Source organism: Schistocerca americana, chromosome 9 (genome assembly GCF_021461395.2).
Source record: "Schistocerca americana isolate TAMUIC-IGC-003095 chromosome 9, iqSchAmer2.1, whole genome shotgun sequence".
In the NCBI taxonomy this organism is placed as follows: Eukaryota; Metazoa; Arthropoda; class Insecta; order Orthoptera; family Acrididae; genus Schistocerca; species Schistocerca americana.
Window position 1 is genome coordinate 117,372,037 of NC_060127.1, and position 144,179 is coordinate 117,516,215.

A 144,179-nucleotide genomic window follows, 5' to 3' on the forward strand; every position below is an offset into this window, starting at 1 on the left:
TGAAAGTTCCCAAATCCATGGCATCATAAACCAGGTACCGTATCGATTTTCATATTCAATTCAGTCGGTGAGTGCAACACCACATTCATTGTCACGTGCATAGTCCCGGTGACAATGGTGACTATTAAAATCTCCAGCATAAATCGATGGGTGGGCGGTAATTGGCAGAATATGCAGTGGCCGTGGCACATTTGGTGGCTTGAGAATATTATTTATAATGGTCTCCTCCACTTGCATAGAGACTTAATGGATCTCATTTTCTGTATTTGTCGATATGAGGCTAGCTAGCATGCTCGATATTGCTCCTTACATATGTGGCAACACCATACACACTGTGATATGTATCACCCATAAGATCGTAGCCATGGATCCTACCTCTTCTTTCATAGCTGGAGCAAGTGTTTCCTGGATTAGATCTACGTCAGTATCATTGTCTACAAGGAGTTTAGACAGGTACCCTCTTTCAACTCGGCTAATAACTTCTATTTTTAAATGGAATACTCGGATTGAAGAGCCAAGTCTTTTAATCAGTTGGTCCTGAAAAGGTCCATTTTTTAAAGCTTTTTGATTTTGGTTTGTCTGCACGTCTGTAGCCAGGAAATCCAATATCTGGTCTGGCTGCCTATTCGTTCTAGCTCATTTAGCGTTACCCGGGGTGCACGTGTAGTTTTCCACTACGGACGCGAGCTAGTTTACACCCCAGTGGCTTATTAATATTATAGTCATAGGATGCTACGATTTTTCGTTTTGTGAAGTGCACAATTTTACATTTCTGAGCATTTAAAGCGAGTTGCCAATCTTTGCGCCTCTTTGAAATCTTCTGTGCTACTCGGACGGTTTCGTAGTTTCTTTGACAGTTAATGTGATGTTGAGCTTCAAAATCAAGAGGTAATCGCGATGTGGCTGTTCTATCATGGCTTGTGACTAACGGAACTTTTGTGATAGAAATAAACATATGCTTGAAGACAAATTTCGAACGGCATTTTCAATGAAAATATCAAAACAGCAGATAATTTTAATTTGTACACTTCTTTGTTAAAATCTTGCACAATTAAGACACTGGACATTGCCAGTGTTTTAGACATGCGGAATACACCCTCACATTGCAAATCACACTGTGGGTTTTATCAATTTGAAATGTAAATCTAGTAACTAAAACGTAGTAGAGATAGCCATGTACTCCTTTGCAGCATTAAATCCATAGTTCAGAAGCAAGCACTTTCTTGCGATGGAGTACCTAAAATAAGTGTAACATAAAAAAGGAGAAATGCCATTAATAATAAATTTCGGTGGATTTTCATTTTAGTGGTGGTAGCAAAACGGTACATTTCGTACTCCGCGACGCACAATGTAAGTTCGTTGTCGGCCAAATACACACATGCGATTCGTTACTGCTAAGAGCTCTTATTAAACTAATAATCGACCCATTTATTTCACAGTCGCAAAATTTCTACGGTGTGAGAATTCAAGTCATGTCAAAAAGAAGGTATGGTGCGATGGCTTGTTGAACAGCTACGTCAGAGTGACATGCAATGTCACTTTACCGCCTTTGCGTTTGTATCTTTGTGACGTCAGCGAGCTCTAATTACACTGGCTGTTTACTGAGATGCAGCGTAGCGCCTGCGCAGAAGAGGGTGTGTTTTTTTTCCCCCTTCCTCTTCTTTGTTGTTTACTTTATATCAGCTGACTTGGTGCTTTCAAAGGCCAAGTTTACGTAAAGAGGGAGAGGAGATGATAAGGCAGAGAACGAAAAGGGGGAACGACAAGCGCTGCAGAGAGAGTCTGCGTGCGACCATGAAAAGCCTGGGAAGAATAGAGACTAATTGGGAGAGCGACGCTGTTGCATATGCACAACACGTCTGCTATTACTGCACAACTCGAATAACAGACCCACCGACTTCCCACGCGCCGTGAGAAAACATTTCTTTACGTGTCGTCTATCGTGTGTCTCGTGTACGACTACCTACTGACGCTCTCAAAGTTTAATCCTTTCTAATCGTCGAGATTAAATTGGTGTTTTTCTTCGTCTGCAGTCCAAGATAAATGTACACCTTTGTATGAGTGTATTTATGCAAGTGATCTCCCGACTTCTGTACAGAAAACTCGCTGCCTGTTACGAAACAAACGCATAGAAGAATTTCCTGTGATGTTACTGCGTATGCTGAAGCGCACAACATGCGTGTCCAGGAGTCTGTTTACAGATGCCAACAACTCGCAGATATCTGCTGTCGGTGTAAGCATTTCAAAAATAACATTGTTTGTTAACAGTGGACGAGATATCTGTTGCATAATATAAAATCGTTCACGTACCTTTTGAGTGTCATATATAGTTCTTCAAGAGTGAAAAACTGTGCCGGTTATCATTGATATTAATGAATTCAGTGCTCTGTTGAGCACATTCATAACAGCTGTCTAACCGTTCGGACTTCGCTACCTTTTTTTGTTGTGTATGATAAATATTCGCCACAATAATGCAGAGTGAAAGTTACTATAGTGGGCAAGCCCTGTAAGAAATCAAATTTGTGTTTAAGGGAATAGTGTTTGATATTTAACTTTTTTTTCGTTTTAGGCCTTAGTGAAAGAGAAAGCGAGCGTTGAGGAACAAAACATACTGACAGATACTTTTGGGCGATATCACACATATTTACGGATATCACTGACAGAAAGATGCAATTTGAGATGTAAGTATCTTGTAACTCTAGTTTATAAACCGATGTTTACCATGGTAGCAATAGGCTTTGTTAACATACTATATTTTTTAATATTTCCGATTGTTTCAGAACTCACAGAATATGCAAAACATTTTGTGTGTCATTGAAACAAATACTTTTGTATATGAAATGTTGCATACCTTCATTAAATTATGTAATATGGCGTAATCTTCTGGAGCATTGCAGCTAAGGTTAAAAAAGGTGTTCTATAGAAATGCGCAATGAGAATATCATTTATAATTGGTAGCCAAATATCTTGTAGAAACCTCTTCAGGTATTACAGATTCTTACAAGTACATGCCAATATATGTATTCCCTAATGATATTTGTGGTTGAACAACCAAAGTGAATTTAGGATGAACTCAACTTTTCACAATCACAATACTAGCAGTAATTTCCATAGACTATCCATTCCTCTTGAGGGTTCTGAATGGAGTTTTATATTCCGGAGCAAAAGTCTATAAAAGGTTACCAGTGAATATCAGACATGAAACTGAACTTTCCCAAATGTATAAAAAAAGTACAAGAATGACTCATTAGCCATTCTTACAATTTGATATTTACAGTCAGTGTAAACACTATGTATGGTAACTCTAATATTGGTAGTAGACAGGCCCATGCTTTTCCAACACATAAGCTGAGAGTAGTATGTGTAAAGCTACACATTTTCAAAATAGCTGTTTTTCTCCTAACATCCACAAGAATAGCTAACTGCAGAAAAACAACAGGTCAAAAATTTTCAAAATTTCTTTTATTGCAGAAGTCATAAAGTGCTTCTAGTAACTTGGTACAATTAACTCCTTACTGCAGAAAGAGATCATGTCCTAGACATGTTCCCTTTCTGCTGTGAACTGTGTGGAGAGTTTGGTATCATCAGGAGAAACTTTAGAAACCAGGAATGATATTACACTGTTAGTAAGGTGATAAAACTCATATTTGGATCATCACAGAAGAAAGACAAATTTAGGTTGTTCTCATAAAAACAGCGAACTTCACAGACTACGATACTTGGTGGTCAAGACTCTACATAAAAGGGGTCAACAGAAGCGTCTGATCCCACGCGTCGGCTTTGACCCGTGACGTAAGGGTGTTGTCGTGTGTGACGTCATGAGGGCGCGGAGTTTTGTTTGAGTGTGGCTGTCTCCAGTTCTGTTTTATCTTATTTTATTTACTTTTCTGATCTGTTTGTTCTATCTCGTGGGATTTTTTTAAATTTAAAAACACTTATTACTTATTTTAATTATCTGTTTCCTCCAATTTCTGTTTTAGTTTATTATATTTATCTTTCTGATCTGTTCGTTCTATCCCGTGAGATTTTTTTTTTAAAAGACAAAAAACACTAATCAGCTACTGAAGCATCTTTATCTTCTATAGGTTGCAGGGGTTACGACCCCTGGGGAGGTGGGTGGGTATTCATGCATGGCTGTCTTCACTTACACGTTGTAGCTACGCAAGGCGTCTAAATTTGTTTATATTTAGTTTGCCCCCACCCAAAACACCCCATTTCCCGCGCTTGTCCCGTTAGTGTCATTAGGCTTCTTGTGGAAAGTGTGTGTGTTTGTTTTTGTTTCCGCCATATTTGTGACGTCATGGGTCAAAGCAGACGGGCGGGATCGGACGCTTCCGTATTTCCCATAAAAGCTTCCCCTAGTAACAGTTCTTATGGAAAATGTTTTCCAAAGAGGTAAAAGATTTCTTTTGTCCTGTCAATCACGAATTAGTTTCAATAAAGATACACCACCGATAGCTCAATGTAAGATAAACATCAAAACTATGTGAACTGATAGATTTTATGTAAGAAATATTAAGGTGAATCTAGAACTTCCCAAGGAACCAGCCTACAAAGCCAAACTATATATAAACATCTTAAAATGGATCATATGAAATAAAGTTTAATTTATGTTCTGGAAGAAAGGCTGCATTTTTGGAATGAAATTATGACTTATTTGACCACAAAGAGAGTGATGAAAAGGAAGAGTATGATAAGCCCATTGACTTAATTTGATATAATATTGATTACAATGTATTTAGTTTGAGGAAAATATGTAAAATAAATTTTCTTCCTCGAAATATAAGTCTTTTAATTTATATTCCACATCTTTTGCTACAAGAAGGGAGTATGTCAAGTTCAAAAGAAAAAGAAGAAAAAAATTGAGCTGCTGGGAACACAAAATGGATAAAAATTACGAAATTTAAATACCTTACAACCACATATTTATAGAAAAAGTGTAGAATAATTTTACGTTAGAGTTTCTGTATAAAAGTTTTTTTACTCGCCTGTAAACTTTGAAGAAGGGGACTTGTTCCCTTTCTGCAGTTAAGTTTCCATATAATGCAATCCAGAAGTAATTACAAAAATATTGTTTTCAGTAGATTGGCACTAATAATAATTTGTCGTCAGTATACTTCACATAAATAGCTGGCAATTGTGGCTCCAGCCTTTTAGTGTAGCTTTAGTATGGTGTGACTCATTCCGCATTCGTAAAGGCTTTCCTTCCTGATCTGATTTATGGAATATAATTATGTTTGAATGGGTAAAATATAACACTGTAATACTTAAATTTAGTTTTTAAAGTTAAATGACTTTAGATCATTATCCTTACAGTGATTCTTAGGTATCAGTAATAAGTTTTACGCAAACATTGAATTCAAGGATGCAAACATAACTGTCACGAAAACTATACACAATATTGTTAATTAATCAGTTGGCCAGTTTCATGTTCTGTGGATCGTTATGCACGATAAATTGTAATGACGTGGAACAAGTATTTTTATATTCATATTGCAAATTAATTTGTTAATGTGGGTACATTTTATCCACGCTAACAGAACAAATATAGTTTTTGTCTTCAGTTGCACATCTAAGAGTGTGATTGTCATCAAAGTATCTGTAAATGTTTACATATTATACAAAGCTAAAGCACAACAATATGAAAACGGCAGCTGAGTAGCATAGCCGGAGCAGTGGCTTTCTCCGAAGTACCTGTTAGCTGTTTTTCTCCTGACATTCATTTTTTAATGTTTTTTTACCTTATCCCTCATCTTCATGGGGTCAGCATGTTAACCTGGATTTAGCTATGTTAGTGGTGGAGGGTGGCTAAAGTGCGCTTTTGGGGTCAGCGGCTTTTCTGCTGCGTGTTGCTGTTGACCCTTCATTTCCATAAGCCATAGCCCATCAGATGATAGTGTACAGTAGCCAAAGAGAATCGTTGAATCTAATGAGTTGTTTCAGCAGAAAATACAAGCTTATTACTTTTGTTTTCAACTTGGAGAGCACAATTTTACCCTCCCCTCTGAGGGCTCATGGCTCTTTCGCTCTTTCGTGAGTTCATGCTTGGCGCACTTGAAGACCTGAGCTATTGTGGGCCTTTCTTCCTTCCAGGGCTTCATTCTCTCACGCCTTGCTTTTTCGTTTTCACCTTTCCTTTTTGGCAATTTTGGTCCCCCATTGGGGTCTGACCTCCCCTTCTAAATTTTCTCAGTGTAAACCATCTGGGGTGCCAGACAGCCATTGATGTGGCTGGTTTGCAACCTTGCTCCAGGTCATGTTTACCCCCTCTTCGTGCCGAGTCAGCAGTCCGATACAATTATTTGCGCCGCCGATATTGTCATCCCCAACTCGACAGGCTCCTTTCGCCACCAGCTGGTTCTGTGGTGGGACATGGTCATTGCCATAAACATCTGTGATCACCGTCGGGCTTTGCAGTGCCTTAACCAGCACTTGTCCTCTGCTGGTCTTATTTAAAATTCTTTGCACCAAAGCCCATTAGTTAATGAAACAGACCAAGTGGGTGTGTTGGGGATGCTTTGCCTCCTCCTTAGGTTCTTCTGTCCCTTCGTCACAGATGTGGGCTACGCTCTGCACCCTCTGAGGTTACCAATGGTAATCGTCCATCCTGCATCTTGTCCTTCCGGGTGGCCTTTGTATGAATCCATTGGTCCTCACGGAACATTTTGTGACTCGTTCTGCAACGGCTTCGGCATCAGCCTCCTATCCCGTCACCTTCCTCCTCTGGAAATAGTTGGCTGAAGGTTTCCACATGTTTTACCAAATGTCAGGTGAAATCCTACAATAAACCTGTTACTGAATGAAAACTTATTGTGGCCCTCTCTTCTTCCCATGATTCAGTCACTGGCCGCAATTCCATCCAGAACCAACTGCTTCAACACCTCTGTCCCCCACGAAAACAGTGTCACCTCCGATTGCTTAACCACATTTGGCTCAAAGGTGATTTCTCCTCTCTGTGGAGGGACAGTATTGTGGTTCCTGTCCTTAAGCCTGGTGAGAATATGTCATCTGTTGATAGTTACCAGCCGATCAGTCGGACCAGCATCGTCTGGAAGTTATTTGAATTGATGGTGGCTTTTTGGCTCAGTTGGGTCCTTGAATCTCCGAACTGGTACAGCTTTCGGCAGAGACAATCTCCGCCTGTATACCTGTGTCAATTGGAAACCACAGATCAGCAGGCCTTTTCTCAACACTGCCATCTTGTTGCAGTTTTCTTCACTCTTTGTAAGGCCTATAACACATCTTTGTGCCATCACGTCTCCCTAACACTCCATGAATGGGGTCTTCAGGGCCTCCTTCCCATATTTATTCACGAGTTTCTGCCTCACTGGTCATCCAGGGTTCAGGTTGGCACTGTTCTCAGCACTCTGCAGACTCAGGAGAACGACATTCCACAGGGCTCTGTAATTAGTTTCCTCCATTTTTTTTAATCACTACTGATGGACTCGTGTCCTCCATTGGGCTATGATTTTTATATGTGGACTGGTTCCCATTCAGTGGCCTCTGCAGAGCAACAGCTCCAGAGTGCCATCCAATGCACTTCCGCATGGACACTCTCTCTCAGTTTCACTTCTCCCCATTTCCAACATGTGTGGTGCATTTCTGTTGCCATACTACAGTGTAGCCATGTATGGAAGTGAAACATGGACGATAACTAGTTTGGACAAGAAGAGAATAGAAGCTTTTGAAATGTGGTGCTACAGAAGAATGCTGAAGATAAGGTGGGTAGATCACGTAACTAATGAGGAGGTATTGAATAGGATTGGGGAGAAGAGAAGTTTGTGGCACAACTTGACTAGAAGAAGGGATCGGTTGGTAGGACATGTTTTGAGGCATCAAGGGATCACAAATTTAGCATTAGAGGGCACCGTGGAGGGTAAAAATCGTAGAGGGAGACCAAGAGATGAATACACTAAGCAGATTCAGAAGGATGTAGGTTGCAGTAGGTACTGGGAGATGAAGAAGCTTGCACAGGATAGAGTAGCATGGAGAGCTGCATCAAACCAGTCTCAGGACTGAAGACCACAACAACAACAACTACAGTCCATCCCAATCCAGAGCTTTACTTCAATGCCCAATGCCTGACCGTTGTTCCCCAGTCCTATTCCTTGGGTCTTCTTTTGGACAACAAGCTTAGTTGGTTGCCCCATATCCATCTCCTGGTGGCCGTGGCTTCTGTAAACTCAGTCCTTTGCTTCCTTGTCCACACCTCTTGGTGTGTGTATTGTTCGACTCTTCTCCGCCATTATCAGGCCTTAATTCCGTACTATCTGGACTATGGTTGTCAAGTTTATGACTCACGAGTCAGCTGCCCCTTCCACACTGCTCCTCTTGGACCCAGTCCAGCATCATGATATTCATTGGCCACCAATACCTTCCCCACTAGCCTTTTTGATAGTTTTCTGGTTGGCACTTGGACCCTCACCTCTTTTGGTTGAGCGGTCCCAGCTTCTGGTTTGCAATGCCATCACTATCTGCTCTTTCACTGCTCTTTTTGCAGCTTAGGGAAGTGACCTGCCCATTGCCCTCCTTTTTGTTGGTTTATCTGATGGGCTCTGCCTTGCTTCTCTCCACCATGATTTCCATCTTCCCTCTCTGCCCTGTTCCTCATGTTCTCTCTCGAACACTCCCCCCCCCCCCCCCCCCCCCCAACCCCCAATGTTCCTCTTTTCTGTATTCCAGCGAATCTCTTGTTTCTGTTGTTTGTTCCACCTGATCCTATGGCAGGTCTGGGATGTGCTGTTGTTTTTTACACCATTGGCTCTAAATTTGCTGATCACGTGTAACATGCCTTCACGTCTTCCGTTGGCATGGAATACCATCTCTTGCCTGACATGTGTGGGGTGGCCATCTATCGGGTCCTCTGATTTGTTAAACGGTCCTCCCTCAAATGTATTTTGTTATGTATGGACTAGATAGTGGCCCTTAGACTACCACTCAGAGTTTTTCCACCATCCCTTGGTCTCTGCTATCCGTGAACTTCTCCACAATCTTGACTGTACTGCTCGTTCCTTTGGGTTCCTGGCTAAATGGGTACCTTGGGTAATGAGCTGACTAGTGGGGCCACCAACTACCTCCTATTCTCCCTTTTTGCTCCTTCATGGTCCCACTCTTGGGAGACCACACGCTCTGTGCCCCTCACCCCTGCATTTCTTCCTCTGTCTAATAAACTTCATGTGAATAAGGAACTCCCACCATGTGGCATTCTTCCTTCCTCCTCCTCCTCTCCCGGTGGGAATCTACCACTCTCTGCTGTCTTTGTATTGGCTTTATCAGGTTAACCCATGATTTTTTACTCCATATGAGCCGTACCCTTTGCAGTTCTGGGGCCTCCTTCATGGTGACCCATATTGTGGTTGACTGCTCTGTTTTTTGGCCCTTCATTCTGGTATTGGAGTCCTTTGGTTAGGATTGGCATTGGTTTGGGAGGCCTCTGGTCTTGCCTCCATGCCGGCTAGATCACCCATACCCCCTCTTTTCCCTACATTTTGTCTGCTATTTTGTGTCATTTTGTTTTGCCTTTTCTTGTGTCTTCGTCCCCTGGTGCTGTTCCAGTTGTCATGCTCATGGTGTGATGTGACGTCAGGATGGGCCAGTTGCAGTGTTGGTACCCCATCGTGTGCAGCACCTTTGGTGCACCCCTGCTCTCGCCCTTCCCCCCCTCCCTCTCATTTATTCTTCCTGCATCCCAGCATCTCTGTTTGCCCATTTTCTGGACTTTGGTGTTTGTGTTGTTCCTCCCTTAGTTTCTGTCAGCTTAGATCGTGGGATCAATGACCTCGCTGTTTGGTTACTGATGTTTGTATTTATTTCTTGTATTGTTTGTTTTTCAGGATATAACAGGAATCTTGGGATATCTTTTCATACACCAATGTTATAATATGGTTATGAGTGGGGGGAAAGCTGGATATGGTGACGGACTGATTTGTAGTGTAGGTCAAGGTCTAGGTTGAAATGTAACAGCTCGGTTGTGGGTTTGCAAAACCAATGAATGTGACTGGGGGTAAACTGGCTGTGGTGACAGACTGGTTTGCAGCGTAGCTCTACACCTACATCTGTACTCTGCAAACCACTGTGAAATGTATGGCAGAGGGTATGTCTCATCATAACAGTTATTAGCATGTTTCCCCTGTTCCATTCACATATGAAGTACAGCAAGAGTGATGTTTAAATGTTGCTCTGTGTGCTGTTATTAATCTGATTGTTCTCCAGATTCCTATGGGAATGATACATAGCATCATCACTTAAAACTTATTCTTGAAAATTTGTAAGTAGGTTTTCTCAGTATAGTTTACACTTACTTTCAAGAGTCTACCAGTTCAGTTTCTTCAGCATATCTGTAACACTCTCCCATGTGTCCAACAGAATGGTGACCATTTGTGCTGCCCTTCTCTGTATATATTCAATATCACCTTCTGGTACTATTTGGTGTGGTCCCACACACTTGAACAGTATTCTAGAATGGGTCACATGAGTTATTTGTGAGCAATCACTTTTGTATACAGATTACATTTCTCCAGTATTCAACTAATAAACCAAAGTCTACCACTTGCTTTACCCATGACTGAGCCAGTGTGATCGTCCCATTTCATACCCCTACAAAGTGTTACACCCAGGTATTTGTATGAATTTTCAGCTGTAACTCATTGATATTATAGGATGCTGCATTTTTTCTTTTGTGAAACACTTAATTTTACATTTCTGAATATTTAAAGCATGTCGCCAATTTTTGCACTACTTTGATATCTTTTCAAGATCTGACGGAATGTTTAAAGCAGCTCCTTTCAGACAGTACTTCATTATAGATAGCTATATTGTCTGCAAAAAGTTTGAGGTTACTATTAGTATAGTCTGCAAGGTCATTAATATACAAAAACAGCAACAGGGCACACCTGACTCTCCATCTACATTGGTTGATGACTCTCCATATGAGGTAACTTTTTGTGTCCTCCCTACCAAAAAATCCTCAGTTCAGTCACAAATTCCACTTGAAATCTTATATGATCATAGTTTTGATAATTTGTTAGAGGTTAGGCTGAAATTTTACATTTTGGTTGTGAGTTGATAAAGCCATCTAATGTGACTGGAGGAAAACTGCCAGTGTTGATGGACTAATCTGTATGTTTATGTGTGTTTTCTACGGAAATGAAAACCAGATGTACAGTGAACAATGGCAGACTTGGTTTCACAGCTCTAAACCTCATACAGTCCGAAATATTTGATTTTAAAGGATGGCAATTGAACCGCAGTTTCTGCTGAAATACACAGGGCAAGGGTTGCCTGCACTGTATTGCTGCCTGCTGTGAGTGGCTCGCACAATGGGCAGTAATGCACAACCCATAAAAGTAGACAAACATCACTTTCAGTACAATTAACATTTATTTGTATGGCACATGTATGTTTTTTCTAAAGAAATGAAAACTAGAGGTACAGTTTAGTGACAAGACATGGTTCTAGTGTCATAAACACAATTGTTAGCGGCATGGAAAATACACTCACAAATAGCCAGTAATGTCACATCAGATGAACCTGTGTCACTTTTGCAGATGTTAAAACTGATCGCCTTTTGCATCAATACACTTGTGGAGACGAGAACAGGTGAGTGTTACACGGAGTGTAGTGTTTCCACAGATATTGCTGCATACACAGCAGTAATACATTCTTGCACATCAACTCGTGTCGTTGGAGGCTCATGGTACACAAACTCCTTCACTCTGCTCCAGAAAAGTCTTTTAATGGCGTAAAGTTGGGAGGAAGGGGGGGGGGGGCAGGCTATTTAGCTCACAGGACCTCCACATACTATCCACCTATTTACAAACATTGCATCCACAACTTTTCTGGAAACGTGTTTAGCGTACGGGGCATCCATCACACTGGAACCATATTGATCAATGTGTTTCCAATCCCTTATCCATGAGATGGGACAGTGTGTCTTGCAGAACTAATGTATGTTGTCATCCAGTTAATGTTCCTTGATAAAAATAGGGACCTACAAAACGGGTACCATTGATGCAGCACTGAACAGTGACGCCCCATGTCACTGATGAACAACCGTGCAGAGCCAGTAGTGATTTTGCCCAGACCAACAGTGCATGTTCAGCAGATTCACATGATCATGATTTGTGAATGAAGCTTCATCTGTAAAGCATCCACTGATCTGCAAAATGACAGAATTCAGTGTAGGATTTAAAGTCATTCCTGTACAGTTCTTGGCGGACTGAGGTATGATATAAATGAAACGTATGCCTGTGTCACATTCTTCACACACTACTACAGCTTACTCCATAACTGTGTGCAACCTGTCTACACTCGCCTCAAGATTGTGCAGTGCAGCAGCCCCAGTGGGGTAGCACTCAGTGTATACTGCTGCAGCTGTGGTTGCATTTCCATAACACTCGCCATAAATTATCTTCACATCTAGTTTTTATTCGTTACTCAAGGTCTGCATATAGATGAGATGACGCCAAATGTCCCAAGCTATACCAAAACGGGGAAGCACTGTCCGAAGCATACGTCTGATGCATCACAGTGTATTTTCCTTTTTGACGCCTACAGCAGCACAGCAGGCCCGAGAAAGAGACACTAGTAGACTGATCAATAAGGTAGAACATGCGTACTGACAGTGGTCTGTTCACAGCAAGCTGCAGGACAGTGCAGCAAATTATGACAAAAACCACAGTGGCATTGCCATCTTTTAAGTCTAACATTTCAGAATGTATGAGGTTTAGAACTGTGAAACCAAGTTTGCCATCACTAATTGTACCTATAATTATTATTTCTGCAGAAAAAACATGTATGTGCCATTATAAAAGCCTAACTTTGTGTTGAAAGTAGTGTTCATTGACCTTTATGGATTATGTATTCGTGCCCATTGTGTGAGCTCCTGACGTAGGTGCTTCCCTGGCCAATTGCATTATTTTCGATTCATTTTGGGAATATAAAAAGTGGCAGAGTTAGCTGAGATGTCCTGCATATAAACAATTTAGGAGACATTCTGAGCAGTCCTCTTGGGTTGTTTGCTGATTATATTGTCATTTACCATCCAATAATGTCATCAGAAGACCAGAATAAGTTGTAAAATGATTTCCACAAGATACTTATATAATGTAAACAGGGACAATTGACACTAAACAATAAAAAAAAAAGAAAAAAAAGAGAAGTCTTCCACATGAAAACTAAAAAATATTAAACTTTGGTTTCATGATAAATGAAGCAAATTTAAAGGTTAGTGATTCAACTAAATTACCATGGATCACAACTTAAATTTGAACCACCACATAGAAAATGTTGTGGTTAAGGTGAACAAAAGATTGTTTTGGCAGAACAAGAAAGTGCAATAAATATACCACAGAGACCACAGGAGGGTATAGAAAATGTTCAAAGAAGGGCAGCTTGTTTTGTATTATCACAAAACAAGGGATATAATGGCCACAGATATGATATATGAACTGGGATAGCAATCATTAAAACAGTGACATCTTTTCACAAAGGCAAGATATTTTCACAAAATTTCAACCACAAACTTGCTACTGCAAGTTCGAAAATATTTTGTTTATTTCCTGCTGCATAGGATAAATGAAAATCTTAATAAAATAGGGTATATCAGAGCCAGCTGTTTGTTTCCCCCATGTGCTATTCGAGAGTGGATCACTCAAGAAATAGCATTAATATGGCTCTGTGAACCTTCCGCAAAACACTTAAAGAAGTCCACAGCTTGTGGTCTAGTGGCTAGCACTGCTAACTCTGGATCACGGTGTCCTTGGTTCGATTCTCGGCTGGGTTGGGGATTTTCTCTGCCTGGGGACTGGGTGTTTGTGTTGTCCTCATCATTCATGTAAGTGGCTAGATTGTAGTGTGTACAAGTTGCAAATGAGTACGGGTGCTGATAACCGCGCAGTTGAGTGCCTCACAAACCAAACAACATAAAAACACTTAAAAGTGTGAATTGCAGAACAGTCTTGTAGATGTAGGGTAGCATCTAACTTGTGGAGTTTTAACCATTTTTTTCCATAAAGATATCTTTTTGGTTCTGTGAATTATGGCACAAAAAAATCCTTTGTTGACGGCTAACCTATTTACCCAGGACCTATCATTTTGTCTCCTGGCAAATCTATTATGAGGTTTCAAGATGTTGTCCTGTCTCTTCCCAGATGTCTTTCCGTGAAGAGCTAGGATGGAAAATGTACTTCAGAATTGTAATATCAGGCAACGAGAGAATATTTCTGTAGTGTTGGCAGAAGAGCCAACACTGTTTTTCTAGAGGAGGCCGAAATGCACGCGTTTAATTACACGCTGACTGGCATGAGGTCTGGAACAGGACAATATCTTGAGAATTGCAAATAAAGCACGTATAGGATGTAATACTTAACTTTAATCCACAATTGTAGAACATCTCTCGTTACGGTACATGCTTCATAATATTAATTATCAACAGCTATGGCGCCTTGCTAGGTCGTAGCAAATGACGTAGCTGAAGGCTCTGCTAACTATCGTCTTGGCAAATGAGAGCGTACCGGTCAGTGTAGCTTCGCTAGCAAAGTCGGCTGTACAACTGGGGCGAGTGCCAGGACGTCTCTCTAGACCTGCCGTGTGGTGGCACTCAGTCTGCTATCACTGACAGTGGCGACACGCGGGTCCGGCGTATACTAATGGACCACGGCCGATTTAAAGGCTACCACCTAGCAAGTGTGGTGTCTGGCGGTGACACCACAATTTCAGCTAAAGGTTTCCAGATAGCAGCACAGGAGACAGTTCCAAGAAATCTGCACCATCTGTATACCATGTGCTCTCTCCTTTAATTATGGGCAAAATAAAATGATGGGCTAGCACAGCAAACTGCCAATGTATCTTGTTACTGCATATGTGGGAGAAGTGACATCACAATATCTAGAAGTGTTTATGAATGGGCTTAGGTGGACTGTTTATCATGTGCTTGTTGAGAAGCTGAGAGTCCAGACTAGAGACAGTGCCTTTTCTTAAGCATTTAGCTGAGAAATGTTGACAGCTGGCAGCATTCACCGTGAGGTGTGATGAGAACACAAGGGGTTGTTTCAACGGCTGATTGTAAGTATCCAACGAGAAACAGGGGGCAAGTGATGTGTTCCTCCCTAATGTGAAAATAATCATGGAATGTGCATTGTATTTGGAAAAATAGTGGTAGACCGTATTTATATTCAACATAAAAATAAGAATAATTTTGTGGCGCACGGTATACAGTCAAAATCACTACTTGAACTATTAATTGAAGTTGAGTTTTTTCTCAAGATATTGTTAACTGTAGCTGAGCTTCCTCTTGACATCACATTTGTGAAGCTTTGCCATTTCTCAACCACACTATCCCTTACAACCTAACCTATACCTCAGGCTACACTAAAAATCAGTGCTGTTTCACAACCTTCATTTCAAGAAAGTAGGGGGAAAAAAAAAAAAAAAAAAAAAAAACACCGGTAATCTGTTAACAAAAACTTTGTTACTGTAGGCATAAATTAAAGGAAACTTAGATGAATTATTTGTGGTTCATATCCTTATAATATGAAAATATGTTGGGCCATATTGTAATATAACTGAAGCAGACTACTTGAGACTGAGTGTCACAGTGCAGAGGTAACACAGTGAACTAGTATTCACGAGGACGGGGGTTGATATCCCTGTTCAGCCATCCAAATCTACATTGTCCATGGTTTCGCTGCATCAGTTAACATAAATAGTGGGCTGTTTCGTTTGAAAGAGCGCAGATGATTCCCTTCTCCAATCTGAGATTGTGTTCTGTCCCTAATGTCCTTGTCATCAACGGCTCATTAAACCCTAATCTTCTTTCCTTTTAACTGTTTTGACTTGATGCAAATTCTCTTGTATTAATAAAACCCAACACAAGGAGATAAATGCTATGTGAGGAAGGGGGGGGGGGGGGAGAACAAAGAAAATAATGGTGGTGACTCTAAATTGCAGTACATTTGAAGTTGAATCTTGTTGGTGATGGTGTTAGGAGGTGTTGGAAACTGAGTGTAAGAACTGAGGTGCTTGGGGCTAAATAATGTTAAGTCACATTAAGTAAATTATACAGGAGAGACAGATGAATGTTCAAAAAGTTTCATAAATCAGGTGATGGACATAAGAGATATATACAGGGTGTCCCAGCTATCTTGTCCACCCAAAATATCTCTGGAACAATAACAGCTATTGGAAAACAACTTTCACCGGTATCAATGTAGGTCTGGGGCCCATGAATGTACATATTTGGAAACATTCTAAAATGAAAGCATATGTGTTTTTTAACACAAACTTAAGTTTTTTTAAATGGACCTCCTATATTTTTTCTTCAGCAATCCATAGCATGACAAAGCACATACACAATGGCGTTGATTGCATCACAATATTCCGATTACATCCCGAGATATTGAGACGCGAAGTTGACGCTTGAAACACCCGACATGCGCTGCTAGCGCACGTCCTGAGGCTCAGGCGTGAACCCCATGCTGCCCGTAATCGCGATGTGATTGACATGTGTAATCACCCCTCCATACTTATCAAGAGGTCCGAAACGAATAATACGGTCTGCTGCCATCCTGCTGCGATTACGGGCAGCATGGGGTTCACGCCTGAGCCTCAGGACGTGCGCTAGCAGCACATGTCGGGTGTTTGAAGCGTCAACTTCGCGTCTCAATATCTCAGGATGTAATGGGAATATTGCGATGCAATCAACGCCATTGTGTATGTGCTTTGTCATGCTATTGATTGCTGAAGAACAAATATAGGAGGTCCATTTAAAAAAACATAAGTTTGTGTTAAAAAACACATATGCTTTCGTTTTAGAATGTTTCCAAATATGTACATTCATGGGCCCCAGCCCTACATTGATACCGGTGAAAGTCGTTTTCCAATAGCTGTTATTGTTCCAAAGATATTTTGGGTGGACAAGATAGATGGGACACCCTGTATGTTGTACAATGAGGTACTACATACATTAAGATATTCTTTTCATATTAAATAGGACATTTTAAAGCACTGCACATAGTGAATTCATTAGTAATTACAAGGAATACATATAATTTTTTGGCTTGTCATTATATATCACCAAAGTTTCTTTGCTGATCGCAGTTTGCATTGCTCTCAGTGTAATCTAATACACTACCATTAATTAATTCAGGTTCATCAACCTGCTCTCCGGCTTCATAATGAGTTGGAGACAAATAATACCCATGACACACCTCAGGTGTATATACAGGGCGAGGTAACTGCCGTACTGATGGGTTTTATTCGGCCTGCAACTCCTTCAAATACCATATGCAAGATTTTGATATTTCTTCACTTGATATGTGGAAACTTTTAGTCTTAAGTGAAATATGAACAGGATATTTTTGTAGGAAATTTAATGTAGTTAAATTTTGTACTGGAATACATTTTCGCTGGAGGCTGTAGTTTCTGAATTATTCAAGAGAAATATATTACGGCCTCTTCCGAAAACATATCCTAGCACAAAATTTAACTAAATTAAATTTCCTGTAAAAAGTCCTGTTTTTTTAGGGCTAATGTATTGCATGACAGGATGCATAAAAGCCATAGGCAGGGGCATTTGACACATCCTGTAAAGACAAGCAGACATATGACATTAGGAAGTTTATTACTCTGCACAGATATACGCTTATGGTATTTTGGTGTTAAGGTCATTGTCTGTGTGGGATGGCCATGCTTCTTGACATTAATTTCACAGAAGTCTCTGTGAACAATGTGTTTCAGGAAATTTGAATCAGAATTTGAAGCCACAAATTTGAACACTGTAGCTTCTGAGAAGCTAATGGAGTCCACCCTTTGCTGTATTTCCTTTTATTATAGTAGGAATTAAGTCTTCCTCCTTACAGAAGGGGGGAAAAAAATAGGGATGACTAATAGCATGAACCTACGGAACTACACTGAAGAATATGGCAATTTAACAGACATATAAACCCTATAGTAGGTACATGGTAATGCCCATCACAAATGCAACAATCATTTATGTTTAATGGACTCTAGGTAACTATCTTAGATATCGCCCCATAGTTCATGATTTCATCAAATGTTAGTATTATTTAAGAGTAAACAATGGAAAAGCTAGGCTGGAACAACAATACTATTATAAAAAAAGATTGATTGCTGCTCACCATATTCACCATATAGAGAAAATTTTGCGTTGCAGACAAGCACAACAAAAAGACTGCTGTATGTTTAAGTTTTTGCCCAAATGCCTTCTTGTTAAGTAGATAACACACACACACACACACACACACACACACACACACACACACACACACATATATATATATATATATATATATATATATATATATATATATATATATAAAAACAAAGATGAGGTGACTTACCGAACAAAAGCGCTGGCAGGTCGATAGACACACAAACAAACACAAACACACACACAAAATTCAAGCTTTCGCAACAAACTGTTGCCTCATCAGGAAAGAGGGAAGGAGAGGGGAAGACGAAAGGAAGTGGGTTTTAAGGGAGAGGGTAAGGAGTCATTCCAATCCCGGGAGCGGAAAGACTTACCTTAGGGGGAAAAAAGGACAGGTATACACTCGCACACACGCACATATCCATCCACACATACAGACACAAGCAGACTTATATATATATATATATATATATATATATATATATATATATATATATATATACAAAGATGAGGTGACTTACCGAACGAAAGCGCTGGCAGGTCGATAGACACACAAACAAACACAAACATACACACAAAATTCAAGCTTTCGCAACAAACTGTTGCCTCATCAAGAAAGAGGGAAGGAGAGGGAAAGACGAAAGGATGTGGGTTTTAAGGGAGAGGGTAAGGAGTCATTCCAATCCCGGGAGCAGAAACACTTACCTTAGGGGGAAAAAAGGACTGGTATACACTCGCACACACACACACACACACATATCCATCCACACATATACAGACACTCTACTTTAGAAGAAGGCCTTTTGGTCAAAAGCCTGAATGCATAGCAGTCTCTTTGTTGTGCCTCTCTGTGACTCAACATCCACTCTATATGGTGAGTACCAATCTATCCTTTTCATAATATTATTATTAGTGTTATTATTTAAGTGTACTATATGCATGACACTGTCACAATAAACCACATAGCCACTTGCTATAATATGGCATGCTACACAGCTACATTTTCTTGGTGCTTATCTCTGATGATGGTGCTGCATCACACCGATTTGGCTTATAATACACATCTATGACCTTATCTCTGCACGAAGATTCACTCTAAAGTAACTGGCTTCCATGTCGACTCCACAATGCACTTTTTATTTCACCCAAACAACTTTCGCTGTTGCCTCAGGGAGACACCACCTTGCTGCGGCTTACCACACTAAAGTGCAAAGATTATGTGCTATGTCTTGATCTTGATGCCAGATGTGTGGTTACCTGCATTATCCTATATTATTACGTTCACTGCTGCTGCTGCTTCAAAACTTGATATATTTTAGCTGTATTTCCCCAGCAATGTGTGTGGTTTTTGATTTCTTGAAAAGGACAGTATATTCTGTAGATTTCATATAATTATTCAGTTATTACATCATTTTCAGGTCAGTATTGCATGCCGGAGGAAGGTGTCACTTTAACAAAGAAAGAAAAGCTGCTGACTACGGATGAGATCATCTACCTGGCTGAACTTTTCGTTAAACAAGGAGTTAGGAAAATAAGACTGACTGGTGGTGAACCTACTGTTCGGAGGGACATTGTAGACATTGTCGGTAAGTGTTTATCAACAAATATTGTAATGTCTTCGTACACTGTTCGACATTCCTTTTGCTATGTGTGATATGTTGATCTCTTGGTTGCTGTTGCTAAATACACTGATGGACATTAAAATTGTAACACCATGGAGTTGGCATTACACATCAAATTGGCTTGAAATGAACCACATGCTTGGATATGCAAATGCTTAGGATTTCAGTGTAACAACACAAGGAGTGATGCTATGTACAAGGTTGTGGTTCAAAGTAATGCCTCCATTTTTATATGAAGACTATTAAAGCTTTTTAAATAAAACAAACTTTATTAACATTCTACATGAGATTGTACAGTTTCTCCTGGTGTATTTGTTGATCAACAGTCAATGGGTGTAATGCTGGTCCGTAGAGTCTGACAGCCACAATATTTCAGTGATCAGACATGTTGTCATCATCAGGTGTGCTGATGAACGGAACTGAGATCCTGAGGGTAGGTGGCTGACTTACACTGAAGAGCCAAAGAAACTGGTACACCTGCTTAATATTGTGTAGAGCCCCCACGAGCATGCAGAAGTGCCTCAACATGACGTGCCAAGGACTCGTCTAATGGCTGGAGTAGTGCTGGAGGGAACTGACACCATGTTTCCTGCAGGGTTGTCCATAAGTCCATAAGAGAATCAGGGGGTGGAGGTCTCTTCTGAACAGCAAGTTGCAAGGCATCCCAGATATGCTCAATAATGTTCATGTCTGTGGTGTTTGGTGGCCAGCAGAAGTGTTTAAACTCAGAAGAGTATTCCTGGAGCCGCTGTGTAGCTATTCTGGATGTGTGGGGTGTCGAATTGTCCTGCTGGAATTGCCGAAGTCTGTTGGAATGCACAATGGAATGAATGGATGCAGGTGATCAGACAGGATGCTTACATACTTGACACCTGTCAGACATCTTAGGGGTCCCATATCACTCCAACTGCAAATGCCCCACACCATTACAGAGCCTCCACCAGCTTGAGAAGTCTCCTGCTGAAATGCGGGGTCCACGGATTCATGAGGTTATCTCCATACCCGTACATGTCCATCCACTCGATACAATTTGAAACATCTGACAAGGCAATGTGTTTCCAGCCATCAACAGCTCAATGTCGGTATTGACGGGCCCAGGTGAGGTTAAAGCTTTGAGTCATGCAGTCATCAAGCATACACGAATGGGCCTTCGGCTCTGAAAGCCCATACGGATGATATTTCGAAGAACGGTTCACTCACTGACACTTGTTGATGGCCCCCCAGTGGGTCCCGGGGTTAGAATAGGCCCGAGGTATTCCTGCCTGTCATAAGAGGTGACTAAAAGGAGTCTCACATGTTTCGACCTTTATGTGATGGTCCCCTGTAGGGTTTTAAAATTTTCCCGAAGAGCAAGCCAATTGGGGAAGGGTGCCTTTCATGGTGCATAGTGTCCATCATGTGCTGAGACCTCTCGCATCCTTCGTTGACGTGGATCTGCACTTCCACTCTTTCTCTAGCTGCTGGGCAAGATCACCCTCCTGGGTGTGTTTTCCTCCATCCTCTGTGCAGTATTGCTTTCTGTGCTGGACTTCTTAGCCTGTTTGCACTTGATATCCAGCACAATAGCCAGTCCTTTCTGGTGGGGCCGCCATGTAACCTGTTGGTTGTAGCCCCCTGACCATACAGGGATCGCTCTGCTGATGCCTGCACCATTTATACCAAGGAGTAGATGTCCGTCGCCCGGAGGCATCGAGACTCCCGGCAATGGCCATGCTGCCAGGTGGCCTTTGCTGCAACTGGGTGGCACCCGTGGAGAGGGCCCCTGGTCGGAGTGGGTGGCATCAGGGCGGATGACACGCCATGAAGTGTAGTACATCATCTCTTGCTGGTGGTCAAACACCAGCAGTCCCCAAGTGGTCAAGGTCTAACTTCAATGCTAAGAAATATGACCCCAAATCGCTCCCACACTATTGGAGGAATGGCTGGCTAAGGATGGCAGCAAAGCTTATTCACCCCAGTACCTTGTATGTACGAGAGTTGATGGAGAATTTTTCTTGTCAATGAATCCTCAGTTTTTTTTTGAGCATTTATAGAGGATAAGTTTGGGGAGGTGAAGGGCTTGTTCAAAATGCGGTCAGGGTTGGTCTTGATTAAAACAGCATCCTCTGCCCAGTCACGGGCACTACTCACCTGTGACAAGCTGGGGGATGTTTCTGTTTCCATCACGCCCCATAAGGGCTTAAATATGGTCCAGGGTATCATATTTCACAGAGACCTTCTTTTGCAGTCCGACAGTGAGCTGCGTGCCAATTTAGAGCAGCAAGGCGTCCATTTCGTCCGGCACGTCCACTGGGGTCTGAGGGGTAATCAGGTTGCCACTGGTGCTTTCATCTTGGCCTTCAAGAGTGGCACATTACCTGAGAAGGTGAAGGTGATGGTCTACCGCTGTGACGTAAAGCCATATATACCTCCCCTGATGCGGTGCTTCGAGTGCTGGAAGTTCGGCAAATGTCTTCCCGCTGTACTTCCAGTGTCACCTGTCGGGATTGTGGACGTCCTTCACATCCCAATACTCCCTGTGCCACGCCTCCCACTGTGTCAGCTGTGGGGAGCACCATTCATCTTGCTCACCAGACTGCAGGATTCTCCAGAAAGAAAGAAAAATTATGGAATACAAGACCCTGGACCGACTGACCTACACTGAGGCTAAGAGAAAATATAAGAGGCTACATCCTGTACATATGACATCAACCTACGCCTCCACTATGACAGCAGTTCTCCCATCTTCCATTCCTCCACGTACAGTTTGCTCTCAGAGCTGTCAGACTCCACCTACCCCCTTGATGGTGGGAGGCACTTTACTCTCTGTTGCTCCTGCACAACCTTCTTCAGGAGCAACATCCCCCCAACCATCGGGGACATCAGTCCCCACTTCTCAGCCGGAGAAGCATAAGTCTTCTTTGGCTCTCAGGTTCCTACCAGTGGCAAAGCTGACACCCGCCAGTGGCTGAAGCAACCACAGGTAGCTGGTCGTAGGGCTTCACAGTCCTCCTCAGTCCCTGAGACTGAATCAGTGAAGCCCTCCCAGCCAGACAAACCTAAGGAGCAGCACGAGGAACCTGAAAAGAAAAAGACCCCAAAGAACCTAGGCACTGTGGTGGCACCCACACCACCACTACCTACAAGCTCTGTGTCTGAGGATGAAATGGAGATTCTGTTGTCTGCTGAGGACCTAGATCTTGCTGGGCCCTCAGACACAATGGATGTCGATTGCACAGGTACTCATCTGGTGGCAGCAGGTGACCCTGAGGTGTAGACTGCCTCATTGAGTGTTTCATGCCTTCCCAGTCTCATGATCACGTAATCCTCCAGTGAAACTGCAGTGGTTTTTTCCACCACGTGGCTGAGCTACGGCAACCTTAAGCTTTACACCTGCTTTCTCCGTTGCCCTCCAGGAAACCTAGTTCCCGGCAATGCGGTCCCCTGCCCTCCGGGGCTATGAAGGATATTACAGGAACTGTAGTGACTGTAATAGTGTGTCAGGTGGAGTTTGCATCTATTCCCTGAACTCAGAATGTAGTGAACCTATGCCCGTTCAAACCCCTCTTGAAGCTGTAGCTGTTGGGATATGGTCGACACAGGAAATAACTGTTTGCGATGTACATCTTCCTCCAGATGGTGCAGTATCCCTGAATGTATTAGCTACACTGATTTTGGTCATCAGTCTACTGACTGGTTTGATGCGGCCCGCCATGAATATGACCCATCTCTCCCTATATCTTACCCCTACTTTTTTCAGAATCTCGAACAGCTTGCACCATTTTATATTGTCGAACGCTTTTTCCAGGTCGACAAATCCTGTAAAAGTGTCTTGATTTCTCTTTAGCCTTGCTTCCATTATTAGCCGTAACGTCAGAATTGCCTCTCTCGTCCCTTTACTTTTCCTAAAGCCAAACTGATCGTCACCTAGCGCATTCTCAATTTTCTTTTCCATTCTTCTGTATATTATTCTTGTAAGCAGCTTCGATGCATGAGCTGTTAAGCTGATTGTGCGATAATTCTCGCACTTGTCAGCTCTTGCCGTCTTCGGAATTGTGTGGATGATGCTTTTCCGAAAGTCAGGTGGTATATCGCCAGAATCATATATTCTACACACCAACGTGAATAGTCGTTTTGTTCCCACTTCCCCCAATGATTTTAGAGTTTCTGATGGAATGTTATCTATCCCTTCTGCCTTATTTGACCGTAAGTCCTCCAAAGCTCTTTTAAATTCCGATTCTAATACTGGATCCCCCTATCTCTTCTAAATCGACTCATGTTTCTTCTTCTATCACATCCGACAAATCTTCACCCTCATAGAGGCTTTCAATGTATTCTTTCCACCTATCTGCTCTCTCCTCTGCATTTAACAGTGGAATTCCCGTTGCACTCTTAATGTTACCACCGTTGCTTTTAATGTCACCAAAGGTTGTTTTGACTTTCCTGTATGCTGGGTCTGTCCTTCCGACAATCATATCTTTTTCGATGTCTTCACATTTTTCCTGCAGCCATTTCATCTTAGCTTCCCTGCACTTCCTATTTATTTCATTCCTCAGCAACTTGTATTTCTATATTCCTGATTTTCCCGGAACATATTTGTACTTCCTCGTTTCATCAATCAACTGAAGTATTTCTTCTGTTACCCATGGTTTCTTCGCAGCTACCTTCTTTGTACCTATGTTTTCCTTCCCAACTTCTGTGATGGCCCTTTTTAGAGATGTCCATTCCTCTTCAACTGTACTGCCTACTGCGCTATTCCTTATTGCTGTATCTATAGCGTTAGAGAACTTCAAACGTATCTCGTCATTCCTTAGTACTTCCGTATTCCACTTCTTTGCGTATTGATTCTTCCTGACTAATGTCTTGAGCTTCAGCCTACTCTTCATCACTACTATATTGTGATCTGAGTCTATATCTGCTCCTGGGTATGCATTACAATCCAGTATCTGATTTCGGAATCTCTGTCTGACCATGATGTAATCTAATTAAAATCTTCCCGTATCTCCCGGCCTTTTCCAAGTATTCCTCCTCCTCTCGTGATTCTTGAACAGGGTATTCGCTATTACTAGCTGAAACTTGTTACAGAACTCAATTAGTCTTTTTCCTCTTTCATTCCTTGTCCCAAGCCCATATTCTCCTGTAACCTTTTCTTCTACTCCTTCCCCTACAACTGCATTCCAGTCGCCCATGACTATTAGATTTTCATCCCCCTTTCAATATCCTCATACACTTTCTCTATCTGTTCATCTTCAGCTTGCAACGTCGGCATGTATACCTGGACTATCGTTGTCGGTGTTGGTCTGCTGTCGATTCTGATTAGAACAACCCGGTCACTGAACTGCTCACAGTAACACACCCTCTGCCCTACCTTCCTATTCATAACGAATCCTACACCTGTTATACCATTTTCTGCTGCTGTTGATATTACTCGATGCTCATCTGACCAGAAATCCTTGTCTTCCTTCCACTTCACTTCACTGACCGCTACTATATCTAGATTGAGCCTTTGCATTTCCCTTTTCAGATTTTCTGGTTTCCCTACCACATTCAAGCTTCTGACATTCCACGCCCCGACTCGTAGAACGTTATCCTTTCGTTGATTATTCAATCTTTTTCTCATGGTAACCTCCCCCTTGGCAGTCTCCTCCCGGAGATTCGAATGGGGGACTATTCCGGAATCTTTTGCCAATGGAGAGATCATCATGACACTTCTTCAATTACAGGCCACATGTACTGTGGATACACATTACATGTCTTTAATGCAGTGGTTTCCATTGCCTTCTGCATCCTCATGTCGTTGATCATTGCTGATTCTTCCGCCTTTAGGGGCAATTTCCCACCCCTAGGACAAGAGAGTGCCCTGAACCTCTATCCACTCCTCCACCCTCTTTGACAAGGCCGTTGGCAGAATGAGGGTGACTTCTTATGCCGGAAGTCTTCGGCCGCCAATGCTGATTATTTATCAAAATTTAGGCAGTGGCGGGGATCGAACCCGGGACCGAAGACGTTTTGATTATGAATCAAAGACGCTACCCGTAGACCACTTCCCCAACTTTCTGTCAGTTCCCTGGCATCATGCCCACGGACACCTACCCAGGTGGGCTTTAAACAAGGCAGACTGGGAAGCCTTACCTCTGCTGTCACTGCTGAATCTCCCCACAGGGTGCCGTTGATGTTGTCATTGAACAGGTCACTACAACGATTGTTTCTGCGGCGATAAATGCGATCCCTCATTCTTTAGGGTCCCCGGCAAAAGACAGTCCCTTGGTGGCTGCCGGAAGTCGCTGAGGCAATTAAAGTGTGTCAGTGAACTCTACAGCGACATAAGTGGCACCCTTCCCTACAGCACCTAATGACCTTTAAGTGGCTCCGTGCCTGCATTCGCCAGCTTATAAAAAGGTGGAAACAGGAGTGTTAGGAGAGGTACATGTCGACCATTGGGTGCCACACGTCACCCTCCCAAGTCTGGACGAAGATTAGACGTCTTTTTGGGCACCAAGACCCCAACAGGTGTCCCTGTCATTAACATCAATGGCGTGTTATCTACCAACACAAACGCGATTGCTGAACACTATGCTCGAGCTTCTGCGTCGGAGAACTAACCGCCAGCCTTTCACACTCTCAAATGGGGGATGAGGAAAGTCCTCTCATTCACTACATGCCACAGTGAACACTATAACGCCCCATTTACAGAGTGGGAGCTCCTCAGCACCCTTGCACATTGCCCCAACATGGCTCCAGGACCTGGTCGGGTCCACAGTCAGATGATTAAACATCTCTCATCTGATTACAAGCGACATCTCGTCATCTTAACCGGATATGGTGCGATGGCATCTTTCCATCGCAATGGCAGGAGAGCACAATCATTCCGGTGCTCAAACCCGGTCAAAACCTGCTTGATGTGGATAGCTACCGGCCCATCAGCCTCACCAACTTTGTAAGATCCTGGAACATATGGTGTGTCGGCAGTTGGGTTGGGTCCTGGAGTCGTGTGACCTACTGGCTCCATGTCAGGGTAGCTTCTGCCAGGGTTGCCCTACAACTGATAATCTTGTGTCCCCCGTGCCTGCAATCCAAACAGCCTGTTCCAGATGCCAACACCTGGTTGTTTTCTTTTCTGACTTACATAAAGCATATAACATGACCTGGCGATATCATATCCTTGCCACATTGTACGAGTGGGGTCTCCAGGGCCCACTCCGATTTTTATCCAAAACTTCCTGTAGCTCCGTACTTTCAGTGTCCAAGTCAGTGCCTCCATAGTCCCCCCTCCCCGTATTCAGGAGAATGGCATTCCGCAGGGCTCTGTATTGAGTGTCTCTCTATTTTTAGTGGCTATTAACAGTCTAGCAGCAGCTTAGGGCTGTCGGTCTCACCTTCTCTGTATGCAGGTGACTTCTGTATTTTGTACTGCTCCTGCAGTGCTGCTGTTGCTGAGCGGCACCTACAGGGAGCCATTCACAAAGCACAGTCATGGGCTCTAGCCCACGGCTTCCAGTTTTAATCTGCGAAGTCGTGTGTCGTACATTTCTGTCAGCATCACACCGTTCATCCAAAATCAGAACTTTACCCTAATGACAAACCACTCACTGTAGTGGAGACATATCAATTCTAGGACTGGTTTTCGATGCCCGATTGACTTGGCTACCTCACCTTCATCAACTTAAGCAGAAGTGCTCTCAGCACCTCCACTGCCTGAGAAACACCAGCTAGTGTGCAGATTGCTCTATGCTGCTGCAGCTCTATAAACCCCTTGTTCAATCCCGCCTTGACTATGGGAGTCTGGTTTAAGGTTTCGTGGCGCCCTCAACGTTACGTTTACTACTTGACCCAGTGCACCACTGTGGTGTTCGCCTAGCGGCATGAGCTTTTAGAACGAGGCTGGTGACCATTGTCCTGGTGGAGGCCTGAGTCCCTCTTTTGAAAGTTAGGCATGCACAACTGCTCGCAGTTACGTTGCACACATTCGTAGTTCTCCTGCGCACCCTAGTTACTGTCTCCTTTTCCCAGCGTGGTGGTTCATCTCCCACATCAGCAGCCCAGGTCAGGGCTTATGATTGCGTTTCGTGTCCAGTCTCTTCTGTCTGAACTGGAGTCCATTACCACCTCTCCACGAGGTCCATTCACATACGCCTCCATGGTGTACACATAGGCCACAGATTCTTCCAGACCTTTTGCATGGCCCTGAGGACTCCGTTAACCCTGCGGCTCTTCACTATCACTTCCTCTCGATTCTCGACATGTACCGGGGCCATGAAGTGGTTTACACTGACGGCTCAATGGCTGACGGTCACATAGGCTTTTCGTATGTTCGTGGAGGACATACTGAACAGCACTCCTTGCCAGATGGCTGCAGTGTTTTCAATGCAGAGCTGGCGGCCATTTCTCGTGCTCTTGAGCACATCCGCTCATGCCCTGGTGAGTCATTTCTCCCGTGTACTGACTCCTTGAGCAGCCTACAAGCTATCGACCAGTGCTACCCTCGCCATCCTTTGGTAGTGTCCATTCAGGAGTCCATCTATGCCCTGGAATGCTCCCGTTGTTCAGTGGTGTTTGTGTGGACCTCGGGACACGTCGGAATCCCTGGCAACGAACTTGCTGACAGGCTCGCCAAACAGGCTACGCAGAAACTGCTTTTGGAAATGGGCATCTCCGAAACTGACTTGCGTTCTGCCTTACGCCACAGGGTTTTTCGGTTTTGGGAGACGGAATGGCATAACAGTACGCACAACAAACTGCGTGTAATTAAGGGGACTAGGAATGTGTGGAAGTCTTCCATGCAGTCCTCTTGCAGGGAATCAGTTGTCCTCTGCCGGCTCCGCTTTGGCCATACAGCTATATGTGGCTAATGCGTGGTTACCTCCTCCGTCGCGAGGACCCACCTCAGTGTCACTGTGCCTCACAAATGACGGTTGTCCGCCTCTTGCTGGACTGTCCACTTTAGCCGCTCTGTGGCGGACTTTTAACTTTCCCAGCACCCTACCTTCGGTGTTGGGTGACAATGCCTCAACAGCAGCTTTATGTTTTATTTAGGGGGGTGGGTTTTGTCATTTGATCTAAGTTTTAGTGCAACTCCTTTGTCCCACTGTGTCCTCCACCCTAGTGCTTATACGGTGGAGGTTTTAATGTGTTGGCTGGCTTCTCCTTTTTATTCTCATGGTCAGGCAGCCATGGTAATCTGTTCTCTTGTTTTGATCTCTTCTACACATTTCTTGCGTCTCTCTGTGGTTTTCTTGTCTGATTTTGCCAATTTAATGTTTGTTGTCCTTCTGTCATGCTTGTGGTTTTCTCCTTTCTTCCACCTGTGTTTTGTATGTCTCAATTATTTTGCTCCCACCCTTGTGGAATTATTTTAATAGGAATGATGGACCGATGACCTAGCAGTTTGATCCCCCCTCCCCCTTTTAAACCAACCAACCAACCAAATTGTTGATGGCCCAACATTGAAATCTGCAGCAATTTGCAGAAGGATTGCACTTCTGTCACATTGAACGATTCTCTTCAGTCATCATTAGTCCTGTTCTTGCAGGATCTTTTTCCGGCTGCAGCGATATCAGGGAGTTGATGTTTTACTGGATTTCTGATGTTCATGGTACGCTTTTGAAATGGTTGTATGGGAAAATCCGCACTTCATCACTACCTTGGAGATGCTGAGTACCATAGCTCGTGTGCCGACTGTAACATCATGTTCAAACTCACTTAAATCTTGATAAGCTGCCATTGTAGCAGCAGTAACCAGCTTAACAACTGCACCTGACACTTGTTGTCTTATACAGGCATTGCCAACTGCAGCGCTGTACTCTGAATATTTGCATATCTCTGTATTTGAGTACACATACCTATACCATTTTCTTTGACATTTCAGCGTATATCCCCCTCCCACTGCAAACCGTTCTTCCTGTGGTCCATGCCCGAGGATGCACATCAGAAGCCTTGGAGATGCTTGCATCGGCATCTGTGGTAGTGTCAATATAGCAGCTCTATCTGCCCTGGTCACCAGATTTTTGCGTTTGCTGAGCTTCTTCTTAATTAGAACCAGTGTGAGTTCCCAAGCCTTGCTGAGAGTCTAGCTGCAGTCCCGATTGATAAGATTACCCCCTGGTGCGAATTTCAATGGCTTCTCTAACAACATTGTCCCAGTATTTTAAGGTCAGCACTCAAATCCTGCTACATTCATATTCCATATCATGATTGTCTGATGAACAGTGCTCTAAGACTCCTGACTTGGTGGGCTGCAACTGAGTGAGGTAGTACAGTGGTTGGCACACTGGACTCACTATCAGGAGGACTACAATGGTTCAAACATGTGTCCAGCCACTCTGATTTAGATTTTCCATGATTTCTTTTAATTGCTTAAGGCAAATGCTGGGATGGTTCTTTTGAAAGGGCACAGCTGATTTCCTTCCCTAATATAAGCCTGTGCTCCATCTCTAAAGGCCTTGTTGTCAATGGGACTTTAACACTAATTTCCTCCTCCTCCTCGCTGGAGTACATTAATCAAGTGGGCTGCTGGTGTTCTTGGCAGCGATCTCTGATGCTGTGCTCTATTTGTACAATATGTGTCTTACCACACTAGCACAGATTCTAGTACACCCTGACCTCCTGCAAACTGCAACCATCTTTTACACTCCCTAAAAATTTCCGTGTTTTATTGGACAGGTAAAAGACAGTTATAATGAAGTGCTTTTTCAGTATGCGCCCGACTTTCCCTGATAGCACACCAGTGCACGGTATAAAGGTTGTGAATAACTCTTCCTTCGTGCTTTCTTCCATTTCCACAGGTTATACTGTAGTGGCGAGGCAAAGAGCATGCTTAATCTGCCATTCTGAGTATCTGTTCTTTTGGCATACAGTCTGAGGTGTTCGAGTTGCTGGAGCAGAAACTCTGCCTCTGAGTTGGTGTGCGTCCTGTGTACTAGTGTTTTTAGTACCCCACTATTCGTGACCCAGTGGTGGCAGTTATCTGCATGCAAATACAGATGAGTGTGCTTTCTCTTCTGATACGTGCTGTGGCACAGGGTGCTGTCCGTTATTCTCCTGACTATGCTGTCCAGGAATGGTAGTCTTCCTTCTTCTTTGGTCTCCATAGTGAATTTGATTTTGTGGCGTGTGGAGTTCAGATGTACAAAGAAGTCAAGAAGTTTGTCTCTTCCATGAGGCCAGATCCACATAACAGAAGAAGAAGAAGAAGAAGAAGAAGAAGAAGAAGAAGAAGATGGATTTCCATTTGGATGACATCAGGGCCTCTTCCTCGAAGTGCACCGTAAACATATTCACAATCTCTGGTCGAAGTGGACTGCCTATTGCGACTCCATCTGTTTGCAGGAGGGGGGTGTGCCACGAGTCAGTGAAGTGGGAAAGTCGACCGAGTAATATGTGTGACGTGTCATTCCTCGACCGATATTGAGAACAGAATAAAAAATTCAGAGGCATTACTATTCAGCACTCCCATGCATATTCTGTATGTAAGAAAAGCTTATGGAGCAGGTTTCTCATTCAGAAATTCTATTACAGTGCTGGTTGTTTACAAGAAGACCGTGTTAAGCATAATGGAAGAAGGAGAAATGTTTATCAGCATTCCAGATTTGGCAGTGGCAGGCTCATGGTCTGCTGAGACTCTGGTTTATTGTTTCACTATATTGCTGCTTGCATTGCTCAGAATCTCATATTGTGCGAACATAGAATTGGTAGGTTCAGGAGGGCCATGCTAAATGCCTTGCAGGGCCTCAGTAGTGCCACCCAACTAGCACCTGAGAGGGCAGACAAGTGTTTGCTCATGCGTACGTGATCCTGCAGCGAAGTTGTGTACATTTAGTCAGGAAATGGGCTTGTATACAGTGAGACAAGTATCCACACAGACAATGGGATGGCATCTGGAGCAGCACAGACTGTCAAGCCCTTAATGCAGGTCTAGAGAGAGGTGAACTGACAGCGGTGCAACTGACAACAATGCCAGGCACAGGAATGGCACTGTGTCATCGTATCAGATGAGTCTCAGTTCTGCAACATCGTCACAATTGATGTACTTGTGTGTGGAGGCTCTGATGCCAACAGACCTGGCCAGATTGTACCTGTCATTCTCATGCGGGTCCAGCATGTGATGTGATGGTATGGGGTGCAACTGGATACATGTCACAACCTCTGGTTCACATAGCCAGTAATTTGGACAGCAGCCATTGCATTTGTGTTTTGTTAAGGCCTATCGCTGTGCCCTATTTTCAAGGGCTCCGTGATGTTATCTTTTAACAAGATAATTTCAAGACTACACATCACCCGAGCTGTACTGAGCTACCTCGATACAAAGAGTGTTCCACTGTTGCCGTATCCAGCATTTTCTTCAAATCTGTCACCTGTGGGGAACGTCTGTTCACAGGATGCCAAGAGATGGGTATGCCACCAATCGCCAGCCACTACAGCTGATGAACTCTGACATATGACATACAGTTGAGTAGCATGAAGTGATGTACCCATGGCTGTAATCCAAGCTCGATTTGATATCCAGTGTGATGAGAGCTGTTGTTCCTGTCAGTCGGCAGCAGCTCTGTGTACTTAAGTCTGCACCCAATACTCCCAAAATTTAATCATGTATGCACCCTTACAAGTAAATTTCTGCTGTTTCCTACCTTTTCTGCTGTTCCAGTTTCAATACTGAAATTCATATATTATTTTTATGCTATCCTAACCAGATTGGACTGTGGTGTCATACAGCTTAAAATATCTTACAACGTGTTGAATCAGCGATGAGAAGTGTAGAACAGCCAGCAGGGGAAAGATGTTGGCAATGAGACAGCTTTTATGTAGAACAGCAGTACAGTGTTTCACAGTGCATAATGCTTCCGCAGATTGAGGACAAAATGTGTGGTTTGCTTTCATCCATTTTCACAGACTTAGCCTTGAAAAATAATGTTGACATTACTGTGCATTTCACTCTGAGGCATATTGCGCTCTGAGAATGTTCATCGAATTCAGTTACTTTGTATTATATTTCAGTAACAGTGACATAATAGCAAATAGGACTGTATGAGTTTTTATGGATTTTTTTTTCCAGACACACACTACCATTTCTTCAGATTTATTTAATTTGGTTATAAATCCTTTCCATAATATATGCTGTACACAAAATGTTGAACATAAAATGTAGCTATCTGCTGATTTAACATCTTGCTGAGTATACCAGTACAATGTTTTTTTGTAACAAATAGTTCAATGTATTTTACACACTTATAAACTTATTATACAGTTATAGTAATTTATACCATTACATTAATGTTCTGGAAGACGATATTATAAGGAACCTCATACTTTTCCTGGATGATAGAGTTGTCTATAATGAAGTATTGCCTGAAAAAAAATCTGCACAAATATTGAGTCAGATCATAACATTTCAAAATGGTCCAAAGATAGGCAACTGAGTTTAAGTTTTCAGAAATGTAAATTGCAGCACATCACAAAACAAATAAGACAGTATTGTATGACTACATTATCAAATAATCACAGTTTTAATTGGTCAACTCATACAAATATCTGGATGTAACAATTTGTGAGAGTATGAAATGAAATGATGACATAGACTCACTTGTAGGCAAAGCAGAATGCAGACTTCAATTCGTTGGTAAGATACTGGAAAATGCAATCAGTCTATAGAGGACATTGCTTATAAAATACTTGTGTGGCCCATTCTAGAATATTGCTTAAGTATGACCCATAACAAATAAGGCTAATGGCAGACATTGAATGTATACAAAATAGTGTAGCATGATTGATCATAGATTTATTTGATGCATGGGAGAGCGTCAAGAAGCTACAAAAAAATTGGAAATGCCAGACAAGTGAAGATAGATGCCAAATATATGACAAAACCCAACTTATGAAATTTCAGGAACCTGTATTAAGCGAGGTATTTAGGGATTATACAATAACCACATATGTATCACTCCTATAGGGACCATAAAGGCAAGATTAATTACAGCATGCACAGAACCATTTAAAGAATCATTCTTCCCACACTCCACATGAGCATTGAATGGGGAAAAACCATAATGTGTGGTACAACAATGTACTTTGTCGTACAACCCACAGTGGTTTATACAGTGTGCATGTTGACATGGAATCAGTTGACAGTAGTTGGGTAATGGTTCATATTGATTCCCATTTCCCTGTTGCGTTAGGTGATCTTATGCCTCTAATTATTTTTTCATTGCTATCTTAACTTGCATTCTTCAATACAGTTTATTAACCCTTCTAATCTCTTTGTATTCGGGCAAATGTACAGTTAACTTTTAAGGAATTTGTATTTTCAATTTATTAACTGGAGTTTTGTTTCATATGCAGCAGCAGTGTTACAAATTATTTATTTCAGTTTCTTTAGAATAATTTGCTGTTTCACAGGTGCCTTGAAGAAAATAAAAGATCTTGAAAGTGTCTTAATGACAACCAATGGCCTCATGTTGACAAGACAGCTGGTTGCCTTGCAGAGGGCAGGGCTTGACGGTCTGAACATCAGCTTAGACACCCTGCAGTCCCAACGCTACAACCAGATCACGAGGAGGAAAGGCTGGGAGCGTGTCATGGCTGGCATAGATCTAGCCTTGCAACTTGAATACGACCCTGTGAAGGTATTACTAGTGCAGCTGTCATCGCATGCAGACTTTCATAAGCAAAAGATATAAATCTATTGTTAAGAATATCAATACGAGAATCACCATTTTAAAGCAGTACGCCCTCACCCTCGCCCCCACCCTCACCCCTGCCTCCACACTGCAGCTGTAAGTGAAGGAAGGTATATTAAGACAGAAGAAGTAAATTTTAGCTGATGATGCTAACAGTTTCGTAGTTTATACAACATAAAAAAGTATGCCTTGCAAGTTTACCAATTAAATATCTTATATTTTCCTCCCAAGAGTCTTATGAGACTCAAGATCTTTACAGTTTCTCTTTTTTTCTTTTGTGTCTTTAGTTTAAAATAAGTTTCCTCTATTGTGGTGTTGTTTTGAAAAAAATACTCGACTGTTTGGAAAAATTATTCTTAATTCTGTAGTCACACTTTTGTTGTGTCTAAGTACTACTGGTTTCAGTAGCAAGTACCAACATCAGTTCATCTTATTATCAAAAATTTCTTTGCAAAATAAAAGCTGACCGCTGTGGCCGAGCAGTTCTAGGCACTTCAGTCCGGAACGGTGCTGCTGCTACTGTCGCGGGTTCGAATCCTGCCTTGGGCAGGGATGTCCTTAGGTTAGTTAGGTTTAAGTAGTTCTAAGTCTGGGGGACTGATGACCTCAGATGTTAAGTCCCATAGTGCTTAGAGCCATTTGAACCATTTTGCAAAATAAAAAGCTTCTGTACAACTGCAAACTAGACATACCATTTTCAGGGTGCAGTTCACATCTATTGAAAGCACAACAGTGACCTTTACTTTTAGTAGATAAGACACCTACTGGGGTAAGTGACTTGATGACTGCACACAAGAAGTTTGTCATTTACTCCATATGTAGTTACCATGCAGAATCATATTTTGTATTAGTTTGTCCTTACTCTTCCAAAAGGTTAAACCTTGTCTCTGCAGCCACAGCTTCCTCTCTTCAGCAGTTGTCTTCATCTCCATGTATGAAGAAAATCCCATTCATTGATCATATTGTTTAAGTAGGACGTTCTCAGTCATCCCCTTGTTTTCTTACCTACGATCTTGCCTTCAGAAATGTTTTTTAAAAGATTATCGTCTCCAGTTAAGTGTCTAGTGTATTTTGCTTTGCCCTGGCCTATAACTTTCAGTGGTTCTTTCTTCTCTCCTATTTCCTTTAATTTTTCTGTCATTGCAGCTAGTTCTTGTACTTCTCCTCCAGAACCACATTTCAGCAGGTTTGAGGCGAGCTTCCTTTGGCTTTTCTAATGTACAGATTTTGCATCTGTGTGTCAGAACACTCCGCACAAAGGTCTTTACAAATATTTTCTTAATGTGGAAGCTGATATGTTTATTCAGTGGCAGCTTCTTCTTATTTTGGAAGGAACTCTTCACCTGTGCTATTCTTTTCTTGAATGCCTTGAAATATTGATTGTTTTCTTGCAAAATGCTACTGAGATAGTGAATTTCAGTTCCTTTCTTGAGTTGCTCATTGCCTGTTCTGTGTCAGTCCTACCTCCACCTCCTTTCTTGTCTGTAGCCATAACTTTTGTCTTCTTTGTATTCATTTTTAGCTTTAGTTTTACCATTTCTTGATTTAAGGCCTGAAACATTTTATTTAGTTCCTACTCTGATTTACTATTGCAATGTCGTCAATCTGCAGTGTATATGCATGCAATTAAGTTTCCATATCTACATCATGCTCCAAAAACCACCTAACCGTGTGTGGCAGGGAGTACGTCTCATGCCACCAACTGATCCCCTCTGCCTTGTTCCACTTGTGAACAGTGCTTGGGAAGAATGACTGTCAGTACGCTTCTGTATTATCTCTAACTTCTCAAATTTTCTTCTCGTGATCATTTCGTGAATTGTATATGAGAGAAACTATTATGTTGTCGGACTCTTCTCGGAAACTACTCTCTCGAAATTCCGGTAGTAAATCTTTCCGTGATGCACAACTGCTCTCTTATGGCATCTGCCACTGGAGTTGCTGAGCATCTCTATAATGATCTCACGGTGACTAAATGATCCTGTGACAAAACACTTCGCACTTCGTTGGACCTTCTTTCTCTCTTCTGTCAGTCCTACTGGGTAAGGACACAGGGGTGATTTACATTCATTTAAGATTCTTCCCGTGAATCTTAGTCTGGCATCTGCTTTTCCTATTGCTGTTTTACGTGGTCATTCACTTTAAGGTTGCTCTGGATAGTTACTTCTAGATATTTTATGGTAGATTCTGTTTCCAGCAATTTATTATTAATAGTGTAGTTGTACAGTATTGGATTTCTTTTCCTGTGTGTGTGTGTGATGTGATACATTTATTTATGTGCAGGGTCAACTGCCAGAGCCTGCACCATTCACCAATCCTCTGCAGGTCATTGTGCAAATTGATACTGTCTTCTGTTGTTGCTACTTTCTGATGGACAAGTGTAGTACCTGTGAACAATATTAAGGAGCCTCTGACACTTTCTACTGGATCATTTATATACATTGTAAATGTAATGGTCCTATCACATTTCCTTGGAGTATTCCAGAAATTACCTTTTGATTCTTGTCATCTTTTCTTTGTTGTTGTTATTACTTCCTTGAAGAACATATTAAATAAGTAAGGTGATAGAAGGCACCCGTCTCTCACTGCCCTTCTGGTTTTCCTTCTTTCATATCCGGTTCAGTACTCTGACTTTTGTATATAAAATTAGTCATTTGTCCCTCCTCTTTGGACATTACTTTAAGGAATGGTGATTTAATGGTAATCTGTCTATTAAACGATATTTTAACGATGTACTGTGCTTTCTGATCATAGAGTGGCTAGATGATGGTATTTGATACTGAAATTAGTAATCATTAGACAAAATAAAAGTGAGGCTATAATAGAAGAAAGTAATATTTTGGATCATGTCAGTTGTTGTTCCAAACAACAGCACGTCAGGAATAGGTACTAAATTATTTGTCCGCTGATGACCTCACAGCTTGGAACACTAAAACAAAAATGTTAATTGTTTGTTATGTGTCCTGGTAGAGTTTACGACTGTTTACAGTTCACAATTGATTGTTGGAGATTGGGCTTACTCACATAGTGTATTTAGTGTACAGTGCAGCAAAAGGCAGTGCCCAGAAAAGTAAACAAGAGTAAAGACAAAAGTTTCATGACAGGGTGTTGTCACCATACTTGGAAGACAATTATAGCCATAAACAGAAATTTAAAAGAAACTGGCTCATTTGAGCTGTGGAGACCTGGTCGAGGATTCTCAGTAAATAATTGTTAGCACAGTAGAATTTATAAGGAGACAATGTCAGTTCGTGTGAGGGAAGGTTGATCGATAAGTACCTATCAGCTTTCTCATAAAACTCAAAATTTGAACAATACACACCAAGGAAAAGGTAGAAGTCCAACAGTGTCAAATCTATACAATAATATCAATCATCCAACAGTTTTGCAAAATCCCTAATTGTACTTACTTACTTACTTACTTACTTACTTACTTACTCAGACTTGCTATGTACCATATAAGGAACTGGTTTCCACCACTGCACTTGATCAGCTGCCAAGTTCTCATCTTCCTCCAAGTTTGTGTCCATGCATTGAAGATTCTTTGCAAAAGTTCCAGGTGTTAAAAGGTCTTCCTGTACATCTGTATCTGTCCATTGATTTCCACAACAGTGTTAATTTTGCAATTCTTCCAACTTGCACGCATAGAACATAACCTGCAAGCTTCAGTCTTCTATCAGCAAGAATTTTGTTTAGGCTGTGTAGACCTCATATTCTCAGCACTTCATCGTTTGTAACTTGGTTGGGATAACTGATCATCAGAATTCGCCTCGAACATTGTTGGTGAAAAATATTGAGACTGTGTGCTGATTTTACTGACATTTTCCAGGTCCCACACACATAAATGGCCCCCCTGCGGGTCTGGGGATTAGAATAGGCTCGAGGTATTCCTGCCTGTCGTAAGAGGCGACTAAAAGGAGTCCCTCCCCCTCAAGGGGGTAGTTAGCGCCTGCGTCCGGAGACGGATGGTTCCACGACCTCTATTTGCGGTCATTTTGCTTTTTCACTTCTCGTTTCTTCCTTCCTTTGGTTGGTTCCTTTCTTTGTTCTTCTCCATCTCACTGTCTTCCTTACTCTTCCCCTTGTCTTCTTGTCCTTGCCTTCTCATTGCCTTCTTCTCCTTGCCTTCTCATTGCCTTCTTCTCCTTGCCTTCTCTGGTCTCCGCCTCGGCGTTTGAGACAGTCTGTCCTCTCTCTCCCTCTCTCTTCTTCTTTTTCCTCTTCTTCCTTCCTCCCTGTGCGTGCCTGAAGGCCGACCCACGCATTCGCACGCGTAGCCGGTGACGGGGTAACGCGTAATTCCCCGCCCTGGGTAGACATATAAGGCACGCGCGTACCCCCTGGTAAAGGCCAGGCCCGGGGAGGGGTGATTGCCTGAGCTGATACCTTCTGACCATGCCGATTGGTCCCTCCGTCTGTTTCTCGGGAGGTGTGACCTGAGGTGTAAACATTCACCTAAGGCGGGAGTGCCCTCTGAGGGGGTCCCCACAAGGAAGGAGCGCGCCACCGGAGACGCTGGCAATCATGGGGGATTCCTCCGCAATGGATTTCACTCCATCTCTCTCGACTTCTGCCCAAAAACGGAAACGTGACCAGCCACCAGTGACAAAAGTACTACCGCCTGCCCCACAGTTCCTCGTCGTTTCTCGATCTGAGGACGGAAAGGATTTTTCCTCTGTCAACCCTTTCGTTATCCAGAAGGGCGTAGATGCCATAGTCGGATCTGTCAAATCTTGTACCAGGTTGCGTAACGGTACCTTATTACTAGAAACTGAGAGCACCTTTCAGGCACAAAAACTGCTTCGGGCCACACTCCTGTACACGTTCCCTGTCCGGGTGGAGGCTCACCGAACTTTGAATTCGTCTCGTGGTGTAGTCTATACTAGCTCCCTCGACGGATTGACCGACGAGGAGATTCAATCTTTCCTCGCTGAGCAGGGCGTGACGGCTGTCCATAGGGTCATGAAAAAGGTCAACAATGACCTTATACCGACCCGGACACTTTTCTTGACCTTCGATAGTGTTAAGCTGCCATCGCGCATCAAGGCGGGCTACGATGTTATTTCCGTTCGCCCCTATGTCCCGACACCTACGCGCTGCTACCAGTGTCAGCGATTCAATCACACTCGACAGTCTTGTTCCAATGCGGCTAAATGTGTCACTTGTGGCAGGGATGCCCATGAGGGTGACTGTCCACCTCCGTCTCCTCGTTGTGTGAACTGTCAGGGTGACCATGCCGCATCCTCCCGCGACTGTCCTGTCTATAAGGAAGAACGCTGTATCCAAGAAATTCGGGTCAAAGAGAAAGTGTCCACCTCGGCTGCTCGCAAGCTATTGGCTAGTAGGAAGCCCACGCTGCTCCCAGCGGGGAAATACAGTACTGTCCTTGCCTCTCCTCGGACTACCAGGGAGGTGGCAACCCAGACATGCGATCTGACCTTCAGCACCATGGCCGTCCGTTCGGCCAGTGCTATGATCGCGCGGTCGACGTCTCCTCTTCCTCCCATCACTTCACAGACACCAGCCCCTTCATCAGCTTCTGCTAAGACGAAGACCCAGAAGTCAGATGCACCGGCCTTCAAGAAGGAACCGTCCCGTGCAGACTTCCTACGTACCTCGACCTCCCAGCCTTCGACCGGTACTTCCACCAAACGTCCTTCCAAGAAGGCTCATAGGAAGCACAGTTCTCCTTCTCCGCCACGGCGCATTTCTTCTCCTGCGCCACCCAGCGGTTGCCGCCCCAAGCCGTCATCCGTTTCGCCTGGCCGCACCGCTGGTAGCCGAACATCTGGCCGTTCACCGGCGGAGGAAGCTCCCCCTCCCGGCCATCTTCCCAAGATGGCCGATGAACCTATAGACCCAATGGACGATGACTGTCCGCCTACTGATAGCGGCGGCAGTGCTCGGTCGAAGCCAGGCCCTCAGCGGCCTTCGAGGTGACCCCTTCTTTCATCTTCCTTTTCTTCTTACGATGGCACTTATTCACTGGAATATTCGCAGCATTCGCTCCAGCCGAGAGGACTTGAAGTTGCTGCTCCGCTTGCACCGTCCGCTCGTCATAGCCCTCCAGGAAACGAAGCTACGCCCATGCGATCAAATTGCCTTTGCACACTACACCTCTGTGCGTTTTGACCTACCCCCTGTGGTAGGTATCCCGGCTCATGAAGGGGTTATGTTGCTGGTCCGGGATGATATTTACTACGATCCCATCACGTTGCACACCTGCCTGCAGGCAGTTGCCATCCGCATTACTCTCCCCACTTTTACATTTTCCATTTGTACCGTTTACACTCCATCGTCATCTGCCATTACCAGGGCAGACTTGATGCAACTTATTGCTCAGCTACCTGCACCATTTTTGTTAACTGGAGACTTCAATGCCCACCATCCCCTTTGGGGCTCTCCAGCATCCTGCCCGAGGGGCTCCCTGTTAGCAGACCTTTTCAACCAGCTCAATCTTGTCTGCCTTAATACTGGCGCCCCTACTTTTCTTTCGGACACATCTCACACCTATTCCCATTTAGACCTCTCTATATGTACTCCCCAACTTGCATGCCGGTTTGAGTGGTATGCACTTTCTGATACATATTCGAGCGACCACTTCCCGTGTGTTATCCATCTCCTGCAGCATACCCCCTCTCCGTGCTCCTCTAGTTGGACCATCTCCAAGGCAGACTGGGGGCTCTTCTCTTCCAGGGTGACCTTTCAGGATCAAACCTTCACAAGCTGCGATCGTCAGGTCGCACACCTCACGGAAGTCATTCTCGCTGCTGCTGAATATTCCATTCCTCACCCTACTTCTTCTCCATGTCGCGTACCGGTCCCCTGGTGGACCGCAGCATGTAGAGACGCTTTACGTGCCCGTCGACGTGCTTTACGCACCTTTAAACGCCACCCTACGGTGGCGAATTGTATCAATTATAAACGATTACGTGCTCAGTGTCGTCGTATTATTAAAGAAAGCAAGAAAGCCAGCTGCGCTGCTTTCACAAGCACCTTCAACAGTTTTACTCCCTCTTCTGTTGTCTGGGGTAGCCTGCGCCGGCTATCTGGCACTAAGGTCCACTCACCAGTTTCTGGATTGACAGTCGCGAATGACGTCCTTGTGGCCCCTGAGGATGTCTCCAATGCCTTCGGCCGCTTTTTCGCCGAGGTTTCGAGCTCCGCTCATTACCACCCTGCCTTCCTCCCCTGCAAACAGGCAGAGGAGGCTAGGCCACCTAACTTCCGCTCCTCGAATCGTGAAAGTTATAATGCCCCATTCACCATGCGGGAACTCAAAAACGCACTTGGCTGATCACGGTCCTCCGCTCCAGGGCCTGATTCTACTCATATTCAGATGCTGAAGAACCTTTCTCTTGCGGGTAAAGGTTTTCTTCTTCGTACTTACAATCGCATCTGGATTGAGGGACATGTTCCCGCATGCTGGCGCGAGTCTATTGTTGTCCCGATTCCTAAGCCGGGGAAGGACAAGCACTTGCCTTCCAGTTATCGACCTATCTCGCTTACCAGCTGTGTCTGTAAAGTGATGGAGTGAATGGTTAACTCTCGATTGGTTTGGCTGCTCGAGTCTCAACGCCTACTTACCAATGTACAATGTGGATTTCGTAGGCGCCGCTCTGCTGTTGACCATCTGGTTACCTTGTCGACCTTCATTATGAATAACTTCTTGCGGAAGCGCCCGACCGCGGCTGTGTTCTTTGATTTGGAGAAGGCTTACGACACCTGTTGGAGGGCGGGCATTCTCCGCACCATGCATACATGGGGCCTTCGCGGTCGTCTCCCTCTTTTTATTCGTTCCTTTTTAATGGATCGACAGTTCAGGGTACGTGTGGGTTCTGTCCTGTCAGACACCTTTCGCCAGGAGAATGGGGTGCCACAGGGCTCAGTTTTGAGCGTCGCTCTCTTCGCCATCGCGATCAATCCAATAATGGATTGCCTCCCAGCTGATGTATCAGGCTCCCTTTTCGTGGACGATTTTACCATCTATTGCAGCGCGCAGTGTACACATGTCCAGGAGTGCTGTCTTCAGCCTTCTCTTGACCGTCTTTACTCCTGGAGTGTCGCCAATGGCTTCAGTTTTTCTGCCGAGAAGACGGTCTGTATTAACTTCTGGCGCTACAAAGAGTTTCTCCCACCGTCCTTACGACTCGGTCCCGTTGCTCACCCAATCGTGGTGACAACAAAATTTTTAGGTCTTACATTTGACAGGAAACTTAGCTGGTCTCCACATGTGTCATATTTGGCTGCCCGTTGTACCCGTTCTTTAAATGTCCTCCGTGTTCTCAGTGGTATGTCGTGGGGAGCGGATCGCACCGTCCTGCTTCGTCTATATCGGTCAATCGTCCGCTCCAAGCTGGATTATGGGAGCTTCGTATACTCCTCTGCACGGCCATCCATCTTACGCCGCCTCAACTCCATACAACATCGGGGTTTACGACTTGCGATCGGAGCGTTTTGTACTAGTCCCGTAGAGAGTCTTCATGCTGACGCTGGCGAATTGCCACTCACCTACCGGCGCGATATACTGCTTTGTCGGTATGCCTGTCGGCTACCGTCAATGCCCGACCACCCGTCTTATCGTTCCTTTTTTGACGACTCTCTCGACCGTCAATACGGGTTGTATGTCTCTGCCCTGCTGCCCCCTGGAGTTCGCTTTCATCGCCTCCTTCAACACCTTAATTTTTCACTCCCTGCAACCTTTCGAGTGGGCGAGAGCCACACGCCACCTTGGCTCCAGGCTCAGGTCCGCGTTCACCTTGACCTCAGTTCGCTCCCAAAAGAGGTTACCCCCGGTTCGGTCTACCACTCCCGTTTTGTTGAACTTCGTTCGAAGTTCATCAATATGACCTTCATTTATACAGATGGCTCCAAGTCCAATGACGGGGTCGGGTGTTCTTTTATTGTCGGGGCACAAAGTTTCAAATACCGGCTCCATGGCCATTGTTCGCTCTTCACAGCTGAGCTCTTTGCCCTCTACCAGGCTGTTCTTTACATCTGCCGCCACCTACATTCTGCTTATGTCATCTGCTCCGATTCCCTGAGCGCCATCCAGAGCCTCAGTGATCCGTATCCGGTTCACCCTTTCGTGCACCGGATCCAACGCTCTCTTCAGCAGCTGGTGGACGTCGGTTCTCCGGTTAGCTTTATGTGGGTTCCTGGCCATGTCGGTATCCCTGGGAACGAAGCTGCAGATGCCGCGGCCAAGGCTGCGGTCCTCCAGCCTCGGACAGCTTCTTGTTGTGTCCCTTCATCAGATTGTAGCAGGGTTATTTGTCGGCACATTTTATCGCTGTGGCATTCCGATTGGGCTGCACTTACAGACAACAAGCTTCGGGCCTTGAAACCTCTTCCCGCGGCTTGGACGTCCTCCTCCCACCCTTCTCGGCGGGAGGAGGTCGTTTTGGCCCGGTTACGCATTGGACACTGCCGGTTCAGCCATCGCCATCTGCTGACGGCTGCACCGGCGCCGTTCTGCCCATGTGGGCAATTGCTGACGGTCCGCCACATTTTAATGTCCTGTCCGGATTTTAACACACTGCGTCTAGATCTTAACCTGCCATGTACTTTAGATGCCCTTTTAGCGGATGACCCACGAGCAGCTGCTCGTGTTCTTCGTTTTATCAATTTGACAAACCTGTCTAAGGACATTTGATGATGCTGTTTTTTAATCCTATGCCTGTCAGTCTGTCTTTTATCGTGTTTTCCCTTTTAGTTGTTGTTTTAAACTTGTGCCTCGCGGTGCATTCTTAACGTATTCAGGGCGCTAATGACCATTGAAGTTGTGTGCCCTAAAACCACAAAAAAAAAAAAAAAAAAAAAAAGAAAACCACATAAATGGCTATTGGTAGAATGATAGAGGAGTACAGCCAAAACTTTGTTGACATATTATAGACCTAATTGGCATATCGACTGGTTTTCCGGTTCTGCTGGTGATTTATGCATCTGTGACCTCATTATTGCAGATAAAGCTACTGAGTAGTATCTTCTATTGCACTGCAATCGGGGAAGAGATGAGAAATTTCCACTTACTTTGCACATTCTGTCTGCCTTATCTCTATTAATTTTCAATCCTACACAACAGGGCATTTAATAAGAAAGCAGATAAAAATTAACTTGATGCCTTCCAAGGAGACGGTCTCTACTCCTAAGTCTCTACTCCTTCAAGTCTGACGATGTAAGTGTAGACCGGACGTGGTTTAAATTCAGAGAAATAGTATCAACATCAATTAAGAGGTATATACCAAATAAATTGAAAGGATACCAAATAATTTAAAAGGGTAGTGCACAAAACAGGTCAAAACACTGCTGCAGAAGTAATGAAAAAAAGCATGTCAAAGTTTAAAAGAATGCAAAATCTCCAAGATTAGCGATATTTTACTGAAGCTCGAAACTTAGGGTGGGTTTCAATGCAAGATGTGTTTAATAGTTCCCACAGTGAAACTTCGTTTTGAAATCTGGAAGAAAATCCAAAGAGGTTCAGGTTGCATGTATAGTACACCAGTGGCGAGACACAACCAATACCTTCACTGCGCGATAGTTGTGGTAATGTTACTGATGACAGTGCCACTAAAGCAGGGTTACTAAACACGGATTTCTGAAATTTCTTCACCAAAGACAACAAAGTGATTATTGCAGTATTCAAATCAAGAACAACTGCAACTGTGAGTATCTTAGAAGTAGCTATCCTCAGTGCAATAAAGCAGCTATGTTTCTTTCAGAGTATGCTGATACAATAGCTCCATTAGAAATCATATACAGCCGCTCATTTGATAAAGATCCGTACCTAGAGACTGGAAAGTTGCTCAGGTCACACCAATGCTCAGGAAAGAAAAGAGGAGTAATCTGCTAAATAACAGACTCATGTCACTAATGTTGATTTGCATTTGGTTTTTGGAAGATATATTGTGTTTGAATATTATGAATTATCTTAAAGATAATGATTTATTGATAAATAGCCAAGACAGATTCAGAAATATCGATCTTTCAAAACACAGCTAGCTCTTTATTCACACAAAGTAATAAGTGCTGTCGACAGGGGATCTCAAATTGATTCCATATTTGTAGATTTCCAGAAGACTTTTTCAAACAGTTCCTCACAAGTGACTTCTAATCATATTGTGTGCCTATGGAGTATTGTCTCAGTTGTGCAACTGGATGTGTGGTTTCCTGTCAGAAAGGTCACAGTTCATAGTAATTGATGGAAAATCATCAAGTAAAACAGAAGTGATATCTGACATTCCTCAAGGAAGTGTTATAGCCCACCTGCTGTTGCTGATCTACATTAACAATTTAAGAGAGAATGGGAGCAGCCCTCTTAGATTGTTTGCAGATGATGTTATCATTTACTGTCTTGTAAATCATTTACTGTCTTGTAAAGTGATCAGATGATCAAAATGAACTGCAAAATGATTTAGACTACATATCCATATGATGCAAAAAGTGGTAACTGACCTTAAATAATAAAAAATTGTGATGTCATCCGCATGAGTAGTAAAAGGCATCTACTAAATTCTGGTTACATGATAATTCATGCAGATCTAAAGGCTGTGAAGTCTACTGAATACTGGGGAATTACATTTACAAATAACTTAAATTGGAATGCTCACATAGATAATGTGGTGGGAAAGCAAACAAAACACTGTGATTTATTAGTAAAATACTTAGAAGATTAGGATTACTAAAGAGACTATCTACAACTACACTTGTCTGTCCTCTTCTGGAGTATTCTGCATGGTGTGGGATCCTTACCAGATTGGACTGACAGAGGACATCATTTAAAAGTTTAAAGATGGGCAGCTCATTTTGTATTATTGGGAAACAGGAAACAGCATGCCGCAGATATCGCATGTGAATTGGCGTGGCAGTCATTAAAACAAAAGCATTCTGCTGCAGCAAGCTCTTAAAATTTCAATCATCAACTTTCTCCTCCAAATGTGAAAATATTGTGTTAGAGCCCACCTACATAGGGAGAAATGATCATTGTAATAAAATAAGAGAAATCAGAGTTTTACAGAAATATTTAAGTGTTTGTTTTTCCTCAAATGCTGTAGGGGAATGGAATGGTAGATAAATAGGTTGAGGGTGGTTCTCTGAACCCTCTGCCAGCATTTAATTGTGAATTACAGACTAGTCATGCAGATATAGATAATGTAGATAAGCTTTCAATATTGTGCACTGATTCTCTAATTTTATACATTGCTCAAATACTTTCGTGGTGCTTTGGAGTGACCCCTTTAAAATAACACTTTACCAGTCTTCTTAATATGTATTTTGGTAACCAGGTTGATAAGAAGTTACAACAATACTCTCTTATTACTCCCCAGTGATTTTCTGTGTTTCTGAACACGCAGGTTGTGTATGCTGTTTGGAGTCTGGTGTATGCTGAATCAAATGTTTTTATTGTTGTGATCTTCCATCTGAAGACTGGTTTCATAGTGTTGCCCACACTAGTCTACCCTGTGTGACCCTCTTCACCTCTGCGTAACTACTGCAGCCTAGATTAACTTGAACTTGCTTACTGCAGTCAGTTTTTGGTCTCCTACAGTTGTTACACCTATCATATTCACAGATGACCACATACTCTGGAAATTGCATATTGTAATGTAGGATGGAATAATAACGTATGGAAAGTTTCGGTTGAAAATTACGAATTATTTAGGAATAAAGGAGACAACTCACCAAAAGGCAGAAGTGCTGTGTCATCAATAAGCACACAAACAAAAGGTACGTAGAATGATATTTTCACTCTGCAGCAGAGTGTGCGCTGATATGAAACTTCCTAGCATATTAAAACTGTGTGCTGGACCAAGACTTGAACTTGGAACCTTTGCCTTTCGTGGGCGAGTGCTCTACCATCTGAGCTACCCATGCACGACTCACGACCCGTCCTCACAGCTTTACTTCCGCCAGTACCTCGCCTTCTACCTTCCAAACTTGAAAGGTATGTTGTTTGGCGAGCTTCCAGAATGCACTTTCTTTTTGTTGCTGTAGGGAAAACATGCGCGCGCGCGCTCGCGCGCACACACACACACACACACACACACACACACACACACACACACACTCTCACTCACTCACATGCGCATGCATGTCTCCTTATGTTGTGATCAGTCGACTGCCAGCCCTTTACTGGCCCACGGTGAGTGTTCTGGAGTGAGGTGGGTCTGTAGAGTGGGGTAGGATGGGGTGGGTTGAATCGATGTGAGGGATGGAGAGAGATGGGATGCAGGGAGGGGTTTGGAGGGAAGCGTGTAGCACCTAGTGGCTCGTGGGAGAATGGGGAGCCATCTGTGGGCTAGCTAGGGGTGCTGGTAGAGGGGTCAGGTGACAGACAGCTGGGCATTCATAGACTAGGGCGTGATGTAAGATAACAGCACACACGTAGCTGATGGGAGGGGGAGGGGGGCGAAGAGAGAGAGAAAGAGAGAGAGAGAGAGAGAGAGAGAGAGAGTGTGTGTGTGTGTGTGTGTGTGTGTGTGGCAAGGGTAGGGGCTGGGAGTTAACTTGGATTTAGGCCAGGAAAGTTACAGGAGCAAAAGATGTGCTGGAAGTATGGCTACCAAAGTTGAGTATTCTTAAATAAGATCAGCTGGTGCCAATGCATTGGAAAGTAACTGGCACACCAAGTGCAATTGTGGCTCCTTTTTCTTTATGGATTTTAAATAGTCTGCAGAGCAAATTGAATTAGGAGGATCAGGCATTTGTGTGGGTCTAGGAAAGAAAATTGTAGAACCAGATAAAAAGCGCACAAGACAGGAGGGGTACTACTGCTCATCACTGCTGTATTGTGCTACTAGTACGTGTCAGTGTGATTGTACAGAGAGTGGTGTTGCCGTACGGGCGTCTTTGAATTGGCCACTGACTGATTAGTGCAGGCCGGCTGCTGGAGGCCGTCTCTGGGAGGCAAGTGTGCGGCGCAGTCCCTGCCGTGCCATCTGCTGGCGACTCGCACATATATAAGTGTGGAACAGTGCTGACTGCCTCTCTGTGTGATTCTAGTTTGTAATGTGCACATCAGTGTTCTGCGTCTTGAGGAGTCCTTAGAGGCATATTGTTCAGAGGTTATTATTAAAGCCATATTTGTGCGACTTGGATCACACTTCAGTATTACTTGGTTAGTACATCACCACAAATATATGGACCGGGAATGTACATGCTTTGACAGTTTGCTATGTCTCTCTCTTGTAGGACTGACACGGTAGCTGCCTTGCATTTCTTAATCACTCTGACCTTGTTGACCACAAACCGAATCTTGGCACAGTCATGATTTCCCTGAAGAGATTGCATGACAGCAGAGACTTGTAAAATTGTGTTACCCATTTCTCTGACCAATGAAGATTCATTCTATACCTTCAGATACAGTGTCATGTAGGAGTAGAACAGCAAGAAATATGTAGCGCCTCCAACAGTAATGACAGTTTGTCACCTCCCAACTCCCCCTGCGGGTTCGGGGATAAGAATAGGCCCGCGGTATTCCTGCCTGTCGTAAGAGGCGACTAAAAGGAGTCTCAAATGTTTCGGCCTTATGTGATGGTCCCCTCTCGGGTTTGACCTCCATCTTTCTAAATTATTCCGAAGAGCGAGCCAATTGGGGAAGGGCGCCTTACATGGTGCACTGTATCCGTCGTGCGTTGAGACCTTTAGCCGGCTTTTTCGTCGTTGCACTGGGGTCCCGCTCGTTTTCCATCTCTTGGGCGAGGATACGTCCCTGGGTGCGATTCCCACGCTGCAATCTGCAGTGTTTCTTTTAACTGCGACGACACCCTTGGACAGTTTTGCACCTAAGATCCAGCACGGTAGCCAGCCCGTTGTGGTGGGGCCGCCATGTACCCTCTTGGTTGTAGCCCCCTGACAACACAGGGATCGCTCTACTGATGCCTGCGCCGTTAACTCCCCACGTATGCCAAGGAGTAGATGCCCATCTCCTTGGGGCATCAGGACTCCCGGCAATGGACATCCTGCCAGGTGGCCCTTGCTGCGGCTGGGTGGCGCCCGTGGGGAGGGCCCTTGGTCAGAGTAGGTGGCATCAGGGCGGATGACCCGCAATGAAGCGTGGTACATCATCTCTCGCTGGCGGCCAGCCGCCAGCAGTCTCTAAGCGTTCTCGGGCTCAATTTAATGCTGAAAAGTACAATCCGAAAACGTTCCCCTCTCTGACCACGCCGTGGGAGGAACGTAAATCTCAGGATGGCAGTAGCACTTATTCGCCCCGATTCTTAGTTTGTACAAGAGCTGATGGGGAGTCTTTTCTCTCCACAAAGCCTCAGTTCTTCGTTAAGCATTTAGAGGACAAGTTTGGGGAGGTGGAGGGCTTGTCAAAAATGCGCTCTGGATCGGTCCTGATCCAAACGGCATCCTCTGCCCAGTCACGACGGTTACTTGCTTGTGACAAGTTGGGGGATGTTGCTGTTACGGTCACACCGCATAAGAGTTTAAATATGGTCCAGGGAGTTATTTACCATAAGGCCCTTCTTTTGCAGTCTGATGACGAGCTGCGCACCAACTTAGAGCGCAGAGGTGTACATTTCGTCCGGCGCGTTCATCGGGGTCCGAAGGAAAATCAGGTAGCTACCGGTGCCTTCATCTTGGCCTTCGAGGGTGATACGTTACCGGAAAAGGTCAAGGTGATGGTCTACCAATGTGACGTCAGGCCCTATATTCCTCCCCCGATGCGGTGCTTCAAGTGCTGGAAGTTCGGCCATATGTCTTCCCGCTGCACTTCCAGCCTCACATGTCGAGATTGCGGACGCCCGTCTCATCCCGATACTCCATGTGCCCCGCCTCCCATCTGTGTCAACTGCGGGGAGCACCATTCACCTTGCTCGCCAGACTGCAGAATCTTCCAGAAAGAACACAAAATCATGGAATATAAGACCCTGGACCGACTGACTTATACTGAGGCCAAAAGGAAATACGACCGATTACATCCCGTGAGAATGACATCATTCTACGCCACTGCTACAACACCTGTGCTCGCCCCATCAGTTTCACGACTTCCGGCCGGATCGCTGAGTGGTACAACTCCTCCTGCCCCCTTGCCAGTGGGGGGCTCTACCCACCGGGTTGCTCCTGTGCCACCTACCTCAGGGGCAACACCATCCCCCCCATCAGGGACGTCCGTCCCTGCTTCTAAGCCAGAGAAGTGTCCAACTTCTTCGGCTTCTCACGCTCGCAAGGGGTCCCTCGGGTCCCTCCCTTCCCAGGTTTCCACCAGTGGGAAGGCTGACGACCGACAGTGGCGTAAGTGCCCGCAATCAGCTGATCGACGGGCTTCACGATCCTCCTCAGTCCCGGAGACTGAATCGGTGAAGCCCTCCCAGCCAGTTAAACCCAAGGAGCAGCGTGAGAAATCAAAGAAGAAGAGCTCTAAACCCAAGGAACTCGCGGTGGCAGCCACCCCACCGCCACCTTCCAGATCTGCGTCTGAGGACGAGGTGGAGATCCTGGCGTCCGCTGAGGACCTCGATCTCGCCGGTCCCTCAGACGCCATGGATAGCGCTAGCACGGGTGCTCAATCGGAGGCAGCAGGTGACCCAGCGGCGTAATCTGCCTTCCCAGTCCCGTCACGCCTTTGTCCGCCATGGACACTACCATCCTCCAGTGGAACTGCAGCGGTTTCTTCCACCATTTAGCTGAGCTCCGCCGACTTATCAGCCTTTGCCCTTTCTTCTGCATTGCTCTCCAGGAAACTTGGTTTCCAGCGATGCGAACCCCCGCCCTCCGTGGCTATCGGGGTTATTATAAGAACCGAGCAGCTTATGAAAGGGTGTCTGGTGGCGTCTGCATATATGTCCTTCACACTCTGCACAGCGAGTCTGTCCCTCTCCAGACGCCTTTAGAGGCTGTCGCTGTACGCGTGTGGACGCCACAGGCTGTTACCGTCTGCAGTCTTTACATTCCACCGGATGGTGATGTCTCGCAGCATGTCCTGGCTGCACTGGTCGCCCAATTGCCGCCACCTTTCTTGCTATTGGGCGACTTCAACGCCCATAACCCTCTGTGGGGTGGGTCAGTGGCCACAGGTCGAGGCGCCATCGTTGAGCATTTATTGTCGCAGCTCGATCTCTTGCTGTTAAATGATGGTGCCTTCACACACTTCAGTGTGGCGCATGGCACCTATTCCGCCATTGACCTTTCCATCTGTAGCCATAGCCTCTTACCGTCTGTCCAATGGAGTGTGCATGACGACCTGTGTGGTAGTGACCACTTTCCGCTCTTTTTGTCACTACCACAGCGTCACTCTTCTGGGCGCCCTAGCAGATGGGCTATGAATAAGGCTGACTGGGATTTGTTCTCCTCCACTGCCGCTTTTGAGCCTCTCTCTACTGATGACATTGATGCGGTGGTTCAATCGGTCACCACCGGCATCGTTACTGCCGCCGAATCTGCCATTCCCCGTTCTTCTGGGTCCCCTCGGCGGAAGGCTGTGCCTTGGTGGTCGCCTGAGATCGCTGAAGCGATTAAAGATCGCCGGCGGGTGCTCCAGCGTCACATGCGACATCCCTCCTTAGCCCACCTTATCGCCTTCAAACGGCTGCGTGCGCGGGCCCGCCTCCTTATCCGCCAAGGCAAGGAGGAGTGCTGGGAGCAGTATGTGTCCACCATTGGCCTCCATGTCACTCCCTCGCAGGTCTGGGCCAAGATTCGACGCGTCTACGGCTATCGGACCCCTGCCAGCGTCCCTGCGCTCTCACTGAATGGAGCCGTTTGTACTGACTCCGACGTCATTGCAAATCGCTTAGCAGAGCATTTTGCTATGAGTTCCGCTTCTGCGAATTACCCCCAGGCCTTCCGCTCCATTAAAGAGCGGCTGGAACGTCGGAGCCTTTCGTTTCGCACCAACCACCTGGAATCTTACAATGCTCCATTCAGTGAGTGGGAATTTCGCAGTGCCCTAGCTGCTTGCCCTGATACCGCTCCTGGGCCAGATGGCATCCACTGTCAGATGCTGAAACACCTTTCAGTGGACTGCCAGCGGCGCCTTCTCGATCTTTACAACCGTCTTTGGGTCGAGGGGGAGTTTCCGTCGCAATGGCGGGAAGGCATTGTCATCCCCGTTTTGAAACCTGGAAAGACTCCTCTGGAGGTGGACAGCTACCGTCCCATTAGCCTCACCAACGTTCTTTGCAAGTTGCTTGAACGGTTGGTGAGCCGGCGCTTGCATTGGGTACTGGAGTCTCGGGGCCTTCTGGCTCCGTCTCAGGGTGGGTTCCGTAGAGGCCGCTCCGCCACCGACAATCTGGTGAGCCTGGAGTCGGCCATCCGTACTGCTTTTGCCCACCGTCAGCACCTGGTCACTGTCTTTTTCGACATGCGGAAGGCGTACAATACGACATGGCGTCATCACATTCTTTCTACGCTTCATGGATGGGGTCTTCGGGGTCCTCTGCCGATTTTTATCCGCAATTTTCTGTCGTGTCGTACCTTCCACGTGCAAGTCGCGGCCTCATATAGTTCCTCCCACATCCAGGAGAACGGTGTGCCACAGGGCTCTGTTTTAAGTGTCTGTCTGTTTTTAATAGCCATTAACGGGCTTGCTGCGGCCGTGGGAAATTCTGTCTCCGCTTCCCTGTATGCTGATGACTTCTGCCTTTACTACAGCTCTACTGGCATTGCAGCTGTTGAACGTCAGCTACAGGGCGCTATCCGTAAGGCGCAGTCTTGGGCTGTAGCGCATGGGTTTCAGTTTTCGGCAGGCAAGACCCGCGTTATGCATTTCTGCCGGCGCCGAACAGTCCATCCTGAGCCGCGGCTTTATCTTGCCGACGAACTCCTTGCTGTGGTGGAGACCCACAGGTTTTTGGGGGTGGTTTTCGATGCCCGGTTGACTTGGCTGCCTCATATCCGGCAGCTTAAACAGACGTGTTGGCGGCATCTAAACGCTCTGAGATGCTTGAGCCACACCCGCTGGGGCGCCGACCGCTCTACCCTGTTGCGGCTCTACCAGGCGTTAATCCAGTCCCGTCTGGATTATAGGAGCCTGGCTTATGGCTCAGCATCCCCATCTGCGTTACGGGTGCTGGACCCAATTCTCCACAGCGGGATACGCCTTGCCACTGGTGCTTTCCGCACCAGCCCTGTGGACAGCGTACTAGTGGAGGCAGGTGTACCTCCACTGCGGTTCCGACGCCAACGTTTGCTGGCCGCTTATGCTGCCCATGTTCTAAGCTCGCCCGGGCATCCAAACTATCGTCTCCTGTTCCCGCGGTCGGTCGTCCGTATGCCAGAACGTCGGCCCCAGTCTGGTTGTACAATAGCGGTCCGCGTCAAAGAGCTTCTCTCTGGGCTTCAGGTTTTCACTGTTCCACCTCCTTTCCGGGCTACTTTGCATACACCCCCATGGTGTGTTCGTCGCCCTTGCCTTCGGCTCGACTTGGCACAGGGCCCTAAGGACTCAGTCCCTCCAGAGGCCTTCCGCCGCCGCTTTTATTCCATCCTGGCCACGTATCAGGGCTCTGGTGTTGTTTACACTGACGGTTCGATGGTTGCTGGTCGTGTCGGATATGCGCTCACTCTAGGGGACCATTCCGAACAACGTTCCTTGCCGGATGGCTGCAGCGTTTACACTGCTGAACTGGTCGCCATCTTTCGTGCCCTTGAGTATATCCGCTCCTGCTCAGGTGAGTCCTTCGTCATCTGTAGCGATTCCCTGAGCGGTTTACGAGCTCTCGACCAGTGTTTCCCTCGTTCTCGTCTGGTGATGGCTATCCAGGAGTCTCTGCATACTCTCGCCCGTTGCGGCCGCTCTGTGGTCTTTGTGTGGACCCCCGGTCATGTCGGTATCCTGGGTAACGAACATGTTGACCGCCTGGCGAAAGAGGCCACCAGTAAGCCATCTCTGGACGTTGGCCTCCCAGAGACTGATTTGCGGGCAGTCTTCCGCCGCAAAATCTTGGCCCTATGGGACGATGAATGGCGCGAACTGACAATGCGCAATAAACTCCGTGCTGTCAAGGAGACGACGGCTGTGTGGCGGTCGTCCCTGCGAGCCACTCGCAGGGACTCAGTAGTTCTTTGCCGGCTCCGCATTGGCCACTCCCGGCTGACACACAGTTATTTACTGCGCCGGGAGGACCCTCCTCTATGTCGCTGTGGGGCGGCTTTGACGGTGGCCCACATTTTGCTGGCCTGCCCCCTTTTAGCTGTGGTCAGGCAGACATTTGCGCTGCCTGCTACGCTCCCTGCCCTTTTAACAGACGACTCCACTATGGCTGACTTAGTTTTACGTTTTATTCGGGCAGGGGGATTTTATCATTTAATCTGAGTGTTTCTGTTTTATTTTAATGTTTTGTGTTGATTCTGGCCTTTGGCCTATGTTTTTAAACTGATTTTTTAATGTGTTTCTAAGTGGATCGCTTTTCCTTTTTTATTTCTATGGTCGGCCAACCACCGTCAAACTCTGTGTGGTTTTAGTTCGTTTTGTCTTTTCTTTGTCTCAGTTTCTCTTGTTCTGTATTGTCTGTGGTCTCTTCTGTTCCTCGTTTTTATTCTCTGCGGGTGTTCTTTGTATTTGGAACAAGGGACCGATGACCGTAGCAGTCTGGTCCCTTTAATCCCCCAAACCAACCAATCACCTCGCAACACTACATGTGCCAATGTTTCAGTGCATTTTTGATGTTTGTTAACAGATTCATCAACACAACAAAAATTTACGATCTCAGTAGCATCTTATTTCTTAACTCGTAATTTACTATTCATCAGAATCTTCATCACTGCTCTTTGATTCGTCAGAGCTCCCTGCTGTACTTTTGTTTTATTTCATAGTCAGAATTAGTTGAAATACCATCTACATCCTCTCCTTTGGATTCAACTTCTTCAGTATTATCTTTCAAGTCAACATCTGCTAATCTGTGAGACCGAAATGATGAGCCATACTACTCTATTTCACTGTGCCTGTTTGTTTCATTTGTATAACATTTTATTCCATCATAGATGCTGCACTTACAGTTTCATATATGCATTGCAGCAGCAGACACAATAAAAGTTACAACATGTAGCAATCAGCAGTGCTTAGTTTGTTGAATGGGTAAAAAATATGCCATTGTCCCAGTTCCACATATCCCCAAAATTTGATTCTGCCAAATTCTGTACCCTCTGAAATCGAATGTTTAATCCAAAGATGAAAGTGAACAAGTTTGATGCAGTATTGCTAATATTGTTTATTACTCATCTTGCTGAATGAAGTGCATACCGTGTCCGTTCTGAAAGGTTTGCAGAAGTAATGGACACACCAGTTTCCTAAAAACTGACATTGAGATTGTGCTCTCCTTCCTCTTGTACATATTAGTAGAGCCTTTCGGATTATTCCACAATATGCCTCTTGGCAAGGTTATTCAGGCAAAGTTTATAGACCTTATATCGACAGTATTATGAAAAGGATAGATTGGCACTCACCATATAGTGTAGATGTTGAGTTGCAGGCAGGCAAAAAAAAAAAAAAAAATCCTATTAAACACATAAGCTTCTGGGGCAACACACCCCCTCCCCCCCCCCCCCCCCCCCCCCCCCCCCACACACACACACACACACACACGTGCGCGCAAATGCAGATCACACATACATGACCACTGTCTCTGGCTGCCAGGGCCAGACTGGGAGCAACTGCGAACTGCGCATCATGGGAGAAACAATGGTCGTGTGTGTGTGTGTGTGTGTGTGTGTGTGTGTGTGTGTGTGTGTTTTGTCCACTTTAGAAGAAGACTTTCTGATCGAAAGCTTACGTGTTTAGTAGTCTTTTTGTTGTGCTTGTCTGTGACGTAACATCTCCTGTATACAGTGAATAGCAATGTATCTTTTTTATAATATGGTCATTATTCCAGCCTAGATTTTCTGTTGTTTGTTTCCTTTTAAGACCTTATAAAGACAGTTACTGATGATTTATTTTTTCTTATTGGAGAAAAGTAAAATGACATGGGGGCCAGACGTAGATTGTAAATGAATAAGGAATAGAGCATTTTTATTCTCCCTGTATGCAGTGTGAATTAGGTCACCTCACACACTCTTCATTTCTGGCAGCACCTCCTCCTTGACACATGACTGTCCTCCACCACCCCACCATAGTCTTCAAGTTTTAACCTATCGCACTTCTGGATGGACAAATGGATGAAGGATGTAGTTTAAAACAGTATAACTAAACTTAAAAGTCAAACTGCCCATTTATAGAGACTGCTATCATTATTTAAACATACTAAACAAAATCAAAACAATCAAAAGAAAATTTTTTTCAAAAGAGCAGAAAATTGTAGTGAAATTCATGAAAGGATTGTTTTAAATTGTTATATCTTAAATCAATAAGTATGTCAGCATTTCCCAGGATTTTCTGGCTTAATTAAGACTAGGTCATGCCCCCACAGTGGTCAGACAGTGGACTTGCCTTCAAGAGGACAACGGACCCGAGTCCCATCGGGCCACCAAAATTTGGGTTTTCCTTGATTTCCCTAAATGATTTAAGACAAATGCTGGGATGGTTCCTTTGAAAAAGATGACATTCGGCTGAGGAAGCGAATTTCTATGGCAGGTCTGATGACACAGTGCTGGTGGAAGCACGAGTATTTCAGAGCACACCATTCATTGCACATTCTGCTGCAGACAACCCCTGTATGTTCCCATGTTGACAACACTATTGAATTACAATTTCTGTGGCTCAGGAGCATTGAGATTGGGCAGTGAATTAATAGAAATGTGTCATCTGGTTGAATCATTCGTGTTTCGCATTACACCTGCTTGATGGTTGTGTGCGCATTCAATGTCAACAGAGTGAATGGGTGCTTGAAAAGTGCACTTTGCTACAGACTTAGGCCAGTGGGATCAATATTATGCTATGGAGGACATTCACCTGGTCTTCTGTGGGTCCTGTGGTAGTAACTGAAGGCTCCATAACAGCTTTGTTCTGTGTGAACATTATTGTGCACTGTCCGCACCCTGTCCCTAATGAAGGTGACATGTTTCAACAATATGACTTTCAGTGTCACGAGGCCAGAATCAAATTCACCCCTTCTGAATCTGATGGAATACATCTGGGATGCTATCAGATACCAGTTCTGCACCCAGAAGCCACTGATCTCCAATTTATGGGAATTACATGACCTGTGCTTAGACATGCGGTGCTGCATAATACTGGGAACATACCTCACATAATGCTGGGAACATACCTGAAATTTGTTGGACTCGTCCCACACAAAATTGCTGCTGTATTGTGTTCCAACAGTGGACAAACACATTATCAAACAGGAGGTCATAGTGTTCTATCTCATCAGTTTATATATTCAATGCTTGAATGAAAGATGTGCTCTTTTCCTTTTTTCTGCCATTGCATGTATGTGTAAAGCAGGACGTTCTACCATTTGGGCTTGTTTATATGAAGGCTGTCAGTATTACCACCTGCACAGACACTAAATGCTCCTTTTGTGAAGACCTTTTATCTTGAGAACACTTTTAACTGTGTTTCACAAATGGCAGCACAGTTCCAAGAAAGCTTCTTAATTTAATGTAATAGTTAAAATAATACCTTCAGCAAAAGATGTGTGCGTTGGAGTGGGGAAAAAGATTGGAGATGTATGTAGTATAATTTTCGTAAATTGTTAATAAGGTTAACAGCTTGGCATGCTAAGATGAATTCGCACATTCTCTAAAAAGAGAGAAAAAGATTAATTTAACAGAATCAGTGAGGTATACAAATATAACAGGCTTGTAGAACCATTATTTTGTAGGTTAGATTAGATTAGATTCAGCTTTTGTTCCAATACCCAAAACATGAGATGATTCTCATGGGTGAGTAACATGCCAGAAAGTATAACACAAAAAATATAAAACATTTGAATACCCTGATCATTTGTCAGGAGATTGTCAAACTAGGTGAATACGATACAAACTGGAACAGCTAATATTTTCAGAACTGATACGCTGTCAGACTGAAACATTGTTATGCACTATTAATAAATTTATCAAACAAAAAGTACATAATCTTGACTGTTGTGACAAAGTGCTCTCAGAACTGAAATCTAACAGACATTCTTATTTAAGCTGGCCTAATAGCCTCTGTTAAGATATTCATCTATAGAGTAGGATGAGTTGCCTATCAAAAAGTCTTTCAAACTCTGTTTAAACCATGCTTTATCTGATACCAAGTTTTTAATGGTGTCTTTCTTCCACAGATAAATTGTGTTGTAATGCGAGGTTTTAATGAAGATGAAGTGTGCAGTTTTGTGGAGTTAACAAAAGAGAAAAATGTTGATGTAAGATTTATCGAGTACATGCCTTTCAGCGGCAACAAATGGAATGATGGGAAGATGGTCTCATTTAGTGAAATGCTCCAAATAATTAGAAAGCAGTGGCCTGATTTTGCACCTCTACCCAATGGGCCCAATGATACCTCAAAGGTACGTGCAGTATTACATATGAACATACATTGAAAATAATTTAATGTTTGTGACTTACTACCAATCACAAGAATACTTCACATCTGCTGGTGGTATGAGAGATGGACTGGTTTAGTTACATATTTCTCATCTCATTCAGTAAGTCTGTCCAGGCCTGGGTTTCTGTGCAGCTTTTCTGCAACTCTCCCCATTTCCTAAACCTTGACAATCCTTTTCTTTCTTCCGTTTTCCTTCCCCTTCATTGTTTCTGCCAGAAGAAGAAGCCACTGGCCCCGAAAGCTTGCACATTTTCGTAACTTTAAGAGGAGTTAGAAGGTGAAAAAATTATTTTTCACTTTTTCGGGTTTTTATCTGATTATAAAATTTGCAATTTTCTGAATAAAATGATATGTATATCACTTTTAAACTTGCGTGGGAAGTATTTTATTTTATTTTCTAAAATATAATCTACACCAGTTGAAAATGTTAAAATTTTTACATGCATTACTTCAAGACCTAATAAAATCGGTAATTTTTTATATACAGGGTAGTCTATTGATCGTGACCGGGCCAAATATCTCACGAAATAAGTGTCAAACGAAAAAACTACAAAGAACAAAATTTGTCTAGCTCGAAGGGGGAAACCAGTTGGCACTATGGTCGGCCTGCTATAAGGCGTTGCCATAGCTCAAACGGATATCAACTGTGTTTTTTTTAAAATAGGAACCCCCATTTTTTATTACATATTCGTGTAATACGTAAAGAAATATGAATGTTTTAGTTGGACCACTTTTTTTGCTTTGTGATAGATGGCGCTGTAATAGTCACAAACATATGTCTCATAATTTTAGACGAACAGTTGGTAACAGGTAGGTTTTTTAAATTAAAATACAGAACGTAGGTACATTTGAACATTTTATTTCGGTTGTTCCTATGTGATACATGTACCTTTGTGAACTTATCATTTCTGAGAATGCATGCTGTTACAGTGTGATTACCTGTAAATACCACATTAATGCAATAAATGCTCAAAATGATGTCCGTCAACCTCAATGCATTTGGCAATACATGTAACGACATTCCTCTCAACAGTGAGTAGTTCGCTTTCCGTAATGTTCGCACATGCATTGACAATGCGCTGACACATGTTGTCAGGCGTTGTCGGTGGATCACGATAGAAAATATCCTTCAACTTTCCCCACAGAAAGAAATCCGGGGACGTAAGATCCGGTGAACGTGCGGGCCATGGTATGGTGCTTTGATGACCAATCCACCTGTCATGAAATATGCTGTTCAATACTGCTTCAACCGCATGTGAACTATGTGCTGGACATCCATCATGTTGGAAGTACATCGCCATTCTGTCATGCAGTGAAACATCTTGTTGTAACATTGGTAGAACATTACGCAGGAAATCAGCATACATTGCACCATTTAGATTGCCATCGATAAAATGGGGGCCAATTATCCTTCCTCCCTTAATGCCACACCACACATTAACCCGCCAAGGTCGCTGCTGTTCCACTTGTCGCTGCCGTCGTAGATTTTCCGTTGCCCAATAGTGCATATTATGCCGGTTTACGTTACCGCTGTTGGTGAATGATGCTTCGTCGCTAAATAGAACGCATGCAAAAAATCTGTCATCGTCCCGTAATTTCTCTTGTGCCCAGTGGCAGAACTGTACATGACATTCAAAGTCATCGTCATGCAATTCCCGGTGCATAGAAATATGGTACGGGTGCAATCGATGTTGATGTAGCATTCTCAACACGACGTTTTTAAGATTCCCGATTCTCGCGCAATTTGTCTGCTACTGATGTGTGGATTAGCTGCCCCAGCAGCTAAAATACCTACTTGGGCATCATCATTTGTTGCAGGTCGTGGTTGACGTTTCACATGTGGCTGGACACTTCCTGTTCCTTAAATAATGTAACTATCTGGTGAATGATCCGGATACTTAGATGATGTCGTCCAGGATACCGAGCAGCATACATAGCACACGCCCCTTGGGCATTTTGATCACAATAGCCATACATCAACACGATATCGACCTTTTCTGCAATTGGTAAACGGTCCATTTTAACACGGGTAATGTATCACGAAGCAAATACCGTCTGCACTGGCAGAATGTTATGTGATACCACATACTTATATATTTGTGACTATTACAGCCCCATCTATCACAAAGCGAAAAAAGTGGTCCAGCTAAAACATTCATATTTCTTTACTACACGAATATGTAATAAAAAATGCAGTTGTTATGAGTTTGACCTATGGCAGCGCCATCCAGCAGGCCAACCATAGCGCCATCTGGTTTCTCCCTTCAAGCTAGATGAATTTCGTTCTTTGTAGTTTTTTCATTTGATGCTTATTTAGTGAGATATTTGGCCGGTCACTGTCAATGGACCACCCTGTAGAAGGCTGTGGATTGCTATGTTATAAAGGTTAAATTATGTGTTTGTATTGGTAGCACTGTCAAAAATAGTATCGTATCTTTTCATAGTATAAACATGCTTTGTATATCGAAGTGCTAATGTTTTTCCGAGGAAAAGTGACGAATAGACTGGTAAATCTCTCAAAAAGTATGACTCCAAAATGAAGTGTTTTTAAGAAATGTGGGTTTCATGGTAATAGATTTTTGAATAAAGAGAAACATTGTGTTCAGCATATGGTGTGTGAAGTTACAGACAATGAAATACTGGCAATCTCATCAGTATCTAGAGAAACACCTATTAGTGCTTCGAAGATTAAAATAAAACATAGTGATAACACAGTTTTCTCAAAACAAAAGTCATGTAAACGGTAGGTTAGGTTATATTCTGATAGATTTACACATCCTAACAGGGGTGTTATGTGAATGCGTGTGCTGTATGTACGTGGAGGGCCAGTTAGTTTACATGAAGACATTGAAGTATCAAATGGACTAGCCAGAAAACTTATCATTAATTGTGCCAGTTGTCAATATATTCATTCATTTTGGAATTCTGATAAGTGTAAAGATAATTATTTTGAAGTAAATGTTAGGTGGTTTTATGGATTGAGAGCTATTGGCAAAGGACACACTGCAGCAGAAACAATGTGTGTCGTGATGTATATGCCACGCCCACTTTATAAAATCGACAAGTATGCGGGATTTATTGGAGCTGCTGTGGAATCTGCTGCATGTGAGTCAATGAAGGGTGCTGCAAATGAAGCTGCTGAAATAAACGATGATATGATTGACATATCAGTAGCTTTTGGGGCACTTGGTAGAAGTGCAGCTACAGTTCTAAGAATTCTGTTGCTACAGTGACCAGTGTGGGTACTGGAAAGCTAATAGATTTCCAGATTTTAACCAAACATTGTCATAAGCATAAATCAGGGAATGAAGAAGGGCATATCTGTGACAGAAATTATGAAGGACAACTGATGGTACGGAGGCCTGTGCAGCTGTTGAAATTTATAATTGATCTGTAAACTAAAGGGGAGTGTGTTACACTAAGTTCTTAGGTTATGCAGACTCAAATGCATATAACAGTGTAGTAGCCACTCAGCCTTATGGTGTGAAGATTATCACAAAACTGGAATGTGTTGGTCATGTCCAGAAGAGGATGGGTACCAGATTGAGGAAGTTGAAACAAAGTTTGAGAGACAAGAAACTTTCAGGTGGTAAGACCATAAGAAGCAGGCTGACAGGCAAAATGATTGATGAACTACAACAGTATTATGAGATTGCCATTAGAAATAATACTGAGGATTTGTTGAAAATGAAGCAGGCAGTATGGGCTACCTTCTTCCAGAGACTGTCAGCTGATGAAAAACCAGTACACCATCTTTGCCCTCCTGGACCTGGTTCATGGTGCAATTACCGCAATGCCCAGTACTCAAACAGGTCATACAGCCATAAACATTCCATCCCAGCAGCAGTTGTGGATATCATAAAACCTGTTTACAGAGACTTGGCAAATCTGAATTATTGAAGAAGTGTCTGCATTGTCAGACTCAAAATCCCAATGAGTCGTTCAATAATCTTATAGTGTCGGTGTCATCGTAACTGCCGTCTGCGTCACGTCTGCTGTGCAACGAGCTACGCTAATTTAAGTATTAACTCTATTTTTCTTACTTGTCACCTCTTCTTCCGTGTGTTTTTGCTTTTAGGAAGCTTTAATTGTCGAGTGCTAGTAATAGTGTTCCATAGATTTCGTGTTTGTTTTGAATACAGTCAGAGAGAGTCCATTTAGTCAGCCATAGTGCCAATAGTGCTAGTGTTTGTTTTCAATACAGTCCAGAGACAGGTAGTGCTATTTTCATTGTTTTCTACAAGAAGTGTCTAGTAACCACAGTTTAGTAAACTATCAGCCGCCTTTAGTGAATTAGCAGTCTAGTTATAAGTTGATTAACTCTCTACAGTAAATTGATTTCTTAGGATGGATAGGATGTGTGACTGCTGTGTACGGACACAGGAGGAGGTGGCCACTGTTCACGAACAGCTGAACGTGTTGATGGCCGCGGTTAGCCGTCTTCAGGCTGCTGCCTCGGAGTGTAGCGGCAGTGGGGAGTCTGGTGCGTTGCATGGTACACCCCAGGTGTTACATGCTTCACCCACTGTCCCTGCTGTCGAGACATCTTTGCGGGTACCGGGCGCGGTTGGGCCACCCTCTCCCCAAGGGGAGTGGCGAGTTCAGCGGCGTTCGCGGCGCATGAGGCGGAGGGTCAATGTGGAGGCTGGCCGTGTGGCATCGCCCGCTCTGCCTGTGAGTGGACATGTGGCCGCTCTTTCAGCAAGGTCCGAGCAGGCACATGGTGGGAGGGGTTTATTAGTTATTGGGAGCTCCAAATTTAGGCGGGTGACGGAGCCCCTTAGGGAAATAGCAGAAAGGTCGGGGAAGAAGGCCAGTGTTCACTCTGTCTGCTTGCCGGGGGGTCTCATCCGAGATGTGGAGGAGGCCGTGCCGGCGGCGATAGAGAGCACTGGGTGCACCCGACTGCAAATTGTTGTTCATGTCGGCACCAATGACTCCTGCCATCTGGGTTCAGAGGTCATCCTCAGTTCGTACAGGCGGTTAGCGGAGTTGGTGAAGGCAGAAAGCTTCGCGGGGTGGAATCTGAGCTAACTATTTGTAGTATCGTTCCCAGAACCGATCGCGGTCCTCTGGTTTGGAGCCGAGTGGAAGGCTTAAACCAGAGGTTCAGACGATTCTGCGGAGATCTGAGGTGCAAATTTCTCGACCTCCGCTATTGGGTGGAGAAATGTAGGGTCCCCCTGAATCGGTCAGGCGTTCAATGAATTCAAAAGTAAAGTTCTATGTACTGACTTGGCAGAAAATCCTAAGAAATTTTGCTCTTATGTCAAAGCGGTAGGTGGATCAAAACAAAATGTCCAGACACTCTGTGACCAAAAAGGTACTGAAACAGAGGATGACGGACTAAAGGCCGAAATACTAAATTCTTGCAGGACGCGGCTACAAGGGTAGCGGAGTACGTGTGGAGTGCACATGTGGGTTTTTTAGGTTAGAGAATTCCCTCCCTAGGCCCGACAAGATGCCTCCTGAGATGCGGCAAGGTAGGAGTAGGCAAAATGCAACAGGGAATAACAATATTAATGTGCTAATAGTAAACTGCAGGAGCGTCTATAGAAAGGTCCCAGAACTGCTCTCATTAATAAACGGTCACAATGCTCACATAGTACTAGGGACAGAAAGTTGGCTGAAACCAGATGTAAACAGTAATGAAATTCTAAACTCAGATTGGAATGTATACCGCAGAGACAGGCTAGACAGTGAAGGGGGAGGCATGTTTATAACGATAAGAAGTGCAATAGTACCGAAGGAAATTGACGGAGATTCGAAATGTGAAATAATTTGGGTGAAGGTCACGGTTAAAGCAGGCTCAGACATGGTAATTGGATGTCTCTATAGGCCCCCTGGCTCAGCAGCTGTTGTGGCTGAGCACCTGAAGGATAATTTGGAAAATATTTCGAGTAGATTTCCCCACCATGTTATAGTTCTGGGTGGAGATTTTAATTTGCCGGATATAGACTGGGAGACTCAAACTTTCATAACGGGTGGCAGGGACAAAGAATCCAGTGAAATTTTTTAAGAGCTTTATCTGAAAACTACCTTGAGCAGTTAAACAGAGAACCGACTTGTGGCGATAACATATTAGACCTTCTGGTGACAAACAGAGCCAAACTATTTGAAACAGTTAACACAGAACAGGGAATCAGCGATCATAAAGCAGTTACTGCATAGATGATTTCAGCCGTAAATAGAAATATTAAAAAAGGTAGGAAGATTTTTCTGGTTAGCAAAAGTGACAAAAATCAGATTTCAGAGTACCTGACGGCTCAACACAAAAGTTTTGTTTTAAGTACAGATAGTGTTGAGGATCAGTGGACAAAGTTCAAAACCATCGTACAATATGCGTTAGATGAGTATGTGCCAAGCAAGATCGTAAGAGATGGAAAAGAGCCAGCGTGGTACAACAACCGAGTTAGAAAACTGCTGCGGAAGCAAAGGGAACTTCACAGCAAACATAAACATAGCCAACACCTTGCAGACAAACAAAAATTACGCAAAGCGAAATGTAATGTGAGGAGGGCCATGCGAGAGGCGTTCAATGAATTCAAAAGTAAAGTTCTATGTACTGACTTGGCAGAAAATCCTAAGAAATTTTGCTCTTATGTCAAAGCGGTAGGTGGATCAAAACAAAATGTCCAGACACTCTGTGACCAAAAAGGTACTGAAACAGAGGATGACGGACTAAAGGCCGAAATACTAAATTCTTTTTCCAAAGCTGTTTCATAGAGGAAGACTGCACTGTAGTTCCTTCACTAGACTTTCGCACAGATGACAAAATGGTAGATATCGGAATAGACGACAGAGGGATAGAGAAACAATTAAAATCGCTCAAAAGAGAAAAGGCCGCTGGACCTGATGGGATACCAGTTCAATTTTACACAGAGTACGCGAAGGAACTTGCCCCCCTTCTTGCAGCAGTGTACCGTAGGTCTCTACAAGAGCATAGCGTTCCAAAGGATTGGAAAAGGGCACAGGTCATCCCCGTTTTCAAGAAGGGATGTCGAACAGATGTGCAGAACTATAGACCTATATCTCTAACATCAATCAGTTGTAGAATTTTGGAACATGTATTACGTTCAAGTATTATGACTTTTCTGGAAACTAGAAATCTACTCTGTAGGAATCAGCATGGGTTTCGAAAAAGACGATCGTGTGAAACCCAGCTCGCGCTATTCGTCCACGAGACTCAGAGGGCCATAGACACGGGTTCCCAGGTAGATGCCGTGTTTCTTGACTTCTGCAAGGCGTTCGATACAGTTCCCCGCAATCGTTTAATGAACAAAGTAAGAGCATATGGACTATCAGACCAATTATGTGATTGGATTGAAGAGTTGCTAGATAACAGAATGCAGCATGTCATTCTCAATGGAGAGAAGTCTTCCGAAGTAAGAGTGATTTAAGGTGTGCTGCAGGGGAGTGTCATAGGACCGTTGCTATTCACAATATACATAAATGACCTTGTGAATGGCATCGGAAGTTCACTGAGGCTTTTTGCAGATGATGCTGTGGTATATTGAGAGGTTCTTACAATGGAAAATTGTACTGAAATGCAGGATGATCTGCAGCGAATTGATGCATGGTGCAGGGAATGGCAATTGAATCTCAATGTAGACAAGTGTAATGTGCTGCGAATACATAGAAAGAAAGATCCCATATCATTTAGCTGCAATATAGCAGGTCAGCAATTGGAAGCAGTTAATTCCATACATTATCTGAGAGTATGCATTAGGAGTGATTTACAATGGAATGTTCATATAAAGTTGATCGTCAGTAAATCAGGTGCCAGACTGAGATTCATTCGAAGAATCCTAAGGAAATGCAATCCGAAAACAAAGGAATTAGGTTACAGTACACTTGTTCACCCACTGCTTGAATACTGCTCAGCAGTGTGGGATCCGTACCAGATAGGGTTGATAGAAGAGATAGAGAAGATCCAGCGGAGAGCAGCACGCTTCGTTATAGGATCATTTAGTAATCGCGAAAGTGTTATGGAGATGTTAGATAAACTTCAGTGGAAGACTCTGCAGGAGAGACGCTCAGTAGCTCGGTACAGGCTTTTGTTGAAGTTTCAAGAACATACCTTCACCGAAGAGTCAAGCAGTATATTGCTCCCTCCTACATATATCTCGCGAAGAGACCATGAGGATAAAATCAGAGAGATTAGAACCCGCACAGAGGCATACCGACAATCCTTCTTTCCACGAACAACACGAGACTGGAATAGAAGGGAGAACCAATAGAGGTACTCAAGGTACCCTCCGCCACACACTGTCAGGTGGCTTGAAGAGTATGGATGTAGATGTAGACCAAAAATGTTTTTCTTGGCATGAAGACACTAAAGTGGGGGTCAGTCATGCTGTTATTGCTTTTAATGATGGCAACATTGGTAGCGTGAAAGTGCTACGACATATGGGAATTAATCCTGGAGCAAACTGCATCAGAGAATTTGAATGGATGGACAAGGTTTGCACTGGTAAAGCAGAGTATGCAGCACAGTTGGCCACTACGGAGTCCAGAAAGAAGAAAACAAGAAAAAACTTAAAAAAGATCAAGAGGATGATATACAGTATGGTGCAGGGTGCTTCTGAGTGACTAAAAATAAAATGTTAAGCATATATTGAGTTACAGTCTATTAAAACTTTAAAAACTCTTCCTGAAAATTTACATTTTCTCTTGCATTTTTCCCTAAATCTCAGAAACTACTTCGAGTAGCGAATTCAAATTTTCAGGGAGTAATAACATACGTATCCTGAGTCTTCTGAACTAAAAGAAGAACATAATGTTATGTATAAATAAAATTATTTAGAATAACATACAAAAAAGAACACAAAATGTTAACTGTGTAATTAAAAAATTATATTTCCAAAAGCAGTGGCTGAAATGCAATTATTGTAAGACTCAGAACATATAGTTTAATGTCCTGTAAAAGTTTCTTGTCAATGGCTACAGTTGTTCCTGAAATACGGGGAAGCTAAGACACTAAATTTAACATTGTCAGGATAGGGCGTTCAAACTCCCCTTAATGCACATTTTCTCCTTCCTCCACTTGGTGAGCAACACATTTATAGTATTTTCACAACAGCAGTAGCTATTTTCTTACAATTTCTTTTTGCAGGCATACCATGTCCCGGGCTTCAAAGGACGTGTAGGATTTATTACCTCAATGAGTGAACACTTCTGTGGCACGTGCAACCGTTTACGGATAACAGCTGATGGCAATTTGAAGGTGTGTCTCTTTGGGAATTCAGAGATATCTCTCAGGTGAGTGATGAAACATAGAATAATCGTGTCAAAGTGAAAATTCATGCGAGGAAACCATAAAATTACTAGAAGACTGACAGACTGATCAGTATTTTACCTTCAGGAGGTGAAATTCCAAAACTTCTTATAGACACATTCGTTCCTCTTGTCCTCACATTAGTCGTGGAGTCCGAGTGACCTTTCAGATCTACAGAAACTTATCCCTCTTTCCTCTCTCACGAAGGAACTGATAGTTACAAATGCTGAGTATAGAATAATACTTTCAAACTGTTTGGCATGCACATTAGGTATGTGGTTGGTATATGGAAGAGATAAACTGCAGTTAAATCCAGCAGGTATGAAATGAGTAATCTTTTCTTGAAGTTTTCAGCTTGCACCCTCCCCCCTCCCAGACATACAAACCAGATACCTCTAGCTAAATAATTTGTGAGTATATATAATTTGCCTCTGTCAACATCATGTTACACTAACCTATTTGTGAGAGTAAATTAAAGGAAAGTAATCAGGACTGGAAATTATGTAAAGACATTTTTAGCTATGTCTCTAGGTTGTAATAAAGTTAACACAGTATTTCTGTCCATGTGATGGTAACTATGATTCGCCAGCCACAGTTGCCGAGCGGTTCTAGGTGCTTCAGTCCAGAACCGCGCGACTGCTATGTTCGCAGGTTTGAATCCTACCTCGGCTCAGATGTTAAGTCCCATAGTGCTCAGAGCCATTTGAACTGTGATTCATGATTATCAGAGTCTATATGCTCCAAATAAAAATTGGAACTTCATGTGTATAAATGTACAAATTATTAGACAATGGGACCAACAATTGACACTTTTAAATTGATGACTAGTCTAAGAGATTAATAATAGGAAAAAACTGCAAGATACTTGGCGATAAGTTTGTTTCAGGACAAGGTAAGGGGGGTGGGGGGTGGGAAGAATCAGCTCTCTCTTTGTGAGCATACCAGAAATCCTTTATCAACCCAAGGTAAAATAAGATATAAAAATACATGGTCAAACAATTAATTTAAGCATCTTAAAAACCAAATGACTAATAAAATTGAAAGCTAATAAAAGTAAGTTCGTAGTGAGTAGGGTGAAACACAGGGCTGCAACATATTGCCATTGTTGTTTGACTTGTCTATCAAAGAAAAAAGAAATGGATCAAAACAAAATAAAAGTGAGAATGGAAATGTATCAGAAGCAGATAGGAATAAGCAAGGAACATATTCTTTTTTTTTTTTTTAAAAAAAAAAAAAAAAAAAAAAAAAAGAAAGAAACACCCTGTAGTTTTGATGTATAGGTCTACTGACATGCAATTGAGGCAGATGTTCCTACAATTTTATGTTCAAAGCACAGCAATCTGTGAAAGCAAAATATTTATGACATTGAAAAAAGAAAATCAGTGAGTGAAAAGTGTGTGTGGGTGAATTGTGGTGAAAGACTGGATATTGGAACTTCTGTTAGGCTGCCCAGTATTAGTTAACTTGGTAGTAAAGGAGCAAGTTTGCAAGGGCAGATAACTGTTTGACTACGTAAAATAGAGTGGGAGTATGGAAAAGCTAGTCCAAGATAGGATGAAAAAGATAACAGCAACTTAAAAAATGAATTAATAAGTTACCATGAACCCCATTCCAATCTAGTGAATGCAGTGGTTGACAATATCTTGTGACATTCACCTATAAGGCTCAAACAATAATCGCTAAAAAAAAATACAAAATGTTGACAAGACTGTATCTAAGCTGTCACTCTCTTTTGAAACAAGGGTGTCTAAACCAACAAACACGTAGGAAAGCAGGGACAACTCACACACTAGAGAAGGATGGGCAGTATCATTGAAAGAGTGAGCATAAACCGTGTGGACAAGTAATGATAGTAAAAAAAAAGAGGAAAAATGTTGATCTGGAAACAAGGAAATAAAAATTTTCCACGTGAAGAGACAATATGGTACTGTGCTGATGAGTGTGTACAAGTGGTGATATACAATATACATTGATAAAGGAACTCTGCATTGGGCCCAGAAGACCATGCAATGCTGATCGAGAGATATCCTCTACTATATATCTATCGAGAGTTAGGTGGTCAGTACACAACTCTCCAGGCTGTTATCAACTTCCAGAAGTTGAAGACACTACTTCTCACTTGAGTAGCTCCTCAGCTGGAACTACAAGCAGTGTGTACCCTATTCCAGTCTGTCCACCGAGCAGAATTTCCCGGCTCTACAAGGAATTGAACCTGATCCCTTTCTATGGCACGCCTGTGGCATACTGACTGCATAGCTGTGGCAAGAGTCATAATATACACTTGTGAACAATTGAGTTATAACTATTCTGTTTATTGGGGAGAGAGTATGTATATTGCCACTGTGAATGAAACAGTTTAGTGTATCGTAAATGGAATGTATTCAGACCTCGTACTTGTTGTGTGAGAGCGCAGTGTCTTAGACACTTGTAGTGTTTGTCTTAGCATGTACTAACCGGTGAGCCTTACTTTCTAGTATTTTTAATAATGTATCATTACTCGTGCCTCTGGCACTTTTGTGTTGCAATAGCAATAGCTTGCAATAGCAAACATTGAGTCAACCATGGTTTTTGGATTAGAAGTAGAGGTCAGCTGGGTTGAAATTGGGAATAGAGTGATGGGAAGTGGACAATAAGCAGTTATATCGAAGGGTACATTATTTGATATATTAAGGTTAATTACAAAATGTGAATTGGAGAATTTTTCACGTTGAGCAGAAGTAGGTTTACAGGACCAGATGTCAAATTACACATGATCAGTGTGAATCCCTATAGTCAGCACGAACACTGGCACACAGAATAATTTATAGGTAGCCTTGCTATATATAAAAAAATCAGATTTGTGCTGAACTGCCATGAACAAACTGTCACTTCTCTGGAATAAATAGACTCTGATTTGTTAATTACATCTGTGTAAATGAAAAATATAGGAAAAGATAGATTGCTGCTTACTGTAAAGGAGACATGTTACATTGTAGACAGGCACAATTAAAAAGGCACTTACACAAAGCTTTTGGCCACAGCCTTCATCAGCAAAAGAGATACAGAGAAACACACACATTCATACACACAGGCAAGCACATGTCACACACACATGACTGCCAACTCCAGCAGTTTGCCCCTAGCTGCTGGACTTGGCAGTTTTTTGGCAGTTTTCTTGCTTGTGTGGTGTGGCTGTGTGCAACTATGTTTTCTTTACGGTAAATAGTGATCTATCTTTCCCTGCACTGTTGATATTCCTACCTGGAATTTCCATTGTTTAATCAGTGTAAATAAGGAGGAGACAGTTACTTATATTCTGTCACTTGAAGACTAATACATGAAGTCAGTGGACATTATTTTTTATTGCAGAGGATCTTTGTCACCACTAATTATTAATTTTGTGTGCCAATTAATTAGACATGGTTTCATCCTTTCCTGGATGTGCTCTTTTTGTTAAATCTTCCTTCAAAAGATCTGATTAACCTCAAATTAATAAACCTGAGTATTTTGAAAAAGGAGGTGCAGCTTACAGCTGCAGTGTGACAGTTGATCACTGGGTGATTTTATCACTGCCATATCGCGGGTACCCATGGCTCGAGACACTTAGTCTATAAGGGTGTGTAGTCATAGGGCTTTCTTGTACCACAGTGTCAAAGGTGTACTGTGAGCAGATTTATTCAAGGAAAATACTACCACAATTAGCAGAGTGAACTGCTATGGACAACAGGATATCATTGACAGGGGTTACCACTGACTAGCATGGCTTTAGCAGCGAACAGGTGGGCCACAATGTAGCAAATAACTCGCCAACTCAGTGACAGTCAATAAACAGTAACCATTCATGCCACTGGGAACTGTCACCTCTTTGTGGGATACAAAGATGCACTCTGCACACTGCTTGTCACAGTTACGAAGATTAGCATTGGTTCGGAACAGCACCAGTGGATGCTCGAAGCATGCAGGAAGGTCGTCTGTCTGATGATTTGCGGTACATATTGCCAAGGTGGCAGGGTGCAAAATAAGGAGTGATCAAAGAACTTCCATTTGAAGGCTGCATAGTACAGAATCAGTATGTCACACACACACACACACACACACACACACACACACACACACATATATACCCTGCTTATGTCTGTATATGTGCGGATGGATATATGTGTGTGTGTGTGTGTGTGTGTGTGCGTGCGTGCGAGTGTATACCTGTCCTTCCCCCCCCCCCCCTCCCCCCCCCCTTACCCTCTCCCTTAAAACCCACATCCTTTCGTCTTTCCCTCTCCTTCACTCTTTCCTGATGAAGCAACCGTGGGTTGTGAAAGCTTGAATTTTGTGTGTGTGTTTGTTTGTGTGTCTATCAACATACCAACGCTTTCGTTTGGTAAGTTACATCATCTTTGTTTTTAGATACATTTTTCCCACGTGGAATGTTTCCCTGTATTATATTATATATCAGTGCTTTCCTCTCCCACAACTATCCTGCAGACCTTGTCCACAAACAGATCTCCCAAGCAATACATTCCTCCCCATCCAACAACAATGATACTACCCCCAGACCACACAGAAGCATCCCCCTTGTCATCCAATATTATCCTGGCCTCGAATACATCAACTAATTACTCTGCCAGGGATATGACTTTCCCAAGTCAAGCCCTGAAATGAGATCATCCCTTGACAATATTCTCCTCACACCACCCAGAGTTGCCTTTTGTCGCCCCCCTAACCTCCGTAACATCCTTGTCAAACCCTACAATATTCCCAGACCACCTTCTCTACCCAGCAGTTCCTACCCCTGTAACTGACCCCGATGCAAAACCTGCCCCATGGATCCCTCCACAACCAACTACTCCAGCCCCGCTGCTGGTAAAACATACACAACTCAAGGCAGGGCCACATGTGAGACAACATGTCATTTATCAGCTGACATGCCTGCACTGCACAGCCTTTTACATTGGTATGACAACAAGTAAACTGGCTGAGCGCATGAATGGGCACAGACAAACTGTCCACCTAGGAGATGTCCAATACCCAGTAGCGGAGCATGCCCTCCAGCATAATTCTAGGAACCTGGGAACCTGCTACATCATATGTGCCATTTGGCTTCTCCCACCCAACACCAGTCCCTCGGAACTGCGGAGATGGGAACTTGCACTCCAACACATCCTTTCATCCCGCCATCCCCCTGGACTGAACCTACGTTAACCAACCTCACTCCCATTTACTCTTTAGTCTTCTCCTCTTTCCCTTTCCTCTTTAGCCATTCACACATCTTTTCATCCTATATAGTTACATTTATCTTTATACTATGTAGCTCTTTACTTCTGTACGCATCGCCCTTGGTTTGAAGCTGGCACAGTACTAACAGCAGAATATCTTTGGCTTCCCTCTGACATCCATGCCTCCATCTTTGCTACCCTCCCTGTTTACCTTTCCCCTGTTGCTTCATAACCTGGGTTGTGAATAACTGAATCCACTTTCCCTTCTTCCCCTTTTTTCCCCTCTCTCCTCCCTGACGAAGGAACAAAGTTCCGAAAGCTGTATCTATCGGCTGTACTGAGCTGAGGTAAGTACTGGCCAGTCCCTCTATCTCTTTGTTAGTATTTGTTTCATATATATAAACACACACACGCACACACACAGACACACACACACACAGGGTGATTCGTATTAACATTTAAAAACCTCCAAAGCACTGTAGATGACCCTGAGACAAGTAATTTAATACAAGACACATGGGATCGCAAATGTTGGGAAATGTGTCAAAAGCGAATGACAAATGTCACCAGATGATGTACCTTGCCACATGCTTGCAGTGGTTGAGCCTCTCGGTCTGTCACACTTGATCATCCCAACCCAAGTCAAGTATTCATATCATTGTGGCTACGGACACACGTGTGCCACTTTATTGATGGCGTTCAGGATTTGAGTCTTGCATCTGGCAGGCAGTATTTTTTCATTGTGTTAAACAATTGTGTGTTTATATTGAGGTTTATTATTTTATTTACCAGTCTTGCAGTTTCCTTGATTTATTGCAAAGTACAGTACAATGAAAACCTACCATATTGCATAACAAGTAGATGAGTATAAACATTGCCATTAAATGACCTATGTTTTCTTTACTAACTAATGTCTGTAAACAAAAAGAGAAGGGACAGAAGCAAAAAAAAAAAAAAAAAAACACTAAATCAGAACAGCTTTTGCTTGATTACAGCAGGACAATAATTTTGTAACCTCTACATTTACAACAGATCATAGTTACAAAATGTTTTTGAAATCTGCTCCGTTTGCTCAAATGAAAGTATTGCACTGCTCAATCATTCCTTTACACCCAACCCCGACTGCTGCTCATGCTGTGGGGTATGTCATCTGGTTACGTCATATGTTCTGTATTTCTCACCAATTTTTGGGGTATTCTGAAATGTACAAAAAGGCAAATGCAGAAAGTTATCACATTTTGCTGCACATTACCTGCATCACAGAAAAATAATGTATACAAATCTTCTCAGGTTGCCACTGAATAACTTTGTGCAAGCCTCACAATATTTCACCAACACAACTGTTCATCATCTTCAGGTAGTGGTGGCTCCTGTCATCACTGCTGCAAGATGCGACTGGTGATATTCGCACAGCAGAATTGAAATTTGTCAGGCTAGAAGCAGGAGTACGAATGTGTGGACAGGCACTCCCAGTTGGATGGAAATGCCATTCATAGTAGCCTTCTGCTTGTGTGTTGTGGGCAATGACTGCACTTCTGGACACTCGTGTGGTTAAGAGCTGAATTAACTCTCTGCAAGGTGCTACATCAGGTCATACATCGGAGGATCTGGTTTCTACTGTTTTAATTTCGTGGCAGCCAGTGCTGGATTCTGGGCAGTGCTTAGTCAAAACTCCACATTCCTGTTGGTAAGATTGCCCACCGTATGGATACATGCCTCATTCTTAAAAACACAATCCTAGAGTGATGATGCTGAGGATAAAATTTCAGTCTTCTTGGGAAACGTGAGGTGCCCTGTATTCAGGCAGTGCTCTGCTACCACTGATTTACTGGGTGGCATTTTTATCAGCGTTGTTGAACACAGTGTGAGGTGTCTGCCCTATATAAGATTTCCCATAATGGCATCATATGTTGTGTATGATCCGTGTTTTCTAAGGTCAAGATTGTCTTTAACTGAACACAAACAATTCCTTAGTTTGCTGGTAGACGAAAAACACACTTGATTCTGTTTCTTTTAGCGATTCTTTCTATTTTTGAAAACATGCCACTGAAATATGGCAAGAAAGCCATTTGTAGTGTATGCATCAGTATCTTCATTTACATCCTCACACTGAACTTGCTTTGCTCAGAACACATTGCAAATCTGTTTACAAGAATAAAAATTCTGCTGGAACACTGACTTCTTAGGTGTTGTAGTTCACCAGGCAGACTGTCAGTATCTGAGATCGTGTGTGCTCTATGTGCCAGGGAGTGTAAGACACTACCACATTGTGCAGGGTGATGACAACTTTTGGCCCGCAAATATAACTTTGCACGAGTTAATTTGCTATACAGACTATGCCCCAGTGTTATGTCAGCTTTTCTTCTAACCGTGTAGTTTCTGAGACTGCAGACATGTGTACAAGTTGTGTGTGTGTGTGTGTGTGTGTGTGTGTGTGTGTGTGTGTGTGTGTGTGTGTGTGTGTGTGTGTGGGTGGGTGGGTGGGTGGGGGGGGGGGGGCGCATGTCTAGTGCTGACAAAGGCCATAAAGGCCGAAAGCTATGATTGTGTGAATCTTTTTATTGTGCCTATTGCAACTCAGCATCTCCGCTATATGGTGAGTAGCAACTTTCCTTCTCTGGTATTGTTTCTTCTAACCGTGACATCCAGGAATGGTAAGCTGCATCTTTTTGCACTTCCACAGTGAACTCAATATTCAGATGGAGCAAATACAAATGGTGCAGGAACATAGGCAGTGTCTGTATTATGTGGGTCACACCACAAATCTCTCTTCAGCATACTACCAGAACGAGGAAGGTTGGATATTTACCAAGGGAGGTTGGGGGACCTCCCATGGGAACACTGTCCTCTTGATCAAAGTAGTGGGTGTTATATAAGGAATAGGATGGGGTAAGCACATGTTTAAACAACACCACAATGTCTTTCTCAAACTTGCTGCTAATAACCTCTAATGATTCCTATAGAGGCACTTTTGTAAGTAATGATGTAACATTAGAGCTAACCAAACGATCTGAAGATTCTAGTTTAAGCATCTTCAGGTGTCCTATGAAATCCTCCGAATTCAGAATATGATGGTCATAGTTGTCCACGAGAGGTCCCAAAAGCAAGCGTGATGTTTAGATGTGTAATTCCTGCTTCTGGCCTGATAAATTTCAAAGCTGTCATGCAGAAATTGCCAGTTGCATCTTGCAGTTGGCAATCACCACCACCTGAAGATGCCAAAAAGTTGCGTCACTGAAGTATTGAGGGAGGGACTTGCATAATGTTATCTGGTGGGAAAGCCAAAGTGTTTTTGCAACAGATCTACCAGGCAAGCCTAAAAATTCACATATACTCCAAGGAGTAAGTACCTGTTGTAAAATGGTCACATTAGTAAGCTTGGCAATTAATTAACAGTTTATCAATAAATTTGGCTTCATTTTGCAAGAAATTGTGCTGTGTTCCGCTACACCCTCTTCGACAAAACTAATGTCGGTATCTGCTCCACCTCTCCAGCCCGAGGTCATATGTACACTCTTGAGCATTTGTGTAAGGTACCTGTTTACTTATAAAAGGAAACGTAACTTCTATCATGACTTTCCCATGCTTGTCCAGTGGGTTTGTTATGCTGCTGTTGCCTACTGCAGACTGCAAGATTGCTGTTGAAAATTTCTGTAAAGTTTTTCTCCCTCTTTAGTGTACCGACATTTCACTGTGTGGTAATTGCCTGGTACTGTTTAACGGACGTTTTAACTGTTGTTTCAGAGATGCAATACGAAGCAAATGCAGTGAGGATGACCTACTTGCCATGATTGGAGCAGCAGTGAGAAGAAAGAAGAAACAACATGCAGGTAACATATTCAAAAACATTACAGCAAATGTAACGCTATAGATAGAAATAATATTTCTACTTAACAAGTCATAGCAAACATAAGAGCAAAATAGAATGAAAAATAACAGTGATAGAGCCTGTGGTTTTTATGTAAAAATAGATTTAATTTTTTATTTAATATTCATTCTGATTAATGCCCATTGGTCAACAGTACATTTCAGCCCTCCACCAGATAACCATCTGTGGCTCTTGTTACTCCTTTATTGGACTTCAGAAGTTTTCCAGCAACATTTTTTTTTTTTTTAAGAAAAGGCTAAAATGCAGCAAACATCATAAAGGGTACACTCACAGAAAACCATTAGTGTTCTTGAAACAATGGAAACTCCAGTAGGAATATCAACAATGTTGGAAAAGACAGATTGCTACTTACTGATGAAGGTTGTGGCTGAAAGCTTTATGTAAGTGTCTGCAGCTTAAGGCGTCTTCTTTATGGTAAGTAACAGTCTGTCTTTTCCTGCATTATTCATTAGCGCTCTTTGTTTTTATTGCTGTTTAGCAAGCATAGTGTGGTATATAAGGGATGCGAATAGCATCAGATGTTGAATTCTCACTCTGGTGGACATGAAGGTGCTGCATATTGGTATGAGACAGCATTATCTGCACCTGATGAGATTTTGAAAGAAACCTCATTGTGGATGTCCATTTGGTCGCCTGATTAAACCTTGCAACATCTTTATTTGGATCTGACAGTGGCCTGATGTTGGAAAGTAAGGGCAACCTCGTCATCAAGGTTCCAGTCAACTACATCTTCTGATCACTGTATAGTGTACCGAGCACACTGTAACCTGTTCACGTCTGTGACTGACATATGAGAACAAGTACAGTAAACTCCCATTTATCCGAATCGTGTTTAACCAAAATCTGCTTTATCGGAATAAATTTTTCCGATCTTCGTGGGTCACATTGATGCTGTCTGATGCATCGCGCAGCTACGCTTTTGGCTAGCTAGACTGACACTTGACAAGTTTCAACTTGTCTGCACCCGGAGCCAAGCATTCGCTGGTGTTTTTTGGCAGTCTACTGCTAATCAGTGCACTGGCACGTATCAAAAGTCCGAGTGTCGTCAATTTGTGTGTGTGTGTTGGTTGAACTTTTAGTGTGTTTCTGGCTCGTATTGCGTGGTTTCATGCCACTGCCACCTATTGAAACTCCTTGGAAGTACAGTACATACAGTATTGTTCTATGCAGCGCGACAGAGCCCTGTCAAAACCGACAATGAGAGTGCGGCGCCAAACACTTTCTGCCTGTTGTCGGTACATCAGACAAAGCCAAGTGTTTAATAGTGAACGTACAACACCCTGTTGTGTTGCCACCTGGGCTTGGGTAGAACAGAGGAGATTGGATACATGTATCAAATGTTTTCATTGATGGCTGTCACAGCCTGATTTCAAAAGTCAAAAGTTTGTGTAGTGTGTCTAGAGTCTTGTCAAGTTGTGCGTTTGTGTGTTTTTGATTTGAGGTTTTGTGCTCCCACTATGTGCCTTAAAATGTCCAGAGATAAAAGGGGCCAAAAACCAAAAAGGACTCAGTCGAGTGTCTGTAAAAAGAACACTGAACATGACTACGGGCACGAAACATAAAACGAATGTGATCTTGTTGGAACAAGAGCTTCACACTTTGCAGAGAATTGATGCTGGTAAGCCACCCACAAAAGTTGCTGCAGAGTAGGAGTACGATTACTAATTGGAAGACAAATCGATCAGAAATTGAAAAATTTTGTTTCATGCAAGCATTGGGCAGCGCAGTGAAATCTCGAAAAACAATGAGAAAATGTGCACATCCTCAGTTAAAAGAGGCATTATTTTTGTGGCACGAATAAATAAGAGCCAAAGGTGTGCCAGTTTCAGGTCCTCTACTTGGTCAAAATGAGCTGATGAGCTAATTGAAGGAAAGAAGCAAGAATTCCTCGGAAGTGATGGCCGGCAGGATTGTTTCAAGAAGTGGCATGGCATTCATGAAATTGCAATCAGTGGCGAATCATTATCTGGGGATGAAGCTGCTATCGCTGATTTTAAGAAGAAACTGCACACAGTCATCGACAAAGGAGGTTATACTGGCAATGAACTTTACAAATGTGATGAAACTGGGTTGAATTACAAAATGTTGCCTACAATTACAAAATGTTGCAACAAAAACCCTTGCCTCTAAAGAAGAAAAACTGGTTTCCAGATATAAAAAATCAAAGAAAGATTTACTGTCCTCGCTTGCACTAATGCCACTGGCAATCATAAACTGTGTCTTACTTTAATTGGCAAATCCAAAACACCAAGAGCATTTAGACACCAACCAGCTACTAAACCTTTGCCACTGAGGTACACGAATCAGTCTTAAGGCATGTGCATGGCAGAAGGTACCCTGTCCCACTACAATAGTCTGAATAAAATTACTTGATAGTTGACATCAATCACTTGCTGCAACAATGTTGCCACATTGGCTATCAGCTACCGTTTGGTTACAGATGACAACAAACAAGCAGCTCACTTCACAAATGATGTTAAATGTTTAACACGGAGCAATGTTTCTAGTGGCTGGTGCAAGGTATGTCAGAAATGTTAGATGCTCTGTCGACTATTGATTTAAAGTGACCAGTGACTGAACTGGGGCAGACAACCCGTTTTGTATCCCTGACAGTAAACTTGTGTCCTAACCCAGCCGAGAAAGTTGTGGTCAGCAGTCTGCAGCAGTACTAATATCATGATCGCTTTGTTCATGGTGATTAAAGCTAACCCTTAAGGGTAAACTCGAGACAACAAAAACTCAGTTTCAGGGCTGAAAGCAAATTGAAATTTTTCCGTGTCATTTGTTACCTGTAACTATCCTTACACTAGCTGCACATGCTGCCATGTTAGAAACCAGTGAACAGTCCATGTTGGCACTTGGTCGTGGATTATAGATGACAGAAGCAGATTCCAAATGAAGAAATAATGACTGGAAGAAAAATAAGACCAAATAGAAAAGTCAAAACAATGATGAAAAATGATGCAGCAACGTATTAGAAATAAAAGAATACATTTAAACCAAATAATTGAATGAAAATAATAATCACACTCTTTTGGTTAGATTTAGAAATAAAAATTTTGCTACACTGATGAGATTCAAACCTAGGACATGCTACACATTAGATTAATCTGCCAACCATTGTGCTATACCATAGCTCTACATGAAGTATTTATATATGTGACCCAGTTGCAACTATGAATTGCAACCTTAAAAATTTCAGTTTCGCGCAGTGTAATGCAAAGCTTATCTAATGTAAGACGATCTTTGTGAATATGATAACTATATGTATGATACTGAATTACATCTTGTGCTGAGTTATTCGGTAGTGTTTGGTTAGTGCTATGAATGAAATGTGTGTCTTTCATTAGCATTGTTAGTGTGCTTTGTTATTGTGTAGTTATCGCATATCATGAAATACGCAATAAAAGTGCTGGGCCCGTGATTCGGGATACAAATACATCAAGAATGCTGAACCAGGAATTGGAAGTGACTGGCCAATTTTGGTGGAGTTTGGCAACAGCAGACAGTTCAAGTGTGACGCTGACTGCTCTTGTTGGCGTTTGAGGTGCCAACTATCAAGTAATTTTAATTCGAATGTAGTCAGTTCCTGTCCCGTTCCATCTGCCAATCGAGTGAGGAAAAAGTGAATGTCTAAATGCCTCTGTATGAGTCCTAATTTCTCGTCTCTTATCTTCGTGGTCCTTATGCGTAATGTATGTTGGTGCAAGCAGAATTGTTCTGCAGTCAGCATAGTGTTCCTCAAAATCCCTCCAGGGATTCCCATTTGAGTTCCAGAAGCATCTCCATAATACTTGTATGTTGTTGTTTCAACCTACTGGTAACATATCTAGTATCCTGCCTCTGAATTACCTCAATGTCTGCTTTAATTCGACCCCTTGGGGATCCCAGACACTCGAACTGCACTCAAGAAGAGATCACACTAGCATCCTATATGTGATGTCCATTACAGCTGAGCCACACAGTAGTAAAATCCACCCAACAAACAAAAGATGATTATTCGCCTTCCCTACCATGACCCTCACAAGTTTGTTCCATTTCATATCACATTTCAACGTTATGTCCAGATATTGAAACAATGTGACTTCTTCATGTATGACATTACTAATGGTGGATTCTGGCATTATGGATTTGTTTTTCCAACTCATCTGCGGTAACTTATATTTTTCTACATTTAGAGTTAGCTGTCATTTATCACACCAACTGGGAACTTCGTCCAAGTCATCTTGTATCCTCCTAAATCAATCAACAATGACACCTTCCATACACCACAACATCATCAGCAAACAACCACAGATTACTGTCCACTCTGTCCATCAGATCAGTTATGCACATAGAAAATAAGAGTAATAGCACTCCTATCACACTTCCCTGGAACGAACCTAATGATACCCTAGTCACTGATGGACACTCACCATCGGGATAACGTAGTGGGTTCTATTACTTCAGAAGTCTCTGAGCCACTCACATGTCTAGGAACCTATTCCATGTGCTTGTACCTTTGTTAAAAGTCTGCAGTGAGGCACTGTGTCAAATGCTTCTTGTAAATCAAGAAATATGGAATCTGGGTTTGTGAATTTTGAGATGGCAAAGTTAGAGGAGCAATGCATCTGCATTAAATTTTGCGTGAAACTCAAGAAAACCTTTACAGAGACACACCAAATGATGCAGGGAGCCTATAGCGATGAGGGCTTAAGCCGTACTCGGTGTTACGTATTGTTCACACGTTTTAAAAATGGCTTTACAAAAGTCATATGTGACCCTCGTTCAGGACACTCTTAGTTGTCCCCTGATGACACTCGTGTCAGGAACGTCAGTGAAATTGTGTGTGCCAATCAAAGATTCACTGTCCGAGAGATTGTAGAAGAATGTAACATTTCAATTGGATCATGTTATGAAATGACACAGCATCTTGGCATTGTATTGCCGCCAAGTTCATTCCACGGCTCATGAGTCAAGACCAAAACAAGCTTTCGGATCTCACAAATGAGAATGAGATGTTCCTTACGAGAATAGTATGGCCCCTGCAGACTTCTTTTTATTTCCAAAGTTGAAAAGGATGAAGATCATTGGTAGATGAGATAAAAGAAAATTCACAGTCGGCACTTTATGCGACCCAGCAAGAGGTGTGTCAAGACTGCTCCTGGAAGTGGAAATGATATTGGGAGCAGTATATCAATTGTGGAGGAGAGTATTTCGAAGGAGACAATGCATAGCAACTAAAAGATAAGCATAGAAAATTTTGTGGACAAAGTTCTGGAATTTTTTGAACAGACTTCGTATGAGAAAAGGGCATGCTGAGTTGCTCATGAGCGATGCTTTGTACTGATTTGTGGACATAAACTTATTAGTCTCTATGAAACTGATTAGATTCAAACCCAGAATATGTTCAAGAATTCTGTAGCAAACTGATGTTACAGGTATTGGTCTGTAATTTCGCGGCTCTGTTTCGCCCTTCGTATATACAGGAGACGCCTTTTCTTCTTCTTCTTCTCTTCCCCCCCCCCCCCCCCCCCCCCCCCCAGTTACTTAGGTCTTTCTGCTGGGTGAGAGATTCACAATAAATACAAGCTAAGTAAGGGTCCATTGCCATATAGTACTCTTTGTAAAACCAAATTGAGATTCCATCTGCAACTGGTGACTTATTTGTTTTTAATTATTTCAGGTGTCAGGGATGCTTACGAGGGTGGTTTGAAAAGTTCTCGAAACAGAATAGAAAAAAAGTACTTATATCACCGAAACTTTTTTAGTTTTTCAATGTACTCTGCTTGTAGATTAATTCACTCGGTCCAACAGTGTTCCAGTGCCATCTTGACAATGATTTTCCTCCAGGCCTACAAAATAGTTGTCAACTCTGGCTATCAATTCTTCAGTTTAGGGAATAGGCGGGTGTGGCAACAATTCATGCCTTAGTTTGTGTAATTTTACCATGGCAATGGCACGTGTGTGCGGGCGTGCACTGGCTTGATGGTAGATGACTTTCTTCCTTGTTAAACCTGGCCTTTTTCGCATATCTTTTGTTGCAATTTGTCCAGAAGGTTAGCATAGTATTCTCCAGTAATTGTTTGCCCAGTGGGGAGATAATGTACAAACAGAATCCCCTTCTCATCCCAGAACACTGATGCCATGATCTTCCCTGCTGAAGGAATTTGGCGGCGCATCCCAGAATACTGATGCCACGATCTTCCCCGCTGAAGGAGTTTGGCGGCGGAGATTCAGCATATTTCCACTGCTTTGATTGTTGTTTTGTCTCTAGGGTATAGTAGTAAACCCAAGTTTCATCGTGGTCACAAACCAGCACAAAAGATCTTGTTCGTTTCTCCTAAAACAGGCCAAACATTGTTGTGATATGTCCATTCTCGTGCGTTTTTGATCCAGCGTCAAGAGTCGCGGCACACATCTTGCGAATACCTTTCAGATGACATCTGGCAAGTGTGAGCAATTTCATGCACTCTAAATTGGTGATCCTCCTTGATCATTTTGTACACTTTTGCAATGATTTCTAGAGTAGTGACACATCTTGGCCGACCATTTCATGGATGATCATCATCTAAGCTCTCCCGACCAAATTTAAATTCATTTATCCACTTGGCAACAGTTGAAGACGAAGCAGAGTCCCCTGGTGTATTCTAGAAACCGGCATGAATGTCCTTCGCATTCATACCTTTCTTTACAAAGTACTTAATCACTGCTCGAATCTCGATCTTGGTGATAAAGAGCCAAAATAAATAAATTGATGATTTTATTTCATTTCATCTGATTGAATGAAACACACACACTCGGCATAACTACTCAGAAAACAACTATAGTGCTGATTACATTTACTATCATACAGAATGTACACACATAACAAAAACAAAATTTCATTAATATTTATCATCATACATGTAGCACTCTGAGAACACTTCACTTTGTCATAGTAGTCCTGTGTTTTGGAACTAGGCAGCGCTGCATTTCACGAAGTGAAAGGAATGGCTTGTTAAAAAAACACCACACACCTGATCACGACATGCAGCATCCTGTGTTAAATGTTGAAACTTGTCAGGATAAAAAATATATTAAATCTGAGTACAGGATGGTAATAAATAAGCCAGAAATTGAGGAATTCAGGAAATTGCTCAAAAGCATGAACTGGATAGATGTTTACCTGACTCAAATGGAAAATACAAAGCATTCATTAATAAATTTACCTCCACATTTGAAAACTGTTTTCCCCTACAGGTAACTCAAATCACACAGAAGTCGAAAAATAAACCATGGATTACACAAGGAATAAAGATATCATGTGGGGCAAAAAGGAGACTGTATCTACTATATAGGAACAGCTCTGATATTAGCATTGCAATGCATTACAGAAAATATTGCAAAATATTGAATCAAGTAATCCAGAAATCGAAGCAGCTTTATTAAGAGAAAAAGATAATTGTATCGGGCAACAAAATAATAACTGTATGGGATATAGTGAAGACAGAGAGAGGTGGGGCCAAAAAGGAAGAGGAACAGATAGCTCTAAAAGTAAATGAGACTTTGCTAACAAGTGCATGTAGTGTTGTAAACCTCGTAAACAAGACTTCATTTTTGTTACTGACAACTTGGGGTTATCAGGTTCGGCGAACGGTGCAATGGAGTATCTGGGACCAATCTTTGAAGAACATCGTGTAGAACCTGTTCAAGGAACTTTGTATTCCAACCATTGCTTCTCAGTATACTTACTCCTTAATGAAATTTGTTGCAAGTTATATATCTTTATTTCCAACAAATAGCTCAATACATATTATCAATACTAGGAATAAGAACAATATTATCAATACTAGGAATAAGAACAATCTACATAAAGACCTAAAATCACTTATGTTGGTCCAAAAGGGGGTCCAATATTCAGGAACACACATTTTCAATAAATTACCAGCAACCATTAAAAACTTGGTTTCAGATAAAGCACAGTTTAAACAGAGTTTGAATGACTTTTTGATAGGCAACTCCTTCGACTCTATAGATGAATATCCTAACAGAGACTGTTAGGCCAGCTTAAGTAAAAAATGTGTTAGATTTCAGTTTTGACAGCACTTGGTTGCAACAGTCAAGATTAGATATTTTGTGTATGATAAATTTATTAGTAGTGCATAACAGTGTTTCATTCTGACAGCATATTAATTCTGTAAATATTAGCTTTTCCTGTTAACTGTATTGTATTCACCTATTTTGACAATCTTGTGACAAATGATCAGGGTAGTATGTATTATATTAAAATATTTTATGTTATACATTCTGACATGTTCCACACCCTCGAGAATCATCTCATTTTTTGGGTCTATGGAGCGAAAACTGAATCTAATCAAATTCAATCACCATCTGTTGTCATGTAACAACTTCACTTCCTCTTCTTCCCATGTTGTCTCCTGTTTTTCCAGTACTCGGCCATCTCCTCTCCATGTTTTGATTTTCCCCTTTATTCTATTCATTTTGTTCTCAATCCCATATTTCTTCTGCATTGAAAGCCTTTTATTTTATTTTTGTTATCGAGTTGAGTCTCTATGGACTGCGTGGTAACAACCAGCTTCACTCTAGTGTTCAGGTCTTGTTCTTATTCCAGCTTTGACTTCCTTCCAGTATCTTCTGAGCCCACCAAGAAGTGCCTCTTTATGCTCTTCAGATAATGGTCCTGTCTGTCTTTTGGATGTTGATGTCATTTTAAAACCTTGGTAGTTGTTCACCAATCTTCTAAATTTGTTCCTTTCAGGAATTTCTCTCTCTGAGATACCAATCTGCCTAAGATCTTTTTCACACTCTTTGAACCATCTTGGCCTTGTTTTCTTATGTCAGATGAAACTTCATATTCTTTTTGTTAGTCGATCACCGTCCATCCCCCTGAAATGACCATAAAATAACAATTGTTTCTTCGTAATGGATGCTGTGATAGGTTCTGTCTTGCTGTACAAGTCCTCATTTGCTCTCATTCACCATTGCCCATCAACCCATCTATTACCTTAGGATTTCCCTTAATATTGTACGCTCTCGCTTTTCCAGCCCCTCAGCTTGACCTTGTCTATTCGTGGCCAAAGTTTCGGACACTTATAAGCCCTCAGGTTTTACAACTGTATTATAATGTCGGAACTTGGCCCCTATACTCATAGACTTTTTGTTATAAGTATTCTTTGTCAGTTGGAATGCTTGGTCTAACTTCCTCATCTTGACAATTGCTTCTTCTTTTGATCCATTCTTCTGGTGGATGACTTCACCGAGATTCCTGAAATTCTTAACTTGTCCGGTTTTTCCCAGATTGGTGATCATCTATTCAGGTCCATCACAGATGTTCATCATATATTTTGTCTTTTGAATAGAGAGCTGGAGTCCAACTTTTTCAACTATTTCTGACAGCCTATTTAACTTGTTGACTGCTGACTCTATGTTGTTAGCAAAAATCGCCAGGTCACCTGCAAAAGCCAAGCAGTCAATGTACACCCCTTTGTTCTTAGGAACAAGTCTGAACTACTCTTCATTTGTTTCTTCTTGAGCTAATAACTTTCTCCACTCTCAACTGACCTTTTCCAAGACACAACTGAAGAGTGGGGATAGTCCATCTCCTTGTCTTATGCCCGTTCTGATTGTAAAGGGTTCAGATACCTCACCCAAAAATTTTATTTCTGACACTGTGTTAGTGAGAGTCTGTTTGATCAGCTTTCTTGATGTATTATCCACCCCAAACTTTTCCAAAATATTCATTAATGCCGTCAGTCGATGGAGACATATGCCTTCTGAAAATCAACAAACACGACCATGTAGTTATTTCCTCCAGTTTTTTTTATCTAATGATGTTCTTCAGGTGTTCTGTGCAAGAACGGCCCTTTCGGAAATCAACTCGATATTCCCCAATCTGTTGGTTACAATGATCTTCTATTCTGTTCTGTATCGCTTTGGAGGGAATCTTATATGGAACAGATATTAATGAGGTACCCCTATAGTTACTGACTTCTTTTTATCACCTTTTTTGTGTAGACGATGGACTAAAGCTGACTGCCATTCAGTAGGAATCATCCCAGTTCTCCAGATCTCCTCAAAAAGTTGGACTAGTACATCTAGAGTTTCATTATTTGCCAGCTTCAGTAGTTCTGCCACTATTGAATCCTCTCCAGCTGCCTTATTATTCTTAAGGTTGTTGATGATCTCTTTGGTCTCCTCTTTATTAGGTGGAGATGAGTTGGGTGGTTTTTGGATTGGGGCACATACATGGAATCTTTCTTTCGGTTCATCACAATTAAGTAGGTTTTCAAAATAATGAAACATGATCATGCAGTTTTCTTTGTTGGTCAGCCCGAGCTTTCCATTTTCATCTCTAAAACAAAAACTAGGGGCTTGGTATCCTTTCAAATTCGATTTGAACGTCTGATAGAAGTCTCTGGCATTGTTTATCTGGAAATACTGATCGATCTGTTCTAACTGCTGCTTCTCATACAATTTCTTAGCCCTTTGTAGAGTTCTGGCTGCATATTTTCGAACTTCATGGAATACATCAAAATCTTCATGTCTCCTGGTCGAGTTCCACTTTTTCCATGCTCTTGCTGTTTGGGCCACCACCTCATCACAGACCTCATTCCACCATCTATGCTTCCGATTTTAGCTGTCAGGATTGTAGTATTAGCTACTTGATGGATCTTGGAGGCAATGTCTGTCCATTTATGGGATTCAAATGTCAGTTACTGGTGGCATTGTTCCGATATGTTTTAATTGATTTTGAGCTTCACATCATCATATTTATGAATTTTATTTCCGGTTTCCACAGCCTTATTGAGAGGGATGAAATTCATTTTGATCTTGGAGAGCTAATGATCCTTTTAAATTTAGTATTTTATCTGTAAAAAGGTTTCTTTCTATTATTTCTGATTCTTTGATGTTGTTTCTTTCCAGTTTCTTCCTTATTTCTGTAATCAATGCTATTGTTGATTTCTTCTTCCAGAACTACTTCCAGAACTACTCATTCAGTAGAGGTCTCCAAAAAAGATTAATCTTCTTTTAGCCATTACTTCTGATATTTTCTCAAAATTTTTGTAGATCTCCTCATTACTTCTCATTTTCCAGCCATCTGTAGTTTCTATTACAACTATTATGCTCTAATAATGCTCCTTTCAAGAACCTCTGTTCTGTCCAGCTTACAATTCATCATTAGGCATCCACATCCATATTCTGGTCATACCACTGTGGGATAGTGTTTTAGTTTTGTTTCTTTTAGATGTGCATTTCTTGTTGTAAATATCCTTTGTCAAACCATTTGCTCTCTCCAGTTTGCTGACTCTTGCCTCTACTGTAAATTCTTCTAGTCCATTCTGTTGTATAGTTTCTCCAATATAATTAAATTTACTTACTCACTCTGTTTTACATATTTATTTTTTTCTGTGAATTTTGATGCATTGTTTAAAATTGCCATAAATTTTGTTTTTTGAGCTGAAATTTTGGGACCAGCTCTGTTTGCTATTTCTTCCAGAAGATTTCTTTCAATAACTATGTCTGTCAGATTTTCTGAAAGTATATCAGAATCATCTGCAGAAGCCAAGATGTTTACCTTAATTCTATTTGTTTTTCACCCTAGAATTATAGGTTAAGGTTTGTGATTTTTTATCTCCAAATTCCAGATATTCTCAATTTTTCCTTGTATGCAGTGTGACAGTAAAGTTGATAAACTGTCCCCTTGTCTAATACCAGTTTTTATTTCCAATGGTTGAGATACTTCTCCCATAAATTTAACACAAAATTCTTTGATGATTTTATGTATCGTCTCTCTGCCTACTGAATCAAATGTTTCCTTGAAACCAATGCATGATACTACTATAGGTTTGGTGATTAACATTCTGTGGAGAATTATTGATTTTAAATAAAAATCTGTTCTGTGCAGGGTCTTCCCTTACTAGAACACTTTGATATTCTCCCAGTTATTTGTCTAAAGTTTCTAAAACTCTGTCCAGGAGAATTTTTGATAATATTTTGTATGCCACTGGCAGAAGTGAGACACCTCTGCAATTGTTGATATTTTGTTTGTCCCCCTTTTTCTGTAGCGGTGGATTAATGCCAATTTACCCACTCTTCCACAATCTCTTCAGCTTTCCAGATGTTCTCAAAAAGCAGCTGTAGATCATTTCTGTTATGACTATTATTATTATTATTATTATTATTATTATTGTTGTTGTTGTTTATATATGAAGTCTTCACGGGTTGTCAGCCGAGTAGCATCATTGTCTCGTAGCAACGTTTCAATGGAATGCATCTTCATTATCTTCAGACTTCGCCTGAAGATGATGGAGATGCATTCCATCGAAACGTTGCTACGAGACAACGATGCTACTCGGCTGACAACCCGTGAAGACTTCATATATGAAATTTGCCGAGAAAGCCTGCACTCGCATATTGTTGTTGTTGTTTGGTTGCTTGTTCTTCACCACTTTCTTTCTGTTCCCTTTTTCTTTTTGCCACCTTTTTAGCCCATTTACCAGTATTTTCAGTTTTTTCTTCACTTGTGTGACCTTTTGGTGGCTCCTCTTGAAGAGATCTTATTTCTCAGCATTTAAAACCGCATCATCTGCTGCTCTTTCACAACTGAATTTCATCATGTCCAGTCTATTATTATTATTATTTTTTTTTTCATTCATTTAACCATCCATCTGCCTTGACTGAAGATCCTGAATTTTCATGCTTAATTCTTGAACAGTCTCATTTTTCTCTCTACTTTTACCAGATGAAGAAATTTGTGGTTCTCAAAGCTAAGATTAGTATCAGTTTTTGATTTTGTTTCTGCCTATGGCTGCTATATGTCCTTAGTTAGAATATTTTCTCTGTCTGTATTTGATTATAGTCTAAGTATGAATATTTTTATAAGTAAATTTATTGCTGTAACAATTAGTAAAATAAATTTGTATTGCACTGCCTGTAGCATGTAGCACCATTTTGACTGTAAGTCCTCTTGCTGTACAAAAAGTAGCTTTGATGATTACTTAATGCTTGTATTTTGTAAGAGTTGTGGAATGGTTAGTATCTGTTTATGTTCTTCTGATTAATTCAAGCTAGTCAATGCACATCCCGGGTTAAGGAAATATTTGCACTGAATTTACTATGTGTTAAATATAAGCAGTGGATCCATTGGGCTAGTCTTTTTGGTAGGAATATGTCAAGGTGAACAAAACAGGGTGTAGTGAAGGAAGAGAGGGAAAAGATCAACATTTGCTTCAGATCAACAATATAACTGGGTTGCAAAGTTATCTATGACAGACAGTTGTCAGAAATACATTTTTTGAAGAAACTTTATGTTTGTATAAGCATTTATTAAATTAAAAAAAGTTGGATTTCATCTGTTAATGCAAAAGATAATGTTTTGCATTGCAGGCATGATGAACCTGTCAAAGATGAAGAATCGGCCAATGATTCTTATTGGAGGATAACAGTATGTATAACTTAAACTTGAGATTCTTGAAAATCAAGCAAGTCAGTATTTCTTAACAGTACTGCTTATAATACATCTAAAAGATCACTGTTACAAAAATGAAAGTTGACGAACAAAGTCTTAGTGGACACTTGTGTAAAACTGTCATAGGAATTATTTACACTAAGAGTAAATACACTCCTGGAAATTGAAATAAGAACACCGTGAATTCATTGTCCCAGGAAGGGGAAACTTTATTGACACATTCCTGGGGTCAGATACATCACATGATCACACTGACAGAACCACAGGCACATAGACACAGGCAACAGAGCATGCACAATGTCGGCAATAGTACAGTGTATATCCACCTTTCGCAGCAATGCAGGCTGCTATTCTCCCATGGAGACGATCGTAGAGATGCTGGATGTAGTCCTGTGGAACGGCTTGCCATGCCATTTCCACCTGGCGCCTCAGTTGGACCAGCGTTCGTGCTGGATGTGCAGACCGCGTGAGACGACGCTTCATCCAGTCCCAAACATGCTCAATGGGGGACAGATCCGGAGATCTTGCTGGCCAGGGTAGTTGACTTACACCTTCTAGAGCACGTTGGGTGGCACGGGATACATGCGGACGTGCATTGTCCTATTGGAACAGCAAGTTCCCTTGCCGGTCTCGGAATGGTAGAACGATGGGTTCAATGACGGTTTGGATGTACCGTGCACTATTCAGTGTCCCCTCGACGATCACCAGTGGTGTACGGCCAGTGTAGGAGATCGCTCCCCACACCATGATGCCGGGTGTTGGCCCTGTGTGCCTCGGTCGTATGCAGTCCTGATTGTGGCGCTCACCTGCACGGCGCCAAACACGCATACGACCATCATTGGCACCAAGAAAGAAGCGACTCTCATCGTGAAGACGACACGTCTCCATTCGTCCCTCCATTCACGCCTGTCGCGACACCACTGGAGGCGGGCTGCACGATGTTGGGGCGTGAGCGGATGACGGCCTAACGGTGTGCGGGACCGTAGCCCAGCTTCATGGAGACGGTTGCGAATGGTCCTCGCCGATACCCCAGGAGCAACAGTGTCCCTAATTTGCTGGGAAGTGGCGGTGCGGTCCCCTACGGCACTGCGTAGGATCCTACGGTCTTGGCGTGAATCCGTGCGTCGCTGCGGTCCGGTCCCAGGTCGACGGGCACGTGCACCTTCCGCCGACCACTGGCGACAACATCGATGTACTGTGGAGACCTCACGCCCCACGTGTTGAGCAATTTGGCGGTACGTCCACCTGGCCTCCCGCATGCCCACTATATGCCCTCGCTCAAAGTCCGTCAACTGCACATACGGTTCACGTCCACGCTGTCGCGGCATGCTACCAGTGTTAAAGACTGCGATGGAGCTCCGTATGCCACGGCAAACTGGCTGACACTGACGGCGGCGGTGCACAAATGCTGCGCAGCTAGCGCCATTCGACGGCCAACACCGCGGTTCCTGGTGTGTCCGCTGTGCCGTGCGTGTGATCATTGCTTGTACAGCCTAATCGCAGTGTCCGGAGCAAGTATGGTGGGTCTGACACACCGGTGTCAATGTGTTCTTTTTTCCATATCCAGGAGTTTAGTTGCAATAGGAACGTGGTGAGACATTTAACAAATGTCATGGCCACTCATTAATAGGACCTTATAAACCTACCGTTACTATTGTAATTTAGTATGCTTTTACATAAATATCAGAAACCCTGTCTCTATGTTGCCACGTATAACCCTCTTACTAAAATTTAGTTTAGTTTCCAAATAAAATACACTATGGGAGGATAGTCCTGTTTATAGGAAAAGATAATCAATAGAGTTACCCTTTTTACAGAATTTACCATGTGTTGCGTCTAATGGATAAGTAAATTGGACTATTCACTTCTTTTCCTAAGATCTTATCCAGTGGTTAGATAGAAACACAGTATGAATAATATTATACTGAAGCTAGGACAACTTAGTTCTAAGTTCATTTATTGGTTTAAAACAATAACTAATGGTCACCAGCCTATTCAGGCAATGAAACAGAAGTACTGGAAAAACAGAAGTGTGAATTTTGCCTACTTTCTTGCTACTGTTTAATTTGGTTCTTCAAATAAATATTACTCCACTTAAACAATGTTGGACTACGCCCTTATACATTATGTGTTCAAAAGAGAAAAAGCCCAGTAGATAACTTCAAGGAAGCTAAAAAGAAATTTTCCGTGGGGGGACTTTAGAAGAGCACTTTCCTGGGGGACCTTTAGAAAAGCACTTTCCATAATCAAGAAACTTAAATACTTAGGCACTAAAGCAACAAACTTTTTATACTGAACATTCCATTCTAAGAAAACCTCTTTCTTACTGGAATTTACTTTCAAAAGCTATTATTCTTTGAACTAATTCTGTACAGCCATTTAACAGATTCTAGTAACTTGGCTTCACTCTGATTGAATTTCATATAAGCAAACTTTTACTATAACACTTTGCAACAGTTCAGAAAACATTTTTATTATTTACACTAAAACAATTTAAATGGTGCCTATTTATATTAACTTGGCACTTCATAAGTCTGTAAAACAGGATACTCGGATTAATCAAACACCAGGAAGGAACCCTATACAGATGTATGATTAGGATGAAGTAACAGGGTGAGCCAGTTTCCGTAAAGTTCAAGAATGATTATTAAAACACAGTTTAAATTAATGGTACATGCTGTACAAAAGTAAAAATACAAAAGAATCTTATCTGGTGGCTGTAGGGTTGGGTGTGGCGAACAGTTATGATGGCTACACTACCCACAGCACGACCTGCAAGTTTCTTGCTGTATGGGCTCAATTTCTCTTCTTGGCTTCTTTCAATTTTACGTACAGTAGCTCAACAACTCGCAGCTATGCTGTAAGCTGCTTGCAGTCTTCAACCGAGGCATTTTTATGAAAATTTGCAGGCAAAGCTTATCCTGCTCCACAAAGGAGTTACCTCAATCACTGCTGCCTACAGACTGTGTGACTTACTTCCTGCGCTTGCTCAAGGTAGCACGCCAATTCGCCCTTGCCACCTTTTCCACTCCCCACAGCCATTTTCGTTTCAAACAAAAGCACACTGGCTTTTACATAACACCTATTTCTTGCATTGTTACTAAGCATGACCATTTCTTAAATTGCCAAATTTACATCAACATGAACAATTTATACACACAAATATTTTTAAATACAAAATGTCATCAAAAAATTATTCAATCCCTTGGTATCCTTTGTAGAGGACTTGGACAGATTTGTCTCATCCTAGTACACATTATTTTGTTACTTCCTTTCAGATATTCCATTTAGCTACATCTACAATAATTCCCACAGATGTTGTGTAATTTTCTGCCTTTGGAGGTGTCCAGTGCAGGTTGCTCTCCGCTTCCTGGGTGTATTGTATCGAGCTAGCTTTTTTAAATTTCCGTGTGGGTTTATCAATGTATTTTGTAACTGATATTTCAGCACCAATGATGACTTTTGTGAGGCAATGTACACTCCTTGAAAAATATTTCAGTACTACTATTGAGTAATTCAGTGATAATTTGTTTTCATCAGTGGAAAAGATGAATGGGTCAGGTTTTGTATCAGTTTCCATCTGCCTGCCCAAAATGTTTTAAATTCCTTGGCATCAAATTTAGGTAATTTCATGTGTGTTGATCCATTCGAACAATGGTTCTCTATTTTTGTCTGTATTTATGTATCTTCGGGTTGTTTTGGAATTAAAATCTTAAACATATACGCGCTGTCTAGTTGCTGTGCGTAAGACTAGTGTCAGACACTTTTCGCTAGGTGATTTGTGGACTGATGTAATAATCAGGCCTTTGAGTTTTATACTAATTACTTCTACATCACTAATTTTCTGACAGCTTTAGCCAGCATAATCCAAGAGCCGTTTCTTTTTTCATTTATTGTGGATGCACATAACAATTGAGAGGAGTATTGATATTGCTTTAAGGAGTATTGATATTACTTTATATTGTGTAATCTTGCATGTAGCTGCTGAATTATAACCAGAATGCATTTCCTATAGAGCTATAATACTGATGGCATGCTCATCATCTAATTTGCTTGGGTAACTGCATTTGTCACTTGTTAATCCTACGTTAATTTGCATAATATGGATACCTTGCCTGATAATTTTTGACTGTAAGCTCTGAGAAGCGCTATTATTTATTTCTTTTTACTGTTTCTTTTATTACGCATGAGAGAGCTGATATCCAGTTCGGCCATCTTTTGTGTAGAGTTTTTGCTGTCTGCTCCTGCAGTCACACTGCCTGGGTGCACCATCTCGGGGGTTGTCTACATGCCACACAACAGTCTTTTTGGTGTCCAGTGTGAATGATTCACTGGTAAATATCCCGTCCCATACACTTTTGTTTGTAGACAATACTTCTGTGTTAGCGAAAATAGAAACCCTGGGCCAGTAAGCAGTAGTCTCAGTACCTCAGAGAATTAGTTTCAGGTAAATTATATGGATCTCACATATCTAAAATGCACATGGTTTAGTTTGGAAGCAATCAAAATGCAACCACACTTATACAACTCCCAACAACTAAAACCTAAAGAAATTTACTTTCTCAAATTCTCAGAACTGAATTTAGATAGTAATTTGAACCCACACACTTAAACCATTCAACTCATAAAATACCTGGGTGTATCAATTGTGAGGATATGAAATGGAACGATCACATAGGCACAAACAAATGTAAAGCAGGATACAGACTGCAGATCATTGGAAGTATACTGGAAAAATAGAGCCTACAAAGAACATTGCTTAGAAAACACTGGTGTGTAATGCTTTAGAAGTGTATGGGACCGAGCCGGCCACGCTGGCCGAGCGGTTCTAGCCACTTCAGTCCGGAACCACGCGGCTGCCACAGTCACAGGTTCAAATCCTGCCTCGGGCATGGATGTGTGTGATGTGCTTAGGTTAGTTAGGTTTAAGTAGTTTTAAGTCTAGGGGACTGATGACGTCAGATGTTAAGTCCCATAGTGCTTAAAACCATTTGAACCATTTTGTGTGAGACCAGCACCATCTAGGGCTGAACGTATAAAAAGAAGAGCAGCACAAATGGTCACAGGATTGTTTGACTCGCATGAGAGCATTGTGGAAACTTTGAACAGACAGATGTTTGAAGACAGATCCCAACTGTTTTGTAAAACCCTAGCTACAAAGTTTCAGTTACCAATATTAAGTGAGAAATGTGTGCTTACCTCTTATATATTGCTACCAAAGGGACTGTGAAGACAAAATTAGACTAATGACATTCTGCCTAGATGTGTTTATGCATTCTCTACTGCTACACTTGCAAACGGAAGAAGCAGAAACTCAAAAAGTGGAACAACTGGAAGTACTCACTGCTGTACACTTCACAATGGGCTGCTGAGTATGAGTGTAGATGCAGGTGGCGTACAAGACCCAGGCAATGTCCTCACATTGTGGCAAAGTGATTTGCTAACTTGGGGCATCACATTCATTCTTACTATATCTAACAGCCTTCGCAGAAAGAAGGAAATAGGACTTTATGCTATTGTTGTACAAATCAAATTTTCAAAACTGTAACTGCACAATGAGGTTGTGTCAGGAGGCTCTGAGTATGGCACTGTACATTTCTTTTTATTGGGGTTTCTGAATGGCCTACTTCTTTGTCAAAAGTTGTACCATTGTTATCCAACCTTTCCTCATAATGTTCTTTCTTTAACTTCAAATGGAAGCACAGAGTGAGGTGGTGCCATGCTTAATACATTGTAAATGTATTTAGGAGGACTATTGCTCAAATCCCCGTCTTGCCAACCTGATTTAAGTTTTCTGTAATTTCCTTACATTGCTTAAGGCATGCAACTGAGGTCGATGTTGTGGTCTTCAGTCTGACAAGTGGTCTGATGTAGCTCTTCATGTTACTCTGTCATGTACAAGCCTCTTCGCCTCCAAAAACTGCTGCATTGTAGGTCCATTTGAACATGATTACTGTGTATGTGCCGTAGCTTGCCTTTAGAATTTCCCAGCCCCCACCCCTGCACACTGTGCTTCCAACCATCCATTACCAATTGATGAACCCTTCATGCCTCAGAATGTGTCGTATCAGCCAGGCCCTTCTTTTCTTTTAGTCTATTTTTGCCATAAATTTTGTTTCTCCTAAATTCAATTCAGTACCTCCATATTAGTTATTCAACCAACTATCTAATCCTCAGCCTTATTCTATAGCACCGTATTTCAAAAGTTCTATCCTGTTCCCATCTTAACTGATTATCAGCCACAATTCATTTTCATATAACACTGCACTCTGTTATTAGATCAGCACTATTTATTTCTTGTTTTGATGAATGAGCCTGCATAAAGGCTGTGTACTTCTGACATCTTGGTTATTCATAGTAATTCACTGGCTGCAGGGATCTGGGTGTGAGTCCTGGTCTCGCACACAGTTTTAACTTGTCATAAATATTCATTGCAGCATATAATTATGCTATTATGCTATTATTTTTTTGTTTAGCAAAATCAGAACATTTTCAAAATATCACACTGAAGAAACCTGAGCAAGTGATTAAAAATTTGTACATAATTAAAATTTTCAGTCATAAAGACACACTTAGGACAAAATAAAAGATTAACTTCATTATTAATTTTATCTGAAAAAAATAATAAACCATCTTAAAATCCTTATGGCTCTAGGAATTGCTAATTACTAAAATAAATTGTGGTTCTTTAGGACCAACGATTAGTTATTCCACAGCAAATTTTGCAACTGCATCCATGGTATATTTCATTTTAATTTGAAAATATGACACTTTCTGGTTGAGTAGTCTTTTAATTGTCTGTGGTGCACTCCAACAACTTAAGACAATGGTTATGTAGCACGGTGTGATAAGTGAATGCAAATGACTTGTCTTGCACATTGTTCCCATTCCTGTAACTGTTTTCACTTATGGGTACTTATCAATTTTAGGTCTTGGTGATTTATTGTGACTTTATTTGAGATCATGCGTGTTATATTCTCAGTTGATCTTCCACATCCTGTGCGACATTTTGCACTACAAACTACATTCCCACCCTCTCTTGAGTGGAAAGTCTCATCGTAACATATTATTTACTTTCCTTTACTCATACATTTCCCCATGACAAACATAGCACATATGAATATACCATTTACCAAAATCTTAGCTACAAGCACTGGAAGTAAGTATTTGTTATACTGTAACATATTATATATTGCGCACGAACAACACTGCTGATACAGGAACTGTACACTGAAGTCTGAACACATCATATTGTTGATGGGACTGTGACACCTACGAGTTTCTGATTAAATCGATGTCGTGCTGGACACAGTGTAATTTTTGAGAGAAAAAAATGCAATGTCAACATTCATCAAATTCACAAAAAATTCAAATAATGCATTGGAAATTTTTGCAGTGTTCTGAAAGAAAGCACCATATTATGTCAGATAATTATTTTCAAAATAAGGTATGTAATGCTGTGCTATGTGTAACAAAAACTGGGACATTTTGCTGTTCTGAAAGAGTGTTTGTGGATATCAGGGCAGTTTGCTGTAAATACGGAGTGTCCCAGAAAAATTGAGACAGATGGGAACTCTGTATGCTATACACTCCTCTAAAGAGGTGGAACATGTCATTTCAGTCATAGAGAGGCATTTAAGATGAGGTGTTCTGTGCAGGTTGTCTCTTCATGACAATAATGAGAGCATCAGTTTATAAGCATGGCAACTGCGGTGTATACAATATAGTTAATACCTAAACAAAATTTAAAAGTTTTTGTTGACCTATTTCACAAATGGCTATTAAAAAGTACTTGGCATTGTTCCAATTTGGGGGCAATCTTGATTAATACAAAAACAGAAGTAAAAAACTTCAGATGACCATGATCACTTTTGTAGAGCATTTATTTAGATTATCAGTTTTGTAAAGCTACATTGTCATCTTCAGATTTTAAGTATTAAACTTCAAAGAATCTCATTCATGTGCACAATATATTGTGTCACATCATTGAGAGAAATTTCAAGGATATGCAAGGCATACTATATCAGCATGTCATAAGTAAAACTTGTGTTATATAAAATATCGTGCATAGTGCACCAAACGTACGTCCTCATTTTCACTTAACAGCTGAATGAAGACCCCGACATTCTTTAATTCTGTTTTTGTATCAATAATTGGTCCTGGCAGCAAGATGGCACAATTGTAGTCAACTAAGAAGGAGAGGAAAACTACACAATTGCAACAGTTATTGTTGTTCTGCCACCACAACAGATGCAAGTGTGAACACCGGAAGCACAAATACTGCACAATAGAGATTTTGTTGCTGTGGCTGATTAAGTGTGAACTTTATCGTTTTCTCACTTAGACAATGTAGGCAGACTTGGATTTGATAGATCCTGAATTTGGCAGTATATAGACAGCTGATAGTGACGTGTGCAAAGTTACATAAATGCTTTGTTTGTTTCTGAGTTAGGTGAAAACAACATATGATTGTGAGCATTATAGGAGATTAGCTGCTTTTTTCCCAGCATATGTATATAAAGTAATCATTTACCTCTATAAAGGACTGGTCTGCAGCACATGGAAACACATAACAGAAAACAGTTAACACTAACTTTCGAGCGCCCGCTCTTTTTTTTTTTTTTTTTTTTTTTTTAGTAAGAGTACACATATTCACACACAAACTGCACAAACACCCAAATGTACGCACCCGCAGTAGCTGCAGGAGGGGGGAGGGGGGGGGGGGGAGCAGAGTGATTGGAGAAGACAGTACATCAGTACATGGTCTGAATGGGAAAAGATTGGTGGGTACAGGAGAGAGAAGGGAAAAGGTAAAGTGATACAGTGGGAAACAAGTTAGCAGAGGTTTACGTCAGGTGGATGGCACTAGATGTGCTGGAGAGACAACTTCCACCTGCGTAGTTCAGAGAAACTTGCACTGGAAGGGAATATCCAAATGGTATGTCTAGTGAAGCAGTTGTTGAAGTGGTGTACAGCCTCTTGGCAACTGGAATGTCAGGTCTGTTGTTTGCCACAGTTTGGTGCTAGGCATTCCTGCGAATGAACAGTTGGTTACTTGTCATCCATACATGGAAAATTATTTGGTAATTGCAGCATAGCTGATTTTTAACAGGTTGCTTTTGCACATGATCGTGCCTTTTATATGGTGGGAGATGCCTGTGACTGGACTGCTGTAGGAGATGGTGGGTGGACTTGTGGGACAGGTCTCGCACCTGGGTCATTCACAGGATTAGGGGCGGACAAGGATGTTCTCTAGATTGTGCGGGCAGTGGAACACTACTTTGCAGGAAGTGGGTAGTATCTTGAGTACAGTATACCCCATCTGAGATAGTCAAAGCCCCAGTGAAGGATGTGGTTGAGCTTTTCAAGGCCTGGGTGATTAGAGGAGTGCTGACCATTGTCTGGTTAACAGGGTTACTGGTGTGAGATGAGGAGATGACACGGGAGATCTATTTATGAATTAGATGGATAGGATACTGTGGCTCTGGTAGCGCTGTTGCCATATTTAGACAACTCCTGCTTTCCACTGGGGATAGTGAGTCCACGTGTGACAAGGCTGTATGGAAGAGACTTTTTGAAATGGAATGGGTGAAAGCTGTCAAAGTGGAGGGAGATACTGTTGGTGGTTGGTCCACTTGACATGTATTTATGGATATCAATGTCTAGTAACATGGCGCATTGAGTTGAGAATGATCAGGTTAAGATGATTTGCGAGTAGGTTTTTAGGTTATGGAAAAAGCAGTCTGTACCATGAGTCCAGATCATGAAAATGTCTCAATTACTCTGAATCAGATAAGGGGTTTTAGGTGTTGACTGGATAGGAAGGACTTCTCCTGATGGCCAATAAAAAAGTTGGCATAGGATGGCACCATGCGAGTACCCATGGCAGTACTACAGATTTGTTTATACAGGAAGAATCACTTAAAACCTGCACCACAAACATTGCAGAAATGGAAAGTGCTATTGATGTGTGGTTTTCACAGGATGGATTGGTAGTTGGGGGCTTATGCTAGTAACCAAACAACAGATTTTATTGATATTAGAAAGTGCATTTTTTGTGCAAACATACACTTTTTAAAATAAAACTATGCCTATTAGTATGAACTAAAAGTGGGGTAAATTAGTCTATCAGCGGTGTTTGTTGCAGGAGTCTAGTGTGAGCCATTCATGAGATATCGTATTTTGAAAAGTTCCTACACCAACACTTGTACATTAGTTGTAAAGTTCCCACGCCAACACTTGTACATTGGCTGCGGTAGCACACACTAAAGAACAGTCCAAGTCCATACACTAGTTATGTGGATTGTGACCAGTAATGAGACAATTGACCATCACAGGCTGTGTTCAAAATGACCACTGGCAGCACCAGTATATCCTTCCGGTCTGGTATGGAAAGACTGCTGCACACATACCAGTATTTCAGCAGGGACAACCCAACAGGCTGCAGTAATACATCATTGCATACTATCAGAATTAGTTGGTATGACCTTGTATGCAGCATCTTTCAGCTTTCCCCATAGAAAAAAGTCTGTAGGCACGAAATTTGGTGAATGGGTCAACCAAGATACAGGTCCTCTGCATCCAATCTAATGATTCATAACAGTTTGTGAAGCCATGTTGTACTTCGTGCACTGTGGGTTCTACAGCCATCATATTGGTGCCACAAGTTGCTCCTAGTCTGCAGAGGAATCTCTTCTAGCATCCGTGGAAGATGGTTTGTTAGGAGGCTGTTATACTTGTGCGCATTCAGTGTTCTTTCTAAGAAAAACGGGCCTATGAGCTGATGGTTCACTGCCCCACACCACACGTTTACATTCCAAGGATGCTGACATTCCACCTGCCACAGCCAAAGAGAGTTGATAGCAGACCAATAGTGCTTATTTCAGCACTTTACCAGGCCAGGATTGTTAAAATTTCCTTCACCATTAAACAAGATACATGATACATCTGGAGTATCCTGTCTTAATTCCCATGTATGGAAGTTAACACGATTCTCTTGATCAATTCCATGCGGCTCTTTATAGAAAGGGATAAAACCTATGTCAATGGAGAATGCATAGGGCACTGGCCCGATTAATGCCATTTCCTCGTGCAATTGTGCAGGAGGTAACATGTGGATCAACTACTTGTTTCCTTCTGTTATGTTGCTAAGAGTTAGGCTATGACTTCCACGTAACTGGTCGAAGAGGTTGATAAATGATTGCTGAGATGGTTGACATTTATTGCCGCATATACTGTACAAGAATGAACTGCATTCTTCGTACTCTCCATACACCATGAGCATGTCACCTTTTTCTGCGTTGGTAAATCCCATCGTCCACTCACGACCTACTGCTTGGTCTGTCTCACACTAACTGACTTGCAAGTCACAAGGCACTTATGGAACACACACACACAAACACACTGTAAGCAAACATCATACCTAGCAACTACCCAGATTGAGTGGCACAAACTAGTATTGGTGTGGAAACTTTTAAAAATACTGTATCTCATAGACAACTTGTACTAGAATCCTGCAACAAACCCCACTGACATTCTGATTTACCCTGTTTTTAGTTTGTTAATGTCAGTAAGCACAGTTTCATTTAAAAAGTGTACATCTGCACAAGAAAGTATTATTACAATCTGTTAATTGGGTAACAATAATGAGTCCCTGACTACCAATCCATTCTGTCAAAGCCGCAAATCAATAGCACTTCATACTTGTGGTGCGAGCTTTAGGCATTTCACCCTGTGACTTGGTCTTCAAAAGTGAAATAATTGTGGGTCAGGATGTGATTGGGTAAGGGGATTAGGAAAGAGGTGGTGGGTTTGGTATCAGGAGGATGTTTGGAAAGTGAGGCCATGGGCATGGGGGATGTTGTTGTAAAATGATGTTAAATCCATAGTAACCAGCAAGTAGTCTTGGGGTAACAGAACAGGAACTGTGGAAAGGCGGTGAAGGAAGTGAGCATTGTCTTCATTGTAGGATGGGAGGTTACAGATAATGGTTTGCAGGCGGTGTTCAATGGGAGGATTGTACCCAGCCACAATGGGACAAGTGGAGAGACCTGTGTAGTTAGGTTTGTGTAGTTTGGAGAATAGGTAAAAGGAAGGAGTGGTGTGAGGAGGGAGAGATTGATCCAGGAGTCAGGTTATGGGATGGACTTAAGGTCTTGGAGAGCAGCTGGAATCTTGTTGGAATTCTGGGATGTGATTATGATTGTAAAGTTTGTATGCAGAGGTGTTAGAAAGTTGGTGAAGAGACTCAGCCACATAGTCACTATGACTCATGAACACTGTGGTGAAGCTTTTATCTGTGGGAAATATGATAAGGTATGGATTGATTTTCCAGGATATATGGGTAGCTGTGTGTTACATAGGAGTGATGTTTGTCTCATTAGGGAGGATTTAGGAAAGGAAAGTAAGGCCAGGGTAAAAGTGAGGAATTCCTGAAAGATAACCAAGAGATGACTGGCTGGAAGGGGAGGTTCAGGGTGGGAGGAAGGCTGGAACTGTTTTAAACAAGGTTCTATGTGAGGTTTTTGTTGGCTGTTATTAGTGGGATGCACATTGAAGAAATTTCCACTGCAGAGATTAGGTAAGGAAAGAAGGTCCTTTACAAGTCAAGTACGCTTGAATTTAGGTTTTGGGCTAAAGCAGGAGTAAGAGTTGTGGCAGGAAGGTTGACAACAGTTTTACAGGATTGGTGTTTAGGATGTGTATATTTCATGGAGGGTGGAGGAATTCGTTGCGATTGTGGAAGATGGAGTAATGAACAAAGCATAGTTAGGGAGGTATGAGGGGATGACTGGGGGGGGGGGGGGGGGGGTTGAATCAAAGCTGTAGGCTCTTCCTTGGTGGCTAGTGTGTGTGTGTGTGTGTGTGTGTGTGTGTGTGTGTGTGTGTGTTGGGAGGGAAGGGGTATAAAAACTGTAGAAATAGACCAAGACTTCGTGACAATAAGCAGGTTTAAATGAGTGGGTGTTGTAATAGATATGCAGAGGTGGAGGTGATGAGGCTTGCACAGGATAGATTAGTGTTGAGAGCTACAGCAAACCAATCTTCAGATTGAATACCACAGCAACAACAAAAAGGTCATAAGATGGAAACAATTTTGCGTTGTAGTATCTCCCTCTGTTTCCACTCCATGTAGTTTTCACCTGTGGTAATGTGGCATGTGTACAGAGGTTTTATTGAGTGTTGATATTTTTTATTGTACTGTATTAACAAGATTTATCAAGAGTGGTGATAACATCAATTTGTGACAATAAATCTTTGTCATGGAGAATCTATAATACTGTTGCTCCATTTGTAATAAACAATTTCTTTGATGCTGTTTTCCCAAATAAGCCTAAATTTTACTGTTATTCACATGGACAGAGTATCATGTTACAAAAATTCATAGAAAACTTCAAACATAACAGAGTAAGACATGGGACATAGCTTCAGCTGATATTCGAAGATCAGTTTCTTGAGGCAGAGACAGTGTAATTATTATTATTGTTGTTGTTATTATTATTATTATTGTTATTATTACTATTATATTGAATTATTGTTAATTAATACCCCCTTAAGGAGAGCAGTAAAGCACCATCAATTTCCAAGGCTTTTTTCTTTCTTGTTTGTCTTTCCAAAAACTTCTCATATATTCATTGTGATTCTTCTTCCTCTGTTCTGTATAGTTCTTCCCTGTTTCCTTTTCTTTCAATATCTGCTGAAATTTCTATTTTCCAGTTTTCTCTGTATTTTTTCCTGTCTGTGATGTCTTCTGTGGAGATGTTTAGTTTCTTGAGGTCCTCCATGGTTTCCTATACCCAGTTGGTTTTCACTTTATTAGTCATCACTATATTAAAAATATTCTTGGTAAGGTTTTTGTGCATCATTTGTATGTGTCTCTAGAACTTTGTCCTTCTTTACCTGGTGTTTTTTTTTAGTTCTCTGTTTGTGTTTGTACAATTCTTTTGTCAATATGTTTATCCAGATCCCTTCTCTGTGAACTGGCCTGTAGATCTTTCCTTTTGTTTTTCCATCTCCTTGATTTTTGTTCTTCCCTTCATTACTGTTGTTCTGGGGTGTTCAAGGCCTATGGTAACTACTGTAATATAGTGTCTTAATTTCTCATTGATGGAAAAACTTCTTTTGTTATAATGGTTCCATATAAGTCTGAATACCTTATGTAGTTTTGTGATTCTTTTTTCATTGGATGTTAAGTTCAGTCCCATTTTCTGTGTAATCTCTTCCAGGCGCTGGAAGCTTTCTTCATGTGTTATCTTTCCATACTTTGTTACCAGTGGGTGTCCGTCTCTTTACATTGTGTCAGTGTACAAGTTTTTTTCATGTGGGATTTGTAGTCCCGTTTTGAATGAGATTTGATAGAGAGTTTGTACAGCTTCTTTGTCTTCTTTTCTGTTATTTGTTATGATGGCTATATCCTCAGAAAAGGCCAGACATTTTATCTGCATGTGCATATATATTCTGCAAGCCATGGTATGGTGTGTGACATGGTCTGACTGCACGTAGAGTGCAGTCTTTGTTTGGCATGGCACTTGGGGGGCGAGGGTTCAGTCTTTATCCATCTGTCTCTTTTGTCCTGTGTCCTGATTATTTTCTCCAAAACTGAGTTAAATAGAGTAGGTGATGGCCATCTTCATGTCTCACTCCTGTCTTCACTTTGAATGGTTCATAGATCTCTCCCATGAACTTCACTTTCGATAGTGCATTTTTAATGTTTCTTGTCATATTAACATCAAAGATAATGATAATGTGCAAGAATAATGTAAGGCTAGCATCTTTTTAGTCATATGTTTTTGCTGATACAGCTTATATTAGTACACCTGGAAATACAATGTCAATTTTGTTCTGATGACAACACATCACCTGGGAATAGTAGATGTACTGGCAATGGTTTCAGTGTCATCCGCCAACAGATAGTGTAATGGCATAGCTACCAGAGTGCTATATGTGTCTACCCTTGAATAGGAAATGCTCATAGCCAGTGTGATGCAGATATGTGAAGCAAGCAGGCAACCATGCCAGGAAGACACGCTCGTGATTCTTATAGGCAACGAGTGAGTTTAAAAAAGGGTCAAATTGTGGGCTTCCGAATGACAGGACGGTCCTTTCGAGGGAATTGCCACACTAGTTGGATGTGCTGCATCAGTTATGCAACATTGCTAGTATCAGTGGTCACGTGAACATTCTCACACACATAGTCAAGGTTCTGGACATCCACACAGCACAGATGATCACTAGGATTGTTGTACTGTTAGGGCAGCAGTTGCAGATTGTACAGCTACCACAGCATGGATAAAAGGTCTTGTGAGCCCCAGATATGTCAACACTAACTGTTGCGAAGTGGTTACTGGCAGTTGCGCTATGGACGTGCACGCATCTAGCTCGTCTTCCAATCGTGCCACAGCACTGACATGCATGGCTCGAGTGGTGCCATCAGAGGATATCTTTGAGGATGGCATGGCACGCCATGGTCGTAAGTGATGAAAGCAGATTCTGCTCGCACACAAGTGGTGGTCGTTTCGGCAAATGACATAAACCTGGTGAGCACTCTCTTGTAGAGTGCATTCGTCCAAGATACAGTGGCCCCACCCCAGGCCTTATGGTCTGGGGTGTGATAAACTACAACTCTCAGTCATCTGTGGTGTTTCTGCACTTGGTACATGCAGAATGTTGTTACACCTGTTATTTTTGCATTCTTGCAACTGGAAGGTAATGTACTGTTCCAACAGTATAGTGATCACCCACACGCTGCCCATTAAACTCGATGTTCTCCGAAAGATGAGCAATGACTTCCCTGGCCAGCATGTTCTCTGAGTTTGTCTCCAACTGAGCACATGTGGTACACAATTGGATGAGATGTGCCTTGTGCAACTTGTCAACCAACAACTCTTACATAACCATGTGAACAGACTGAGTATGATTGACATAATTTATTTCAGGACAGTACTATCGACTGAATGCCATAGTCAGCGCCTGCATTGTCACCTGTGAGGGCTACGCCAAGTACTAATGTGTGTGTTTTGGCACGGGTCAATACATGGTAGCTCAGAAGCATTTGCAGTATTGATCTGTAAATGTGTTCATTTCATGTACTCCATATGCACTGTAGCAACACTAAATCTGGAGTGAATTGGAGATGTCTGAAAGGGCGTACTAATTTTTTTCCTCTGGCAGTGGGCACAGACTTCTACCTCACAACTTTGATACATTTTACATTTTCTTTTTCTTAGTCTTTATCCCCTGTTATCACAGTCTCAGCATGTTAATGTGGATTTGGCAGTATTAGTGGTAGATTGTGGCCAGATGCCCTTTCCATGCCACCTCCTCCTCCCCCCCCCCCCCCCCCCCCCCCTTCCGCCTAACCGTCACCAGGATGAAACTTATGTACCCTGTATCTGTATGTATATAATATTATCATGTGTGAAAGTGTGAGAATGTTTTCAAAATGTTTGAGGATCATGTAACTGATGCGGGGTGTCCGTGCCAGTCTGGTATTCATCTAGTCAGATGTGGAAAACAGCCTAAAAGCCACATCCACACTGGCCCTAGCTGCATGCTAACGTTGGCATCTATCCAGGAGTATTACAGTTTTGATAGAGCACAGTTTTAATGATTTATACAATACTTTTATGAAATGAATTTTAGAAAATTGATTGAAGATGTCCTTCTGTTGTTGTTTAATTTATGATATTGCTGCAACAGAAAATCCAACAGAATATGTTAATGATTCTGGTCTTGTTCATTTACGTATTTGTTCTGTGCTCAAGTAATTGTTCAGATGCATACAACATAAAAGTTAAAGTAAGATCTATGATGGCAGGCAGTGACTGGGCTATTGTCCTGACAGCAGGTAGGGTGCAGCCTTTGTTCACCGTGGCACTATGAGGGAGAGGGTTATGGGCCTATCACCACAGCCCCCTGGGAAATATCCCCAGGAGTCATCTGATAGCAGGTTGGCGTCACCTGGGGCCATCCTGCAGTCACTGGAACAAGGAAAAATCCCCACCTTTTATGGGGAATCGAGCCCGGGATCTCCAGATTGGAGTCTAGTGCGCTACCCACTAGACCACCACAACCACCGTGCTTATGGGATATGAAATGTCTGCATCTATATGACTACACTGCATTTCACAATTCAGTGCCTGACAGAGGATTTATCAAACCACTTTCATACTGTTTCTCTACCGTTCCACTTTTGAACAATGTGTGGGGAAAAGGAACACTTAAATGATTCTGTGTGAGCTCTGATTTGTTGTGTTTTATTATAATGATCATTTTTCCCTATGAAGGTGAGTGCCATGAAAATGTTTTTGCAGTCAGAGGATAAAGTTGGTGGATGGAATTTCGTGAAAATTCCACAGCAAAAAAGTCTTTCTTTTCGTGATAACCATCCCAACTCGCATATCATGTCCTTGATAATCTCTCTCCTAATATTTTACAATAATACAGATTGAGATGCCCTTGTTTTGACTTTGATTTCCTCCATGATTCATATCCCATGGTGGGCTTGTGCATTGTCATCTTGAAACACAACCAATGATCATCCAAATGTCGACTGTATGACAGGACAGTAGGTTGGAAGATCCTATCATCATATTGCACAGCCCTCAAATACCCATATTAGAAATTAGATGTGTCAGACATCTGTATACCATACTGGCCCAAAACATGACTGATCCATCTGCCTGCTAAACTTATAAGACTGGACTGCAGGTCTGAAACTCATTTTTCACTGGAGCGGACACAAGTGAACAAGAATTCTCTGTGGTCCTGAACAGTAGATGAGCACAAGCAGACTCCATTCTGTCGCATTTGGTTAGCATTCACATGTGTTCACTCATGTTTTGCCCATTATCAGTCTTTCGATGAACTATCAAACGAAGTCTTAATCGTCTCTGCGTTGGTGAGAGCAGGAGAGAGAGAGAGAGAGCTAAATTCTGGTGTTTAATCAGTGAACTTTTGTCTTCAACTCAAGATCTTTGAGCGGCAGAATGGTCTGAAGCGAATGTAATGTTTCTGATAACAGAATAGATGCTCGTGAATTCCAAGGTGTCCACACCATAAAAGCCAAATAAAAAGAAATACAATTGGCAGAAGGTTTCCGAGGTGCTGGGAACATGAGAAAGATGATGATTACATTAGATAGTTTCATCAGGCAGGAATGGAGTGAATAAGCACGAACTTCATATTTGTTTTTATTAAAAAGAAACAGCACAGCAAAGTTACATGAAAGTAAACATGTACAAAAATGTATCTATCATGCTGATTAAAATTACGTACATACCCCACAAGCCACCTTAGTAATTTGTTGTCCTGTTCCACTCACAAATAGTGCTAGGAAAAATGACAGTCTATATGCCTCTGTACAAGCCCTAATTTTTCTTATCTTCGTGGCTTTTATATGAATTGTACATTGGTGGCTGTAGGATCGTCCTGCAGTCAGCTTCAAATATGGGGTACCTAAATAGTTTAATGGTGTTTTGTGAAAAGAATGTCATCTTCCCACCAGGGGTTCCTATTTGAGTTCATGAAGCATCTCTATAACACTTATGTGCTGGTCAAACTTACTGGTTTCAAATCTCTGAATTGGTTCATTGTCTTCCTTTAATCCGATGTCATGCAGATCCCAAACACTCAAGTGATGCTAAAGAATGGGTCACACTAGTGTTGTCTCCTTTACAGATAAGCTACACTTTCCTAAAATTCTTGCAATAAACCAATTTGGCCACTTGTTTCATGTCTTACTGCTTTGCAACATTACGCCTAGGTATTTAATTGACGTGACTGTCAAGCAGCATACTACTGATGCTGTATTCAAACATCATGGGATTTTTTCCTTCTCATCTGCATTAACCTACATTTTTTTATATTTACAGTAAGCTTCCATTCATCTCACCAACCACAAATTTTGTCTAAGTCATCTTATATCCTCCTACAGTCACTCAATGACATCTGCTCATACACAATAGCGTCATTAGCAAACAGCCTCATAGTGCTGGCCACGTTGGCTGTCAGATCCTTAATGTACACTGATTAGCCAAAACATTATGACCACTGCCCACTGCGAGTTGGATGCTGCTTGGTGGCATTGCGGGCATGTGATGTGGTAACAAAAATATGTAAATAGAGCAGACACAGACAGGGGCTCAATTTAGGGAAGATATGGGCTGCAAATGGGGAAATCAGTTGAGGTAAGTGATTTTGACAAATGGCAGATTATTATTATGCTAAGCCTGTGACACACATCTCAAAAGCACCAAAGCTGGTCAAATGTTCATGTGCTATCTATCACTAGGTGCTAAATGGTTAGATGTCCATGACTCTTCACAGAACACAGGGTTTGGAGGCATGTCTGGCGGCAATGTAGGATAGATGGTGATTTGTAGCAACTCTGCTGAAAGAGCACAATGCTGGTGGATGCACAAATGTTCCATAGCACACGGTTCATTGTAAATTCTGGAACACAGAGCTCCGCAGCAGACCACTTCTACATGTTCACATGTCGACCCAACACCACCATCAGTTATGATTGCAGTGGGCACAGGACCATTGGGATTAAACCATCAATCAATGGAAATATTGGCTCTTTGGGTGAATCCCATTTTTGCTACACTAGGTTGATAGGTATCTCCACAAAAACCATCATCGAGGTGAATGGCAGTTCGAAATGTACTGCACACCATGGATGCCGGCTGGTGGGAGCAGTATTATGCTTGGGATACATTCTCCTGCACTTGCATGGGACCTATGTGAGTAATCGAAGACATACCGACAGCTGTGAACCACCTACGTCCCTTCATGCTTGATGTCTTCCCCGACAGCGATGTCATCTTTCAGCAGTGTGAATGTCTGTGTCTCAGAGCCAGAATCATGCTACAGAGGTTTGAAAAGCATTATAGTGATGTCACATTGATGTCTTGGTGGCCAAATTTGCCTGATGTAAACCTTAAGAACCCATCTGGTTTACTATCGAGCATCATTACCACGTATGCAAATCAGTGAGATGTTATTTACATGAATTACAAGACCTGTGTGTAGACATCTAATGCTTCATACCTCCTCAAACCTAACAACAAACTGATCCCTGATACGCAGAATCAGTGATGTATTTTGTCCCAAAGATGGACAAACAAGCTATTAAGCAGGTCATAATGTTTTGGACCATCACTCTATATAGAGAATGAGGGTGGTCCTATAGGTGACCCCGGGGCACACCTGAGAATAACCCCGATATCTCTGTGTCTGATGAACACTCGCCATCAAGGACGACATTCTGGCTTCTACTACACAAGAAGTCATCTCGAGCCATTCACATATCTTGAAACCTAATCTGTAATTTCAGACCTTCATCAACAGTCTGCAGTGGTGCCCTGTGGCAAACACTTTCTAGAAATATCAATGTGGAATCTGCCTGTTGCCCTTCATCTGTGATTTGCAGGATATCTTGTGAGAAAAGGGCAAGCCGAGTTTCACACGAGCGATGATTTCTAAATCTGTGTTGATTTGTGAACAGAAGCTTTTCTGTCTCATGGAAATCAAAGTGAAAATACATTCAAGAATTCTGCAGCAAACCAATGTTAAGGATATTGGTTTGTAATGTTGTGGGTCCATTCTTTTACTCTTCTTATATACAGGAATTACCGTGCTTTTTTCCAATTGCTTAGGACTTTTCATTAAGCAGGAAATTACAATAAATGCATGCTAAGTACAGGACCAATGCCGTAGAGCACTATTTGTCAAGAGACCGATTGCTGAAATTTTGACATTATGTTGGCAAGACAGTAGGCTGGAGGATTCAGTTCTGATACTGCACAGCTCTCAAATTATACTTACTAGTTATTAGAGGCATTTAATATCCATAGGTGACACCAGACCAAAACCAGAGAGACCCAACTACCTGCTGAATCTGTGGGTCTTCACACTTGAGACCTGCATTGGTACCTGGCCATTTCCACACCCTTCTACAAGGATCATCAGGTATCAAAGAAATGCTTCATTTATTGTGAAAGGAATACAATACCACTGATCCACGTTCCTTTTCAGGTGTTCCCTCACTCGCCTTCTTTCTACATATACATCTACTTCTATGTACATAATCTGCAAGCCACTGTATGGTGTATGCTGGAGGACACCCTGTATCACCACTAGTAATTTCCTTTCCTGTTGCACCACAAACAGAGTGAGGGCAAAATGACTTGTCTGAATGCATCTGTATGAGTCCTAATCTCTCTAAACTTGTCTTCATAGCCCTTACATGGAATGTACATTACTGGCAGTAGATTGCTCTGCAGTCAGCTTCAAAAGCCATTTCTCTAAATTTTCTCACTAGTGCTCCTCAAAAAGAATGTCGCTTTCCATCCACCGGTTTCCATTTACATCATGATTATTTGTGCACCACATTCCCCGGGGGTTTGTACTGTAGTACATAATGGACACCTAGAGACCCCACTGAATGTGTCGAGATGGTTGTGTACCATGTGAGTCAACACAGCTCTCCCCATTATCTGCAAAAAAGTCACAGTGCAGTTACAGTAAGTTCCCCTGAGGGTACTACCTGTCAGTTATAATTTGAAGTTAGCAGTCGTCAGTTGTTGTTGGCTCTGAGCAATCTCTGCAGTGCAGATTTTTAACATTTTGTTACTGCAAAGGCTGTGGAATGTTCATATGACGTCGCTGTAGCGTATGCCAATTGTGCGGTAACTTTCCATGCTGACAAACATTCTTATTGTAAAGTGACAACGCTTGGGCAGTCTTTAAGCATTAACGCTTTAATCCCTTTGCAAAGTTAAATTTTTTGATGTTATATTGGAACTGTGATCAGTTTATTTATTTATTTTTATAATTTTATTTTTGTGATTTAGGACAAAAACTGTGGTGGTAGTGTATTTCTCCTACAGCCCTTTTGTGAGCTGCTATTTTGGTGGCAAGTGTATATCCCACTGTGAAAATGAGGCAATTTTTTTCCTACTACACAAGTGACGATAGTAGTGATCTAACGACAAACAAAAACTGTTTGTTGTAGTAATTTTTATGCATCTGGTACAGTGTACTATCACAAGATACCAGGTACATCTACAGATGGTAATATATGTTCCCAAAAGTTTTGTAAAACCACTAAGTGTTTGGTAAGTATGCTTCCCGAGATCCACAAAAGACATATTAATTTTGTGATAAGTGTACTTCCCAAGCCTTTTTGAGAAACTATTTTGATGGAAAGCGTATTTTCCAAGAGCCATTAAAATGCTGTTATTTGGTGGGCTGTATACTTCTCACAGCCCTAAAAGCTATATTTCATAACAAAAACAAGTAAACTAGTGCAGCGGACTATCACTGGATGCCAGGAGCATGCAGAAGTGGTTCAATGTATTCCCATAAATGCAGTAAAGAAACATAGCTACTGCTAAGTATATCTCTCATGACCAGTAAAAGCCTTAAGTAACTCTTTGCAGCAGTTCGACAGACTGTACAACCCACACGAGTCACACTGTCCCATTAACGAATGGAGATATAGTGCACTCTGCTAAAGTAAATGAGAATGCAGGTTCGCTTTCACCCACATTACACAGTCAGTTGTACTTCGTGATTTCTGGTGGATAAAAGAATATTGAGAAAGGAGAAATGAAGGAAGATAAGTGTTTAATGTCCCATCAACATTGAGGTCTTTAGTGTCTTAGCACAAACTCTGATTGTTTCAAGAATGGGAAGGCTATTTATTGTGCCCTTTCAGAGGAACTGTCTTGGCATTTGCCTGTAATGATTTAGAGAAAGCACAGGAAACCCAAGGTTGGATGGACTAGATGGAGCTGTAGAGAGCAAAAACTGCAGAGGAAAACAGAGATTGGAATACATCTAGCAGATAATTGAGGGTGTAGGTTGAAAGGGCTACTCTGAGATGAACAGGTTGCCACAAAAGAGTAATGCATGGACTTTAACTGTTAGTCGTCCTGAATGTGAGTCCAGTGAGCTCACCACTGTGCCACCTCGCTCGATATATTGTGAGAGAAGTTCCTGATTTAACCATTTCACGGGATGTGGGAAGTGTATTTCTTTACTGTAGTCCTGAGAATACATCATACCAGCTCTGTATGCACCTGGCACTTGATGTTAGTTTGCTGCACCAGCTGAACTTTGTCTGTTATGAAATGTGGCTTTTAATTGTCATGAAATGTCACTTGTTCCTTTCAGAAGCAGTTCCAACTGTATAGGGCACCAAATAATGTTGTTTTGAAGGCCATTGGGAAGTATGCTTACTACCAAAGTAATTTTTCCTTGATACATGGGGAATATTCTTACCACAAAATTAATTTCTTTTTTGGACTGGAGAAAGAATACTTACCACCAACTGACCATATTTACCTCTAATTTAGTTGTTTCACTAGGCTCTTGGGAATATGTAGTACCTCGTCTGGAAGTGGTTGACCTTTTGTGGTAATATGCTAAACAATTAGTTTCTGTTTGTCATGACATCAGTACTGTTGTCACTTGTTACAACAGAACACATTGCTTCATTCTGCAATATATGCTATTGTGGCTTGCCTCAGCTCATTTCTTTTAAGTAGTGTCAAATGAAGTTTCTATGATTGTAAAATAGTAGCAAATAGTCAAATAAAAACAGAAAATTCCTTTTTTTCACATGTGATAGTAACTCATAACAGCTTACTAAAGACAGTTGGAAGTATACTTACCACTATAGTTTTTTGCTCCTAAATCACAAAAATAAAATAATCGAAAATTAAATGTAGTTGATTGATTACACTTCTAAAATGATACCAAAACAATTAACTTTACAGGGTTCCTACAAAAAATGTGCCCACAAATGGGTTAAAAACAAAGTATGCAAGCTGTGAGGGCAGTGTGAAACTTTTTTTAAGCACTGTATTTGAAAAATATTATTCATTTTGTTCCACTTCTAGAATGTTAGGTTTTGTGGATTTTTGCCTGTACACTAACGGGCATGGATGTGTTCAGTGGAGGCAAGTGTATTGTGTATGATTTTTCTCAGTAAATATGTCCTACTGACATTGCAGTATATCTCCAATGTTCTAGATGCATTAAATGAAGTTTAAAAGACAGTGAACTGCTGCAGGTATGCCTCTTTATGTAAATGTCAGGGTTACTATTATTATCCCCCCCCCCATGAACCATGGACCTTGCTGTTGGTGGGGACACTTGTGTGCCTCAGCGATACACATAGCCTTACCATACGTGCAACCACAACGGAGGGGTACCTGTGGAGAGGCCAGACAAACATGTGGTTCCTGAAGAGGGGCAGCAGCCTTTTCAGTAGTTGCAGGGGCAACAGTCTGCATGATTGACTGATCTGGCCTTGTAACACTAACCAAAATGGCATTGCTGTGCTGGTACGGCGAACGGCTGAAAGCAAGGGGAAACTACAGCCGTAATTTTTCCCGAAGGCATGCAGCTTTACTGTATGGTTAAATGATGATGGCGTCCTCTTGCGCAAAATATTTCGGAGGTAAAATAGTCCCCCATTCGGATCTCCAGGCGGAGACTACTCAAGAGGATGTCGTTATCAGGAGAAAGAAAACTGGCGTTCTACGGGTCGGAGTGTGAAATGTCAGATCCCTTAATCGGGCAGGTAGGTTAGAAAAATTTTCTGGTCAGGTGACTACAGGGTTATAAACACAAAATCAAACAGGGGTAATGCAGCAGTAAGTATAATAATGATAAGCTACTACAAACAGCATAGTGAATGCATTATTGTGGCCAAGATAGACACGAAGCCCACGCCTACCACAGTAGTACAAGTTTATATGCCAACTAGCTCTGCAGATGATGAAAAAATTGAAAAAATGTATGATGAAATAAAAGAAATTATTCAGATAGTGAAGGGAGACGAAAATTTAATAGCCATGGGTGACTGGAATTCGGCAGTAGGAAAAGGGAGAGAAGGAAACGTAGTAGGTGAATATGGATTGGGGGTAAGAAATGAAAGAGGAAGCCGCTTGGTAGAATTTTGCACAGAGCACATCTTAATCATAGCTAACACTTGGTTCAAGAATCATAAAAGAATGTTGTATACGTGGAAGAAGCCTGGAGATACTGATAGGTTTCAGGTAGATTATTTACCGTAATGGTAAGACAGAGATTTAGGAACCAGGTTTTAAATTGTAAGACATTTCCAGGGGCAGATGTGGACTCTGACCACAATCTGTTTGTCATGTACTGTAGATTAAAACTGAAGAAACTACAAAAAGGTGGGAATTTAAGGAGATGGGACCTGGATAAACTGATTAAACCAGAGGTTGTACAGAGTTTCAGGGAGAGCATAAGGGAACAATTGACAGTAATGGGGGAAAGAAATACAGTAGAAGAAGAATGAGTAGCATTGAGGGATGAAGTAGTGAAGGCAGCAGAGGGTCAAGTAGGTAAAACGACGAGGGCTGGTAGAAATCCTTGGATAACAGAAGAAATATTGAATTTAATTGATGAAAGGAGAAAATATAAAAATGCAGCACATGAAGCAGGCAAAAAGGAATACAAACGCCTCAAAAATGAGATCGACAGGAAGTGCAAAATGGCTAAGCAGGCATGGCTAGAGGACAAATGTAAGGATGTAGAGGCTTATATTACTAGGGGTAAGGTAGATACTGCCTACAGGAAAATTAAAGAGATCTTTGGAGAAAAGAAAACCACTTGTATGAATATCAAGAGCTCAGATGGAAACCCTGTTCTAAGCAAAGAAGGGAAAGCAAAAAGGTGGAAGGAGTATATAGAGGGTCTGTACAAGGGTGATGTACTTGAGGACAATATTATGGGAATGGCAGAGGATGAAGATGAAATGGGTGATATGACACTGCATGAAGAGTTCGACAGAGCACTGAAAGACCTAAGCCGATACAAGGCCCCAGGAGTAGACAACATTCCATTAGAACTACTGACAGCCTTGGGAGAGCCAGTCCTGACAAAACTCTACCATCTGGTAAGCAAGATATATGAGACAGGCGAAATACCGTCAGACTTCTAGAAGAATATAATAATTCCAATCCCAAATAAAGGTGTTGACAGATGTGAAAATTACCGAACTATCAGTTTAATAGTCACAGCTGCAAAATACTAACACGAATTCTTTACAGGCGAATGGAAAAACTAGTAGAAGCCGACCTCAGGGAAGATCAGTTAGGATTCCGTAGAAATATCGGAACACATGAGGCAATACTGACCCTACAACTTATTTTAGAAGCTAGATTAAGGTAAAGAAAACCTACGTTTCTAGCTTTTGTAGACTTAAAGAAAGCTTTTGACAATGTTGACTGGAATACTCTCTTTCAAATTCTGAAGGTGGCAGGGGTAAAATACAGGGAGCGAAAGGCTATTTACAATTTGTACAGAAACCATATGGCAGTTATAAAGAGTCGAGGGTCACGAAAGGGAAGCAGTGGTTGGGAATGGAGTGAGACAGGGTTGTAGCCTCTCCCCGATGTTATTCAATCTGTGTATTGAGCAAGCAGTAAAGGAAACAAAAGAAAAATTTGGAGTAGGTATTAAGATCCATGGAGAACAAATAAAAACTTTGAGGTTCGCTGCTGACATTGTAATTCTGTCAGAGACAGCAAAGGACTTGGAAGAGCAGTTGAACGGAATGGATAGTGTCTTGAAAGGAGGATATAAGATGAACATCAACAAAAGCAAAACAAGAATAATGGAATGCAGTCGAATTAAATTGGGTGATGTTGAGGGAATTAGATTAGGAAATGAGACACTTAAAGTAGTAAAGGAGTTTTGCTGCTTGGGGAGCAAAATAACTGATGATGGTAGAAGTAGAGAGGACATAAAATGTAGACTGGCAATGGCAAGGAAAGCATTTCTGAAGAAGAGAAATTTGTTAACATCGAGTATAGATTTAAGTGTCAGGAAGTCATTTCTGAATGTATTTGTATGGAGTGTAGCCATGTATGGAAGTGAAACATGGACGATAAATAGTTTGGACAAGAAGAGAATAGAAGCTTTTGAAATGTGGTGCTACAGAAGAATTCTGAAGATTAGATGAGTAGATCACATAACTAATGAGGATAATGAGGAGGTATTGAATAGGATTGGGGAGAAGAGGAGTTTTTGGCACAACTTGACTAGAAGAAGGGATCGGTTGGTAGGACATGTTCTGAGGCATCAAGGGATCACCAGTTTAGTATCGGAGGGCAGCATGGAGGGTAAAAATCGTAGAGGGAGACCAAGAGATGAATACACTAAGCAGATCCAGAAGGATGTAGGTTGCAGTAGGTACTGGGAGATGATGAAGCTTGCACAGGATAGAGTAGCATGGAGAGCTTCATCAAACCAGTCTTAGGACTGAAGACCACAACAACAACAACAACAACAACAACAACTATTATTATTCAATACAGAAAGGAAGATTACAGGCTTAAAAATTTGCTGAAAATGAGTTCATTAAAGGGAATATTACACTTAACGTCCTGTTGATGGCAAATTAATTAGAGATGGTATGCAGCCCCAGATTGGAGAAGGAAATTGGATGTGTCCATTTCAAAGCAATTTAGGAAAATCACAGGGAAATAATTGCTGAAAGTCCTAGTCAGTACATAGCTAACTCCATAAAAATTAATACATTTCATACTGTGCTCGGGCACAGGCAATAAAAAACAGTTAGCAAACATGATGTGTGTACTTGTTGCCTCAGGGTCTCCTGTGAAACTGAGGTGCTTGAGTAATCTACATCACACTGCTTTGTTATGTGCTTGTTGTCAACGCTTGCAAATACCAGTTTATGAGGTACATATCCCTCTTCATTTTTATATAACTTTGTTTTGAATGCACTGTACAAGAATATTGAATACCTTGAAAATTATTGAGTTCAGCCATTCATTCACATGTAATATTCCAACAGCTCCATCACCAATGAGAGCCTTCAGGGGTGTAAAATGAGTAAGTGAGAAGTGGCCACTGAACAACCATTTTCATCTACTACTAATCTGCTCACATTAATCATTATTCAAGGGGATCAGTTCTACACCATTTTATTTTTATAAATATACAGAGAAGCAACTACTTGAAACAAGCCAATACTCTGCTACTTAAACTGCTCTGCCACTATTTTGATTTAATACTTCATGCTAAATGGGCATTTAATTTTACACAGGACACTGTCATCTAAACTCATTCTGATAAATTCATATACTTCCTTCCTTTGCAATGCCCTTTATGCTGTCAATGCCACGTTGGGCCGGTACAGTAGTTTCTGTTCCGTGGAGAACCAGCTGTACCTGCACATAGGCTATTATTGTGATGGGATCACCACTTCAAAAAGCGTTACAAAGCTGCTGCCAGCTTCCCTCTGTGGAGTAAACCATGTACCATTCCTGTCTGCTCCTAGAGAATATGTTGCATGGCCAAATGTGGGTTTCTGTTAGAAAGTGTTTGTGCGTTGTGTATCTGAGGTGGGACAAGTAGGTAAATTCACATATCCAGATAAATTATTGGTGGACTGGCTAATAAAACATTTTTTACTTTAATTTTGAATATTTGGGGATTTCCAAATTGCTCCTAATGTCAGCTGGCAGATGTTAAAAGGGTGTTGCAGCTGAATATAAAACAGCTTTCTTAACCCTAAGCTTCAATGCATATTCTCTATGTAAATTATTTATATTGTGATTGTTATGGTTGCAGACTTTGCAATTAATGCTAAATTCTCTCTTGTCCATCTGAGCAGCTCAGTGGTCAGCATATCTTGCTGCTATGTGGAGGACCCAGGTCCAATTCCTGGTGATGCTTTTTTTAAAAACGGGTGAAGCTACTCCACACCGACACTGACATGGTGACCATCACCTCTATTTGGTTAGTTACAATTGAGAAGTACACGGGATGCGGGGTCACGATGTTGTCCGTAGGATTACCCACTAATACAGGCACTTTGAGGCGATAGAAGTGGTCGAGAAGTGAGCAGAAGGTAACAGTTTCAAGGGCAGAGGGAGAAAAGTGCGGAGGCTAGCACCAAAGGAAAAGAACTTCTGCAATAGTCTGGACAGATAGTAATAGCAGTAGCAGTTCCTTTCTGTCTGCAAGGCTGAGGTTGTCGTTAGTTTTGGGTATCGTGTGATGCTCGATACCATTGTCGCAGCTTAAAACACTCTTTACGAGTGTCAGTCCTATTGAGGAGGGGTACTGCTGGGCTGGGCACCTTAGTGCCTCCTGGGCCACCTGCAGCATCTGTACTTGTAACATGCCAAGGTCGTTATACGAGTGGTCAATTGGCCATAAATCTATCCACGATGTAAGAGGTTTGGTTGGATATGTTTATGTTTAGTGTGCAATACTGCTTTCCTGTATTGCCGGTTGCTCAGCTAGATATTTGCAGCTGGCAATGCCATTTAGTTTTGCTGTAATGCAGGGATTCACCAGTGTTTATTTTGTGTGTGAGCTTGTGCTGTCCACAGGTGATTAATTGTCCCTAGATAGAAGTGTTCTTCGGCAGTTGTGTTTCCACCCATGGTTGTGGTCGTAGTTTCCTAGGTTAAGAATGAAAGGATTGTCAGAGTGTCTCAAGTTCCTGTACAGTCGTGTGGTGAGTTTTTTGAATATTTGTGTGTGAGTCTCAAGGCAGTATTCTCTGTGAAGGTCGACAGTGTGTGTGTGGACCGTGGTGCACTTCGTTCTGTATCACCTGTAGGCGGCACAGGTGTGTCACAGCCTGCAGCTGCATGTATCATCATAGGTCTAATCAGTGTCATGTACATGGACCTCGATACCCTGCTATTCAGTGTGCTTTACCTGTTGAGCTTAGAGTAACACTGTTTGAGCCTTGCATTTGCTCAGTTGGCCTGTCACTGAAGTATTTGACTTTCACACTAAAACGTATTGGGTGTGTGTGTAGTGTTATTTGTCTGCAATCTTAATGTGGGGTTCTGACCACTCATCTCGTATAGGGTGCCTAAAGGATGCTGCATTCTCGGGATTCTATACGACAATTCAAGCAAATCACATTAATAGTTTTTATTACAAATAAGAAGATTGGCAATGCTTAATGTCGAATTTTCAATAGTGTCGCATGCGATGAGCAACGTGCAATATAAATCTGAGTCCTTTGCTATATACAATATTTGTGCAAGTTTGACACACAGTTTGTGGATCACTAATGACAGCTATTGTAGTATTCTGTGCTAGGCCTGTCCGTATACTGTCCTAATCCTGTCCAAATACTGAGTGACCGAGGCTGGCAGGAGCGGCACATATATTCTCTTTGTCTAGGGGCCTGCTCCCGTCGTGGTGTGGTCCTTGCCAGCAGGCTATTGGCTGACGGTCCGTTCACTGCCTTCTTTTCTCTTGTGATCTTCACCTTCATTCCAGGGCTTGCGGGTATGCCAGGACACTTAATGTTTGTGCAGTTGTTATGGTTTGTCAGTGAACAGAACTGCTTCACACTTGTCAACGTTTGCTTTAACACACTGTCGTTCCAGCTAGGGCTGGGCAGTGTTGTTTGCAGTCATGAATTATGCCTGATGGGTTCCAGTCTTGCACTAGGATGGCAGTGTTATCTGCATAGATGGCTGCCATCGTGTTTTGTTCAGTTGGAAAATCATTGACTTAGAGATTAAACAAGAGGGGCCCTAGGATGCTGCCTTGGGGTACTCCCACTTGTTACTGTGTCGTGTTGACTGTTTGCCCTGAACGTCAGTGTTGAAGCTTCTGTTGGTGAGATATGAGTGTGTAAGATGTATGAGTTCGTCGGGGAGACTAGCATTGCAGAGTTTGTGAATGAGACAATTGTGCCGTAGATGACTGAAGGCCAGGAACAGCACTCCTGTAGCTTTGTTGGTGTTAGGGGTGTGTGTAATATGTTCAACTACACGGAGGAGTTGTTGTGTTGTGGAGTGGTGATTGCTGAATCCAAATTGCTCCAGTCTCAGGGAGTCATTGGTGTTGCAGTGCATAGTAAGATGTTTGAGAATAATCTTCTCAACAGTTTTATTCAGGGAGCTCAGCAGGCTGATGGCTCAGTAATTTTGTGGTAGGGAGTGGTATTTCCCTTGCTTCCTGAACATCAGGACAGGGAAGTGTTGATGTTGTAGAAAGGTATTCGTGATATGTGTGAGACACTCTATAGCTTTATTCGTGAACTCCTGGAGGACACGGTTTTGAAAGTGATTGGGACCAGGAGCTTTTCTAGCTGTTTTGTGCTTAATAACCTGTGTAATTTCGTGCGTAGCAGTATGTATTGTTACATTGCACTTAGGCTGGGTTACAAGCCATCTAACCTCCTGGTCCATTTCAAGTAGCAGTGCTGGATTGTAAGGAGCCGGATTCAGTGTGAATGATGTTGCTAGTGTTCTGGTCATCAGCTCATGCTTCTCCTCCATGGAGTATGCTGGTCTGTAAGGTATTTGTAAACTTGGTGTGTAGTATTTCCTCTTGGTGGAGTGGACAGGTATTTGCTACACTCCAGGTGATGTGGGGTGCAGCCCTGCGAGTATATTGTCCCAGTTCGTGGTTTTAAAAGTTTTAGTTTACCCTGTATGATCCCCTGGAGCCTGTTAATATGCTGTTTGTACAGCCAGTATCTCCTGAGATGATCTCCATTGACATCGGCCCCTGTATTTCTGGGAGCAGGGCCATTGAGCATTCTTGTGGTATAAGTACTGTAATGGTGCCTGCTATTGCATCCTGAACTGCGGTGGTACGGGCTTTGACAGCTTCATCAAGTTTCTTGCTTTGTGTAATTTTGGCAATTTGTGGGCTACGACTTTCAAGCATTTCCTTGAACAATGCCCGATTCATGCGCTTGTAGCTCAGTATCCTGTGAGATTCATCATACTGCAGTGTTTCTTCCGTGTAAAGTATTACAGGTGTTTGGTGAGGCCAAATTGTGTATAATTTCAATGTTGATTGTGACTAATGCCTATCACATCTAATGTCTATCACATCTAGTCTCTGTTCCCTGTTTTAAGTGTCAGCTCAGCTGGCACTAATGTAATGTAGTTTGGGCGTAGTACATGTTCACATAGTTTTTTGCTATTGGTGTTTGATCTTTGTTAGTTCGAAGCAGAGTGTTTAGCATTAAGATCACCAGTGGCTATTAGTCACTATGCTATGTTGAGTATTGTGCTGATATCGCTTGTTATGATGTTACCAGATCAATTGTATATCGATATCAGTGTAGTGTTCACTCAGTTGAACTTGACCCTAACGGCCGTGGCTTTTAGTCTTTCAGGTGCAGGGATCTTGATGTTTGTGTGTTCTATGTCTCAATATATGATGATTGCTGTTCCACCCACAGTTGTGCCTTCAGGTGGTCAGTACAGTAGATGTAATATCTTGGGAAGTGTAGTTGTTTGTGTTACTGGAGCTCAGCTTCATTCATGACAGCAATCCGGATTCCCTTTTCTTCCATAAATGCGGCTAGCTCTGCCCTTTTCTTGCCGATCCCATCTGCATTCCAGAACAGCATCTGGGTCAAAGTACTCTTGTTTGTGTGTTGTGGTGTATTATCCATGGAAGTGTGTGGGCAGTGTGGTGACAGCAGTTTGTATTGCAGCCATGCACTGGCTGGGTGCAACCATCATGAGTTTGTGTCATGTGTTACGATGAAGACCCTCAAGAGGATCTTAAGCCCTGTGAGTGGGGAATAGTGTCTCCACTATGCCTCTGATTGTGGTGAGAATGTTTGTTATGTCAGCCAAAGTTGTGGCAGTGGGGTTGGTGGCTGCTGGTCCTTGTGATGGTGTACTGTATGGGCTGATTTGTGTGTTATTCATGGTTCGTATTTCATCTGGGGTCACCTGTGTTATTGCTGTGGTGAGGGGGGCAAGAGTGTGAGTTATGGTTACATTGTTTTTTTGAATGTGTTCCTATGTTTGTCTGGTCTGTTGTTGGTGTATTTGTTTTTTGGGTTCCTCCGTTTCATTTCGTATGTTTGTGGTTGCCCTAGTTTGGGTATGCCTTCTGTGATATCACGAGTGTCACAATCTGGCACAGACAGAGTTGACTTGGTGTTGTCTGGGACCATACAGTGTTGTCATCAGTACACGGGCAATTTCTAGCATTACAGGTGTGTGTTGTGGTTCTGTTGTTGGGGGAGTGTGCCATGAGTTTGTGGAGCCCTGTGCTTCCTCAATCCATCCACTTCCACTGTCAATGCCAGTAAAAGAGATTCCACACCTTACTGGTTTACTGGTTGGGGGGTGGGGAGTGTCTTGGGGCTGTTATGGTTACCACTTGTCTGTCTTTGGCACTTTTGCACTTTAGAGCTTCTTTATATACCGCACACCACCTGTAATTTGCACATGGACCCCTCCACATTTGGTTCATTTGATAGTTGTACCAAGTTTAAAGTGTCATGCTACACGGCACCGTGTGCCAGATCACATCGGGTACCACACGGCCAAACTGCTGGCAGTGGTGGCACTGTTGGGGGACACGTGGAGGTGTGTATATTTCTACTACGACCATGTGAACCAGGAGCATCTGCTTCAGAAAGTTGCAGGAGTAAGCTGTCAGCCAACTCCACTAAATAGTTTGGCTGCAGTCTGTGTGTCACGAATCCCAGAATTCATCTTGTGCTCTCACAGTCCCAACTGAGAGCTGTGATTATATCATGAAGAATGACATTGAGGGTTGTGATGTCAACTCCTTTCACGATATACATTCGAGTTTTTCCCCCGTGGGTGCTATATTTATGATACTCAATTCCCCCAGCTTTGAGGAAGTTCAGGAGATTGGTGCAATCTGTTTTGTTACACACATACATACAGTGGTATATGGTCCCTTGTGAGTTATGTGTTTGTTATATGGTGGGGAGTGACATTCTACAAATGTCTGGTTTAGCTTGCTGAGGCAAATGTAATTGCGTATTATGACCAGTGGGAAGCCAGTCAATGAAGTGTTCTGCATAGCAGCTGGGGTAGTGTTGTGTTGTTGAGGTGCTGCAGAATTGTTTGTACAGTCCCTCATATTACCGATGCTGGGAACTGGTGTTGGCAAAAGCAAGCTGCATTTGCCATGTGAGTCAGTAGGCTCAGTTGTTCGTGTAAGTTGCTGCTGATTGCATTTTGGACCCACCAGCTTCCAAGGTTCATCTTAGTTCCACGGAGCTGTCACTTCCAGCTTGAGGACTAAAGCGGTGATATTGAGGGCCTCTCTAGTATATTCACTAGTGGTGTGACTGGTGTTGGTGTTGCTGTTGTGTTGCTTCCACCCGTCAGTTGGACAGTGAACTCATGCTGTCTCCGAGCCAATGTCTATCGATTGGTGGCAGCGAAGTCCAGATTTAGCCGGTTCATCGCTTACTGATAGGTGACAAAGCAAGACAGAAACGTCGAAGGAAACAGCTGGTGTTCCTGCCTCTTGTGTTGCAGTCTTGCTACGGGTCGTCGGGTGGGATCTGCTCGGTGGATCCACCGTCTCCCAGGCATAAGGATACTTTTATTGAGGATAGAATGTGGATAAGCTAAAATGTTACTTTTTCATCACAATTTTGCTTTTTTAGTGTACCTACAGAAGAGGGGAGTTCTTATGACCCATTTGTGCAAGATGCAATGCACAGTGCAAGAGAGCACGGGTGGCAGACAGCAGCCTGTATTGGACAGTGTTGTCCAATGTGAATGTGCCCCTGACACTGAAATACCCTATTAAAGAATGGGAGAGTCACGCTGGGGAAGTTGCAACCACAGTTGCAGGAAATTTGAGCCAGAACTCTTGGCCACCTAGCTCTGTGAAGTGTGTAGCCGCGTGTGTTTGTTAGTGCCACTCCAAAGAGTGTCCTGTGGCAGCTACGCCAGTTTTAGCGTATGTGTAACACAAATGTCCTCTCGCAGCTACTGTGGCTGTAGGGGGCAGGCAGCTGCTCAGCTGCGACTCACCCATGGTACTGCCCGTGGTTTTCCTTGGTGGGAGGGCTGGAACGAGGTGCACCAAGCCTTGTGATGCCCATTGAGGAACTGTTGGAGTGTGGCGTAGTGACTCTGAGGTCAAGAAAGCTGGCAGTGACCAGAGCAGGGTGTGCTGACTCCCCTCCCCCATACTGCTTTCAGTGATGTCATTGCACAGGATGACACTGTGGTTGGTCATCTGGTTCTGATGTGGGCCAGAACATGAAGCTTTGCTTTGCTTTTTTTGCTAAATTGACTCTTACTTCTGGACACACATACCTATACAGAGCAAATGTTTTGGCATCCAGGGTTTGGTTATTTGGGGGGCGGGGGAGGGGGGGGGGGGCGTGACCGTTGACCGTTTGTTATTGTTTCCATCCCCCCCTCGTCCAGCTTCCCTCAAAAATGCAACTCGCTAGCAACCTTGCTGTTAGCATACGACAGACATCTACAATTTTAATAACAATAATAAACACACAAAAATATATTAAATTATTCAATATAATAGTAACAATACAAATAGGTGGATCAAAGAAGGAAGAAAACATAGCACAAACAAAAGAACTTCAGAAAGTGTACAAACTGACTTGGACACACTATAATAAAAGAAATATTTCAGTACAAGGCAAACACATGTGCTACAATACAGTTATAGTATCAGAAGCACTCTTTACATCAGTTATAGTATCAGAAGCTCTCTTTGCATCAGAAATGACCACAATCTGGGGACCAGGCACCACAAAGCAGAAAGAATACAATGCAAAATCCTCAGAAAATTATTTGGAGCAGTGCACAGAGACGGTATATGGATGAAGAGATCAACCAGAGAATTATAAAAACACAGAGCCAGACTCACAGTCACGATCAGAAAACACCGACTAACATTCGGTGGACACACACACACAATGAACAGCGACAGATTCACAAAGGGATTTAGGATGTAGTAAATGCCTTTATCAAAAAAACCAGTTGGTTTCAAGAAATAGAAGAAGGCCAAAACAAGCAGGAATCAGAATGGAAATGATAAATGAAAGAGACAAATTCAGAAACAAAATTATGAACATAAAACTTGAAGTAAAGGGAAGGAAGAAAATAGAGAAAATATGTACATATCAAAGGAAACAAGAACACAGTCAAAGAATGAAAAGATTTTGGGAAGAGAAAAGGGAGGAGGAAAGAAGGAAAAAATTGAACAATCACGTAACAACAAAGTTGAACTCTGTCAAAGTGTGTACTCACCATCATTATTTCAATAAACATTATGACTGAACAGAGGTCTGCAGACACATGTGAATGAGGGGAATACTGTTTCTGTAAGTGATTTCCAACTGTGTTCGGGAAGTCATTCTTTCTGTTGTTGTTGTTGTTGTTGTATCGAATCTGTTGTTGACAGCTGGTATGGTCAGCCCAGTGGTGTGCAGCTTTACCCGGCTGGAATATTGTCAATCAGACCAAAAGAACGTTCTCGTGGGCAGACCCTAGCACAAGCAACTGAAAAATGTCCTTTATTAAATGTAGCTTGTCATTTCTGGAAGTACTTGCCATTTTTGAGACACTTCAGTTTCCACGCTACTTCATTCTCCAAAAGTTATGTGTGAAATTTGGAAATTGATGAAGTAAAAAATATAAAGACATCATGTCATTCTGCCACATCTGCCTGTCGTGTGCATTTTGGGGTGCATGTACGATACAAGGCATTTAGGTATGGTGAGGTTACTTAGCCATTAGTGTTCACAATGGCTGGCATAAAGGAAACATGACAAGTATTACATTAGAAAGCAACAGCGATAGCTTTCCGACCGCATAAATTCAGAAGCAGACACAGTGGCCAGTGCCAGATACGAGGGTTGGAAGTGGCTGTAATGTGAGTCGTGGGACAGAGAGAAAGAGAGAGAGAGAGAGAGAGAGAACACACAGACAGCACCATAAAGCATTCCCCATCTCTTTCTACACAGAATGCACCACACTGCTGCCTTCATAAGTGCACCCCAGTTTAATATGTTGTTTGGGAAGTGGGTGGTAGTTATCACCATTGCCACGACTTCCCCTTGTATCCACTCCTGCAAGATTGTGAAATCTACAGCCACTGAGGAGATTTATGTGAGATGTTCCTATCAACTTTGTGTAATATTCATATTGCACACTTCTGCAGACAAAACAGATCTTCGACCTTAGCTTAGGAAAGAAAAGAATCATCACAGATCATTAAGGTTCAAAGAACTTGTCTTGAACACGAATGCTTAAAAATTCTTTTGTAGTTAATCTATTTTCAGATTATGAAGAGTTCTTTTTTATAGCATGTATTTTTGTTCCAGGTGGCACTGAACTTGATGGCTGCAGTGATGTCGTGAAGGCACAAAGTCGGAAGTTGTTAAACCTTCAGAAACAAGATTTTCAAAAGTACTTCTTCCCAGATACCAATATTCCGCCCCTGTTTGTGTCGGATACACAGATGTCTCAGTTGTTATCACATAATTTGAGTGTAGTGACTGTATCTAGAAAACAGTTTCTTTTGCTTCCCTGTACCTTAAGCATTATGTGCAATGCAAGACTCCTAACAAGACAAACGCACAGAGCACAGCCCTCTGTCTTCTCTTGCCGTTTCTGCAGTTCGGGAGCACAGTCCGGAAGTCTGACTCATGTCGACCGGACCGGCAGAGCGAAAATGGTCGACGTGGGTTCGAAGGCAGTGACAGAACGGACTGCTACAGCACAAGCAAAGGTTTTTGTGGGACCTGAACTGATGAAACTCGTACGAGAAAATGGCCTGAAGAAAGGTGACGTACTTAGCGTTGCTCGCCTGGCAGGAATTGTAGGGGCCAAGCAGACGTCCAGCCTTATCCCTCTGTGTCATAACATATCTTTATCCTCTGTGGCTGTAGACATTGAACTAGACTCCGCTCTCAACTGTGTGATTATAACTGGCACGGCAAAGTGTAGAGGGCAGACGGGCGTGGAGATGGAAGCTCTCACTGCTGTATCGGTGTCTGCCTTAACAGTGTACGATATGTGCAAAGCTGTGAGTCATGACATAGTGATATCTGAAATAATGCTTCTGGCCAAAAGTGGGGGAACTAGAGGAGACTTCCACCGGACATGAGCATCTGTGTGGGTCAGTGAAATAAGTTAAGTATACATGGTGTGATGTAGGTAAATTTCAAAGTCTGTTCGTAGTTATCATAAATTATACACACATTGAAGTGGTCTGAATATAAGTTGCACCTTTAATTTTGAAGAAGAGAGAAACTTAATGAAAAATAATTTGTCATGTTACCCATTTACAAAAGCTTTTCAAAATGTGATTACCCTTAACCACTTTTTTGTAGTATACTGTAGATAAATTACACATAAAAACAAAGCTTTCAATTGCAGTTTTCATGTAAGACACTGTTAACTTCACTAACAGTCATTGTTTTGTCACTGTCAGTATTTTTGTCACTCTCCTCCCAGAGTACATTGCCGTCGCTATTATCCCGGGCATTGCATGTGCAGCATTTCTTGAACCGTACCTTTAAAAAGCACATCTGTTAGATGAATAACTGTGAGTTTGAAATTTGCAATGTAACTGTACCGAATTCCAAAATTTTCTCTCAATGTTGTGAAGAATAAATTATATTCTATAGTTAGAGAAAAACTGTGCCTGTCCCATTGTCTAAAATAGTGAAACTGTGAGAATGGTAATACAGAGGGGTCCAGAAAAATGTAGACTCTCTTTGATAGTCAATATTGATGGAACAAAATGGCATAGTGTCAAAATTCTTGCATGAGAGGAAGATCATTTTGTGTGTTCAAAGTGACACGTGTTAGCAGCCAAGCAGCATCAACGCTGCTGAATTGTTGACTGAAGTACAGCTGTCAGTGTTGCCGGTGTGGTAGCTGCACAGGATGTCTTGATGGTTTCTCATATCTCATTCAGTGTAGCTGGGTTCTGTTGGTAAACTTTGTTTGTCGAGGTCCCCCATTGGTAGAAGTCGAGAATTGTAAGGTCCCGTGACCTTGGTGGGCACTTGACAGCTCCTCTTTGACTTATCCGTCGTCCAGGTAGATTTTCATCTAAGTAGAATCTGATATCTCTGTGGTGGTGAGGCGGAGTACAGTCTTGTAGATAAAAATCTTTTATTTCCAAACACCTCTTGGATGGCTAATAAAATCAATGTTTGCAGCATATGATACAACTCACCAGTTATGTACCTTCAAAGAAGAATGGGTCAGAGAAACAATACTATGACGGACCACACCACACATTAACACCAAGTGAAGTAACATGTTTGTCCATGTGAACATGAGGATTTTCAGCAGCCCAGTACACGCAGCTATGACAGTTTACATTACCATTCAGGTTGAATTGCGCCTCATTAGGCCAGATAACCTTCCCTGCAAACCATTCATCTTCGTGAAGCATGCCTTCAGACCACTCATAGTGCTCCATCCTTCGATTCGGGTTGTCCTCATTCATAGTTTGAAACAATCTTGGAATGTACACTTTCCACTTTGCAGTCCTCAGAATTTATCATGCACTTGATCGGCTTACCCCACTTCCCCATACACCCTGCTTCATAGATTTTTGAGATGATCTAGAAAAATGTTGCAATACAGCAGTGCTGGAACCTGGAGGTTGATGTTCTTGTTCGGCGGACCTTTCCTTGTGCACATTTTAAACAGTATTGTCGGCTTAAAATTTATCCCAAATACAATAAATTGTTGTATATGTTGGTGGCTGAGATCCGTACACATTATGCCATTGCCATTGTACCTCCATCGTGTTTTCGTACTTACAGTACCACTTCAGTACAGCCTTGCATTGCTCAAACAATAGTTGTACTTCATTCAGTGCTGCATTGTCATCTGCTGGAAACCCAAACGACAAGATCTGTGGGGAAAACAGTGGTTTATGCTACCACTCAAAATTGAAGCCTTATAACACTTTGTTCCAAAGGTAATAACTATCAGAGAATGTCTACATTTTTCTGGATCTCTCTGTAGTCTCTACCTAAATGGGATATCAACAAAGAGAATGTTTGCATTGCTACCTCATACACAACAATTGATTTACAAACTGTAGTGATATTTTTGTTTCATTTCAAACTTACGAAGAAGCACTACAGTTGAGGTTTCAATTATTCATAAAAGTCCCAGTTTTTATGGGGTGTGCTGTATACTCTAATTTTTTTAGACATTTTTTGTAGAAATGGTGTAGCTTATATTCAGGCCAGTATGGTACCTGTTTCCATCCTGTTTTAAGTCTTAATTCAAAATATTTATCTTTCTTTTTCCAATACCTGATCAATTTGAGAGAGATATTTAAAACAAAAAATAAGCCCTAGCAAGTATGTTAATTTGCTATTGTTAAAACTTTTTCTCGTGCATGTTCTCTACAATTTTTATATGACACCACCTCCACTCTTATCTTGTTGCCAGTAAAAAGTGAGTAAATAGGTCATTAAACTCTCTCTCTCTCTCTCTCTCTCTCTCTCTCTCTCTCTCTCTCTCTCTCTCTCTGTCTGTGCCCTCCCCCAGCTGTGTGGTAGTGTCCTCTGTGTTGCTCTATTGTTTCAATTTTTGATCGTCCTGTGCTGTGATAAGTTGAGGTGAAGTGTTCATTCTTAAATAAATAGTGTATATCAGCTCTTTTCTCCTAGGATCAGGTTGTCATTGCTGTGTTCATTGATGTAAAATGACACTTTTTTTTAACAGTTCCTAAAAGGTGCACCACTTCATTGACACTTTTGCTCAGGTGTAGAGCATATGGGCCAGACTAATTTACATGTTTCAGCTTTACATTGTATCGTATCCTCTTTTTTAAAGGCCTATTATCTTTCTTGTGTGTGACTTGTCCAGAGATTGAAAATGTTTTATTTTGTAAGTTACCAATCCAGAACGGGTTTCTGTCAGTTTAATTCTTCAGGTTTTTCCAGAAGTTTGCTGAAATTCCCGAGTTGTCCTTTCCACAGTCAGACATCATTGTCTTCCTCACATATTTCGGTGACATTAGTCGTTGCTTTTACAAAGTGCTACTTGAGACTGATTGTCAGATGGAGCAGGTCTGTAATTTGTTCCCTCTGCCTTCCTGCTTCATCTTCAACCTGCTCTGACAGACACCATCCTCGGGTATCTGTGTTGCGTGATATTCCGAGTGCCATCTACACTCACGGGCCCGATCCTCGTGTGTTATGTTTTCAGTCCAAGCTGGCTGGTAGAATTCTGTTCGCGGGCTGTCCCCATTTGGGGACAAGGATCGGCAGGGCATGAAACCCTAATCTTTCATCTTTCAGTTAACTCAAATGTCGAGTGTCACTTTTTTCATGTACTGCGGTTACAAATATAAGAAAACACAAAATGAAAACTTCTCAACATAGTCATGTTTCTCTTCAGTATGTTTCTCAGATCAGTACACTGCAATGTAAATATTCCATTAAAAGAATATATTTTTGATTGTTTCTTCAGTCATTTAAAGATGCATTGCCTTTTTGACTTAACAATCAATGTCAAATCATTGTCCCCCAAACAATCCTGCAGGGGTTTGACAACGTGAGACCATGGCTTTATGGAGGTTCACCTAGAATTTGCTGCCGTCTTTTCTGACATGATTTTAAATCAATGCTATAATCACTGTTTCTTTTGCTTAGGGTTTTGAGTCTAGGAATGATGCAAACAGTGAGCAGTTTATTTCTTTCTTTCATGATCTTTTTTCTCCTCCCTGTCCCCCTTTCTTCTTTCATTTGGTAGCCTCGAGCAAATTGAATATTCCTGCTTTTGTTTGTGTTTATTAATCTGTTTGTGCCCCTAATTCTTAAAAGAATTCATTATAACACTAATACTCTGAAGCAGTAAATTTGGGAAAAAGAGCTGCATTCATTTATGCTGTTGTAAAATGGAGGAATTGGTTGTAGTTGGGAAAAAAATCTGCCTTTTACAGCTGCTGATTTTTGTCATTTATTTTACTTAGCCCACCCATGATGTACAATCAGGTCTTCCTTTTTATGATGTATTTTTTATAAGAATGTTGAAATATAGATGATTGTTATGCATGTTTGCAGCAGCTAAACTTGAATATTGTACTTAAAAATGTTATTTGTTGTCTTTTTTAAATTAAATTGTTATGTTTAAGAAGTGAATTAAATAATTGTTATCTGTGACATAATTTTGTAGCAGCTAAAATTAAATGCTGGTCTTCAATATTTTAATTGTTATAGTTTGGGGTATGATTGTTGAACTTAGAAAATGAATGTGTGCCTTGTGCACTATATTGTTACAGTAATTTGGAGTTTATTTTGTACATCATCTGGTGTAAATTATAAGGTATTTAATAAAGGTGAAAGTAATAATGCTGTTCTTCTAGTGTTTTCTTCCATAAATTATTTGAAAAATTCCAGAAAGGGATCATACACTTCACACAGTGGAAGAGGTCACAAAACAAAATTGTGTGATGTCTTCTCACGTGTGCTACTTCATGCTCATACCTGGCATAACATCTCGACAATGTCCCTTGTTATTATCACCAGACATCTCTTGATGCACAAAGCTGTCAAGGTAACTGCTGCTCCTTTTGTACACATTACACACCATCTTTCCTTCAGCGAATTCAACATAGAATTCTAAGGTTTTGCTGATTTGGTAGACTGTAGCCTGTTACTGAGAGCCTGATGACCAAATAATGAAACAGGTGGTGTGCTATTCATTATATAGAGGAGACATTAGGTCACAGTGTGGCGCAAGGGAAAGGCTGCTGTGTGAGTTGTGCTTGTGCGAATGTGTGTGTGTTTTCTACTTTAAAAGAAATCCTTTTGGCCTAAAGCTCAGATCTATAGTAGTATTTTCCTTATGCCTGTCCTTTCCATAGTATTGTCATTATTCCATCCTGAATGTTCCATTGTTTGATGTTCAGATAACTTACAGCCATGCAAATGGGTAATGTCTTTAACGTGTCAGTATTTTCATAGGTGAACATTCCATCATTTTCTGCCACAAATTAAATAAGACATTACTGTGCAAAGCACTTTACATCCTCAGTGAGTGAAGCTGCATCAGTGTGGAAACAAACAGACAGTATATGCAGGAAGGTAACTCACAGCGCAAATAATTAGTGTCGTGACACAGTCAAACATGATCAACTTCAGATGTTATCGATAGTGAAATACTAACCGAGAACAGGTGATCAAATAGCACCAGCACTGTCCCCCTGTTATTTGACCTGGGACAATACAATTCCAAACAGAATTTAAGCAAAAACTTCTGTCTCTCAACAGCTACCTTAACACTATTCCAGTAACTGGACACACATATTGAAATATCTGTGTTTTTTATTAGACTGTATGACCTGTACCGAGGCAGTATTTTGCGGTTGCAAATTTGCTTGACTATTATTAAGTGTGTGTGTGTGTGTTGCTTATGCCCTACATACGAGTCCTCCAAGCTACTGATGATCTGACCAATGTACGACATGCCGAAATGCTACGGCTGCATGGGGAGATACAATTAAATCCCCCCCCCCCCCCCCCCTCTCTCTCTCTCTCTCTCTCTCTCTCTCTCTCTCTCTCTCTCTCTCTCTCTCTCTGAAAGAGCGGCAGGTTCAGGAATCTAACACAGAAAGATTTAATCACAGTTTCTTTTTCATCTCTATCATACAATGTAGTCCAATTTTTTGCTAATACAGAAATAACATTTTGTGATTTATGTTGTGTACTCTTCAAAAGATCTAATTATGTCCTCATTCCTTTCTTATAAACAAAACAAGAAAAAACTGACAATAATTGTCATTAAAATAAAACACAGAACAGTGTCTCCATAGCATCAATGAGCACATCCTTTCAGCACCTTTGGCCCAGGCAATGAACACAGCAGCGGTCAGTCTATGACTTGCAGCAGGTGAATCCCAGTCAGCTGCATTGCTCATGCACCCAACGTAGATAATAATAAACAAAATCTAACAATACACATAACCAAGGCTTGATTTGTGACAGTATACCGCTGATGACAAAAAAAATTAGACGCAAAGATTTTGAGATGTGGTACAAAAGAACTTTTGCTCTAGTTGAAGCAGTAAGATACAAATGTTGTAATCACACTTTTAAAAAGCTCAGAAAAGTGTTATAACTTTTTCAGAAGTCTAAATCAAACTATGGAAGCTCTCGGTAGGAACTTAGAAATATAGGAAATGATAGAGTGCTAATTACCGTAAATACATGTTAAGAAGTCTATTTTTTTTTTTTCTTTTAACAAATCTAGCACTGCATATTACTGCCAAATTAGTCATTGCCTATGATTGCCCCAGTGGCAGAAGTATGTATAATAATGTCAAAACGTTTGTGACACTACACACTAGGAGAAGCTCAAGTTTCAGATACACATTGATTGCGTTCTTGATGATGCTATCTACATGTTCATCCACACTCTGCAAACCACTATGAAGAGTATGGCAGAGGGTACATCTCACTGTACCAGATATTAAAGCTTGTTCATGTTTCAAGAGCATTTAAATCTTTCTCTGCATGCTGTAATTAATCTAATATTGACCTCATGGTGCCTATGGGAGCAATAGTTATAAGGTTGTAGCATATTCCTAGAGTCGTCTTGTAAAGCCTGTCCTTGAAGCTTGATAAGCATACTTTCTTAGGATAGTGTACATCTTATCTTGAAGCGTCTGCCAATTCAGTTATTTCAGCATCTCTGTGACACTCTGCCATGGGTCAAACAAACCTGTGACCATTTGATCTGCCCTTCTCTGCATGCGTTCAAATCCCCCATTAATCCCTTTTGATACAGGTCCCACACATTTGAGAAATATTCTAGAATGGATCATACAAACGATTTGTAGAATGACTGCATTTCTATGGTATTCTACCAAAAAAATCGAACTCTTTCGCCTGCCTTACCCCTGAGTGGGCCTATATGACTGTTGTTCCATTTCATATCCCTACAAAGTGCTTCACCCAGGTAATTGTATGAATAGACTTAATCCAAGCAATATACCCTGATACTGTAGTCATACCACACTGCGTTTTCTTCATTTTGCAAAATGCACGATTTTACATGTCTGAACATTTGAAAGAAAGTTTGAAATTATCAAGAACTGACGAATGTTTGTACAATTTCTTTCAGACTGTACTTTATTCTGATAAATGCACTATCTGTGAAAAGAGTGCTTTACTATTAATATTTTCTGCAAAGTCATTAATGTACATGAATACGAACAGCAATGGTCACAACATATCTCTATGACACATCTGAGGTTACTTCTACATCAGATGATGACTCCCCAGCCAAGATAACATGTAACGTCATTCCTACCAAAATATCCTCAATCCAGTGACAAATTTCACTCAATACCCCTCATGGTAGCAATTTTGATAATAAACATCGATCTGGCACTAAGTCAAAAGCTGTTCAGAAATCGAGAAATACTGCCTGCACCTGTCGAGTCAGGAAGACGAAAGTTTTAAGGTCATCAGTTTAGGATAAATGAGAAGATGTTGACAAAACAGATTTTTAATACTCTTGCAAACAACCCTAAAGTTTCTGACGTAGTTCAGGGGAATGACAAAGGGATCTTTGACAGGCTGGATTAAATCTAGGCGGCATCTCAGACTGACCAGAGTTACACCTTTAAAGGCTTCTACACTGAGCATAAACTGTGAACAGTGCATGAACAGAGCAAATACAACGGGCTGTTGGAGGAAGAATGCAAAGGCAGCTTCTAGTAATGTGCAATTGCTATTCTGCGTGGTCTTTAATGGCCATTATCAAATTTTAAAAAATTAAGAATAACAATAACACAGTACACAACAGGAACGGTACAGCAGACTTTCCCTGATTGTTGCTTTCACCACCTTTCCTTGATTTTTTTTAAAAAAAATGATAATGTTTCTAAGTCTTTCCTGGTTTCCATTGAAAGGTTTGGATAGTTTCATAGATTAATTTACAAATTTTTTAATACTTGAATGTATTTTAGGACACGAACTCAAAGAGCACAAGTATAAAAAAAACTGCATGTATGACATTCATGTAAAGCTTCCCATTTTTAACTGCAAGGTAATGCCAGTCTATTTTGCTACAAGAAAATGAATGTCATTTCTCAGGTTTTCTTGGCATATCTGATTAATAGTGTGCTTCCAGGTGTTCTACCAAGCTGTTTAATCTGAAGAAAATGGATGGGTTGGTCATAGAAATATTGTGCATAAAATGGAAACAACTTACTAGAACACCACGAATCACATGATTAAAATTACTATTGTTGGCCCTTAGGTAGCTCATAAAAATCTAATCAGTCTTATATGTCTTGTACAACAAAAATGTTGTTGAAATTAAAAATGCATGAAATGCAAATGTAAGGTCTGCAATTGATCCCTGTTCGACTGCAGGAATCTTTTTTATGAGAGTTTGTGATATTCACTTTTGGAAATGCTTTGTGTATATAGCAAGTTGCAAAATAGGTTGGATCCTATGCTAAACTCTAAGACCCCCTACAACTGGTAAGGGTAAGCGGTTGCCAGATCAGAGGAAGACAATAATATACTGGGTCAACAAATGTTCACATACCCTCACCCTATTGTCCCACATTCAAACAATTACACTAAGCATTAATAAAAGTTCATCACGACCAATATAACACACTTCCTCACATTAATTTTGCACATTATCACTCCAGTTTTCAGTCTGTTGGGGGTCATCCGAGGCTGTATTGGAGATGATAGCCCGATGACAACTTCTCTCTTGCTGTCCACGATCCACCACGGGACTTAGTTCTCCAGAGCTGATACTATTATAAGGAGCTGTGATGGAAGAACATGAGTTCCAAACAATGGATGCCTTGGATCTGTTTGCTGCTGCTTCTTTTTAATCTCTGCTGCTAATCCCACGAGTGAAAGATCTCTACCAATGAAAAAGTAGATTTGAATGACATCAAGTTTCTTCGCTTGTCGATAGTTGTTTCTACTGAAGAGAAATGAGTCCGGTCATCTTTGTCCATTTGCAGTAATTTAAAGGTGTCGTGGCACCTGACATGTATGCTTGAAAATAACAAACGATCAAAATTGTAATTAACAAAAGTATTGACAGCAGTAAGCTGTATTTATCACATTCAAAAAGTTTGTAAAAGCTGTGGACCCTTGTTTTATCATGTCAATCCATTTGTGCCAATGGCTAACAGAGTACCATTCACGATTATGTCAAGTGGCAGTAACAGTTTGCTTGCATCATAAATATTGAGTGTCAAAAGTTAATTCTAACAATATGAAATAGGACACATTGCTACTCACCAGTTAGAGCAGGCAATGGGCAGCAGACAAGCATACTGAAAAAAAGAAACTGTCAGATACTATATACTCAAAGAAACACTTAGGTACTAAAGGAATTATCCAAATACCAAATAGGGCTGAAATCAGTAAATGTGACATACATGTGAAGACAGAAAAATAATTACAGTTTCAGAAAAAACTGGATGATTTATTCAAGAGAAAGTGCATCACAAATTGGATGAGATGGTCTACCTCTGGCCCTTATACAAGCTTGGCTCTGGTTGATAGAGTTGTTGGATGTCCAACAGAGGGACATCATGCCAAATTCTATTCAAATGTCACAGTAGATAGTCAAAATCCCGAGATGGTCTAAGGGCCCTGCCCATAATGCTCCTTACATTCCCAATTGGGGAGAGATCCAGCAACTTTGCTGGCCAAGGTAGGGTTTGGCAAGCACGAGGACAAGCTGTGTGCAGACAGGCATTATCTTGCTGAAATGTAAGCAACGTATGGCTTGCCAAGAAGGGAAACAAAATAGGATGTACAGTATTGTCAACAGACGACTATGCTGTAGGTGTGACATGGATGACAACCAAAAGAGATCTGTTACGAAAAGAAATCGCACCCCAGATCATCAGTCCTGGTAGTTGGATCGTACTCATATGGGAGGCAACATTCAGGGTGGTATCCCACCAATGTCTGGGGCGTCTTCAAACACATCTGTGCTGATCATCGGGGCTCAGTTCATAGTGGGATTCATCACTGAAGCCAATTATATTCCAGTCAATGCAATTCCAGACCAGAGACGTGCCTGGGGACACACCAGATAGCAGGGTGATACCAACCCAGCTGTTGGCTGCCATACAGCCAAACGAGGACCGATGGTCTACTGTGCCATTTATTTTCATAATAGGACCCCTTTGGTTGTCATCTGTGTCATCCTTACAACACAGATGTCTGCTGACGATATTATAAACCCCATTTTGTTTCTCTTCATGACAAGCAATCATCTGCTTACATTTCAGCAAGATAATGCCTGCCCACACACAACTTGTCTTCATACTTGCCAACGCTTACCTTTGGCAGCAAGGTCACGGGATCTCTCCCCAACTGAGATTGTCTGGGGCATTATGGGCAGGGCCACCCAAACAGCTCATGATTTAGACAATACAATGCACCACTTGGATAGAATTTGGAACAGTGTTCCTCAGTAGGACATCCAGAGGTGGACCAACTTGCTCAATTTGTGAAGCTCTTTCTCTTGAATAAATCATTCAAATTTTTTTCTTTTTTTTTTTTTTTTTTTCTTTGTCTGCGCACATACATCACATCTACGTATTTCCATCCAATTTGGATTAGTCTTTCATGCTGCATAATGCTTTTTATCTTATGACTGTAATCTAATGGACAGAGCCCACCTCAGCATAGGGAGTCTCTGCTGGTTGGTAGGGAAATGGGAGCAGGGGAGGGCATTTAGGTGTGGGGCCACAGGAACGAAGCCTAGTAACTATAGCTGCAACATATTTTTTGTTGTGGATTGGCAAGAGAGCCAACCCACTATGAGAGGAAGCCGAAAGGCATGCGTTTTAGCTCACGCAGTCTGGCGTGAGGTCTGGAACAGGACAAGGAAGTTAGACTTTAGCAAAAAAGGACGTAGCTGTTGGAATACTTAACTTTAATCTGTACATGGTGAACATCGCTCGTGACGGAGCAGAAATCTATCGTATTTCATATTATTGTTATTCCATCCCAGATTTCCCAATGTTTAAAAATTAATTTTAGGCTTGCTGTAAAGTATTACACAAGCACTAAGTGGTTATTTTTTCCGATATTCAAATTATATTTTGCTCTCATTTTTGTCCCTTTATCTAATCGACTTTGCATTGTGACATTTCTGTCGAAAGTGCGAGTTATTCAGAAAGTAGGTAAAAAGTAGTGAATTCTTTCTTTGAATCACTCTCACTTTGTGAGAAGGAAACGTAGTAGGTGAATATGGATTGGGGGTAAGAAATGAAAGAGGAAGCCGCCTGGTAGAATTTTGCACAGAGCACATCTTAATCATAGCTAACACTGGGTTCAAGAATCATAAAAGAATGTTGTCTACATGGAAGAAGCCTGGAGATACTGATAGGTTTCAGGTAGATTATTTACCGTAATGGTAAGACAGAGATTTAGGAACCAGGTTTTAAATTGTAAGACATTTCCAGGGGCAGATGTGGACTCTGACCACAATCTGTTTGTTATGTACTGTAGATTAAAACTGAAGAAACTACAAAAAGGTGGGAATTTAAGGAGATGGGACCTGGATAAACTGATTAAACCAGAGGTTGTACAGAGTTTCAGGGAGAGCATAAGGGAACAATTTGACAGTAATGGGGGAAAGAAATACAGTAGAAGAAGAATGAGTAGCATTGAGGGATGAAGTAGTGAAGGCAGCAGAGGGTCAAGTAGGTAAAACGACGAGGGCTGGTAGAAATCCTTGGATAACAGAAGAAATATTGAATTTAATTGATGAAAGGAGAAAATATAAAAATGCAGTACATGAAGCAGGCAAAAAGGAATACAAACGTCTCAAAAATGAGATCGACAGGAAGTGCAAAATGGCTAAGCAGGCATGGCTAGAGGACAAATGTAAGGATGTAGAGGCTTATCTTACTAGGGGTAAGGTAGATACTGCCTACAGGAAAATTAAAGAGACCTTTGGAGAAAGGAGAACCACTTGTATGAATATCAAGAGCTGAGATGGGAACCCAGTTCTAAGCAAAGAAGGGAAAGCAGAAAGGTGGAAGGAGTATATCGAGGGTCTATACAAGGCCGATGTACTTGAGGACAATGTTATGGGAATGGAAGAGGATGAAGATGAAATGGGTGATATGATACTGCGTGAAGAGTTTGACAGAGCATTGAAAGACCTGAGTCGAAACAAGGCCCTGGGAGCAGACAACATTCCATTAGAACTACTGACAGCCTTGGGAGAGCCAGTCCTGACAAAACTCTACCATCTGGTGAGCAAGATATATGAGACAGGCGAAATACCCTCAGACTTCTAGAAGAATATAATAATTCCAATCCCAAATAAAGCAGGTATTGATAGATGTGAAAATTACCGAACTATCTGTTTAATAGTCATGGCTGCAAAATACTAACACGAATTCTTTACAGACAAATGCAAAAACTAGTAGAAGCCGATCTCAGGGAAGATCAGTTATGATTCTGTAGAAATATCAGAACACATGAGGCAATACTGACCCGACGACTTATTTTAGAAGGTAAATTAAAGAAAAGGAAACCTATGTTTCTAGCATTTGTAGACTTAGATAAAGCTTTTGATAGTGTTGACTGGAATACTCTCTTTCAAATTCTGAAGGTGGCAGGGGTAAAATTCAGGGAGCGAAAGGCTATTTACAATTTGTACAGAAACCAGATGGCAGTTATAAGAGTTAGGGACATGAAAGGGAAACAGTGGTTGGCAAGGGAGTGAGACAGGGTTGTAGCCTATCCCCGATGTTATTCAATCTGTATATTGAGCAAGCAGTAAAGGAAACAAAAGAAAAATTTGGAGTAGGTATTGAAATCCATGGAGAAGAAATAAAAACTTTGAGGTTCGCCGCTGACATTGTAATTCTGTCAGAGACAGCAAAGGACTTGGAAGAGCAATTGAACGGAATGGATAGTGTCCTGAAAGGAGGATATAAGATGAACAACAACAAAAGCAAAACAAGAATAATGAAATGCAGTCGAATTAAATCGGGTGATGCTGAGGGAATTAGATTAGGAATTGAGACACTTAAAGTAGTAAAGGAGTTTTGCTATTTGGGGAGCAAAATAACTGATGATGGTAGAAGTAGAGAGGACATAAAATGTAGACTGGCAATGGCAAGGAAAGCATTTCTGAAGAAGAGAAATTTGTTAACATCAAGTATAGATTTAAGTGTTAGGAAGTCGCTTCTGAGAGTATTTGTATGGAGTGTAGCCATGTATGGAAGTGAAACATGGATGATAAATAGTTTGTACAAGAAGAGAATAGAAGCTTTTGAAATGTGGTGCTACAAAAGAATTCTGAAGATTAGATGAGTAGATCACATAACTAATGAGAATAATGACGAGGTATTGAATAGGATTGGGGAGAAGAGAAGTTTGTGGCACAACTTGACTAGAAGAAGGGATCGGTTGGTAGGACATGTTCTGAGGCATCAAGGGATCGACAGTTTAGTATTGGAGGGCAGTGTGGAGGGTAAAAATCGTAGAGGGAGACCAAGAGATGAATACACTAAGCAGATTCAGAAGGATGTAGGTTGCAATAGGTACTGGGAGATGAAGAAGCTTGCACAGGATAGAGTAGCATGGAGGGCTTCATCAAACCAGTCTCAGGACTGAAGACCTCAACAACAACAACAACAGTCCGCAGCTCGTGGTCGTGCGGTAGCGTTCTCGCTTCCTACGCCCGGGTTCCTGGGTTCGATTCCCGGTGGGGTCAGGGATTTTCTCTGCCTCGTGATGACTGGGTGTTGTGTGATGTCCTTAGGTTAGTTAGGTTTAAGTAGTTCTACGTTCTAGGGGACTGATGACTGTAGATGTTGAATCCCATAGTGCTCAGAGCTATTTGAGCCAACAACAACAACTATTATTATTCAATACAGTAAGGAACATTACTGGCTTAGAAATTTGCTGAGAATGAGCTCATTAAAGGGAATATTACAGTTAACGTACTGTAGATGACAAATTAATTAGAGATGGTATGCAGCCGCAGATTGGAGAAGGAAATTGGATGCGTCCATTTCAAAGCAATTTAGGAAAATCACAGGGAAATAATTGCTGAAAGTCCTAGTCAGTACATAGCTAACTCCATAAAAATTAATACATTTCATACTGTGCTCGGGCACAGGCAATAAAAAACAGTGAGCAAACATGATGTGTGTACTTGTTGCCTCAGGGTCTCCTGTGAAACTAAGGTGCTTGAGTAATCTACATCACACTGCTTTGTTATGTGCTTGTTGTCAACGCTTGCAAATACCAATTTATGAAGTACATATCCCTCTTCATTTTTATATAACTTTGTTTTGAATGCACTGTACAAGAATATTGAATACCTTGAAAATTATTGAGTTCAGCCATTCATTCACATATAATATTCCAACAGCTCCATCACCAATGAGAGCCTTCAGGGGTGTAAAATGAGTAAGTGAGAAGTGGCCACTGAACAACCATTTTCATCTACTACTAATCTGCTCACATTAATCATTATTCAAGGGGATCAGTTCTACACCATTTTATTTTTATAAATATACAGAGAAGCAACTACTTGAAACAAGCCAATGCTGTGCTACTTAAACTGCTCTGCTACTATTTTGATTTAATGCTTCATGATAAATGGGCATTTAATTTTACACGGGACACTGTCATCTAAACTCATTCTGATAAATTCATATACTTCCTTCCTTTGCAATGCCCTTTATGCTGTCAATGCCACGTTGGTGCTGGTACAGTAGTGTCTGTTCTGTGGAGAACCAACCTGTACCTGCACATAGGCTATTATTATGATGGGATCACCACTTCAAAAGGCATTCCAAAGCTGCTGCCAACTTCCCTCTGTGGAATAAACCATGTACCATTCCTGTCTGCTCCGAGAGAATATGTTGCATGGCCAAATGTGGGATTCTGTTAGAAAGTGTTTGTGCGTTGTGTATCTGAGGTGGGACAAGTAGGTAAATTCACATATCCAGATAAATTATTGGTGGACTGGCTAATAAAGCATTTTTTACTTTAATTTTGAATATTTGGGGATTTCCTGATTGCTCCTGATGTCAGCTGGCAGATGTTAAAAGGGTGTTGCACCTGAATATAAAACAGCTTTCTTAACCCTAAGCCTCAGTGCATATTCTCTATGTAAATTATTTATATTGTGATCATTATGGTTGCAGACTTTGCAATTAATGCTAAATTCTCTCTTGTCCATCTGAAGCTCAGTGGTTAGCATATCTTGCTGCTATGTGGAGGACCCAGGTCCTGTTCCTGGTAATGCCCCTCTTTTTTTTTTTTTTTTTTTTTTTTTTTTTTTTTTTTTTTTTTTTGTGAAGCTACTCCACACCCACACTCACATGGTGACCATCACCAAAGTTCTACCATCACTTCCGATGGTTAGTTACAATTGAGGAGTACACAGGATGTGGGGTCACGATGTTGTCCGTAGGATTACCCACTAATACAGGCACTTTGAGGCGATAGAAGTGGTCGAGAAATGAGCAGAAGGTAGCAGTTTTAAGGGCAGAGGGAGAAAAGTGCGGAGGCCAGCACCAGAGGAAAAGAACTTCTGCAATAGTCTGGACAGATAGTAAGAGCAGTAGCAGTTTCTTTCTGTCTGCAAGGCTGAGTTTGTCGTTAGTTTTGGGTATCGTGTGATGCTTGATACCATTGTCGCAGCTTAAAACACTCTTTACGAGTGTCAGTCC

The 144,179-nt window shown here is 42.0% G+C and overlaps 2 protein-coding genes across 2 annotated transcripts; both read left to right on the forward strand.

The window, feature by feature from the left end:
* The first annotated feature begins 1,683 nt into the window (after positions 1 to 1,683).
* LOC124551091 (molybdenum cofactor biosynthesis protein 1-like) lies at positions 1,684 to 90,636 on the forward strand. The gene is made up of 8 exons (XM_047126022.1): positions 1,684 to 2,233; positions 2,570 to 2,681; positions 19,588 to 19,755; positions 34,159 to 34,385; positions 58,592 to 58,816; positions 67,970 to 68,115; positions 77,068 to 77,153; positions 90,581 to 90,636. Exons 1-8 carry the CDS (start codon positions 2,147 to 2,149, stop codon positions 90,634 to 90,636), a joined length of 1,107 nt encoding a protein of 368 aa, XP_046981978.1. The 5' UTR covers positions 1,684 to 2,146.
* A 37,386-nt stretch (positions 90,637 to 128,022) lies between these two features.
* Positions 128,023 to 128,597, forward strand: LOC124551092 (cyclic pyranopterin monophosphate synthase-like). The gene has a single exon (XM_047126023.1). The coding sequence runs from the start codon at positions 128,034 to 128,036 to the stop codon at positions 128,595 to 128,597; it is 564 nt and encodes a 187-aa protein (XP_046981979.1). The 5' UTR covers positions 128,023 to 128,033.
* Positions 128,598 to 144,179: the final 15,582 nt, after the last annotated feature.

Excerpts from the sequence above, each read along its gene's own strand:
- LOC124551092 (XM_047126023.1), top strand. The coding sequence starts at position 128,034 with ATGTGCAATGCAAGACTCCTAACAAGACAAACGCACAGAGCACAGCCC.
- LOC124551091 (XM_047126022.1), top strand. The coding sequence starts at position 2,147 with ATGTTACTGCGTATGCTGAAGCGCACAACATGCGTGTCCAGGAGTCTG. Across the intron at positions 68,116-77,067 it reads AATTCAGAGATATCTCTCAG|AGATGCAATACGAAGCAAAT; the intron begins GTGAGTGATGAA and ends CTGTTGTTTCAG. Across the intron at positions 77,154-90,580 it reads AAAGAAGAAACAACATGCAG|GCATGATGAACCTGTCAAAG; the intron begins GTAACATATTCA and ends TTTGCATTGCAG.